Below are 144,179 nucleotides of genomic sequence, written 5' to 3' on the forward strand. Positions count from 1 at the left end.
CCAAAATCATTTTTTTAAAAAAGGGAGTAAACAGAAATAATTTGGGTTAGCATCACAGTGCAAATGGCACAATAGGTGTTATGCAAAAATCTAAGGCAAGGATTGCCCAAGCTAGGCAACGTGGAGACTTCAACTCCCAGAATTCCCTAGCTGAGGAATTCTGGGAGTTGAAGTTCCCAAGTTGCCAAGTTTGGACATCCCTGATGTAAGGTATTGTCCTACTCCAAGGTAGCCTTGGCAACTTTGTCCTTGCCTTCTTCCTAGGGCCGAAAGAGAAGGACTGGTCCTAGCTGGCTTTGTGTTTACAACTGAACTAAAGCTCAAAGGCTCCTGGTTTCTAGCCTAGTGTACTGTATCAAACTGGCTCTAATGCCCTTGATCTAGATGCCTTTGTGGACTGTGTAAGGTCCACTGCACCCTTTGTTTAAAAAAATGGGGGGAAGGGAACATCTGATTGATAATTTGCATAGGAAGCTTCTTAACCACCTTGAGGAACTTGAATGTTGCTTGAATGGGATGGTGGTACACATTGATATTAGTCCAGTGATGGCGAATGTTTTTTGGTTCATGTCCCCAAAAGGGGGGGGAGCGCAAAGGGTTCACGCACATGTGCCCACACCCATAATTCCATGCAGCCCCCTGCACATGCAAGTGTTCCCCCCTGCATTCCTAGCACACAAGGGCACGCCTGTTTTTCGCTCTCCCCAAAGCCTTTCTAGGAGCCTGGGGAGAGCGAAAATGGGCTTCCCTACCCTCCAGAGGCCTCCAGAGGACAGAAATGGCCAGTTTCAAGTTGGGAAGGCCTGAAAATCAGCCAGACATAAGCTTGCGTGCCATAGGTTCGGCTTCATGGCATTAGTCTATTGCAGTGTTTCCCAACCTTGGCAACTTGAAGATATTTGGACTTCAACTCTCAGAATTCCCCAGCCAGCGGATGCTGGCTGGGGAATTCTGGGAGTTGAAGTCCAAATACCTTCAAGTTGCCAAGGTTGGGAAACACTGGTCTATTGTACTGATATGTCTAATAATCCATAAACTGCTTGGCTTCACATAGTATATGAAGCTACAAACCATGTTTTTAAGCTGGAATGGCTAGATTAGCACAAGAAATCAGTTATGGTATATGATGGCATGTATATCAACCATTTGTACGTTCTGAGAGTTAGTGATACCTTACCAGTGTGTTTCTTTATCCTGACCCTTGGTTAAGGCAAGAAATGCTGGATTATAGCATAGTAGCTTCAATGTTTGCCAAGAAATCTTCCTTGCCAAACTTCTCCTGTCAACCATAATTCACTACATGGTCCTCAGGTGATTAGCCTTCTCAGCGTTCCATATGCAATTCCTTAAGAACAAGAGGACTGACTGGTTCTTGTCAGGATTCCTAAGTGGTATCCATGGGGAAGGGCAACAAACATCAACAAGGGTTGCTAAATTTTTAGTAGCAGAAGGATTAATATCCTATGTGACCTCTGGTTTGGAATTCTTCACTCCTTCATCCCACACGTTAATCTCTGCCTTCTTTTCCCCTTGCAATTTCTGTGTTTAGTTGGCATGCTAAACAAGAAATATTGCTGTATTTTACTCAAGGTATCCTACTCATGTTGTTCAGATTAAAAATAAGTGTCATCTTGGACACTTAAGGACTGTAATCAGCAAGAAACAAACTAAAGGCATAACATCAAAGTTTGAAGCATTCGAAGATGGCAACTCTTCTGAGTTTGAGTGACAGGCCAGTCTAAAACACTGGTTGCAAAGGCTTGGAAATCTCTTCCAATCTAGGTTTTCTTAGTAGATTGTGCACCTATGGACCTCCCTTTATCTTTCTATTTCTCATCCTATATTTAGCCATTATGCACTATATGATGACTAGGTTCACGCCATCTTATATTTATTGTTTTAATATTTTATGATGTTGTTTTATTTTATAAGCTGCCCAGCCAGATGGGGGATGGGCAGTCTATAAATTTGAGCAATAAAAATAAAACAATAAATTGAAAGCTAGCATGTTGGAAAACAAAGCTCCAGCCTCAGGAATTTATCAGAGCGCTTCTGGGATTTATAAGTACACCCGAGTCATTCTTAGAAAATCAAGATGGTGAGGAATTGCTGTCAAGTGATCTGGAAATCCAGAAAAACTTTTGAAAGCAATCTGAAAGGCAAGAATAGGTCTTGAGAAGCAATTTCAGCAATATCATGTTTCCCGTGGTAGTTACGTTTTCTAAATTTCAATTATGCTCTTTGAACCAGAGTCCTGGCTCAGCATGTTCATTAACCCAGCCAATTCATGGTTAACCAAAGCATGACTTGGCACATGTATGCATCCATTTTTCTTCATGCCCATGCTGAGGAAGTCCACTTAGAAATGCTGACCGTGTAGGCTTTTTGTCAAAACTTCCAAGTTCTTTTCCATCATTTCTTCTCTCACCACCCATTCTCTGTGTACAAGAAACAGCATGTCTCTACTCTGAGAAATGACTCATGAAGACCGGGACTCCAGACAGACTCTCTGGATAATTAAGATATATTCTGTTTAAACAGAAATAAACTTACACCAGAGAGAGAATTAAAAATGGGAGATCCTCAGAAGTTTCAAAAAAAGAAAGAGGAACAAATGGGGCAGGACCTTGGTACTTTACATATTATAGTCATAGCATAGCTCACCTATTAACAATTCACCCAAAGCTGATCACCGGTGTGCAGATTGTAGAAGAAAATGGTTATACAGTGTTCCCTTGATTTTCGCGGGTTCGAACTTTGCGGAAAGTCTATAGCACGGTTTTTCAAAAATATTAATTAAAAAAAATACTTTGCGGTTTTTTCCCCTATACCACGGTTTTTCCCACCCGATGACGTCATATGTCATCGCCAAACTTTCGTCTGCCTTTAATAATTTTTTTAAAAAATAAACTTTAATAAATAAACATGGTGAGTAATAATCTGAATGGTTGCTAAGGGAATGGGAAATTGCAATTTAGGGGTTTAAAGTGTTAAGGGAAGGCTTGGGATACTGTTCATAGCCAAAAATAGTGTATTTACTTCCGCATCTCTACTTCGCGGAAATTCGACTTTCGCGGGCGGTCTCGGAACGCATCCCCCACGAAAAGCGAGAGAACACTGTATTTCTCTTTTTCATGTAACCTCTTTGGAAGCAACTGGTTTGCCACGGCGAGAAACAGGATTACTGAGCTAAGGTTTGGTGAGTGTTTAGAAAGACTGCTAGGCATGGGGACTGAGAGGAAAAAGGCAAAACGCATTTGTCAGCTATCAGGCTAGCCGATTAGAATTGCTAAAAAGAAGAGCATGTTATCACTCAAAAGGGAAATTATGAAAAACGTAGCTTTGGGATTTCAAGTCCCTGGAAGTAGTTCTGCTATGTGTTACATGGAAAGAAGAGGAAGGGGCTTAGCTTGAACGCATTTTGGCTGCATTTTAAGCCACTGGCCAAGTCTCTCTCCCGTAGCCTTTTTAAAATTATATATTTATATGCCACCATTATTATTTTTATAAATAACTTACAATGGTGAACATACCAAATACTTTTCTTCTGCCTACGAATTGGGTGAATTGGACTGAGAGAGCAACTGGCTCAAGGTCACCCATTCAACTTTCAAGTCTAAGATGGGACTAGAACTCACAGTCTCCTTGTTTCTAGCCTGGTGTCTTAACCGCTACTAGACCAAACTGTTTCTTGTTCTTTTGTTCCTCCCCCACCATCACTGGATTTTCAACCCCTTGTCAAATTTTGCGCAGCTCTCTTAAGAGTAACTCTGGAGAGTTACTTTACTGATGGATAGTCAGAGACCAAAACTCTTTTCCATGTAATTTTTCACCCAAGTTCTATTGAGATGGAAAGAATAAATAGGGTGTGCACAGATTTGTTTAAAATCTGCACAGACTCCTTTACAGCCACAGGTACAAATGTAGACATGAAAATATGGTAAATTTAAACAGAAATATAACATACATCTGCTCCGAGAAGACTTGTAAGCAGATGACTTGCATTTTATCCCATCTGCTGTCCAGGTGGTAATCACCGATGAAGTTCCTTTAAGGACCCTGGTCTTTATTTTTTTAAAAAAATTCCCTGATGGTCCTTTCTATTTAAACTGGACTGGACTATCTTTTAGAATGTCTTTACAGCCCTTCAATTACACAGCCCTATAAATAAAAGTCTGTACTTGGACAGATGGCAGATGAAATATTGCATTCTCTCACTGGATAATTGAGAAAGATAAAAACTATTTTCCCCCTTCTGTTCGGACTAAATATAATTAGAGTAACCAGTTTGTGAAAAGAAACCATAGCGAAGAATGCCATTAAAGGAGTGAGGATTTGTCTATATATTAATACATAGTGAGGTGAAATACTACTTGTCATTTTTTTAAATGAAACTGAATTTATCTGCTGTTGCAAGGAGAAATAAATGTCTACAGCTTTCTTCAGACATTGAAGGGTTTTTTTTCTATACCATAATACTCAAATGTTAGAAGCAGTTTTATAATGGATTTGCAATGCCAAACAGGAATATAAGATTCAGGACAAATGAAAAATTTGAAGTTTATATTTACATGCAGTACTATGTGTGCGTGTTTGTGTGTGTCACGTTTTTTTGCTGAATTTGAAAATTAAAAAATATATTTGTATAAGTAGTACTCAACTTACCATTCATTTAGTGACTGCACAAAGTTACAGTGGCACCGAAAAAGGACCATTTTTCATTCTTACAACTGTTGCAGCATCCCCTTGCACATGTGATCAAATTCAGATGCTTACAACTGACTCATATTTATGATCTTTGCAGTGTCCCTGGGTCATGTGACCACCTTTTGCAACCTTTTGACAAGCAAAGTCAATAGAGAAGCCAGATTTACTTAACAACCAGGTCACTAATTTAACAAGTGCAGAGATTTAATCAACTATGGCAAGGAAAGGTCTTGAAATGGAGCAAAATACCCTTACCTATCTCCCTTAGCAACATAAATTTTGGGCTGAATTGTGGTCATAAGCCAAAGGTTACCTGTATTTCATGCCAACAAGAAACATCTTTAGGGTACATCGATTGTTTCAAAAAGTCCTTTAGATTGGAAAATTAGGTTTGCTTTGGCAAGAGTTTCATGTTGGAGAGAAAAGGAAAAAAAAAAGTTCTGGGAAAGTCAGAATTGCAACCATAAACCTCTAATTTCCCAACACACAACTAGTGCATCACAGAACAGAAACTTTCATTTATCTACAAACTTGTGAATTAGGACCTAAAGGAAAAAATGGCTTATGAAATAAAGAAACTGGACCTAAAATAATAACTGCAGTTAACCTTTAAACCCACTGCAAAAACATATGTACTGCTCAAAAAATTAAAGGGAACATTCAAATAACACATCCTAGATCTGAATGAAATATTCTCATTGAATACTTTGTTCTGTACAAAGTCAAATGTGCACAACAGCATGTGAACTTGATTGTCCATCAGTGTTGCTTTCTAAGTGGACAGTTTGATTTCAATTTATTAGATTTGTATGCCACCTCTCTCCGAAGACTCGAAGATTTCACAGAAGTTTGATTTACTTTGGAGTTATATTGTGTTGTTTAAGTGTTCCCTTTATTTTTTTTGAGCCTTGTACATTGGTCACTGACTTATATGGCAAGTCAAATTACTTTCAGTTTCAAATTTACAGATGAGTAAAAAAAGAGCTAACAATGCAAACATAAAAGCCAACATGTCCACGGAGAGGGGCGGCATATAAGTCCAATTAATAAATAAAAGTACGTGTGCCAGGCATATTGTCATATTACTCGTGTTTAACAAAGGGAAATATTCTCTCCTGATAAAGCTTATTGGGAGGAATGTCTGACTGGTAAGAAAATACCAAGATATTGTCTTCCCATCTAGATCCAGCGGTCTTTTCTGTTTGTACTTTTAATAAACTGCCTCGGTTAATATTTATCCAATATAATGGCATTCATCCAATAACGTGGCATCTGAAATCTCTTCGATCAGATCAACAAAATGAAGACGGTTGCATTTATTCCAAAATAATACCTTTATATCCAGAATCAGATTTGACGTCTAATTATTTCCTGGAAATTCTTTCTACTATAGTGGCGTGAACTGGGTTATGTTTCTTCAGACCATTCACTTAAAAATGTTAATTAGTGCAATTGTTTTGTAAAATATCCTTAAGTTAGATCTCCCACAAGGAATGCATTCATATGTTAGAAGGTGAGAAGATCTTAGTTTTCTCACATCCCAAAGACATGCTGGTGTTTTGAAGGGGTTGTTTCCAACCACAGACCACTTATTTGTAGGTAATTGTCTACTAGTTAGACCACAAGTGTGATAATTTCCCCACAGAACTTGGTTTCTGCATGCATACATGTGTGTTCACTGGAGCAAATATTTGCCCTATGCATATCTTTTGAGGCAAGGTTACCTTGTGGTTACCTTTCAGGTAAGTGTATGATGGGTACCCTCTTTTTATAATTTCTATGAGTAATCATAAAAATTATAGCCCAAGGTCTTGCACTACAACTAGTTTTGCATACTCAGGAATTTGACTATGGGCAAATTCTAATAAAATAAAAAGTTTTTTTTTTTCAGAAAAAAATAATTAGGGAGAAGAAATGTTCGGGAAAGATGAGTCCATATCAGTAAGAATTTTATGTGTGAATCTAATACTGAAATTCTATGTATTGTTACGTAGAAGTAAGTCTTATCAAGTGAAACCAGCCAGATTTACTTCTGTATAATTGTGGATAAGGTCTTCATACACAACTGTTACTTGTTCTCCATCCACAAAATAAAATGGTCAGTTTGGAAAGAAGAGGCCGAGCATGTGCAGTGTCCTGCCATTGCCCACTGAAACAAGAAAAGCATTATAATTCTTGCAAGGGGATAATTTAGGTTAGAATACCAGCTTATTCCTGGCCCTCTCTCTTAAGCTGAAAGGCCACATGCCTAAAGTTAAAAGACACAAGGATTTGTATTTCTGTAGAAGAAATACAGAATACAGAATAACAGAGTTGGAAGGGACCTTGGAGGTCTTCTAGTCCAAACCCTTGGCTCAAGCAGGAAACTTTAAATCATTTTGAACAATAGCTATCCAAATCTTTAGAGAAGTAAAACAAGCAGCGATAGAAAGTGCTTAGGCGGTAATAGTCTTAGTTGGAAGGATGCGACAAAATGGACAATGCAAAATTGGTACCGGTACATGGTGGACCACATTCAATTTGAGATTATGGATAAAAGGATGAATTTGGTTAATGAAACTGACTTGCTATAACTGATGGGACGATGGGACAAGGTAAGACGATACATGGTGAGTAGAATCCGAGGCCAAGCTACAAGAAACAAATTGGAATCACTTTATAATATGTAAATACACTTTGCTCTTGGGTTGGTAGTGGTGGGGTATGAATGTTTGTCTGGGGGTGGGCACAATTCACACAAACACTTGTTTTATGTTGTGTGGGTCTTATATTGTAATAAAAACTAATTTAAAATTAATTTAAAAAAAATAGCTATCCAAATCTCTTTTTAAAAGCCTCCAATGATGGACCACCCACAACTTCTGAACCACCGATTTATTGTTCTGTCAGGAAATTTATCCTTAGTTCCAGGTTGCTTCTTTCCTTGATTAGTTTCCATCCATTGTTTCTTCTCCTGCGTACAGGTACTTTGGAAGACAGATTGACCCATCTCTTCTTTGTGACAGGCCTTCAAATACTGGAATACTACATCATGTCACCCCAGTCTTTCTTTTCACTAATTCTTGCAACACTTCTTCGTATGTTTTAGCCTCCAACCCTCTAATCATCTTTGTTCTCTGCGTTCTTTCCAGAGAATTCTCTTTAGAAGTCTCTCCCCTGCACTCCTTCCAGAATCAAATAAAGTGAGATTATATTTATTACCACAGGAGCTCTGTATTAATCACCAAGCTAGGGAGCAGCACTTGCTGAATTTTAACTGATCTGACAAAGCTAGCAAGGCTGGGTAGTATTTAGGCGGGTGTCAACTATATTGCTCAAAAAAAAAAAAAGCACACTCAAATAACACATCCCAGATCTGAATGAATGAAATATTCTAATCCAATACTTTGTTCTGTACAAAGTTGAATGCGCACAACAGCATGTGAAATTGATTGTCAATCAGTGTTGCTTCCTAAGTGGACAGTTTGATTTCAACAGAAGTTTGATATACTTGGAGTTATATTGTGTTGTTTAATAAGTGTTCCCTTTATATTTTTTGAGCAGTGTATTAATCTGAAAAGCAAGACTGGAAAAATACAATAACACCCCAGAAGAGATAGTGGCAGCTCATTGCTGTATTGCCAGAAAGTATGGCAGGAAAACTACCTGGCATTCAGTCTCCAGCAGACATTATGGACTTGAAGAGAAACTGTATGCTTGCTTAGGTTGTTCGTCAAATAACCCTGCCTTGCTGTGAACACGTGCTGGGCGTTTGCTGACAGGAAATTGAAAGGATGCAAGGGGCTTCCAGTAATCAAACAACAAGAAGGAAAGTCTTTGGGTAGGAGCTCGAAAAGACTTTCAGGAGCTTGTAGATCAAGGGCCGTTAAGAAAATAAAATGACAAATCTTGGTTTATCAGCCTTTTCCACCGGATTTCTTCAGAGGAGCTGAAGCCGAATTGGAAGAATTTTTTTTAAAAAAGGGCGCAGCTTCTGATCCGGCGTTTGGATCAGTCTTCCTCGCTCCATCGACTCCCGCGAGACCTTATTCGCATGCTTTCGTTCGTCTTTTAGGGCGGACTCGCAGGTTACACGCAGGATCGTCTGAATAAGTATCGCGCGCCACGATACTAGGGACTTACTCTCGGGTTGATTCGGAGGAGACCTACGGATTATTGGCTCCCCCCCGTTTTTTCCTCCCTTCCCGCACCGTCCGTACTACGGAGGTGGTACAACCACCTCGGAGGAAGAAGTTAGAAACTAGCAGACGTGAAGCACCGACGGCTTTTAGGCAAAGGCGAGGGTACCCAGTAGCGGTCGACCGATCAACCAACCAACCACTGGTGAATGCCGGCTAGTCAAGAAATCCAGCCCCTTGAGGGAAACAAGCGGGAACCCCGTCTCCTCGGCTGAGGAAGGATTTACGCGGGACGGGGGAATAAATACAAGCGGGCGAGGGCAGGAAACGCCGCTTATGGTTCGAGGAGGAGGGGGCGCGGCAGGTCTGGGCGGGGCGGCCTGCTGGTGGGTGGGATCCTCGGCGGTAGGTGAAGCTTAGGCTCCTTGCCTTTGATTTATATTAGAAGAAGGCAAGAGTTCTAACCTCGCTTCCTCCCCCAAAGCGGCTTTTTCCCAACCTCCTTGCAGCGAAACGAAAGCGGTGGCGGAGAGAAGCCAAAGGGATCGCCTTTCCACCGGGATTCCTTTTCTTTTTTCTTTGCAAACGCGGCTGCTTTCCCCCCCCGAAAACGGCGAGGATGAGGGTGGTCAGCGCGATAGCGGGGCTGAGTGCCTTGGTCTTTTGCTTCCAAGCGGTCTTCGCGGTGAGTAAGCAACCAACCCTTGGCGGGAAAGGGGAGTTTGGAGGAGCCCGGCTTGCACACGCGGTCGGGCAGCTCCGAGTAAAGGGAGCCTCGGAGAGAAGGCGGCGCGTCTTTCTTTCCTCGTTGGAAAGCGGGCGTGGGGGGGGGGGAGGATAAAGCCAGGTTGAGCTTGGGGCTCTAATGCCTTTCAGTAGAAGCGGGGCGTGGAGTGGGGGGAGAGACGAGCCTTCCAAGCCCCCCCCCCCCCCGCGTTTCCTTTCTTCTCCTTCCTCCTCGCCCCCTCCCCGTTGGTGTTTTGGGGGACACGCCGCTGAGGAAAGCGATTGCTTCCCCCCCCCTTTTAAAAATATATAAACCCCCCCCCCCCCGCCGCCAACATCACCACTCCAGCTCGATGCTGCTCGCGTCATCCCTCCCTTCTCTTCCCCAGTTGTTCCTCAACAGGTTCTGAAGGACTTAAGAAACCGGGGATTGAGAGTCTCTATTGTGTGAGCCCCGGGAATGGGGCCGGCTTTATGTTAAACGGGCTGCCCCCGAAAGCTTTAATTCAAACCAGACCAGGGAGAGCCTCGTTAACCTGACTGGAATTCTTCTCTCCTCAAAGCCTCTCTCCCCCTCCCACACTTCTTTCTCCCTCCCTGTTGTAACTAACCCGGATATTTGCCTACTTCGCCGCGGCGGTGCGCCTTTTCTGGCTGGGTCCCCCCCCCCCCCATGGTGGCAAGTTATAACTCGAGTTTCAAGGATGTGGCGCTCCTGGCTCCCGGTGCCTCGGTGGCCCTGCCCTCCTCTCCCGGGGACCTCGCTAATCTCCGCTGTGGTGCTCTGTGCCAAATCCATTCGTAATGGTGCCAGTTTAAACACACACACACACACAGCCCTCTTGTGGCTCCAGGGGTAGGTAAAGTTGGCTCTTCTGTGGCATGTGGACTTCAACTCCCAGAATTCCTGAGCTAGCATGGTTGGCTCAGGAATTCTGGGAGTTGAAGTCCACAAGTTATAGTAGAGCCAACTTTGCCTACCCTGCTAACCTGAAAGCTGCTGGTAGGGTAGGTGACTCCTCTTTCACAGGTTAGGAAATGTTGGTGTGTGAGGAGAGATTCTCCCCCTCCCCCAAGACATGGAACCATCATAGGTGTCTGCAAAGTACTACTTTCAATTGGATGTTGGGGTGGGTGGGGGTGGTGAAAAAAGTCATTTCTAGAAATCAATTTAATATCAGGGGAGGCTATAGTTCCCACTACACAACCTTCCCTCATTTATGAGATGGTAGTTTGGCCATATATCATGTAGGTGTATTGAGTTGCAAATAGAGCAGTCGTGAGAACTAGGAAGGTTAGGTAATGAGTTGAGTTACTTCTGATATTATCTCCGGACAGATAAAGCAATCAGTCTTTATTACAGTCACAAACCTGTGAGGAAAAGCATTAAAATGATTTTAATAATAGTAAAAAAAAATCCTCTGAAATACTCTCCAGGTCATATAAAGCTTTTGGATCATGAGGGTAGGGTGGAAAGAGACTACCAAATGTATGGATCCTAAAACAAAATTTGAATAAAACACGTTGCTGTTTATCAGGTCCAAATAACAAGCATTTATAAATGCCTGAAACAGCGAAACTGTTCAACACCCAGCCTTGAAGGCAGAAAACACCTAAGTCCTCTGATACATTTTTTAGCCTGCTTTTTTTTTTTGCTTGCCTAGCAAGAATCTTTTGTTTCTTAAAAGCAGAAGTAGAGTTCCCTTTCTTCTCCAAGGCTGCTTAATGGAGTTCAGCTGCAGCTGTTAAAATGACAGTGGAAAACCAGAACTCAGCACTCAACTTTCTGAACATCACCTTTCCTCCCAGTGACCTCATAATTTAGGGTAATGATTAACTCACAATGAGGACATTTCTACAATCCTGTGATACAATGGGTGAAATACTATATGATATAATTGCATTTTGTTTATGTGATTCATAGAAAATAGGGCTACATCTTGGATACCTGTAGACAAGCTCACCTCATTCTGCTGTGTTTGTTCGTTAAAGCTGGGACAATTTTTTTGCTGTAATGCCTCTCTATTGCTAGCAAGAGGCTACAAAATTACACCAATTTAAAATCAGGAAAAAAATGTGTACTTTATGTGGTTTTTCTTGGCTGTGGAATTCATTAAAGATGGATGTGTAAAGTTGCCCCGCAAACGGATTGTGCTTTGTTAGTTAGAACTAATACAACATTAACACAACTTATTATTTTAATAAAAGTAACATGTTATTTATTAAAACTATTAAACCATTCCATGGAGTTGCAATTTTAAAAGCTAATATTGGTCCATTCTGTGCTAGAGTGCATTTAGTATTTTAAAGCCATCATCTGAATTCTTTTTTTTTCTGAACCACCAGATGTCGCCACTGAACAAACTATGTATAGTTTATCTAACTCCTATCTACTCCCAGAGACTCAGCCTTAACAAATTGCTTATATAATTTAATTACTCCTATTTGGGTCTAATAGCTCATCATAACTTCCATTATAGTATGAATCTCTCTTGTTGAAGGATTAGTCAGCTAAAACAATACTACTGTCTCCAACTGACACTTCTTGCTAAGTCTATAAAAGGATCATCCAATCCATTTAGTACTATACTGGCACTTTAACTCAGAAAGTAGCTCAACCTCTCTGGTTCTGTATGTAGCTCTACCCATCTTGTTACCGATTGCTGGCTGTTATTAAAATTGCAATTCTGCACTTCCATTATTAAAAGCAAATAGTACAGACTGTATTTTTTAACAAGTAAAAATGGGATTCAGATGGAATATGTATGAGAGGAAGTTGGATAGTGACAATTGGTTTGGCGGCTTTTGAGGTACATAAATGTGCCTTCAACTTTTTTGCTTCTCAACATTTACAGGCAGGAAAGGGGTGGGCAAAAGGAGTGGAGGCAAAAAATAAAGGTGGCCTTTTCTGAACAAATTATTGGACTGATTCCTCCAGCTAGAGGGCTTGGGAGTAATAGAAGAGATTGTTCACTCATTTATGTAAAAGGTAATATAAACAGTGATACCTTGTCTTACAAACTTAATTGGTTTTGGGACGAGGTTCTTAAGGTGAAAAGTTTGTAAGACGAAACAATGTTTCCCATAGGAATCAATGGAAAAGTGATTAATGCGTGCAAGCCCAAAATTCACCCCTTTTGCCAGCCGAAGCGCCCGTTTTTGCGCTGCTGGGATTTCCCTGAGGCTCCCCTCCATGGGAAACCCCACCTCTGGACTTCTGTGTTTTTGCGATGCTGCAGGGGAATCCCAGCATCACAAAAATGAGTGCTTCGCTGGCAACGGAAGTCCGGAGGTGGGGTTTCCCAGCGAAGGGAGCATCAGTGAAATTGCAGCATTGCAAAAACACTGAAGTCCTCGAAACCCCACATCCGGACATCTGTGTTTTTGAGATGCTGCGATTTCACTGAGGCTCCCCTCGCTGGAAAACCCCACCTCCGGACTTCCTTTGCCAGCAAAGCGCCCATTTTCGCACTGCTGGGATTCCCCTGCTGGGATTTCCCTGCAGCATCACAAAAACACAGAAGTCCGGAGATGGGGTTTACCATGGAGGGGAGCCTCAGGGGAATCCCAGCAGTGCAAAAACGGGTGCTTTGCTGGCAGCGGAAGTCCGGAGGCAGGGCATCCCAGCGGCGGTGGTGGGTTTTGAAGGTGAAAATAGTTTGTAAGAAGAGGCAAAAAAATCTTAAACCCCGGGTTTGTATCTCGAAAAGTTTGTATGACGAGGCGTTTGTAAGACGAGGTATCACTGTACTTTAAACCTGTTAAAGTACAATACTTATTGCGACTTCTAAGCATGGGTAATAGACAGCTAGACAGTAGATAATTCAACCCATGTTGGATTTTAGTACACTAGTAACTACAATTATTTTTTTTAAAATAAAACTCTCAAAATAATTTCATGTGTTAGTTACTTAAAAGCTTTACAGCTACACTTGACTGCTTTTAAAGTCTCAATAAGCTGTCCAGTTTCATCTGTGATAAGATTGTACAGTATAACCTTTTATAAAGGAAAATTTGTTGTGTGGAAAATTTGGATTAAAAAGAAGCTTCTTAAAGATTTATGAAAATAGCTGTTTTTTGGCTTTGCAACTGGAGAGAGAGTTAGCTGTACAAGTAGCCAAATGACTTAAATATTACAGAACCAGTTGTTAATTAGTACAGACTTTAGTTAACTAATAAATGTGTTACATTCATTTATATAGATAAGAAAATACTGTAATCAAATTCATGACTTGTCTTAAATCAGAATTGAGTATAATAGAATTCTGGACTTTGATCGACTCCATACTATGAATTTGAACTTTGTATAACTTCTCTGTTAGGCTACTTAAGCAATGCAGTATATTACCGGTACTTTAAAAGCTGTCAGTCTGTGTTTCAGATCTTTCTATATGAGGCTTTTATCTAGCATTGAAAAAGTAAAGGCAGTTTCAGGAAAGATTTTAAAACAGATCATAGAGATATTGTTCTGTAAGTACTTTGAAAACTATGTGATAAGTGCCAGATATTAGCATGTAAGGAGTAATTAATATCTAATACAGTATTAGCATGGCTAATATCTGACAAATCTTCTAGACTAATGTTGTATAAGAAATGTTGTCTGAAGGTTGCATCACTACAACTGGACTTATTTTAACTTTGACAGACTTTTCACTGCCCATCTAGGCAGCTACCTCAGTCAAAGCAAGTTAGGAAGAGTTGTTGGGATGTACCAACTCCTGCCACACAGAGTTGAATCATTGTAACCTGACATTCTGGGGAGAAAACCCCTGAGGTTGGTGTGGTAGGAGTTGGTACATTCCAAAGACACACTGACTGCTGTGACTGATGAAGTTTCCTGGATGGGCAGCGAAATTACTCTCAAACTAAAAATTAATCCAGTTGCAATGATTAAAACTTCAAAAAACCTTCAGTTAACTCTACCTGTATAATTGAGAATCTTCATCAAAGATAAGAAAAGTTATTTAGCAGATTGTGGAAATGCTATAAATGTTATATATCTTGATTTCCAGAAACCAATTGAGAAAGTATCCCATAATATCCTAATTGGAAAGCTGCTTACATATGGGGTGGGTAGCGTGATAACTAAGTGGATCTACAATGCACCTGAACATTATACTCAAATAAAGTATCAAATGTAATTCAACTCACTTGTAGGGCCTGTACTCTTCCCTGTTTTATCACAGTTACTTAGTTGAAAGTGTTTGATCCCACAGAAAATTAAGAGTTCCTTAGAATGTCAATATTATTTTTGTGATTGTATTGCACAGCAGGAATCTATGGCAACTTGCAACTTAGGGGTGGTAGGAAATCTAGAAATTTCTAGTGGTTTCTGGGTAGTGTTAAGTGCAGTACCTATTCAATCAAGTATTACTAGAAAATTCTAGTAGGAAAGCATTGCCAGGAATTGCAATAACTTGCATGTCCTATGTTAAACAGGAAGGCCTTCACCGAGATTCATTTTGTATACTAATTATATGCTTTTCTAGGCCAGTAGGCCATTTGGACTGTCATTCATACTAGAGTAGTTACCACAGGTGCAGACCATTAGAATGTCCCTGAAGGCCACTCGGAAGCTAGAGCTCCTCCAGAATGAAGTGGCCTGGGAAGTTACAAGCATGACATAGTATAGTATGTAAGTTAATTGAAAGATTGTCTGTGTCTCATAACATCTGCCTATCCCATGCAATCTGACAGATTTTTCATTTGTTGGGTCCTAGGAGGCTCATCTTCCCTGTCCCTATTCTAATTCCATGGAATTGCATTCCCCTTGAGATTTGCATGGTCTCCAACTAGCCTCATTTAAAAAGCCCCTCAAATCCTGATTCATTTCCCAATAAGATGGGTTCTTAGGAGTGCTCTTTGCTGTTGTGGGGGCATACTGATTATTCTGGGTCACTTACATGAATTGCTGAGTATTGTATTGGCAGTTCTGTGTTAGCAAAAACTTCAGAAGAAAAGGATTTAGGGGAAGTGATTTCTGACAGTCTCAAAATGGGTGAACAGTGCAGTCAGGCGGTAGGGAAAGCAAGTAGAATGCTTGGCTGCATAGCTAGAGGTATAACAAGCAGGAAGAGGGAGATTATGATCCCCTTATATAGAGCGCTGGTGAGACCACATTTGGAATAATACTGTGTTCAGTTCTGGAGACCTCACCTACAAAAAGATATTGACAAAATTGAACGGGTCCAAAGACTGGCTACAAGAATGGTGAAAGGTCTTAAGCATAAAACGTATCAGGAAAGACTTCATGAACTCAATCTGTATAGTCTGGAGGACAGAAGGAAAAGGGGGGACATGATCGAAACATTTAAATATGTTAAAGGGTGTTGCAGTATAGCAAATTATGTTAGAATAGGATTGTATTAAAAATCTGGATTTCTAGCATAAAAAAACCCCTGATTCTATAAAACCAGGACAGGAGGACACTAATCTGCATTCCTGGGAAACAAAAGGGGCTCAAATAAACATCTCACAATAAACAATTTAAATAAGGTCCAGGAGGGAAGTGTTTTTAATAGGAAAGTGAACACAAGAACAAGGGGACACAATCTGAAGTTAGTTGGGGGAAAGATCAAAAGCAACATGAGAAAATATTATTTTACTGAAAGAGTAGTAGATCCTTGGAACAAAATTCCAGCAGACGTGGTTGGTAAATCCTCAGTAACTGAATTTAAACATGCCTGGGATAAACATATATTCATCCTAAGATAAAATACAAAAAATAGTATAAGGGCAGACTAGATGGATCATGAGGTCTTTTTCTGCCGCCAGTCTTCTATGTTTCTATGTTTATCAGTTCTGGATCTTGTGTGCTGTCCAGTCATTCTGAAGGATTAAATCTTACAAATCAATTGACTTAAATTAACAGATTCATATTGCCCCTACTAACCTGGCCTTGTAGTGGATTGGGTATTGGATCTTTGCGAGGAACATGCTGCATTATTTAATTCTTTCAAAGTGCATTTGTTTACTTTATTGGGCATTCCTTAATCTGCTTGTCATGTTATACCTCAATCACCATCACTATGCAGTCAGCCAGTTTTACAAATTTGATTGATAAACCAATAACCGTTCACGCAGGTAAAATTTCATCTATAACTCAGGAAATATTTTAGTGATCTTGAAGAAATATAAAAATGTAGTTACCATATATTCTCCTTAGTCTATTATAAAATTAATATTTTAGCAAAAGGAAGGGAGACTTTAGAATTATGAGTTGCATTTCCTAGTTTGATGTTTTTCTAAGTATGTTAAGCTACTGTTCCCATTATCTATAACTATAAGAAAGGCAAAGGAGAGGAGCAACTGAGAATGGGTGAGTAAAATATAAATGATAAATACTATTTAAGTATTGGAACTTTTTAAATTAACCGTTCCTTTTCCCTGAGCCCTAGGAAGTAGGCAAGGGCAAAGCACTTCCAAATCTTGCTACAAAAACGCTAGGATTGGTCCAGGCAATTGCCAAGATTCAAAAATTGACTTGAGGGCATACATGTACATAGGCTAATATAAATGCTGCCTGCTCAAAACCTATGGACTAGAAACTTGCACTTATAAACATGTGGACTAGAAACATATTTATATTTATGGATAAATTTTCCATTTTGCCATGTAATTTTCAGTGATAACATAATAAAAATTGAAGTAGAACATAATGTCGCATTCAGTGTAATATGAATACTGAAAAATGTAAAGTATATTTGAAACATAATTTTAAAAAGAGAAAAGCGTGATATCTCCAGTTATCCAAGTAATGTTTCCATCTTCATAGACACTCAAAATGACGACTGGTTAGTAGTTTATATCTTAGTTGGCAAAGGTTAATACAGGGACATGAGGGTAAAAAGATATAGGAAACATTTTTTAGGGAAAAAATCTCCAATGAAGTAGATAGAAATTGTAGAAGTGTATTGGCTTTGCTTGCAGTAAATTACAAAGAGGAAATCTGAGCAGGAACAGGAGCAGAATTTATTATGAGGATGGAAACGTTAAAAAATTAAACATGATACCAAATATAGATAAAGGCAGGAAGCAAAGGTATTCTCATTTTAGTTGGGAATAAATGCATATGAAGCCAGGCATTCCTACATAAGTTCATTATCATGTATGACCTACAGTTAGGTTCATAATCTAAAACTGATGGAAACTTAATTCAAATTCTATCCAAGGATGTAAGTATTAAGGTAGCATCTAAGACTATGGCCAATTCCAAGCAGGGTAGTTTTTTAGGGTCTTCTGGTCTAATAAATTCAGTTATTTCCAGATATCAAGGAAATCCTGGGTCATTGTTTTTCAGAATGTTATACTACAGCTAGCAATGTTAGCATTGCTGGCTGTACATGGAAGCAAACTTTACTATTGGTAGTTTCAAGTGAGCAAAAGTTAAGAGAGTAAACTTTATAATATCAAGATGTTCTCCTTTGTATGTGATGTTTATTTGGATTTTCTAAAATTCTAGTTTTTTCAACTAATAACAATAGCTCTTAGAAATATATATACCACTTCACAGAACTTTACCGCCCTCTCTAAGCAGTTTAGAGGGTCAACTTAATGGAGAACTTTAGGCTTTTAGAGTAATGAAAGAGGAGGACAGAAGTGCCAAGAAGCTCTGATGGAATGTTAACTTGGCCAGTGACTAATGCTAACAAATGAAATAATTTGATAACACCACTTTCCTTTAGAGTCAGTTCCATGATTCAGGCTGTTGGGTTTGCTTGGCATGCTGGCATTTGCCTGGTCTAGTTTGGCACAATATCAGCCTAGGTTGATAGCTGGGTGACTTAAGCATTGGCTGGCAGGCAGGCAGTATTACTTCTTTTGTTGCAAACTGAAATTTGAAACCCAAGCATCTTTCATACCTATCTAAGGAACCTTTGAGTTAATGTGTATATTGAGGCGTTTAACAATTCAGCAGGAGATGACAAGCTGATGAAAGACATGTATAATAAATTTATTTACTAGCAGACAGAATGACTATGAATACCTGTTTGTTGCATTTTACATCTGTCCTTGATGTGTTGTTCTTCACACTTCTCTGCAATCAACTTTTGAGTCATATGCTAATTGACAGTACCTTTTTCTGGAGAAGGAGGTAAATGGTAACTCATGCTTTGTTTTATTTGGGGATATTATTAAAGAAGAAAAGCCACATTATTTCTTGTTTGCCATCTGAGATCCAACTTCTGGTTATAATAATTATTTTTTCCATCTGTAAGTGCACGTTTTCTGATGCACCGTCAAGGTCTTCTAGTAACTTTTGTGAAAAGCCTAAGGAAATTTTCTTTTTAAATAGACTTTACGTAGATGCTTTATATCTTTGCAATCTTGTTACCTATTCCAGACACTTTGGGATGGACAAAACTGCTTGATCAGCTGTCATGAAGGTCATTTTAATTACACTGCCATAAAAATTGAATTCTGTAGGCAGATTGAAGTTCGACTAGCTTCACCCGTATTCCTTACTTATTAAACAATATAGGCAGATCCTTACATATTTATGCTTGGCTTTCCTCTCTGGAGAATGAAGTATTAATATTGAGATCTTCACATGATTGAAGTCTTTACGTGACAATGGATGCACTGGGCTGAACATTGGTACAAGCCAAAGTCAAGTATAGGTTCCTTACATTTCCAGCCAGTTCAAAGACAGAGAACTCATTTCACAAAATAAATGAGTTCCTTTTTTGCTTTCCCCACGCTTTCCATGCACTCCTTCATTTTCAAATGCTAAATTTTGATTACAATCTAGACATGTGGAAATAGCACTTGTGAAGGAAATAAATGATCGGAAGGGAAAATACTTTAATAATAACTGCCTAGTATTCAAGCATTACCTGTTTAGTTTTTAAATGGTAGCCTCACAATTATTCCAAAAGGAAGACTATTGGCATGTATTGTAACTGAAGCTAGAAGGATGGTTAACTTAGAAAAGGCATATACAGTGATACCTTGTCTTACAAACTTAATTGGTTCCAGGACGAGGTTCTTAAGGCGAAAAGTTTGTAAGACGAAACAATGTTTCCCATAGGAATCAATGGGAAAGCGATTAATGCGTGCAAGCCCAAAATTCACCCCTTTTGCCAGCCGAAGTGCCTGTTTTTGCGCTGCTGGGATTCTCCTGAGGCTCCCCTCCATGGGAAACCCCACTTCCGGACTTCTGTGTTTTTGTGATGCTGCAGGGGAATCCCAGCATCACAAAAATGAGCACTTCGCTGACAACTGAAGTCTGGAGGTGGGGTTTCCCAGCGAAGGGAACATCAGTGAAATCGCAGCATCGCAAAAACACCAAAGTCCTCAAAACCCCACCTCCGGACCTCTGTGTTTTTGTGATGGTGCGATTTCACTGAGGCTCCCCTCACTGGGAAACCCCACCTCTGGACTTCCGTTGCCAGCAAAGCGCCCGTTTTTGCACTGCTGGGATTCCCCTGCTGGGATTCCTCTACAGCATCACAAAAACACGGAAGTCCAGAGGTGGGGTTTCCCATGGAGGGGAACCTCAGGGAAATCCCAGCAGCGCAAAAGTGGGTGCTTCGCTGGCAACGGATGTCCGGAGGTGGGGCATCCTAGCCGCGGTGGTGGGTTTGTAAGGTGAAAATAGTTTGTAAGAAGAGGCAAAAAAATCTTAAACCCCGGGTTTGTATCTCAAAAAGTTTGTATGATGAGGGGTTTGTAAGACGAGGTATCACTGTACTGTACTATTGTTTGAGCAAACAGCATTACAAAGTGACTGTGTGAGCAATACCACACATTAACAGCTATAATTAATGCTTGCCTGATTAAACAGGTTTGTGAAAAATAGGACATTTTGTACAGGTGCCACATGAGAAATTGGCACTGTGTGTGAGCAAGCCACAAAAGAATATGTTTTTGCTTCATTTCCTTGCTGTATTCTGGCATTTGATTTAAGGTGCAACCTAATTGTCCCACAGGTAGTCCTCAACTTAATTGGGATTGGAATTCCTGTTGCTAATTAACAAAATAACAGAGTTGGGAGGGACCTCAAAGGTCTTAGTCCAACCCACTACTCAGGCAGGAAACCCTATGCCATTTCAGACAAATAGTTGTCCAATCTCTTCTTAAAAACTTCCCCTGTTGGAGTAGTTACAATTTCTGGAGGAAAGTCATTGATTACTTGTTCCCACTGTCAGAAAATTTCTCCTTAGTTTTAGGTTGTTTTCTCCTTGAATAGTTTCCACCCATTGCTTGCCCTGCCTTCAGGTGCTTTGGAGAATAGCTTGACTCCCTCTTCTTTCTGGCAACCCCTGAGATATTGGACTGTTGCTATCAGGTCACTCTTGGTCCTTCCTTTCATTGAATTAGACATACCCTATTCCATACGTTTTAGCCTGCAGTCCCCTAATCCAGTGTTTCCCAACCGTGGCAACTTGAAGATATCTGGACTTCAACTCCCAGAATTCCCCAGCCAGCAAATGCTGGCTGGGGAATTCTGGGAGTTGAAGTCCAGATATCTTCAAGTTGCCAAGGTTGGGAAACACTGCTCTAATCCTTCATGATGCAGTTGTTAAGAGGTTCACCTGACTGCAATAGATTCCTTTTCCCCATGGACTTTGCTTGTCAGAAGCCAGCTGGGAAGGTCCCAGATGATGATCATGTGACCTCAGGATGATGCAATTATTGTAAATTCATGCCTGTTATCAAGCATCTGAAACAAGATCAGGTGACCTCAGCGATGCCGTAACAGTTGTAAGTTCAAGGAGGGTCATACGTCTTCTTTTTCACTTTTATAGTCTACAGAGAGGGGCGGCATACAAATCTAATAAATAATAATAATAATATTTGAATGGTTGTTAGTCAAGGACTACCTGTAGTATGTACTGTATGCTAAACAATGAATACAGTTTAATCCTATGGTGAGTTGCAGCAAACTTTGCAGGCTGCCATATTCTCCTGCTCATAAAGAGCTTTGTTTGTTTATTTGTTTATTAATTGGATTCATATGCCGCCACTCTCCGAGAACTTACAACATATAAAAACAACAGAATGCAATAGATAAATCTAATTAATTACACTAAACAATCTAAAATCCCCAAATAATAATAATAATAATAATAATAATAATAATAATAATTTATTAGATTTGTATGCCGCCCTTCTCCGTAGACTCACAACAAAATAGTGACAGTGTAACAAATCTAATATTAAAAACATTCTAAAACCCAACATTGGAACCATACAACACAATCATGCCATGCGTAAACTGTATAAGCCTGGGGGATATCTCAGTTCCCCCATGCCTGGTGACAAAAGTGGGTCTTTAGTAACTTACGAAAGGCAAGGAGGGTGGGGGGTGGGTTCTAATCTCCAAGAGGAGCTGAATCCAGAGGGCTGGGACCGCCACAGAGAAGGCTCTTTCCCTGGGGCCCGCCAGATGACATTGTTTAGTCGACAGACTCCGGAGAAGGCCAACTCTGTAGGACCTAATCGGTCGCTGGGATTTGTGCATCAGAAGATGGCCCCAAAGGTATTCTGGTCCGATGCCATGTCGGGGTATGTAGGTCATTACCAACACTTTGAATTGTGACCGGAAACTGATCGGCAGCCAGTGCAGGCCGCGGAGTGTTGGAGAGACGGCAAATCTAGGTAGCCCTGCGATAGCTCTACGACTGCATCCAAATATGTTAAAATCAATCATACACATTCAGACAACAGCCATACAGACAATTAGGCTGCTTATCCTGTACGTGTTTATTTATCTGGGAATAAGTGCGGTTGAAATTAGTGGAACTAGCTTTTGAGAATAATTTGTAGTGTTTCATAAAAAGAAACATAGCAGAGGAGGTGTCTTAAGGAATGAAAACGACGACTGTTTCAAAGCCGTATTTAACTAATGTTTTCTTAAAAGGCTACTTATTAGGGCGAAGTTTTGAAGTGGCAATTACATTCTTTGAAAAATGTCTTCCTGGCATTCTCCTTTTCATCCCTAGAGAAGTTTGTTTACTAGATTAAAAAGTGTGTTTATTGTTATACAACTCTAGCACTCTCCTTTCTTCACAATAAATATTCATACCTCTTGCTCAATAAATGTTACTCAATAAACATTGTGTTCTTATTATCCTTAGGTAATATCTACCAAGTTTAGATGATGGGTGGTTGACATCCAATTAGGGTTCATAGCACTGACTAGATTAGAGCAGTGTTTCCCAACCTTGGCAACTTGAAGATATCTGGACTTCAACTCCCAGAATTCCCCAGCCAGCAATTGGCTGGGGAATTCTGGGAGTTGAAGTCCAGATATCTTCAAGTTGCCAAGGTTGGGAAACACTGTATTAGAGGAATGCTATGAATCAATCTTACAATTTCAGTATTGTAAATTCATTGCTTGTATAGATTTATTTTACTAACCTGAATGCTAAATGTGTCTAAATGCCTTGGGGTATGATAAATTAGCTGGAGGACTTGAGGTCTTTCTTCAATGCCCCCCTGTGTGCCTATAGATAATTTCCTGTGGCCCACAACCATATTTAGGAAACAGAAAGTCCAGTGACACATATTGTCCCTGAACTCTGGAGAGGGAGATCCTCCAAACAAAAATTACTCCTTGGAACACAATTGCTGAGAGGGTTGTGGGCTTTGGAAGATGCCTCGGGAGGGCCCTTCATTTGATATTCCTGATATAAAATGAAATATTGATGTTCTGGTTAGTGAAAAATTGCTGGAGATTTTTTTTTTTGAAAAAAAGTAGCTTTGTTTTACAGTCTTTTTTATAAATGGCATGCTGTGATCATTTTCTGTGGCTTTTATTCTCTGGAGCTTTTCTATCAATGGAACCAGTCTTCACAACAATTTACTTTGAGGCCTCTGTATTAATACTTCTAACCAAGAAACCACTAGTTTATAATTGACAAGGCACATGATAATGTAATATTTTATGGTCAGTTGCAGGTTTGCTGTGTGAAAGAGCTACTGTTCTACCCAGTTTCCAATTTAATTGAAACAATGCCAGTCAGGCATTCAATATGGTTTTCTGTTGAATTAATAGCAAGAATTCTAAATAATCTTTTTGTTTAAAGATAACCGATAACTATTGGAATAAAAAGTATAGGGTTTTTTTTAAGTGAGCTTTATTTTAAAGAAATAATAAGTTTGTTCTCTGTTAATTACTATTCACTTTATACATTTTCTAATTAGTGCAAAGCATGCAATATGCACTTAAACAATTAAAAAAAACCTTTTATTTTTAATGTTAGAGGTGGTTAAGACAAGATTAGGAATTTCAGACACAACCACAACAAAAGGCTAAATTCAACATTGAGGCAATTGAAGCAGCAGATAATGTCATAATAATGAAAGAGGAAAATGAAGTAAATAAAGTATTTTAAATGTATTGCCAAACATCGGTTAGTAAATTTCCAAATAAACCCCAAATTGATACAGGTAGTCCTCAACTTGCAACCACTGGCCTAGTGATCATTCAAAGTTAGAACAGCACTGGAAAAAAGTGACTTATTTTTCACACTTATGACCATTACAACATCCTCAAATTCGACATTTGTCAAACTGGTGGTTATGACAGTTGCAATATCTCAAGGTTATGAGATCACTTTTTGCAACCTCCTAACAAACAAAATCAATGGAGAAGCCAGATTTACTTAATAGCCATGATATTAACGTTTCAATTGCCACAACCGTTGTAAAGAAAAGTTGTAAAATGAAGCACAGTTCGCTTAACTACTGTCTTGTTTAGCAATGGGAATTTTGGGCTCAATTATAGTCATAAGTTGAGGACTCTCAGAATACTTTTATTCACTTTGAGGATAATACAGTGGAACCCCGACATAAGAGCTGCTCTACTTAAGAGCAACTCGAGATAAGAGCTGGGAGGGGAGAGATATTTTTGTTCTACTTACAAGCCCAAATTCGAGATACAAGCGCCAAGGAGCTGTCTCCTGAAGCCAAATGCTAACTTCCGCGTTCGGCTTCAGGAGACAGCTGCGAAGCGGCGCGCATGTTTTAAAAGGTTGCAGCCGGCCTGGGGGACTCGGGGGGGGGGGTGCTTGCAGCTTTCTTTCTTGCTCTTTTTCTTCCTCTCTTTTACCTTCCCTTCCTCTATTTCTTCTTTTCTTTCTCCTTCCCACCTTCTTCCCTCCCTCCCTCCTTTCACTCATTCCTCTCTTACTCTCCCCTTTCATAAGTTTCCTTGCTTCCTTCCTCTGTTCCTGTCCCTTCCCCCTTTCTTTCTTTCTTTCTTTCTTTCTTTCTTTCTTGCTTTCTTGCTTTCTTGCTTTCTTGCTTTCTTTCTTGCTCTTTTTCTTTCTCTCTTTTACCTTCCCTTCCTCTATTTCTTCTTTTCTTTCTCCTTCCCACCTTCTTCCCTCCCTCCCTCCCTTCACTCATTCCTCTCTTACTCTCCCCTTTCATAAGTTTCCTTGCTTCCTTCCTCTGTTCCTGTCCCTTCCCTCTTTCCTTCCTTCCTTCCCACCCTCCGTCCATTCATTCACCCATTCCTCTCTTGATCGCTTAAAGCCGGTCCCTGGTGCAAAAAGGGTTGGGGACCTCTGTCCTACAGGATTGGGTGGCAGAGAAGTTGAACATATGTAAATTTAAAAGTTTAAGAAAGTTTACAAGTTAAGTGAAAGAAACTTCATTATTCATTTATATGTACATGTACATTTCTTCATTAAAAACATGTCTTTCTGCATAATTTAGACTAACTTTGTGAGTTTTTTGAGGGCTGGAACCAATTAAAATTATTTACATTAATTCCTATGGGGAAAAGTCGTTCGAGATAAGAGCTGCTCGACTTAAGAGCCCAGGTCCGGAACGAATTAAACTCGTATCTCGAGGTACCACTGTATGTAGATTAAATCTCCATGGAAAATAATGAATTCAAAGCAGATTTTTTCCTCCTTTATTTATTCTGAAAAATAACATTCATTACACCTCATCTTAAAGCTCTCCAGTGATTTTATGGTTTGACCTCATAGGGCAGTGATGGCGATCCTATCGCACACATGCCACAGGTGGCACACGGAGCCATATCTGCTGGCACACGAGCTGTGGCCCTAGCTCAGCTCCAGCATGCATGTGCGTGCCGGCCAGCTGATTTTCGGCTTGCACAGAGACTCTGGGAGGGCGTTTTAGGTTTCCGGAGGGCCTCCAGGGGGCATTTTCACTTTCCCAAAGCTCCAGGGAAGCCTTGGGAAGTCTCTGGAGCCTGGGGAGGGCAAAAAACAGGCCTACCGGAAGTTGGGATATGGGCCGTTTCCAGCCTCCAGAGGGCCTCTGTGGGGGCAGGGGAGGCTGTTTTTGCCCTCCTGTGTGTGATAACATGTGCGCACGTGTTTTTCGAGGGAAAAATTCACCATCACTGTCATAGGGTTTTCACTGGATTTGATGACTTACTCTGTCTCTATTAGATTTGACATGACAACATATACTAAAAGTTTTAACCATGTAATCTGGAGGGAAAGTGAACTTGGGGAAAAATACGGCATCCATTTCTGTTTACCACAATACAGAAATGTTGATGAGACACTAGAAAGTGTGCAGAGAAGAATAACAAAGATAATGAAGGGTCTTGAGGGAGCTAGGTATGTCTAACCTATTGAATAGAAGGATTGGGGGGTAGGGACATTATAGCTGTCTTCCAGTATTTTTTTTTTAATTTATTTATTTATTTATTTATTTATTTATTTATTTATTTATTTTGTCCAATACACAATGAGGGTTTTAGTGGGTGTGTGTATATATATATGTATACATATACATATACATACATATATACACATAGTAAAATACATGATGAAGGTTATAGTGGAGATACTCATAGTAAAATATATCTATGAAAGAATAGAAAAGAAGATATGGTAATAGAACATATCAATGAAAGAATAGAAGAAGAGATATAGGAATAGAAGAAAGTATAGGTATAAGAAAGGCTGCCACAGAAAAGGGGAGTTGACTTATCTAGGACACCAGAGGACAGGACAAGAAGTAATGCAGGGGTAAAATGTGAAATTTTTTCCTACCGGCTCTGTGGGCGTGGCTTGATGGAGTCATGTGACCAAGGGTGGGCAGGGCCAACTTGACATCACTCACTCTTAGATCCAGGAACTGCACAGTCCAAAGCACATTCTGCCCTTCTGAAGCCTCCAACGTTTTGAATTTTCCCCCGCTGTCTGGCTTGACTGCCCAAGCAAACATTGGAGCCTTCTCTTGCCCTGCTCTCCATTCTGGATGGCCATGAATCTCCTCACCAATCCTCTATACTAACCGCCCATCCTGCAAAGGCAGAGCCCCTTCACTGCAGGGTGATCTAAAGAGGGGAGGGGGGTGCTGTAGAAAAAGCAGCCTTCCACCTGTGCTGGCTCAAAACACTAAAAAGCGTCGCAACGATTTTTCATTTAAAAGGGAAAAGGGGGGGAGAGCTGTACTGTGGCCAGTAGAACACCCCCCCCCCCGCCGCAGTTCTCCTCCTGCAGAAAACGGCTGTTCCCTGAGCTAAGAAGCAAGAAACTGGCTCGGCTCACCCAATTCCTAGGACTACGTCAAATGATATAACCCTATGTTAGTTCCCCAAGTTTCAGTTTTTGAACTAGATGGCCAAATATATAATCTTAATACTGTGTAGGGGAGTTCCATAGCTATTTTTTTGTTTTTATTTTTTAATAACTGCAGTTGTTACACATTGGCTGGATTTACATATTTGTATACTAATACTTTGTATATTTTTGTATACTGGAGTATTTAATATCAATTAAATTATGGTTTATTCATCCATTTTATATACTGTAGTTTAATCAATTCACATTGGCTTCTAGTCATAAAGTTGAGATAATAAGAAATCAGTACATTATAAATTATAGTTCAGTGACAGAAACATAGAAACATAGAATATTGATGGCAGAAAAAGACCTCATGGTCCATCTAGTCTGCCCTTATACTATTTCCTGTATTTTATCTCAGGATGGATATATGTTTATCCCAGGCAGGTTTAAATTCAGTTACTGTGGATTTACCAACCACATCTGCTGGAGGTTTGTTCCAAGGATCTACTACTCTTTCAGTAAAATAATATTTTCTCATGTTGCTTTTGATCTTTCCCCCAACTAACTTCAGATTTTGTCCCCTTGTTCTTGTGTTCACTTTCCTATTAAAAACACTTCCCTCCCGGACCTTATATAACCCTTTAATATATTTAAATGTTTCGATCATGTCCCCCCTTTTCCTTCTGTCCTCCAGCCTATACAGATTGAGTTCATGAAGTCTTTCCTGATACGTTTTATGCTTAAGACCTTCCACCGTTCTTGTAGCCCGTCTTTGGACCCGTTCAATTTTGTCAATATATTTTTGTAGGTGAGGTCTCCAGAACCGAACACAGTATTCCAAATGTGGTCTCACCAGCACTCTATATAGTGGGATCACTCTCTCCCTCTTTCTGCTTGTTATACCTCTAGCTATGCAGCCAGAGGTATAACAGAAGTGATGGCGAACCTTTTTTTCCTCAGGTGCCAAAAGTGCGTGGGCGTATGCTATCATGAATGCGTGAGTGCCCACACCCATAATTCAATGCCTGGGGAGGGCGAAAACAGCTTCATCTGCCGTCTGGAGGCCCGAAATGGCCTGTTTCCCAACTTCTAGTAGGCCCAGTAGGCTCATGTTTTGCTCTTCCCAAGCTCCAAAGCTTCCCTGGAGCCGGGGGAAGCTAAAAACACCCTCCCTCCCCCGGAAGCTCTGAAAGCCAAAAACACCCTCCCAGAGCCTCTGTGAGCCAAAAATCAGCTGCCTGGCATACACATGCACATTGGAGCTGAGCTAGGGCAACTGCTCGTGTGCCAGCAGATATGGCTCCATGTGCCACCTGTGGTACCCGTGCCATAGGTTTGCCATCACCATTATAGTTCTTGACTTAACTGCCATTTTTTTTCTCCACAATTCCATGTACACATCTATGTATATATCATAAAACATATGAAAACATACATAATTATACATTTCTGTCCAGTCTATCATAAATCAATATCCTGTTTTTGCCCCTTTATATACTGCTATTTGTCAGTCTGTTTTCCCTTGTTTCTTTACTTTCCCCTCCCTCTATCTCCATTTCCTCCTTCTACCTTCTTTCGCTTAGCGGCCATTTGAGGTAACAACCTCAACAACAAGAAAAAAGTCAAGCCAGTCCTGACACAATTGTCACAATGTCCCCATGGTCACATGATCGTGCTTGGTCGTTGACTTGCAGTTACAACAATTGCCGCATTCTCTGGATACTTGATCATCCTTTGTGACTTTCCTAGTTGGCTTTCCCCAAGCAGAGACAATGCGGAACCTGCCTAAACTGTCAGACTCTAAAACTTCTGTAAAAGTGGTCTGTTGCCAAATTCGTACTGAACGTGCAACCCAAACCTCCCGGTCTTGTCCTGTAATGTCCTGTGACACCTCTCATCTTATGACAAGTACCTCTCCCGGTAGTATGAATGCTCAGAAGGCTGTGTTCCACCTCAGGAGACACGCCTGAAAACGTACCCTGCTGATAAGCTCTGGAGAGCTTTAAGATGAGAGTGGCTTAAGTTGTACTTGGAAGCCTCTTGACAATCGATGCACTACCCACAACTTGTGGCTCTAGGGATCTCACTTATTTATTTGTTTGTTTGTTTATTTATTGGACTTCTATGCCATCCCTCTCCAAGGACTCGGGGCAGCTCACAACATATAACAAACAATATACAGTATCTTAAATCCAATTAATTAATTAAAAGTCTAAACCCCCAAAAAAATCCATAAAGAAACAGTCATTCCATTTATTCGACATTTTCTCAACACATTCATTGACCGGGGGGCAAGAATCTAATAGCCCCAAGCTTGGCAGCATAAGTGAGTCTTAAGACACTTACGGAAGGCGAGGAGGGTGAGGGCAGTACGCATCTCTGGGGGGGGGGCTGATTCCAGAGTGCCGGGGGCACCACAGAGAAGGCTCTTCCCCTAGGTCTCCCCAACTTACCTGGCCAACTGAGTATTTCTCATCACTTATGTTACACCTGAGAGTAGGGCAGATTTTGAGCTAGGCACAATGTAATTTAAATGCAGAATGTTCCTCTATTTATTCTTGGCATATATACCCTCAAAAAGCAATCGAAGGCATGGATGAGATCAGAATTGTTTTTGCAGGTGACAGTCCCATATGCCTTTATCAATAATCCTTGTGAAATTGGATAACTTTAATTGCAAACCTTGACAGTGGCTCCTGGAAATGGCAGGAAGCCGCCCAGGTACCACTGTCTGTGCCGAAGCAAGAAGCGGACTAGACTGTTCAAGGTCTTACAGCTCAGCTTCCCTGAGCTTAGATCAGTGGCATCAGAAGATAACCTTCAGGTCTCAGTACACTTGCAGAGCTGAAATATCCCTAATTTGGTGTGATACCCAAGGCACATTGGCACCCCCTTTTGTGAGACCAGCACAGAAAGACGTCTGTGTGCTCTCTGGAGACAAAAAAGGAAGTTCTTTGACCAGCTGCCAATTCTGTCTGTAGGGCCCTTGACAGAAAAGAAGGGATTTCTTTCCCCAAAAATACTGAGATGAGGTGGCTGCATGTTGGAAGGTTGACTTCGAGCCAGGTTTTTGTTTTTAATTTTAATAGTTTTGATATGGATTTTTACAGTATGTTATTTCAATTCTTGATTGGGAGCTGCCTAGAGTTGGGCATAAGATGAGCACTATATAAATGTTTTAAATGAATGAATAAATAAACATGACCAAAGCATATGGAATGTCTTAAGCATAAAACTTATCAAGAAAGACTTAATGAGCTCAATCTGTATAGTCTGGAGGACAGAAGGGAAAGGGGGGACATGATCGAAACATTTAAATATGTTAAAGGATTAAATAGGGTTCAGGAGGGAAGTGTTTTTAATAGGAAAGTGAACACAAGAACAAGGGGGCACAATCTGAAGTTAGTTGGGGGAAAGATCAAAGGCAACATGAGAAAATATTATTTTACTGAAAGAGTAGTAGATCCTTGGAACAAACTTCCAGCAGACGTGGTTGGTAAATACACAGTAACCGAATTTAAACATGTCTGGGATAAACATATAGCCATTGTAAGATAAAATACAGGAAATAGTATAAGGGCAGACTAGATGGACCATGAGGTCTTTTTCTGCCGTCAGTATTCTATGTTTCTATGTTTCTATCCAAGTCTAGAAAAGAATTTCAAGCATTGTGTCCAAAGAGCATATCCATCCCATGCTTTATAAAAGGCTAGGAGAGCAAAAGTCTGCGAACTTCAGGGGGAAGAATGTCCCATAGGGAGGGTGGCTGCCCCAGAAAAGGCAAGTTTTTAAAGTGCCATTGGCTGGTAATGTTCAAGGGAAGGGACTAGGAGCATGTCCCATCCTATCTAACCTGGCAGGATAGATAAATGCTCTTATGGAGAAGGAATCTTACAGATAGGTACAGAATATACACTGCTCAAAAAAATAAATAAAGGGAACACTTAAACAACATAATATAACTCCAAGTAAATCAAACTTCTGTGAAATCAAACTGTCCACTTATGAAGCAACACTGATTGACAATCAATTTCACAGGCTGTTGTGCACATTCAACTTTGTACAGAACAAAGTATTCAATGAGAATATTTCATTCATTCAGATCTTGGGTGTGTTATTTGAGTGTTCCCTTTATTTTTTTGTGCACTGTATATCAGAGTTGGAAGAGACCTTGGAGGTCATCTGGTTCAGCCTCCTACTCAAGCAGCAGATCCGCATGCACAATTGTTGCAATTCTGCCTTACAGCTGCTTCTGGTGCAAGCTTGGGAAGGAGATCCTATAAGAAATGGCACAATCCCTTCTGTCTTGTCTTTTCCAAACTATTGGCTGCAGAATTCTGGTTTTGATTGTGCCTTGCTTTCTGCCTGTTGAGTTTTGGCCAACCAATTAAAAGTTGACCATGGTTAAAAGGAAACGCCTGAAGTCCAGGAAAGGGCTCAACTGGTGCACCAGACCAATAGGTTCAAATGAGGCCAAGATTAACATCAGACTCCCAACAATCAAGAAGCAAACAATGCCCCATTCAAGCAATTGCCAAACAAGCTAACAGCAAGCGGCCAAACCAAAGAACCTCCAAGATGTTTCCCACCAACAGTGACAGGGCAAACCGCTAGAATACAGTGCAAACTGAGAGCAAACCCCACTCCCTACTAGCACTGATAATGTTACCTAGTTGGGGAATTGAACATTTGCAAGAAAACAATAAAGCTAAGAACCACCACGGACCTCTCAAATTGGGGCATGCCCCCTGTGCACCAGCCACAACCGACACTTCCTTGAGCAGGAGCCGTAAACCCCAGGTTGCACACCAGATCAGAATAGGGAAGTATGGTCCTGTTCAGAGTCAGTGATGAAATTTATGGCCCTGGGGATCAAAAGTCCACAGCCGCTCCATGTTGCCAAAAGTTATGTCAAAGGCAATTCTTTCTCATCCTTATAGCCTCCTGCCACCTGACCAGCAATGCCACAGTATCACCTGTGCACTAGAGAAATATAACTGGCTATTATCAGCATACCAGACCCTAAGCTGATGGATGGCATTCCCCACCCCCCGTACCGAATCCTGCAAAGGTCATTGACAAGTGCAACCAATGCCATTTCAGAGCTCTGTCCTGGTGTGAACCCAGACTTAAAATGTTCCAGATAATTTGCTTCATCCAGGATTCTTTATAGCTGTGGGCCAACCATCTAAGTTTATGCAATAGTGGTGGTCCTTTTCTCTGCCTTTGCTTTCATCTTTCAAATGTACGAATGCACGAATCCCAGCGACCGGTTAGGTCCCACAGAGTTGGCCTTCTCCGGGTCCCGTCGACTAAACAATGTCGTCTGGCGGGACCCAGGGGAAGAGCCTTCTCTGTGGGGGCCCCGACCCTCTGGAACCAGCTCCCCCCTGAGATTAGGATTGCCCCCACCCTCCCTGCCTTTCGTAAACTCCTTAAGACCCACCTTTGCCGTCAGGCATGGGGGAACTAAAACACCTCCCCCTTGCCCATGTTGTTTTGTTGATTGATTGACTGTGTGCCTGTTTTTTATATATACTGTTTTTTATGAGATTATTAATTTAAATTGGAACTGGATGGGTGGGCATTGGATTTGGTATTGTGTACTGTACTGTTTTTTATTATTGTTGTGAGCCGCCCCGAGTTTGCGGAGAGGGGCGGCATATAAATCCAATAAACCTAAACCTAATCAACCTTCCAGGATAGAGAAACATGCTTATCAACATTTTATAACAAAACAGAGTGGAATTTTGACTGTCTTAATGTAAGTATTATTGGATTTATGCTAGACCTCTGCTTCAACTGATGGAGGATAATTTGACGAGGCAGATTTTCTAATGGCTTTTTAATTAGCATATGAATTGATTTGGGTCCAGATGCTATGTACCTTGGTATCAAAGTGTGGAGATTACATAACTGAACAATGGAGAATGGGGGAATTAAAGTTTGCAATCTGTCAAGGATCAGGAAGAAGAGGAATCCTATTAGCATTTGGATTGGGAGTTGGGGGAAAGTGAGAGGAAACTATAGTGAATTATTTGTCATATGATTTGGTTTTAAACACAGTGATAATCCAAGTAGCAACCTTGGCATGAAACTGGAGTTGTTAGAATATACTATATATTTTGAGTCTGACTGTACAAAAATAGCCTTTTTAAATATTGTTCTGTGTTAAAAAAAAACAACAACTTAGCAACACCAGTATAGCAAAAAGCGAAATATTTCCAGAGCCTACCCCATACTGTCCAAGTCTTCTGCTATCAGAATGTTGTTGTGCACAGGGAATTTTAGAAATAAATCTGCAATCAGATATAACTAAATCGGTTCTTCTGCACTGTTTTGAAGGACATGTTCCTCATACTATATTTTCTACTGAAATGCTAAACTACAATTTTATGGCCATCTTTACAAACATAGAAACATAGAAGACTGACGGCAGAAAAAGACCTCATGGTCCATCTAGTCTGCCCTTATACTATTTCCTGTGTTTTATCTTAGGATGGATATATGTTTATCTCAGGCATGTTTAAATTCAGTTACTGTGGATTTACCAACCACGTCTGCTGGAAGTTTGTTCCAAGGATCTACTACTCTTTCAGTGAAATAATATTTCCTCATGTTGCCTTTGATCTTTCCCCCAACTAACTTCAGATTGTGTCCCCTTATTCTTGTGTTCACTTTCCTATTAAAAACATTTCCCTCCTGAACCTTATTTAACCCTTTAACATATTTAAATGTTTCGATCATATCCCCCCTTTTCCTTCTGTCCTCCAGACTATACAAATTGAGTTCATTAAGTCTTTCCTGATACGTTTTATACTTAAGACCTTCCACCATTCTTGTAGCCCGGTCTTTGGACCCGTTCAATTTTGTCAATATCTTTTTGTAGGTGAGGTCTCCAGAACTGAACACAGTACTCCAAATGTGGTCTCACCAGCGCTCTATATAAGGGGATAACAATCTCCCTCTTCCTGCTTGTTATACCTCTAGCTATGCAGCCAAGCATCCTACTTGCTTTTCCTACCGTCCGACCACACTGCTCACCCATTTGGAGACTGTCAGTAATCACTACCCCTAAATACTTTTCTTCTGAAGTTTTTGCTAACACAGAACTGCCAATGCAATACTCAGATTGAGGATTCCTTTTCCCCAAGTGCATTATTTTACATTTGGAAACATTAAACTGCAGTTTCCATTGCTTTGACCATTTATCTAGTAAAGCTAAATCATTTACCATATTACAGACCCCTTCAGGAATATCAACCCTATTGCACACTTTAGATCTTTACACTTATTTGGTAAGTTCTGAGGGAAAGAAGGGAACTTGCAGTTCTGTTCAATTTATATTTCAGATGAGACAACATGTACTATGTTATCCAGTAGGTTACAACTGCTGTTTAAGAGAAGAAAGTGGTTGAAGAAGAAGTCTTCAAATATGAAGGACGTATGCATATGGCCATTCAGTCTGAGTTTTTGTGAACAAAACTCTTGAAACTATTAATGCTGTTATAGTAAGTTCTTTGTGGCATCTCTGAAACACCATCTCCGATGTTCTTAGAACATTATCGTATTGACACTTTTATCTTGCTAAAACCTTTCTGAGAAGCAGATAGCTCAAGGAGAGGTTACTCCTGGTCCAGGTTTCTTATTGAAATAACAACAATTTTGCAACAGTTCGGTAGAGTTTGGGAAATGAAGACCAATGACACCATTGCAACTGTTTGTCATGTACAGTGGTACTTATTTTCTTTTTGGAAGTGAAATACTCTAATACTTTGCTTACTATCTCTGAACTCAGCAGCCCTTAGACATATTTCTGTAGACCATGGGTGTCAAACCCTCTGCATCATGTTGGAGTCATGTGACATTTCATGGCGTTTTTCCCATTTGCGTAGCTGGGCTGGGCATGGCCAGTGCATGATGCATCTAGGCTATGGGCTGCCAGTTTGTCCTCCTATAGGCAATGATTATACGCGTTTCAGAACAATTATTGTAAATTGGAGATTTACTATTGCTTCTGGTTTAATTGGTGGAGTTGTACCTTCCTCTAGGAACTAGCTAAAAATGTCACGGAAAGGCCTTGACCCCAATATGTTGGTGTTGTCTCCTTAATAATACATTTACATAATATCTCCCGTTTACAAGCAGACATTCTCGTATCAAGGATGTAGCCTTGCTTTGATATGTCTGAAAGAGGGAATCCTGCCTGATATGATGATTCAGCACGGAAATTCTACCTTGCCTGTCTCTTTCAAGGACAACCTCTGTCTGTCCAGACCCATGCCAAAAGATGTGGGTGTTGGAAACAGAATAAGGAGAGTTACCATAAGAGTCTACAAAATAACCCACAACTGAAATGGAAAACCTGGAATAGAACGTCAAGTGTTAAAGATACTTGCTCTTTTTCCCGATCCAACTCATTGAGATGCTGCATTCAGCTCTAAAGTCTTCTAACATACTAGAGGCAGTGTTGCCTTGACTATACCTGTTCCTCATCCATATGTGTTCCTCTCAAATAAATGTTAGCCATATCCTTAATGGGGCTCATCAAGTACATCTAGACTAGACTAGCTAGACTAAGAATAAGTCAACGTTTTGGGTGAGTGGAGTGTAACACCTCACCTTTTGACACGGAGAGATTTGGAATGATAAGGACATGCCATGTGAGCTCTTAAAAAATAGCTGCCGGGAGAAAGAGGGGCAGGCAGCTAGCTGATTTAAGACTATGTGATTTGTAAATTAACACAGTTAATGTAGCCAGTCTATCTTATCTCTCTATATCTATCTATCTTTATCTATCTATCTATCTATCTATCTATCTATCTATCTATCTATCTATCTATCTATATCTTATCTATCTTCTCTCTCTCTCTCTATCTATCTATCTATTGGATTTATATGCTTCTCCTCTCCGAGGACTCGAGGTGGCTTACAACATATAAAAGAAACAATATAAATATCCTAAATCCAATTCATTTAATTAATTGATCTAAAAAACCCCAGTAACATTAAAACTCCCATTCCCATTCAAACAACAGACAGATAGACATTTGTCTGCCAGGGAGCTAGAGTCTAGTGGCCCCAAGCCTGGCGACATAGATGAGTCTTCAGACTCTTGAGGAAGGCGAGGAGGATGGGGGCAGTATGAACCTCTAGGGGGAGCTGATTCCAGAGGGCTAGGGCCCCCCACAGAGAAGGCTCTTCCCCTAGGCCCCACCAAGCGACATTGTCTAATTGACGGGACCTGGAGGAGGCCCACTGTGGGACCGAACCGATCGCTGGGACCCATGCGGCAGGAGGCTGTCCCGCAAGTACAGTAGTCCCTCACCTATTGCTGGTGTTACGTTCCAGACCTGGCCGCGATAGGTGAAATCCGCGATGGGGAATTTATCGACTGATAGTACTTATTTAAGTATTTATATTGTAATTGTTTGGTACGTTTTCATTGTTTTAAGTGTTTATAAACCCTTCCCACACAGTATTTATTTTAGATACAGTATTTAAATACAATATTTACAATTTTAGATATATATATTTTTTTGAAAAACCTGCTGATCGAGTTCGGCGGGCTGTTTAAATCTGCCGATCGACTTCCTCAGAAACCCGCGATGAAGTGAAGCCGCAGTAGGTGAAGCGCGGTATAGCGAGGGACTACTGTAATCTTGTTCGATGCCATGTAGGGCTTTATAGATTATAACCAACATTTTGATTTTTGAAGCTTGCTTCTTGAAGCCAGAGCAATTCATGGAAACAATGACAGTGCCACAAGTAGTCTACTTAGCTGCAAGGGAGTTTCCCACAGAATTTTGTTTTAATTGAATGGATATTTTGGAAGTCAGCAGAAGTGGCGAGCCTGGCAATTGCCCAGGGAGGTGTCTGTGGGCACACTGGGGCTCACAGACAAACACACTGTTATCCTGGTTTAGACATTCAGGTTAGAACCCCAACAGGCAAGAGTTCATGCCTATTTACTTATAGGCAAGCCATGACTTGACTGTATATATAATCCAATGAAAGAACTCTGGATTTTTTTAAAAACTAAATCAGTTGGGAAGAATGTTTGAAATACAGTTGGCTGTGGTTGAATGAATTATTAGTGCAGCTCCTTAAGTCTTCGGAGAGGGGCGGCATACAAATCTTATAAAATTATTATTATTATTATTATTATTATTATTATTATTATTAATTTTTTGCATTCAGCTAATTCGAATGCAGAACTTCCTCAGTCCTCATTGAGTCGAAGTAATAAAACTTTGCAGGCTTTTAAATATCCTTTTCTTCCTTTGGATTTTACAATTAAGACAAATCAAACTAAAGTCAGTTGATAGGGAGCTGATGATGTACATCCAGCCATCTTAATTGGAGATCAGGGAAAAAAATTGACCGCCTTGCCATTCTTGCCTATGATAGTTGCTGCCGGGTGACAGGTCTAAACTTGACTTAAGTAGAACATATTCTTCTCTTGCAATAGTGGAATCTGTGCCAGCCGCAGACACCTTGCAACGTGAAGCAAAGCCCAAACCTTCCCACCCTTCCCCCTGCCCCACAGGCTAAAGCTGATTCTTGCCTCCATCTCTCAGGCGCTCATTCCTCCTTCGCCCTCTTGCAGGGGTGGGCGAGCCCTCAATTGAGTGCTGGTTGTCTCTGCCAACTGTAGGTGTGGCATTCCTCTTGAGGTGCATGTATCGTTCGTTTCCTAAAATGGAGCAGATCAGCCATTTTGGTTTCTTCTCTACCGTAGTCTTTGGCCCGAAATATTTATTGTGTATCTGATTTCCTGCCTGAGAAATTGAAGATAGATATCTGTGGCTTTTGGTTTGCTCTGTTTAATATAGTTGGCGAAATAGCAGCCTATTATATTTCTGTTTCAGATATTCCTGGGAAGTTGCCCTTCCCACATAAGCAATTATAAACTGGAAAGAAATAATTTAATTTTACTGTGTTTTTTCCTCATTTTAAATGCAACATGAGAAGAAAGGTGCTAGAATGACTTGGCCTGTTTTTTTAATTAATTGCTTCTCTAGAATTTTTGTGAGCTTTACCATAAAGACGGGATCAAATTAACAGGACAAATACAGCTAAGCTAACATTTCCACAGAGTCATTCTTATAATTAGGTCTCATATTGATTTGTCTTATAACACAGATTGAGGCTAAATATGGGAAACTTGCAGTTTGAAATCTAATAGCTGATATGTGTGTGAGTAACTGACATAAAAATGTCTTGGCACGCAATAAAACCCAGTCTTTTAAGAGCCATGGATTGAAAAATAACTTTCAGATCGCTGAAATTTAGAACCTGCTCTTTTATTATCTATACTGTTGCCTTTTAAGACACATATCGACGTTCAAATTGCTTGGCAAAGTAAAGTTACAAGCATGTCTGGCTGAAGATGGGTAAGCTTACCTCCTCTACCCAGAGGTCTCCCCTCTAGCTGTTTTCCGTACTTCAGGTGGGTGCTACTTTTAACTAACTGCACACCTGTGTAGGACAAGCTAGTACAAGAAAAGATTCTGAATATACTTCACGTTGTGTGGATAGTAAAATTAAAATTGAATAGCGCTTGCAGATTCTTAACTTTTAATTAGGATAGGGGTCGTTCAAAAGTAAATGGTTCCCTGTGCATTTTGTGCTGGGGTTAGAATTGGTGGCACTTCAAATAATTCATTCAAATCTGCATCTTTTTTAAAGCTTCATTTTGTAGGGGGGGGGGGGGGAATCATGTCCATGAGTTATATCTTGCCTGAAAATTAATCTTCTGGCTTTATGTGAACCTGATTATATCAAGTGGGGAAATTCTGCTATTGAATAAAACCGCTGGTAGGAGGTAGTGCAACCAAGGTGTTGGCCTCTTAAGTTTTCCAGCAACTTATAGTTGAGAGTGGTATGATTTATAGCAGTGCTTCTCAACTGTGGCAACCTGAAGATGCATGGACTTCAACTCCCAGGATTCCCTAGTCCAGGGGTAGGCAAAGTTGGCTCTTCTATGACATATGGACTTCAACTCCCAGAATTCCTGAGCTAGCATGATTGGCTCAGGAATTCTGGGAGTTGAAGTTCACAAGTCATACAAGAGCCAACTTTGCCTACCCCTGCCCTAGTCCATCACAGAGGCCAGGGCTAGTAGCAGTATACGCTACCTTCTGCGCCAAAGGTGAAGCTTTCAATCTTCCATTCAGTATTAACGTTCTTAACCAATCATCCTTTGCTTGCCTCTCTGTGTCAGGATCGCTATTACGATTAATTTTTTACTTATTTTACTTTACTCTTTAAATAGTGGACAGACTATTACAGCCCCTCAAGTACTGGAAGACTGCTATCTTTGTTAGACTACAGCAGTGCTTCTCAAATCGTGGGGCGCACTCTCCTTGTGGGGGTGCAGAGTGATGCTAGCAGTAATGGGTTCCTGCCAATACAGGCTACTCTATAGAGTGGTAGCGAAAATAGAGCTGCACACACAGTTCTGTGTGACCGGTGGCGGGCATGGATGTCCATGCAAGCTGAATCTCATGCTGATGCCCGCCCGCCGGTCATGCACACAGCAGTCAACGGGAGCGTACCGGTAATGCCTGTGACGGGGAACCCTTGCTTGGTGGGGGGGGGGGATGTGAACTCCAGGGAACGTGCTTTTTTTTTTTTTGCCACAAGGAGTTGGTACCTCCATTGTGTTCCTCGGTGTAGTGTCCAGGGCAGCCTGTTCTAAAAGAAAACATCTCTTAAGTCCAATCAAACTTCTCGAATTTGCAAGACTTTTCTTTTAGAATGGGCTGCCCTGGACACAACGCTGAGGAACATGACAGAGGTAGCGGTAAATGTGTCAGATAGGACATATGTCTCGTAATGGGGTGCAATTTTAGGGTGGGGCAGGTCAGGTGTGACGGGCTGCAAGACACACATCCTACATGGGACTTGTAGCTCCATCGTGTTCCTGGTGTTGTGTCCACCGACCCTCTCCCGCCTCTGGCTCTCGAGTTGGAGGGAGTGCAAAATGTTTACTTCTTCCTGAGGGGGGCAGGGAAAACAATTGAGAAGCACTGGACTAGACATACCTAATCTCTCAATTGTTCATCATCATATGCTCTTCAATGCTCTTCTCTGCACTCTTTCTGAGGTATTTTCTGCATGAATAGCTTAGTGCAGGCCAGGCAGCTCAAACATGCTACTAGGAATACTTGCATTTCATTTCATCTCCAACTTTCTCTTTCTTAATGGCGAGTAGTAAATTATTAATGGCTAACTTGATTTCTCTGAGGAAAGAAACTATTAATCCCGCTGTTCCTTTACAAGTGGAAAAACTATTTCAGTGACCTGCTGACACAACTTAAAGCAGAGTGGAAATACGCAATCAAGCAATATAGATAAGATGGCGCTGCACACGTGTTCCTCTGAAGAGCATTGTACGGAGAGGCACAAAGGGAATATAGAGCTACTACTTTCATAGTCACGAGCTAAAGTTGTGTTTATTTTTATGTATTAAATTTTTATGCTGCCCATCTTCCCAAAAGATGACTTTGGCCAGGGTGGCTGCATTGTGGCTGTTATCTCAAGTTATTCCTGCAGACCAGTTCATAACCATTGATTACTTCAGGGAGATCTGGAGGGTATAAAATAAACTTTTGGTATAAAATGTTGAGGGGAAAATATGAGGCTTAATATTATGAGTGTGAGGGGAGCAAAGATATTGGGTAATGTTACTTTATTTGTAGGAATGTAATACAGTGATACCTTGTCTTACGAACTTCTCGCCATACGAACTTTTCGAGATACGGACTTGGGGTTTAAGATTTTTTTGCCTCTTCTTCCAAACTATTTTCACCTTACGAACCTGCTACCCCCGCTGGGATGCCCCACCTCCGGACTTCCATTGCCAGCCAAAACACCTGTTTTCACGCTGGTGGCATTAGGTTTAGGTTTAGGTTTAGGTTTATTGGATTTATATGCCGCCCCTCTCCGCAAACTCGGGGCGGCTCACAACAATAATAAAAAACAGTACAGTACACAATACCAAATCCAATGCCCACCCATCCAGATTCCAATTGAAATTAATAATCTCATAAAAAAACAGTATATATAAAAAACAGGCACACAGTCAGTCAATCAACAAAACAACATGGGCAAGGGGGAGGTGTTTTAGTTCCCCCATGCTTGACGGCAAAGGTGGGTCTTAAGGAGTTTACGAAAGGCAGGGAGGGTGGGGGCAATCCTAATCTCAGGGGGGAGCTGGTTCCAGAGGGTCGGGGCCCCCACAGAGAAGGCTCTTCCCCTGGGTCCCGCCAGACGACATTGTTTAGTCGACGGGACCCGGAGAAGGCCAACTCTGTGGGACCTAACCGGTCGCTGGGATTCGTGCGGCAGGAGGCGGTCCCGAAGATATTCTGGTCCGGTGCCATGAAGGGCTTTATAGGTCATAACCAACACTTTGAATTGTGACCGGAAACTGATCGGCAGCCAATGCAGACTGCGGAGTGTTGGAGTGATATGGGCATACTTGGAGAAGCCCATAATTGCTCTCGCAGCTGCATTCTGCACGATCTGAAGTTTCCGAACACTTTTCAAAGGTAGCCCCATGTAGAGAGCGTTACAGTAGTCGAGCCTCGAGGTGATGAGGGCATGAGTGACTGTGAGCAATGACTCCCGGTCCAAATAGGGCCGCAACTGGCGCACCAGGCGAACCTGGGCAAACGCCCCCCTCGCCACAGCTGAAAGGTGTTTTTCTAATGTGAGCTGTGGATCGAGGAGGACGCCCAAGTTGCGGACCCTCTCTGAGGGGGTCAATAATTCCCCCCCCCCCAGGGTAATGGACGGACAGATAGAATTGTCCTTGGGAGGCAAGACCCACAGCCACTCCGTCTTGTCTGGGTTGAGTTTGAGTTTGTTGACACCCATCCAGGCCCCAACAGCCTCCAGGCACCGGCACATCACTTCCACTGCTTCGTTGACTGGACATGGGGTGGAGATGTACAACTGGGTATCATCGGCATATTGATGATACCTCACCCCATGCCCTTGGATGATCTCACCCAGCGGTTTCATGTAGATATTAAATAGCAGGGGGGAGAGGACCGACCCCTGAGGCCCCCCACAAGGGAGAAACCTCGGGGTCGACCTCTGACCCCCCACTAACACCGACTGCGACCGACCGGAGAGGTAGGAGGAGAACCACTGAAGAACAGTGCCTCCCACTCCCAACCCCTCCAGCCGGCGCAGAAGGATACCATGGTCGATGGTATCGAAAGCCGCTGAGAGGTCAAGGAGCACCAGGACAGAGGACAAGCCCCTGTCCCGGGCCCGCCAGAGATCATCCATCAACGCGACCAAAGCAGTTTCCGTGCTGTAGCCGGGCCTGAATCCAGACTGCTGAGGACCTAGATAATCGGCTTCATCCAAGGACCGCTGGAGTTGAAGTGCCACCACCTTCTCGACAACCTTCCCCATGAAGGGAAGGTTGGAGACTGGACGGTAGTTATTAAGCACGGCTGGGTCCAGGGAAGGCTTCTTGAGGAGGGGGCGCACAACCGCCTCCTTATAAAGTGGCGGAAAGGACCCCCTCCCCAAGGAGGCGTTGACAATCTCCTGGACCCAGCTCCGTGTCACCCCTCGACTGGCCGAAACCAGCCAAGAGGGACACGGATCCAGTAAACAGGTGGCGGAACTCACAGCTCCAATGGCCTTGTCCACTTCATCAGGTGTCACCAAGTCAAACTCCTCCCAGACAGATGGACAAAGACGTTTAGCCCCAGTCACCTCGACTGACTCATTGTCAGTCGACTCTGTTTCACAATTGGAGTCGAGGTCTGCTCGGATCCGGGCGATTTTATCAGCGAAAAACGTGTTAAAATCCTCGGCACTACTCTGCAAGGGCTCCCCAACTCCCCTCTGATTAAGAAGGGAGCGGGTTACCCTAAACAGAGCGGCCGGGCGGGATTCCGCTGATGCAATCAAGGCGGCATGATACGCGCATCTTGCCGCCTTGAGCGCCACTTTGTAAGTCTTAATATGAGCTCTTACAAGTGTTCGATCGGATTCGGACTTACTCTTCCTCCATCGCTTCTCCAGACGTCTCTTCTGGCGCTTCAACACCCGGAGCTCCTCGTTGAACCATGGAGCTCTACGGGGTCTAGTGCCGCGGAGAGGTCGCAACGGCGCAATCCGGTCAAGAGCCTCCCCTGCAGCCTTGTTCCAGGCCTCAGCAAGAGACTCTGCCGAACTGTGGACAAGTGTATCTGGAATAACCCCAAGCGCCATCTGGAAGCCTTCTGGATCCATCAGGCGTCTGGGGCGGAACCTCCTAATTGGTTCCGCCTCCCTGCGGGGAAGGATTGGAGCCAGGAAGTTAAGCCGCAGTAGGAAATGATCTGACCACGACAAAGGCAGCACTTCTAAGCCCCTTAATCTCAGATCATTACTCAGTTGCTCAGAGAGGAATATCATATCGGGTGCGTGCCCACCCTCGTGAGTCGGACCCTGAACTACTTGAGTCAGGTCCATGGCTGTCATGGTGGCCATGAACTCCTGTGCCAGTCCAGAGGAACCGCCGAGCGACGGCAGATTGAAGTCCCCCAGGACGATAAGTCCGGGGAACTCCACCGCCAGCCCGGCCACCTCCTCGAGCAGCACAGGCAGGGCTGTTGACACGCAGCTGGGAGGCAGGTACGTGAGTAACAAGCCCACCTGAACCCCTAAGTCCAACTTCACCAGGAGGGACTCGCAACCCGCAACCTCTGGAGCAATGAGCCTACGCAGGCCAAGACTCTCCCTGGCTATAATAGCCACTCCTCCCCCCCTTCCCTGGGGTCGAGGTTGGTGCCATACCCGAAACCCAGCTGGGCAAATTTCAGAGAGAGGAACTCCTCCCTCCGGGCCCAGCCAGGTTTCGGTCACACAAGCCAGGTCGGCCTCCTCATCCAGGATCAGATCCCGGATGAGGAGAGCTTTATTTACCACCGACCTGGCATTGAGTAGCAACAACTTGAGCCCAGGGCCAGAATTACACTCATCACCAGTGCTTTGAGTTAAGCTCATGGAGCCTGAAGAAGGGATCGCTACTAAGCAGCGATTCCTCCTTCCCCTGGAACGGCTAGCTCCATGGCTTCCGCCATACTTGCCTCTCCCCAGCAAGACTGGGATATTTTGACCCTCTGCCACCCCAGAGATAAGTGTCCCCTCCCCTCCTGCCCCTCCAGCGTCAGGTGTGCCAAAAATTCCATTCATGTCATATTCATTCATTCCATACATATTATAATCCCTCCCACCCACTCCATTCCATCTATCACTCCCCTCCCATTCATTTTCATTCACAGTATTCCATTCATTCCAATAATTACTAAAATAGTCCCATTCATTCATGCCATCACTACCATCCTCCCATCCACTTAAAAATCCCCACAATAATTTAATTAAAAAGAGTTAATATAAAACTAATAGTTCATATTATTAAAATATTAATTATTAAAAATATAGATAAATATAAGTAATAAAAATAAATATATAGGTAGAAGATATTTCAACTGAGGCTCCCTTCCATGGGAAACCCTACCTCCGGATTTTGCGATGCTGCAGGGGAATCCCAGCAGGGGAATCTCACCAGTGCGAAAACAGGCGCTTTGGCTGGCAAAAGGGGTGAATTTTGGGCTTGCACGCATTAATCGCTTTTCCATTGATTCCTATGGGAAACATTGTTTCATCTTACCAACTTTTCATCTTACGAACCTCGTCCTGGAACCAATTAAGTTCATAAGACAAGATATCATTATACTAAACGACTTCAAGTGGTTCTTTAGATTAGATTAGACCATGGATCCTCTTAGCAACTTGTGGACTTCAACTCCCAGAATTCCCCAGCCTGCAATATCTCCTGTTTCTAAAAGGTGTTTTCATCCTTCCTTCCTTCCTTCCTTCCTTCCTTCCTTCCTTCCTTCCTTCCTTCCTTCCTTCCTTCCTTCCTTCCTTATTTATTATTAGATTTCTATGCCGCCCTTCTCCTGGGCTTTTCTTCTTGTGATCTATATTAGAAGATGGTCGACCTTAGTATAGATTTTTAAAAGATACTCTATGTTGGTCATTTTATGAAAGCTTTATTTTGTAACGACACTGTTCTTGTGGAAGAATTGGTGTGGACTATGATTTGTAAGGCTCTGTGGTTTTATGTTTCATCTATAGTTGGGCTAATGACGTTCACCACACAATTATTTAAGGAAATAGATTAAATGTTGCCAAAAGTCTGTGCGATATTTAATGGTAGAAGTATAGGAACAGCTTGGGTTATCCCAGGGTCCTGTTGAAAGAGCCCATCTTCATCATAATGTTAAGATCCAACAACATGCAGAAGGGTTAATTGCTTAGAAACAATTAGAACAATCAATGAAAATTGATCTTGTGCTTCTCTGATATCTAAAAACATCTCCAACTAAAAAGAACGAAAGAAAAACCATTACAGAATACCCACAGAGGTGCACAAGCAATCAAACACACACATGCACAAACAGACAAATATGCGTGGTTCTGAATCCTATGAATGCCTGATTTCTATATATTTCTGTGGCTAACGACATTTCTGTTGCTAAACAAGGCAGTTGTTAAATTAGTTTTGCCCCCATTTTTTGACATTTTTGCCCCAATTGTTAAACAAATCACTTCAGTGATTTGTTCAACAAGTGAGTCGTGGTTGTTAAGTGAGCCTGGCTTCTCCATTGACTTCTGTGTTGGAAGCTGGCTGGGAAAGTTGCATATGGTGATCGCATAGCCCAGTGATGGCGAACCTATGGCACGAGTGCCACAGGTGGCATTTGGAGCCATATCTGTTGGCACCCAAGCCGCTGCCCTAGCTCAGCTCCAACATGCAATCAGCCAGCTGATTTTTGGCACGCACAGAGGCTCCGGGAGGGTGTTTTTGGCTTCCAGAGAGCCTCCGAGGGAGATGGGGAGGGCACTTTTACCCTCTTCAAGCTCCAGGGAAGCCTTTGGAGCCTGGGGAGGGCGAAACATGAGCCTACTGCACCCACCAGAAGTTGGGAAACATGCCATTTCTGGCCTCCAGAGGACTTCCGGGGGCGGGGGAAGCTGTTTTCACCCTCCGCAGGCATTGAATTATGGGTGTGGGCACTCACGCATGTGGGATAGCGCACACACAAGCTCATTCGGCACCCAAGGGGAAAAAAATAGCCCATGGACAGTGGCCAATACATGCCATTGGCCAAGCACCCAAAATTCGTTCATGTAACCATGGGGATGCTGCAGCGGTTGCAAGAAAAACCAATTGTACGTCACTTTTTTTCAGTGCTGTTGAAACTTGAAATGGTCACTAAACAAATGGTTGTAAGTCAAGGACTAACAGTAGATATCACTGAAAACCAAATGCAAAACACGTCTGTCCTTTTTTCAAGTAGGATAATTGTAATCCTGTGACCATGGATGAACCTTCACTTTATAGCCTATAGCAGTGATGGTGAATCTTTTTTTTCCTTGGGTGCCGAAAGCGTGCGTGTGTGTGTTATTGCATGCACATGCATGCCCACACCCATAATTCAATGCTCCCCACATGCCTCACCCCATGTGCCCACGACCCCCCGCTGCCCCCTTCCTATATATGACCAGCCTGCTGCCCTGTTTCCTGACTTCTGGTGGGCCCGATAAGTCTATTTTTTGCCCTCCTTAGGCTCCAGAATCTTTCTTGGACTCTGGGGAGAGCAGAAATGTCCTCCCCTGCCACTCCGGAGGCTGAAAACACCCTACCAGAGCCTCTGCAGGAGCCAGAAATAAGCTGTCCGGCATGTATGTCCACACTGGAGCTAGGGCAGCTGCTTGTATGCCAGTAGATATGGCTCTGCGTGCCACCTGTGACATGTGTTCCATAGGTTTGCCATCACAGGCATGTAGCATGCAAAGAGAAGCTTGAATGGTTTGAACCATGAGTAGAGTTTTTTTAATGTTGAATCCTCATAGTATGGCCTTTGACTTATTTTCTTCTCCAAGCATTTATATTATGTGCATCCACAATACAGTAAGGAATAGTGGGCTCTTTTCAGAAAAAAATACAGGAGTGCTATGCGTCCATGCAAGGACGATAAGAGGGGCAATATAAAATCTTGCATTCTAGCCAGCATAATGATCTGCATTTAGTTACTATTTAGTCTGTTCATTTAGCTAACTATAATACTGTATATATAATATATTAATTTTCTATTCTAAAGCAACCAATGGACATCAGTCTACCCCCTGAGGACCAGGACTCATCTGGAGATGACGATGATTCATTTTCTGGTTTATCATCGGGCGCAGGTAGGCTTATTTCTCTGTTCTTCTTTTGAAAATAAAACTCTTGCCTAAGTGTTAACACAGGGAATTAACATTTGTTGCCAGGAGAGCAATCATGATTACCGCTTCAGAAAATTTGAAAAGGGGATTAAACAAATTCATATGGGCTAAGGCTTCCTTCCAGTTGCTGGATTTCTCTATGGTTGTATGCTACCTTATAATAAATCAAGAGTTGTACAGCCCGAGGCCACGCTTGCTCCTGACTCATCATAAAGTATGCATCGCCTAGAAATCCCCATAGACGCTCTCTCTGGCTGTATTTTTAAAATGTGATATAAAGGGAAGACTATTAAGTAGAAGGTTGAAGGAAATCTAAATATAAAAACTGTTATTTATGTGCTATATGAAATCAGATTGAGGTTTAGTACGGACCACAGCTCAGAAAAGGTGATAAAACCTCTGTCCTTTTAGAGCAAAGTTTACTAACCCTTCTGGGTTGGCGGCCCAGACCAGGAGGGAGGGGAAAGAGGGGATGATTGTGTATGTGTGTGTGTGTGAACAGTGATGGCCTGCTACCGGAACGGTAAAATGCTACGTTCCGATAGCGATTTTCAGGATGTGTGCGCAGTTGCACACCCCCAATGCACGCATACGCGCCCCCATACAAAATTTCACTTCTGTGCGTGTGCAGAAAGTGCACGCTTGAGCAAGATTTCAGTGATTTTTGCCAATTTTTTGCTTCTCCCGGAGTGAAATCACCGAAATCTTCTGCCAAACCAAAATCACCGAAATCTTCTGCCAAACCAAAATCACCGGAATCTCGCTTGCTTGAGCATCTTCACATTAAATTTTGCTTGCTGTGCACATGCAGAAGCAAAATCTCATACCGACGGGTGCACACACACTCGCGGAGGGTGCACCGGTAGCGGTAAAGGTGGCAGGCCTTCGCTGGAGGGGAAGCTCATGTGCACGAGTGTGCGCGCACATGAGCACACACAGCATTTGCAGCGACGCGAGCATGAGTTGGGCCACGTGCACCCACTGGCCATTACACTACTGGGCCGTGGAGCACAGGTTGGGGACCCCTGTTTTAGAGGGCAAAGGGAATTGCATTAAACAAGAGGGGGAAGAGCTCGGCCAAGGCAGTGGTCAGATAAAAGGGACTTCAGCCTGGGCTGAGAAACCAATTTGAGAAAACGTCTGAGACTCCCTAGTTCACACAAAGATAAAATGAGGGAAAGGGAAGAGCGCATTCAGACTCACAAGATTCTGCTACTATAACTCTTAAAGTAAAAGTAGCGCTGACCAACATGGCACGTGTTTCTTAGTCTGTAGAGTCCACACATGAAGGTGATATTCCTTAAAATGGAACTCCCTAGGAAGTAGAGGATGATAGACCAAGGACTATCATCATCATATTCTTTTTGTAAGCGGCCAATGCAACACAAAAGGGTGGGCTAGGTAGGCTTTATTTAATCTGACTAGTCTAATTTTAGCAAATAAATGTTGCAAAGGCTTGGGACATCTTAAAAGGAGAACAGAAGTGTTTTTGCAGCATTGGTAAGGAATATTATGATGACATCAGGTGGGATTATTAAAAATGGGGTGGAATTCTTTAGACTATTTGGCCAAGGTGTCACTGTAGCATTTTACTTTACCTTCAAATGCTGATTAAAATTAATTTTGATGTTAGGTTCTCTGGTGGAGGATGAAGTGATTGTCTCCAATGTTCCATTACAAGGAAGCACAAATACTTCTCTGGTGACCGACGTTTCTACCAGCTTGAGAGATATTCAAACAGATGTCCAAGTAACAGATAGCCCTGCAGAAGATTATTCAACGGTACCTATCTCTACAGCAAGCAGACCTGGGTTTCCAGATATTGCTCTCGTATCTAAGGAGCCACCAGTAACTCTCGAGGACTTTGACTCAGTTATGGAGCAAGACACAACAAAACCTGCTGTGTTGACAACAAGCGCCCCAGTAGCGCATCGCGTTTCCACAGCCAGAATTACGACTTCTCGTGCTGCTAGCACAGCCAAATTTATTGATATTCATGACCTATCTAATATCGACGAAACAGACTCGTTTGGCATTGTAAAAGAAAGTGAGAAAAATTTGAATAGTGTCCTACCTACTATAGTGCCGTCTACTCCGCTAATGGATAACTCTCCTCTATCTGAAAATGATACCTTGCAAGAATATGGTTCTGGTGATCAGGTAAGAATAAGATGAATTATTGACTTCAGTATGCAAGTGCTTTGGAATACTTTTACTTGTACTTTTGTCACTTCTTAGTTATCAATTGCAGCTGATAACGTATTACAATTTAATTGTTTTAGATGTAGCCTTTAAAACATGTGACAAAGTGCTGGGTCCCTTGGGATACATGGGTCCGTATTTAAAATAAATGGGTGCTTTGAAACATAACATAATTTATGTCACTTTCTTCTAAACAGGGCGATTTTATATTTTCAACACATGACGAAAATCAAATGAATGTAAAGGACGTTGAAACAGAAAATCGGAAGGCTACTGGAGAAGCCAAGGATGCAAAATCTGAAGGATTAATGGACAGGAAAGAAGTCCTAGGGGGTAGGTCTGTGTTTGTTTTGGGGTGCGTTAGGACTGTACAGTACTTCAGATTTAGTTCCAAAAATATATTTGGAGCAGTGCATGGAGATATAAGTATCCCACCTGTCTACAATTCTTTAAAGCTGTTGTTTTTCCAGGGTCAGGCAATTGTCCCTAGAAGCCCCTCAAACCTGCTACATAACCTGGGAGAAGACACCAATGTTTTAAAGATCTGTAAATCTACTCCGGTGGGCTTAATTTTTTTTAGTAAGGGGTTCTCTTGCTGGGTAGGCATGGCCATGGTGGGTATGGCCTAGTCAACCTCCTGTACCACAGCGGTGTGTGTGTGTGTGTGTGTGTGTGTGTGTTTGCCCTTCCTGGGCTTCAGAGGCTTTGAGCCTCTGGGAGGTTGAAAATGGGGTCTCGAGGCCGGAAATGAGTCTTCGGAGAAGGGCGGCATATAAATCCAATCCAATACAAACAAACAAACAAATAAATAAATAAATAAGGCAGGCCTATTTTTCACCCTCTCCAAGCCTCCATGCATGACCTGAACTTCACTGCATTAAAAACATACAAACTTACGTATGTTCAATACATTAATTTACATCTACATCTGAATAACCAACACTGTTTTATGTATAATATTAATGGTTTTATATTGGTGTGTATAATGGGCATTACTTCTGACAGAATGTGACAGTTACTGCAGGGCATTGCAACAGAGTTTAAAGATGCTCACAACTAGTTGGTCTTGGTCATGGATTTTTAAAGCCAAAATCTAGAATCAAATAGTTGAATGGCTCAGATAAAAGTGTGTTTAAAACGAAATCACACAACTTTATGCAACTAGATTATTTGTAGAGTCAATTAATTAAAATGTAACTCTGTTGTGTGTGTGCTTTTCTTTTCCCTCCCTTCCCTTCCCCTCCCTTCCCTTCCCTTCCCTGCAATGAAGAGGGACCCAATAATCATTTCTTTCTGCCCTTTATTTTGATACCTTTATTCTGCCCCTTTCCTCAGAGAACTATGAATTTCCTTCATACCGCTAAATTTGTTCTATTGTGCCCCATAGTCTCAAAATTTCTTTTAGCAATTACTTCTGTGAATGTGTCAAGCATTTTGAAATAATGACATTTTGCATTAGATTTTTCTGGTGTTTTTAGGTGGTTAGCATCCTTGATACTTCAAAAGAGGATTGTGGGTCTGATATGAACTTTCTCATAACAATATGTTTATACCTTCTCTAATACCTGCAGCAGGGCAAATCATGAACCAAAGAAGTCAGCTGAGGCAGCGAAACTAGTAACTGCTGAAGCAAATGTTCATATGCTAAGGATCCTAGAATTATTTTAAAAATCGTAAAGATTGAAAATCATAAAGAGAGGTTGCTTCTGAGGATATGAAAAAAAGATGGCTGTTTAGATTGCTTTATCTGTTCAAATTTAGTATTTATTTATTTATTTATTTATTTATTTATTTATTTATTTAATTTGTATGCCGCCCCTCTCAGCAGACTCGGGGCGGCTCACAGCAACAGAAAACAATATATAATACAAATTCAATAATTAGAAAGCTAAAAACCCATAATTTTAAAAAAAAACATGCACACAACATACCATACATAAACAGTATAGGCCTGGGGAAGTTATCTCAGTTCCCCCATGCCTGACGGCAGAGGTGGGTTTTAAGGAGTTTACGAAAGGCAAGGAGGGTGGGGGCAGTTCTAATCTCAGGGGGGAGCTGGTTCCAGAGGGTCGGGGCTGCCACAGAGAAGACTCTTCCCTGGGACCCACCAAACGACATTGTTTAGTCAACGGGACCCAGAGAAGGCCAACTCTGTGGGACCTAATCGGTCGCTGGGATTTGTGCGGCAGAAGGCGGTCCCGAAGATATTCTGGTCCGATGCCATGAAGGGCTTTATAGGTCAAAAACAACACTTTGAATTGTGACCGGAAATATAAATGGAATTTACAAAGCAGTAATCTCCCTCGGAGTTTAGGACAACTTCTCTTTCCATTTTGATTCTAGCTTGAAAATGTAAATGTTATCCTTTTCTTTTTCACACAGGAGTCATTGCTGGTGGACTCGTAGGCTTACTATTTGCTGGATTCCTAGTTGCATTCATGCTATACAGAATGAAGAAAAAAGATGAAGGAAGTTATTCATTGGATGAGCCAAAGCAATCGAATGGAGGTTATCAAAAACCACACAAGCAAGAAGAATTCTATGCATGAGCACGCAAAGCGAAAACTAAAGACCTTTTTCTTATTCCGCGACATCATGAGTTCTCGCTGCATTTTAAAAGGGGGGAAAACTAAAAGCCATAAGACTGAATCTAAGGCTCTGCCTCCTTGCCACTGGGAACTATAATTTCTCCAAAGTCAATCGGGATTAATAAAAACCTTACCTGCTTTCTTGCACAAAAGATTACCTGTAAAGTGGGACTTCCTATCCTGTCTAAAGACTCCTAGGGGAAGATAAGGAATCAGCTGTATATATATATATATATATATATAGTCTTGATGTCTTACGAATGCACCGAGGAATTCTTATGGTACAATATGTGTGTTGTCAGAGATTAACCATCCTTCCCCCCCCCCCCGCCCCAAGCAAAATTGGTTAGCTATATTTTAGGAAATACAGTAATCTCTTTAAAGACAACCGGTGTGGCTTCCGGCAGTTCTTTACCCCTTTTCAGCCATTAATGCTAAGTCCCTGAATAAATAAGTGAATAGCATTGGGAAGTCCACCTGAAAAGTTACAGATCTGACCAGAGAGGTGGAGTTCTCTAACAGAAGTATGATTCCACTAGAGCTCAGTGGGAGAAATGGTGTATTACCGATGCTTCAAATTCTGAAGCCACACCTTAGGGAAGTAGATATTTAAGACGTTCACCCCTTTTCCTCCTCTTTTGATCTCACTGCAATATCTCTGCTGCTCGCTGCACAAACCCCCTCCCCACACCAGTCCTAGCATCGGGACCAGTACTGTTTCTCTACCTCTTCTGCACTGAGTTTTTGATAATGGCTACTCAACACTGCCGCCTTGAAACTTCTCTCGCATAGTACTAGAAAGCCGGGTGTGGCCTCCAACTTACAGGACAAAGCATGCCAAGGCTAATGAGGATTCCTGTTTCTGCCAAATCCCAGGGACTAGAATCCTATTAGATTGGTGTTTGCAGTAGGAATTCAGGGAGCACACCTTTCTGGCATGCAGGACCTAGGGGAATATGTACTTGGGTGATGACTTTTATCTCGGTCCAGCCGAGAACGTTAAGAGATTTTGAAGTTCAAAGATCTTCAGAAATTATTCTGTATAGAAGAGGGAGGTAAGAATGGATTGTGTGCCTTCATCACCGCTGTGGTGCCCCAAATTTAATGGGGGGGGGGAGGGGTATTTCATGGTTCGGGTTTGTATCACTGGGACCAAATCAATGAATGTTGGCACTCCTGAACCAGTATTTAAACGTGTTCACCGTGTTTGGAAAAGATTATGATCTCTACTAGCAGGCAAATTTCTGTTCAGAATAAAGAAGCATAGACATGTTATTTCCGTAATGCACAGGAGAAGGATATGGATGTGAATAATCTATACCGCAATGTTTTGTAGAGGTTTGGGGTTTATAAGAAAACACTTGCATCCAATTTAGGCTTCTTTGTTTCATTGTTTTGTTTTTGTTTTTTGTTTGCAATATATTTTTCTGCTTCTAGCAAAGTTTAGCAAAAAGAATGGGGCTACCCTAGTGTGAGGAAATATGGAATGCTAAGCTGGAGTAAATGTTTCAAAAGGAGCATAATTTTTGAGTTGCTGCCCCCATGGCACAGTTGGTGCCTTTCTTTTCTCTTCCTGTTGGGAAGACCCTTAATAGGTTACAACTTACAAGCTTCAGTGAGTGAAAACAGGCTGTCAGCTTCTTACAGTACCAAGAAACTATATGGTGAAGTTTTAACTGACGTGTCCTTTTTATGTATGGAAAATATGATCATTGACTTTCTCAAGACATAGGAAACGCTTCTCTTTTTCAAGCAAAGAATAAAACTCGTGTGGTTTTTGTTTTTTTCAAATGGTCAAGCTTGGAAATAGAATCTTGAAACTAAAAAGTACAATCAATGGCTGATTTTTGTTTTGTTTTGTATTCCACAACCATAAACATGCAATAAAAAGGCAGTCGGTCAAAACAAGTTTGTCTCGTGTCATTTACCTGAAAAATGCTTTTCTACTCATTTTGAGGGGGGTTTTCCTCACATGTTTTGAATTGCAAAGTTATTTGGGGAAAGGAGGGGGCTTAGAATATAAGGAACTTTGTGCTTGCTTGTTCCTGATTTGCTTGGTTGACTGAAATGCATCTAAAAATGTGCATGCTCCTATTTAATAGGAAAAGCAATGACTTCCTCCTAGTGATTGCGAGCCTATGGCACACCTGCCACAGGTGGCACACAGAACCATATTGGAGGGCACGTGAGGTGTTGCCGTATGTCAGCTCCAGTGCGTATACCTGTGCTAGCCAGCTAATTTTTGGCCTTGGGGAAGACCATTTCACCCTCCGGAGGTTTTAGGGAATCTTCCCTGAAGCCCCAGAGTGCGAAAAATTTGCCCAACGGAATTTGTCCAAAGACGGGCTACAAGAATGGCGGAAGGTCTTAAGCATAAAACGTATCAGGAAAGACTTCATGAACTCAATCTATAGTCTGGAGGACAGAAGGAAAAGGGGCGACATGATCGAAACATTTAAATATGTTAAAGGGTTAAATAAGGTTCAGGAGGGAAGTGTTTATAATAGGAAAGTGAACACAAGAACAAGGGGACACAATCTGACGTTAGTTGGGGGAAAGATCAAAAGCAACGTGAGAAAATATTATTTTACTGAAAGAGTAGTAGATCCTTGGAACAAACTTCCAGCAGATGTGGTTGATAAATCCACAGTAACTGAATTTAAACATGCCTGGGATAAACATATATCCATTGTAAGATAAAATACAGGAAATAGTATTAGGGCAGACTAGATGGACCATGAGGTCTTTTTCTGCCGTCAGTCTTCTATGTTTCTATGTTTCAGAAAAATGGACTTCCAGTTTACCTGTTGTGCTGATTTTTGCACTCCAAGGCTTCAGGAAGTTTCCCTGAACGCTACGGAGTGCGAAAAACAGTATAACAGGCAAGCCGGAAGTTCATTTTTTCCAAACTTCCATTGTTTGCCTGTTTGGCTGTTTTTTCACTGTCCCAGGCTTTAGTGAGGCCTGTGCACATGCTCAGGGATGGAGGGAATTGTGCACATGTGCAGAGGGCAGTGCAGGGGTTGCACATGGGGGAGGGCACCCTTTTGGCACACCAACCAAAAAAAGGTTCACTATCACTGTCTTAGGCTATCTCGAGATGGATTAAGAAATGGTTAGAATGATTTGAAAAATGCAATCTGAGCATTAAGAAGCAAGTTTCCTTTCCAAAAGGTTCTACTGTACTGAAGAAGCTTCTTGAACGAGAAATGAAACATTTTCAAAAGAAAATAAATAAACCAAGAAAGTTCTCAGTTGCCTTTTGGAAAAGCATCTTTGGGAATACCATCCCCTGGATGATGGAGGAGCTCCAGAGATGTAAAGGGCAGAATATTATTATTATTATTATTATTATTATTATTATTATTATTATTATTATTATTAATTAGATTTGTATGCCGCCCCTCTCCAAAGACTCGGGGCGGCTCAAAACAATAAAAATCCAATATTTAAAAGAATTTAAACCCCTTCATATAAAAAGCAATCATACATCTCACACAAACTATGCATTAAACGGAACTGTCCAGGGGAATCAATTTCCCCGAAATGAGCGCATACCTATCCTACCTTAGTCATTTATTTATTTATTTATTTATTCAATTTTTATGCCGCCCTTCTCCTTAGACTCAGGGCGGCTTACAACACGTTAGCAATAGCACTTTTTAACAAAGCCAGCATATTGCCCCCACAATCCGGGTCCTCATACTCTGAAATCAGCTCCCTGTTAAAGACAGACAATTTGCAGAGACTTATTGCTAGTGTGATGGAAGCTGTGAAGATCTACTATGAGGGAGACTTGCTGATCGGTTCAAATGTTTCTAAGGGATGGTATGAACTTTAGGAATGAAGACCTGTGTAAAAACAGCTGCTCTTCTTCCCTGGGAAAACTTTGCTCTAGGAGCTTTGTAATTACTAACTTTATAGACGGGGGTGGTGGTGTTGTGTGGTGGTGAGTAACAAACACAATTCTATATTGCCGCACAGCAGGACAAGCCTGGTAGCATTCTTCTCTAGAGGTGGTCTGATTGTCCATTTCTACTCTGAAATTATCTTTTAAGTATTTGATGAGAATTTGAAGCGATATAACTCAACTGTATGGGGCAATTTTTTATTTTTATTTTAAAAGAGACCTGGAATCTTTTCATATGAAGATTTTGTTTAGGGTATATGTTTGCATGCAATTTTCCCACCTCAAATTACTGGGCTTTTTTGTGAAGTTTTCAGATATACCGTATATATATATTGCTTGCCAAAAACTTATGAAATAACTACAGATTATTCCAGATGTTTTACTCTACCTTTTCACAGCAATATCATAACGTTTTCCCCTCCAATTCTTACCCAACATTTGTTCACTCACTCATTTAGACCCATACAGGAGCAATGCATTAATAATACTGTGATCATAGTTCCCTCTAAGCTGAGCAGTGAGCAATCGCTCACTTAAAAATCATCATCAACTCAGAGTTTTCCAAACCTGCCTAGAAGCCGAGAGGGAAAGAGTGAGAGGGAAGGAGAGAGAGAGGAAGAGAGGAAGAGAGAGAAACAGATAGAAAAAAGAGAGGAAGGAAAAGAGAAAGAAAAAGAATGGGAGTGAGGAAGAGAGAAAGAAAATCAAAATCTAGTTTGAAACTAGCTCAACTATTTAAGTGGCATTTTGATATTGATAGAGTTGCCCTATTATGAGCTCACTGTTATAGACACACAGTACAGTATTTTATTTTGAAATCTCTGAGGCAAAACAGGGTGGGTTTTTTATTTGTTTGTTTGTTTGTTTGTTTGTTTATTTATTATTTCTGTGCCGCCCAGTCCCGAAGGGACTGCCGCTCAGACACTATACTTTTCCGTCCACCCCAAAAAAAAATTAGAGGGAACACTGCCTGTGATTATTATTTATTGTCATCCTGTACTTAGAGCTGACTGTCACAATTCACAGTAAAATGTGCACAGCTAACGCCAGGAAAAAAAATAGGGGACATAAGATTTAGATATTCAGAAGTTGCAAAATCCATCTATTCTTTTTATTCTATCTTGGCACTTATTGGTTTACTAAGTTGCACAATTTAAGAAGCATCTGTGGGGTCCCCCCCCCACAAATGTCGCATGTTAATCACAGCTTTGAAAATGAGTATGGGAAAATGGTACCCAATCTACAATGTTGATCATCATCAACTTTAGAATTAGCTTTCTGAATTAGGTGGTGTGTTTTTTTCCCCATCCTTTTACACACATATACCTTTGTTGTTGTGGTCTGTTTGCTATAGTAACCATTCCCAGCCAAAGGCTAAAACTTGCTATCGTGTAAATATCTGAGATGTTTACTGATCTTCCAAAATGGAAATAGGAAACCTGATGCCTTCCAGTTGTTTTGGACAGCACTTCTTATCAGATCTGTGTAAGTCATAGTCCAAAACATTTGGACACCATAACACCTGAGTTAGGTATTTTTTCTAACTCGTTTTTTCTAATGTCATTTCTTAATGATGAATTATGCTGCAAAACTGGGTTTACAGAATAAACCTAGAGAAATGCTGGACAAGGCTGCGTGTGTGTTCATCTTCTGTGTCCGTTATGGAGAGAGCCAAGAAGCCAAACATTAACACAGCTTGTTTCTCACTTGATTCGGTAATATAATTTTTTTCAGATGTGCTTATTACATGAGATAAAACAATGACAATGTGTGTATTTGCCCTAGAAAATGGCTCCATGGGATCCCTGCAGTTGAAATGCCAAAAACCAAAAAACCCCAAACCCTCAGAGAAGAAAGCTTGCTTATTTCTAGTTCCTAAGTAGGCATTGACAAAAAAGGGGATGACTAATGAGAAATGATTTTATTTATTTATTTATTTATTGGATTTGTATGCCGCCCTTCTCCGGAGACTCGGGGCGGCTAACACCAATAATAAGACAGCATACAATAATAATCCAATAATAAAAACGATTAAAAACTCATTAATATAAAAACCAAACATACATACAGACATACCATGCATAAAATTGTAAAGGCCTAGGGGGAAAGAGTATCTCAATTCCCCCGTGCCTGGCGGCAGAGGTGGGTTTTAAGGAGCTTACGAAAGGCAAGGAGGGTGGGGGCAATTCTAATCTCTGGGGGGAGTTGGTTCCAGAGGGCCGGGGCCGCCACAGAGAAGGCTCTTCCCCTGGGTCCCGCCAAGCGGCATTGTTTAGTTGACGGGACCCGGAGAAGGCCCACTCTGTGGGACCTAACTGGTCGCTGGGATTCATGCAGCAGAAGGCGGTCCCTGAGATAATCTGGTCCGGTGCCATGAAGGGCTTACAGGTAATAACCAACACTTTGAATTGTGACCGGAAACTGATCGGCAACCAATGCAGACTGCGGAGTGTTGGTGTAACATGGGCATATTTGGGAAAGCCCATGATTGCTCTCGCAGCTGCATTCTGCACGATCTGAAGTTTCCGAACACTTTTCAAAGGTAGCCCCATGGGATAGTTCTCCTGGGTTGACTTCATTGCAACCACTGATCATAGCAACAACTGCCGCTCTGAGTCTCCAGAGAGGGTGGCATACAAATCTAATTAATAATAATAATAATAACAACTGCATTGTGTTGCAACTGCATTGTAAAAATAATACCCTTACAGTTTTGGAAGGGCTTCCTTGATGCTATTCTCAAGCAGCTGGCCCAAGTTCTGCATGGATTGGGTTCCAATATTTGAAGGGCTGCCACAGCGAGGAGGGGATCAAGCTATTTTCCAAAGCACATGAAGGCCAGACAAGGAATAACGGATGGAAACTGACCAAGGAGAGATTCAACCTGGAAATAAGGAGGAACTTTCTGACAGTGAGAACGATCAACCAGTGGAACAGCTTGCCTTCAGAAGTTGTGGGAGCTTCAACACTTGAGACTTTCAAGAAGAGACTGGACAGACCTTTGTCGGAAATGGTGTAGGGTCTCCTGCATAAGTGCAGGGGTTTGGACAAGATGGCCTACAAGGTCCCTTCCAACTATGTTAATCTGTTCATCTGATTGCCCTTGTTCCCATCCTTGCATTGCTAATGGGTTTTGCCCTGGATCCTCCAAGACAATTTGTTTCTACATGTATAGTAGCCAAAATTGGAACTTTTGTAGCTTCCATCGCAAAGCTTTTAATTATGGTATTTCATTTTTCCTAAACTAAGAAAATGGAGCAAGGTCTACCAGGTAATACTTATTGTTCCTCTTTGCTAAAGATTTTTAAATGAGTTAATGTTGAAAGCATGTTTGTACTGTACATTTGGGAAAGCACACATGTATACACTGAACCAGTGCCGGTTAGTTAATCGTGAGGTGTTAATATTTATTATTATTATTATTATTATTATTATTATTATTATTATTATTATTATTTATTAGATTTATATGCCGCCCCTCTCCGGAGACTCAGAGCGGCTTACAACAACAATACATAGTACAAATCTAATGGTTAAAAAGGACAGTTTAAAACCCTTATTATAAAAACAATCATGCATCCCAGACAAACCATATATAAATTGAAACGGCCAGGGTGAATCAATTCCCCCATGGCTGACAGCAGTGGTGGGGTTTTAGGCGTTTGCGAAAGGCATGAAGGGTGGGGGAAATTCTGATCTCCGGAGGGAGTTGGTTCCAGAGGGTCGGGGCCGCCACAGAGAAGGTTCTTCCCCGGGCCCCACCAGACGACATTGTTTTATCGACGGGACCCGGAGAAGGCCAACTCTGTGGGACCTAATCGGTCGCTGGGATTTGTGTGGCAGAAGGCGGTCCCGGAGATATTCTTGTCCGATGCCATGAAGGGCTTTATAGGTCATAACCAACACTTTGAATTGTGACCGAAAACTGATCGGCAACCAATGCAAACTGCGGAGTGTTGGTGTGACATGGGCATACCTAGGGAAGCCCATGATTCCACTCGCAGTTGCATTCTGCACGATCTGTAGTTTCCGAACACTCTTCAGAGGTAGCCCCATATAGAGAGCATTACAGTAGTTGAACCTTGAGGTGATGAGGGCATGAGTGACTATGAGCAATGAGTCCCGGTCCAGATAGGGCCACAACTGGTGCACCAGGCGAACCTGGGCAAATTCCCCCCTCGCCACATCCGAAAGATGGTTCTCTAATGTTAGCTATGGATCGAGGAGGACGCCCAAGTTGCGAACCCTCTCTGAGGGGGTCAGTAATTCCCCCCCCCAGGGTAATGGACGGAGAGATAGAATTGTCCTTGGGAGGCAAAACCCACAGCCACTCCATCTTATCAGGGTTGAGTTTGAGTCTGTTGACACCCATCCAGACCCTAACAGCCTCCAGGCACCGGCACATCACTTCCATTGCTTCGTTGATTTGACATATCCACAACAACATATCCCAAATCAGGGTTGTTGAGGGGTTCTTTGGGTTTATTATCAGGTTTCTGAGTAAGCCTGGGCTGTTGGAAATTATTTTGTTTGTTTGTTTAGAGAGAGAATATTGTATGTGGAAATAGGCAGGTGAAAGGAAAGCTACTTTGCTTTTTTCATGCTCTGCAAGAAATTAAACACCTCTCTGCTTTCTTCCTCACCACAGACTGATGGGTTAAGGTAAGGAAGGGTGGCTGGTCTAGTGACTCAATGAATTAGGTTGCTATGCTGATATCTGAACTTGAATCTCCTTAATCTGTCTGGTCCTTGGCTTGGCATAATGTACAATATTTTCCCCTCTTCTAACTAAGTAAAATAAGAGTTAATAAACATGTCACATAATCCCTTGAGCCAATGAGATGAACTGCTTGAAAAAAAGATTTTTTATAAATTTACCTACTTTTGTTTTTAGATTAAAAAAATAACCATCACCACCAAAGAGTTCATTTGATAAAATTCCATTGGAGTTTAGCAGTGGGATGAAGGAGGTATTTCAGTAACTGGAGAAAGGGGTGTAATCTCCCAAAAAAGGCACAGGGGAAAGACAAACAGGAAATATGAACTGAAATGAAAGCAATGTGGAATTTCTATTGAAAGGACCCAGAGTCACTTGTATTAGTTTCTTAGACGTCAAAGCTCTGCCCGTGGAATTCCCTACTGGGATTCCCCACCTCCTTTCCAGCCTCCAGATCAGCCGAAAACGCTGCCGCCGATCACAAAAACGGTGCTTCGCCGAGCGCCGCCACCCGGCTGTAAACTTCTGAAACAGCCGGGCGCTTTTCAGCGGCCTCTGGAACCCGAACCCAAACCCAAACTTCCAGGTTCGGCGTTCAGGAGAACGCTGAGAAGCCCCCCGGCTGTTTCAGAAGGTGAACCCGAACCCGAAAAGTTTGGGTTTGGGTTCAGGAGAATGCCGAGAAGCCCCCCGGCTGTTTTAAAAGGTGACAGCCGGGTGGCGGCGCCCAGCGGAGCGCCATTTTGCAGTCTGCGGTGGGTTCGTAAGCCAAAAAAAAGTTCGTAAGAAGAGGAAAAAAATTTCTGAACCCTGGGTTCGTATCACGAGGGGTTCGTATCACGAGGGGTTCGTATTGCAAGGGGTTCATATCACGAGGTACCACTGTATTTGCATAATCAAAGCTCTCCATCAAATAACAACCAAAAGAGGTAAAAATATATGCTTATGGCTAAAACAATGCCTAAAGAAATTCAATCCATTTCCAGACTATACAATGTACAGTGTGCAGCAGAAGTCAAACAGATGCGTACCTGACCATAACTGTAGAAGCCCATCACTGGCAGGAGCAACAGCAGACCGTTCCTCGTGGATCCCATCAGCTAGGAATAATCAGGCTGATGGGACCCACAGAATGCCTTTTCTGCCCGCACAACCGGTAGTGAGAGGTTCTTGTTTGCTTTTTTTTAAAAAGGATGGGGCTGCCATTTAGTTAGACAAACAATATTGCCCGACGAAACCTGGAGTCCTCAACATTGTCGTTTTCTAGCAGGTTACAGTGACCTCTGTTCTCTCATTCATAGCAGCTGCCAGAGACTCAGCACCTCTGGCACAGTTTTCCTTTTTGAACCCTGGTAAAACGTTGATCCTGGCCACAATGCTTATGGGAAAGACTTTGGGGTTTCAACACAGATCCTGAAGAATTATGGAGAACTTTCCTGCATGAGAAAACAATCAGTGGAAACACTTGCTGCCAGAAGCTGTGGGTGCTCCATCACTTGAGATTTTTTAACATTTGTCTGGAATGATGTCCGGCTTGGGTGCCAAAAGGATGCACACATGGGCAATAGCATCCGCGCGCATGCAATGCCCTGTGCATGCATATAACAACCCCCCCCTGTACTGCCCTCCCATGTGCATGCACATAAAGCCTCTGGATTTTCAGTAGGCCTGTTGGGCTGTTTTTCACTCTCCCCAGGGTTCAGAAAAGCCCAGGGATTGGCGAAAAATGGCCCAATGGCCCATCCCAATGGGATGTTTGGAAACAAAATGAAGTGGAGCTACCCTACTTTGGAGAGGGGCAACATACAAATCTAATTATTATTATTATTATTATTATTATTATTATTATTATTATTAATAATAATAATAATAATAATAATAATAATAATAATAATTTTTTAGGCCATTAGAACAAATGCTGTCAAAGCCAGAATTGAAAAATCAACAGACGATCCAAAGTGCAGACTCTGTAAAGAAACAGATGAAGCAATCGATCACATACTCAGCTGCTGCAAAAAGATCGCACAGACTGACTACAAGCATAGACATGATGCTGTGGCACAGATGATCCTCTGGAACTTGTGCCGGAACTACCATTTACCAGTGGCAAAGAACTGGTGGGATCATAAGCCCGAAAAAGTGGTCGAAAATTAGCAAGCAAAACAACTGAGGGACTTCGGACTTCAGACTGAACGAATTCTGAAGCATAACACACCAGACATCCTGATTGTGGAGAAAAAGAAAGTATGGATCATCGACATCGCAATCCCAGGGGACAGCAGAATTGAGGAGAAGCAGCTAGAGAAATTAGTGAAATACGAAGATCTAAAAATCGAGCTGCAACAACTCTGGCATAAGCCAGTGAAAGTGGTCCAAGTGGTACTTGGCACGCTAGACGGAGTACCAAAGGATCTCAGCGGACATTTGAAAACCATCAGAATTGACAAAATCTCCATCTGTCAATTGCAAAAGGCCGCTTTACTGGGATCAGCAAACATAATTCGCCGCTACATCACTCAGTCCTAGGTGCTTGGAAAGTGCCCGACCGGTGATGAAATACGAAATCCAGCATAGTGATCTCGTTTGTTGAGTTGTATTGACATAATAATAATAATAATAATAATAATAATAATAATAATAATAATAATAATAATAATAGTAATAGTAATAGTAATAGTAATAGTAATAGTAATAGTAATAGTAATAGTAATAGTAATAGTAATAGTAATAATAATACTGTACTTACCTTCAGATAGTTGCAACCAGACCTCTCATAACTCGGCCCATTTCTTCTGGTGCCGGCAAGGCTTTGCTGAAGGCCTCTGTAGCCAATAGCAGAGCTCCAGATCAATCTGGAAAGCCTTGCCGGCTGCAGAAGAAATGGGCCGAGATGTGAGGTGCCTGGCTGCAGCTATCCAAAGCCAAAGAAGTGCCTGAAGACCTCTGACAGAGAAAATGAGGCTGAGGGAGAGCACACAAGTGAATTTCCACTTGGCCCGTTTGGCCGTTTTCACCCTGGGGACAGCAAAAGTGGCCAAAAAGAAGGCCTAAATCAGCCAGCACATGCACTCTGGAGCTGACAGGGGGCAACACCTTGCCTGCCCTCAGCTATAACTCCATGTGCCACCTCTGGCACACGTGCCATAGATTCAATAACTGAGCTCCAGATTGATCCAGAGCTCTGTTATTTCTGTCATTTCTTCTGCAGCCTTGCCAGCTGCAGAAGAAATGGGCCGAAGTGTGCGAGGCCTGGTTGCAACTATCTGAAGGTAAGTAGTAGGGAAGTTCCAATGACGGTAAGTAATAGGGCAGCTCCACAGTTTCAGTGAGGCCTGTGTGCATGCGGGGGGGGGAGTGGGGGTTTGTGTGCATGCATGGGGGGAGGACATTGCATTATGAGTGTGGGCACCCCCAATGTAAGCTATCGCCGGACATGCTCCCTTTTGGCACTCAAGCCAAAAAAGGTTCTGCCACTAGAACAGTGTTTCCCAACCTTGGCAACTTGAAGATATTTGGACTTCAACTCCCAGAATTCCCCAGCTAGCGAATGTCCAGATATCTTCAAGTTGTCAAGGTTGGGAAACACTGGACTAGAAGATTTCCAAGGTCCCACCTGATTCTGTTATTCTGAAACAGATACATCTTTTTTGCATAGATGTTTATGAAAGTTGAGAAGAGAGGGGTGGATTTGCACTGTTGAGTTCAAGGAGAAAGTGTGTGTGTGTGTGTGTGTGTGTGTGCGTGTGTGTGTATCCATGGCTGCGCATACATGTGTACGAACATTCTTTCCTCAAACCACTTATTAACATTCAGTCTCTTTTTGTCATCTTACAGGCAAGCACTTGCCTTTAATCTGCCAGGCATTTTGCTCTTTGATGCCTCCTTTCCAAAGGAAGCAGGAGCATGCCTCAGCTGATCCTTCGGTCAAAAGAGAGCTTTGTTTCACTTGTCAGGATTCATATTAGCAAGATGCCCTCTCACCCCCCCTCCCCTCTGACTTGCAAATTAATGAAACATCCGGCTTGTTTCTTTGGGTGTTTAGGTAGATTTGGAACCATTACAAAGCCCAGCCCTTTTGGTCATTAGTTATCTCAGTGCTGGGTTCACCAACATGGTGCCATTGAACACCAAAGGATCAGTATTCTTCTCGTGCCTACTGGGTTTCCTGCCTGTCAGATGTCTAAAAATAATAATAATAATAATAATAATTTAAAGATTATTTCAGTAACAAGAATAAATGGAGTAGCATTCTGCAATGCAAAGAACAATCCTCCAAGGCAGGGGTCCACAACATTTTGGACCTCAGGGACCACTAAATTCATACTTTTAAATTCCATGGACCACTAACATGATCTGCCTAATGACTGGCTGAGTGGGTGTGGCTAGGTGGTCACTCACATCGAGCGGTGCATTACTGACCTCTACTTACCTCTCCCCTCCTAGCTACTCCTTGCCTCCCCACCTGGGCTCTTTAGGCCCCCTCTAGGAAGCAGTTAGAAGATAAGAACATAAGAAGAGCCATGCTGAATATGGCCAAAGCCCATCGAGTCCAGCATTCTGTGTCACGCAGTGGCCCACCAATTGTGCATAGGGATCTTGAGCAGAAAGAGAAGGCAAGACCCTCCCTTTCCCCTGACCCTCAACAAATGGTACTCAAGGGAATCCTGCCTGCCTCAACCAACATAGAGGCGGCACTTGGACATCCGTTTCAATAACCAAGTTGTTGGAGCTAAGTGTCACCTTGAGAGCTGAATTGGCAAAACAGTTGGCTCAGTTCAAATTGGATCTGGCCAAGAAGGAGGCTCAGGAGAAGAACATCACTGAGAACTACGAGCATGGGCTTTCTAAGCAGAGAATGCAAGGCCAGGTGCCCGCACCTGGAGGCTCAGTGGGATGGAATAGTCAGCCAGTTCCAGGCCATGATGCAGTCCCACTGGAACAAGGCCCTCTGGTTCTTTGCCATCATCAGTGCTTCCCTGCATCCTTCGTCCAGAGACTTGCACCAGGAGGTTGAAGCAAACTTGAATATCTGTCCCCCTCCATGCTACACAAAAAGATCCCGAAGGGGGAGACTCCCTGCAGCAACACAAGCGTTCATTGCACCTATCGGTCCCAGGGCCTGTAGTTTGAGCACCCCTGATTCAGTGCAATATAAAAAATGCAAATAATTTTTCTGCAAACCACCAGCATTTTCTCATGGACCACCAGTGATCCATGGACCACGAGTTGATGACCGCTGCTCTAAGATATGTAGGCATTCTTAGAAACAGAAAACATTCTTAGATACAGAAATCTTTATTAGAAACATAGAAACATAGAAGACTGACGGCAGAAAAAGACCTCATGGTCCATCTAGTCTGCCCTTATACTATTTCCTGTATTTTATCTTACAATGGATATATGTTTATCCCAGGCATGTTTAAATTCGGTTACTGTGGATTTACCGACCACATCTGCTGGAAGTTTGTTCCAAGGATCTACTACTCTTTCAGTAAAATAATATTTTCTCATGTTGCCCTTGATCTTTCCCCCAACTAACCTCAGATTGTGTCCCCTTGTTCTTGTGTTCACTTTCCTATTAAAAACACTTCCCTCCTGAACCCTATTTAACCCTTTGACATATTTAAATGTTTCGATCATGTCCCCCCTTTTCCTTCTGTCCTCCAGACTATACAGATTGAGTTCATTAAGTCTTTCCTGATACGTTTTATACTTAAGACCTTCCACCATTCTTGTAGCCCATCTTTGGACCCGTTCAATTTTGTCAATATCTTTTTGTAGGTGAGGTCTCCAGAACTGAACACAGTACTCCAAATGTGGTCTCACCAGCGCTCTGTATAAGGGGATCACAATCTCCCTCTTCCTGCTTGTTATACCTCTAGCTATGCAGCCAAGCAGCCTACCTGCCTTTCCTACCGCCTGACACACACTGCTCACCCATTTTGAGACTGTCAGAAATCACTACCCCTGTTTCAGGAGCGTTTGGTTTATTTTTCCTTGGGTTTTTTTTCCATTCTGTCCCTTATAAACTGACTAGCCCTGGTCATATATGGAGTTTTGAATGGATGGATGGATGAATGCCCAATTATTTGCATTCAAAACTATCCTCTTATCTAGAAAAAGATAACTATGTGAACTTTGAGAGTGCGGTCATACAGGGGCACAAGACTGAGTAAACTGTGATTCCATGACTGATTAGAGCTGTGATGGTGCAGTTGTCAGGATGCAGTATTGCAGGCTAATTCAGCTCACTGCCAGAAAGAAGTTCGATCCTGACTGGCTCAAGGTTGACTCAGCCTTCAATCCTTCTGAGGTTGATAAAATGAGGACCCAGATTGTTGGGGGCAATAGGCTGACTGCTTAGAGAGAGCTGTAAGCACCATTAAGCAGTATATAAGTCTTAAGTGCTATTGCTTAAGTGCATATTATTTATTTACACACACACATACATACTCTCTCATACACACACCACCCTAATACCCCCTTGACATATTGCTTACATTCCTCTCAATGCTACTGCGGAGGAACTCAGCGTACGTTTTCTTATACTTGACTTGCTCCAGGTAAATGGATTTACGTTCTCCAACTTTTACCAAGGAAGGGGTTAGGAGCTAGTATTCGAAGGGATGAGGGGGGGAGAATGGTAGTCTTGAGCATTACAGCTTAGCATCCATAGTTCATCAAAGCCTTCTTCTCTGCAGGACTAGCTTGTTTTCATTGTTTTTATATAAACAGATTTTTCCCAACTCCAATGAGTGCAGACAAGCATGGCAGCAAATGGTTGAGGGCAAAAGCTCATTGATTCACACATAGCACTGAGCAGTGCCACTATATTCACAACATGAGGCTTATCCTAGGGGTTGTATAAACAGAGTTCAAGGGCACTGCACCCCAATCCTTCTGATGTGAGATGTCCTAGATGTGGTTTTGGATACTTCTAGATATGTTGGCGAAGAAAAAAAAATGGATATGAATCAAAAGTTAAGAAAAAAGTTGTGTTATGTTGTTCATAATTAAATTAATGGATTTTTCATTCTGAATATGCCTCCTGATTCACAACATTTATCTCAGAATCTTATTAAAAGGAAGGGAATGTAGCTCAATATAATGGAAGCACTTGATTCACATTGATTACTTCCCAAGAATATGTAATAATATCAAACCACCCATTGACAGCACTGGAGCGAATCAACCCCACCGGTCTTTGTTTATGAAGCTTTATCCCAGAGGTTTGATGGATTTGCGTCTTCACCTTTGAATATAATACACCAGACTTTTGGGATTCCTGACATATATTTATGGAGAGAAAATCTTCATAGGGGAAATCAGTTCATTTGATTCTCAACTATTCTCATGGTTTTAATATGGGGGGGGGGGACTCAGCAAAAACAGAGCGGGTGGGGGAAAGCCTTAGGGGACTAATTATCTCTAGGCAGCAGGTAAGAAAATCTATGGTTATTCAATAAGACAAAGTCTGCAGTTGATCTGATGAAGAAGTAAGAGATAAAAGGAAATATTAATCAGTAATTTAAAAACGCTCTCTGGTACCCTGAAGCAAAAGGTTTATATTTCTCTGTGGTTTTTTCTTTTAAATCTGTCTTTATTAGCACTTGTAGGATTGGAAGCACTCGTGGACTGTACTAGCAGAATCGATAGAGACCCTGTGTCTTGAATATTAACAAGTCCTCTGGGTTGCAATCTGGAGAGGATGCTTCTGTTTTTAATGACCCAGAGGCGTCAGGAGAGGGAATACTGTTGCATCTCTTAGCCATTTGGATCCAGGCCCAGGCCCTTAAGTCCTTGGGCCTTCCATATGCTTCAGAGCCGATGAGGAAGAACATGATTTAGGATGGAAAGAACTGGCCAAGAGATGCACCAGTGGTACATTTTTATGAGACATATTCAAGGTTATTTATACAATGAACAAAAAAATACCCACCACCATCAGATATACTGCAATAGCTACAAAGCCTGGTGGGGTGTTCTGTCGGGCTCTCTGGTAGACTCCTCCCAAAAATTCACAGGTACAAATTTCAGATACACACATTTGAAAATTCAAAACAATGTTCTTTATAATGAACATTCACTTAAACCAAGCCCTCTTTTGGGATAGCAAAGAGCACTCATCTCCAAACAAACTGGTAATTTGTACAAGTGCCTTATCAGTTCTGTGATACTTAGCTTGCAGTGTGAGGCAATTCACAGTCCTTCTTCTTTCACAAAGTGAAACACACTTTGCTCTGGTTTAGTTTCAAAGTGGGGAAAAATCAGCACACAAAAAGTCAAAGTCCGCAAGGCAGACATGAAACACAACAATCAGATAATCCTCCACAATGGCCAAACCCACAGGCTGCCATTAAATAGCAGCCTCACTAATTACCACAGCCCCACCCAAGCACAGGTGGCCTCATTTTCTTTGATAATAATCTCTCAATTGTTGTTGCCTATGCATCGCTCTCCTCATGCGTGGCTGTATCATTAACTCTTGTTCTGAATCCAAGGAGGAGCTAGATAATTGATCTCCTTCTGAGCTGTCTGCCCCACTCTCCTCCTCCCTGTCACTCATGTCTTCTTGGTCAGAGGAGCCTTCATCAGCAGATTCCACCGGGGGCAAAACAGGCCTGCAGCATGTGGTTGTCTCCCTCACATCCACAGTCCTTGGGGCAGGAGCTGGGCCAGAGCTAGCCACAACAAACAGTGTGAAAGGCAGAACTTCATTTAGATTCACTACGGAATGATAAAACGGGGTGGACCATTGACACAATCACTCTTGAGTGTTTCACTCTGATATTGCGAGGTACAAGTTGCTATTGGGCTCACTGGAAGATTGAACAGGGAAGCAGAAGAGGCAATGACTAGACCTCCATTGGGGAAATAAAATGTGAAGCTAACGGAACATGTGCTAGGGTTCAAAATCATGCCTGGTATGATTTGGGATTTCATCCCAAAAGTGGGAACCATTTTTGGAGGGTTGTCATTTTGAAAATCAAATTGTATATAGCAATAGCACTTAGACTTATATTTATTTATTGGATTTGTATGCCGCCCCTCTCCAGAGACTCATAGTGCTTTTACAGCCCTCTCTAAGTGGTTTACAGCAGTGTTTTTCAACCAGTGTGCCGTGAGACACGGTCAGGTGTGCCACGAAGAAGGAAGCTCAGGTTCTGGTCTCACTTTTTCCTGAGAGAGAGAGAGAGAGAGAAAGAGAGTGAGAGAGAAAGAAAGAGTGAGAGAAAGAGAGAAAGAAAGCAAGAAAGAAAAGAGAGAGAGAAAGAGCGAGAAAGAGAGAGAGAGAAAGAGAGAGAAAGCAAGAGAGAGAGAGAAAGAGAGAAAGCAAGAGAGAGAGAAAGCAAGCAAGAGATAGATAGAAAGAAAGCAAGAGAGAGAGAGAAAAAAGGAGAGGAAGGAGAGGAAGGGAGAGAGAGAGAGAGAAATTAGCAAAGAGGGGAGGAAAAAAGAGAAATGAGGAAATGATTGAGACAGAGAATGAGAGGAAAGAGAGAGAAACAAAAGAAAGAGAGAGAGAGAAGTGACTCTTGATTTAAAACATATGATAAAAAGCACCCAAAAAATAAGAGAGAAAAACCCCCAGCCCTCACCTGTTTTTGGAAATGGTTCAAGAGTATGTATATACACACACACACACACACACAAGAGGGGGAGGAGACAGGGATGGAAAAAGAGAGGAGAGTGTCTTAGAGTGTCGTTTTGTGTCCTTTTGGTTGGTGGTGTGCCCCAGGATTTTGTAAATGTAAAAAATGTGCCGCGGCTCAAAAAAGGTTGAAAATCACTGGTTTACAGAATCAGCCTATTGCTCCCAACAATCCGGGTCCTCATTTTACCCACCTTGGAAGGAGGGAAGGCTGAGCCAACCTTGAGCCGGTGTACTACAGCTAGCAGTTAGTTGAAGTAGCCTGCAGTACTGCACTCTAACCACTGTGCCACCCTGGCTCTTCCTAATGATGTAAATGCTACAACAGTTAAAGTTTCAAATACAGGTAGTATTGTCCACAAGATCATATGCCGCAACGTTCTACCTATCAGTGACTATTTCAGCTTCAATCGCATCAACACAAGAGCACACAACAGATTCAAACTTAATATTAACCGCTCCAAACTTGACTGTAAAAAATATGACTTCAGCAACCGAGTTGTCGAAGCGTGGAACTCATTACCGGACTCAGTAGTGTCAACTCCTAACCCCCAACATTTTTCCCTTAGACTATCCACGATTGACCTCTCCAGGTTCCTTAGAGGTCAGTAAGGGGCATGCGTAAGTGCACCAGTGTGCCTTCCGGCCCCTGTCCAATTGTCTCTCCTTATCTCATTTATCTTTTCTTCCTTTCAAATATGTTCACCTATACTTTTATATTTTATCTTCTATTCTTTTCTTTACTTATATTATTACATATCTATTCTCTTCAATGTGTATTATGTATTGGATAAAATAAATAAATAAATAAATAAATAAAAAATAAATAGTCCTTGACACACAACAGTTCATTTAGTGCAAGTTCCATCTTTGCACTGGAATAAAGTGACTTATGACCATTTTTCACAGGTGCAACTATTTCAGCCTCCCAATGGTCACATGATCAAAATTCAGCTGCTTGGCAACCATATTTATAACTGCTGCAGTGTCCTGGGATCATGTGATCCCGTTTTGCAAACTTCTGACAAGCAAAGTCAAAGGGGAAGCCAGATTCACTTAACAGCCAGGTTACTAACTTAACAACTGCAGTGGTTCACTTGACAACTGTGGCGAGCAAGTTTGTAAAATGAGGCAAAACTCACTTAACAAATGTCTCCCTTAGCCATAGAAATTTTGGGCTCAATGATGGTCGTAAGTCAAGGACCACCTGTGTAAATTGTCCCTCACACAGCCATGTTCAGTTGTAGCAGTAGCATACTCAAGTATGGTGATTTCCTTCAAGGTATAAAATTTTTCTTTATTTTTCTTTCACAATACAATAAAACAACATAAGCAATAAAAAACACAGAATCAATGCTTAAAATAATAATTAATAATATTTCTTAGATATGTTAAACATTCGGAGAGAGAAAAAAGTGCTAATAATACTTTCAATATGTACTTTTTCTCCTCTTCTTTGCTAAGTTAATTAAAATTATCCATATATGAGATATATTTCATCTACAAATAACAATATTATAAAATCCAGTCCCTTATATTCCCTTTTTCTATTTATAATAAAACATAAACATCTTGACATCTTAACTCAATATCTAATTTAATCCTTTCATCTCTGTGTTGACTCCTTACCCAATGCTGCCACTAGTCCTTATTTCATCATCTGGGTCTTTAATAGATTAAAATTAAATCATCACATATTTCTTCAAAAGTATGTAAAAGAAAAAGAGTCTATGGAGAGGGGCGGCATACGAATCAAATAAATAAATAAATAAATAAATAATAAATAAATAAATAAATAAATAAATAAAATACTTCTCAATTATTTTTAATTTCCAACCATTCGTAAAACTTTCCCCAAATCTTATAGTAATGACACTCCTCTTTATCTTTAAGATTTAAAGTAAGCCTATTCATTTCGGCACAGTCTAAAATCTTATGTAATATTTCTCTTTTGTCTGGAATTTTATTCAGCTTCCAATTTTGTGCATATGCTATTCTAGCTGCTGTTAAAATATGTATAATTAAATATGTTTCTTCTTTATTAAAATTTTCTGGTAAAATACCTAATAAGAATATTTCTGGTTTAAATTCAATAGTCTTTTTCAAAAGCATGGTGATTTACTTGATCTCATTCAATCTGGATTCCGTCAGCCACAGTGTGGAGGGTCAAGGTTATAGGTGTCTTTGATGGTAGATTCTGCTCTCAGATAAAGGCGGTTTTGGTGCCCTGATGAAGTGCATTCTGCAATTCTTTATTAATACAGTTGTCCATGATATCAATTTTTTTTGGGGTCAGCTGAAAAAATTAGGAATTGGGGGCACCATCATGATAGTGGTTCTGTTCCTATTTGTGAAATAGGTTCCTGAAAATATTTGGAAATGGCTGGCAGTCTTGCCATAGTATTACATTTAATAGCCGGGGTGGTGCAGTGGCTAGAGTGCAGCACTGCAGGCGACTTCAGCTAACTGCCAGCTCAACGTTGACTCAGCCTTCCATCCTTCCAAGGTGGGTAAAATGAGGACCTGGTTTGTTGGGGGCGATATGCTGATTCTATAAACCATTTAGAGAGGGCTATAAAAGCACTATGAAGTGGTATATTAGTCTAAATACTATAATTAGTGGTGGGATCCATCTGGTTTGCACCGGTTCAGATGAACTGGTTGTTAAATTACCCACCCACACGCCGCTATCAAAGTAGATCCTGGGTGCTGTGCTGCGCTGCAATGGAGAAATGGGCAACGAAGCAGCCGGCACAAGGGAAGGAGAAGACCACTTTCTCTCTTTCTTCTCCCTGCTCCTCCTCTTTCCCTCATACCGGCCACTCTGTTGCCCCCTTTTTCCATTGCAGTTGTAGTGCCCAGGATCCAGTTTGATAGCAGGGGTGGGGATTTAATAACCAGTTTGCCCAGTGTCAGGTTGGCAATCTCAGGAGGATTGTCCCAGATGGACCATGCCACAACAGCCAACCTGACCCTGGGCGAACTGGTTGTTAAATTATTTGAATCCCGCCACTGCCTTCAATGCTAATTCATCTAAAAACCATTGAGCATGGTAACCAGGAGATTTGGGATGAGGTGTCACCAACAGGCTGTCAAAACTCACTTATTTACTTATTGATGTATTTACTTATTTACTTATTTACTTTACTTATTTATTTATTTATTTATTTACTTATTTACTTCACTTATTTACTTATTTACTTTAATTACGGGCGGTTAGGACATGCCGGCAGAACACTTTACTTATTTATTTATTTACTTATTTACTTTACTTATTTGTTTACTTATTTACTTATTTACTTTACTTATTTACTTATTTTACTTACTTACTAATCCATCCATCCATCCATCCATCCATCCATCCATCCATCCATCCATCCATCCATCCATCCATCCATCCATCCATCCATCTATCTATCTATCTATCTATCTATCTATCTATCTATCTGGATTTCTAGGCCGCCCTTCTCCAGGGGACTCCAGGGGATTTAATTCTGTAAGATGAAAAGCAGAAGAGGCCATGGGGAATTAAACCAGTGTTGGAATACAGTAGTGAACTGAATGAAGATCTGAAGGAAGATCTATAAGTTGAAAAAAAAAAAAACCTGAGAAGAAGAAGTTCAGTGACTCCGTAGTTCCTGGAATTGAAAATTAGGGGAATTACCTGGGCTGGGCAGAATTGCACTCCTCATGAAGGAAGAGGTGTGCAATTTGTAAATCCTTGGATCCATCATCGTTTACTGGAGTCCCACATGACTTCCATGATTAGGAACACTTATTTTCAGCTGAGCTTGATTCATCAACTTTGCTTTGTCTGCTGGCTTTAGTTCATATGTGAGTTTCTAAAATCGATACACCAGGTTTTTTTCTCCTTAATGCTTCCAAACATGATGAGTTGGTGCATCTAAATCTCTTCTTTCAGAATACCCCGCGGAAAGGCTATAGCAATATCTATGTGCCCACACACAATTCTCTAAACGCTAGTATACTTAGTACAATTGTGATGCTTGCATGTATAACCTCTGTCTCAACCACTTTATCATAATCTTCACTGTAGCCTACTAATTTGCTACTTAATCTTGCTTTATGGGATTGCACATTTCCATGAACATCATGCTGTGTTTTGAAAACCTATTTAGAGCTTATAAGGCTTTCTTAGTTTGGTTGTTCTGTCAGAATTCTTGTTTCCTTTTCTGAAGGACCCCATTCTCCCCGAGCAGCTCTGTCTATTTCTTCTGGCAGTTCCTGTACTACTTTACATCCATACTTCTTAGATCTTATGGGCTCTTCTTTATTCTGATTCTTGGTCTGGTTGATATTGGATGTCAAGAACCCCTTCTAAATTAGATTCTCTTTCAGATTAGAATAGGAATAATAATAGACCAATCTATTCTCCAAAGCACCAGATGGCAAGACAAGAAGCAATGGATGGAAAATAATCAAGGAGAGAAGCAACTTGACAGTCAGAACAATCAAATCAGTGGAATGACTTGTCTCCAGAAGTTGTGGGTTCTTCAATACTGGAAGCTTTTTTTTAAAAAAAAATAAGAGATTGGGCAGTCATTTGTTTTAAATAGTATAAGGTCTTCTGTTAAGGCAAGCGGTTGGACTAGAACAGTGTTTTTCAACCAGTGTGCCGTGGCACACTAGTGTGCTGCGAGACATGGTCAGGTGTGCCACGAAGCTCAGAGAGAGAAAGAAAACAAGAGAAAGAAAGAGAAAGAGAGAAAGAAAGAGCAAGCGAGAGAGAAAGAAAGCAAGAGAGAGAATGAAAGAGAGGGAGGGAAGGTGGGAGAGAGAAAGACATAGAGGGAAGTAGGGAGGGAGAGAGAAAGAGAGCAAAAAAGAGGAAAGAAGGGAGAAAGAGAGGGATGGAGAGAGAAAAAAAGAGGAAGGGAGAGAAAGAGGGAGAGAGAAATAGAGTGAAAGGGAGGTAGAGAGAGAGAGAATTTTTTTGTCCAAACTTTTTTTTAGGGGCCCCCCCCCACCTCCCACTCAATGTGCCCCATGGTTTTGTAAATGTAAAAAATGTGCCGCACTTCAAAAAAGGTTGAAAATCACTGGACTAGAAGACTTCCAACTTCTATCTCTGTTATTCTGTATTCTATATTTTTACCTCACTTAGTTTCAGGAACTCCTTCTGACCATGCAACCCCATGCTCACGTTCATGACTGGTATTATCTGTTGCTTCCCTTTGTGAGCTACCTGGGTAGATCCAGGTGTCTTACTGGGAAAACTAGCATAATTCTGCTGAGGATGCAGCATCAGGAGTAAACCAGGCCATTGCCAGTATATGAGACTCCTGGCTTCACATTATTATTTATTAGATTTGTATGCCACCCCTCTCCGTAGACAGACATATGAATAGAGGGACAGTTTTTCTTACAGACTTGGTTTCTCTGCATCATTGTTTGTGTGAATCAAATCATATGAAAGTGAGTCAGGTAATTTTTCCTAAACCTACTTCTGGGTTTATGAAAGAGTGATTTAAAATATAGCTGAATCAAGTGAAATAAAATTACAGCAAACTTTAGTTCTCCATTTTTTGATGTCTAGAAAGGAATATAGCCGCCCCAAGTTTTCGGAGAAGGGCAGCATAAAAATCTAATTAATAATAATAATAATAATAATAATAATAATAATAATAATAATAATAGAAAATCTGATATTGTCCTGATGTTTTTCTCTCAAAAAATGTGCTGGATGGAGAATCTTTGCAAAAAAGAAAATTGAATTGGGCCACTGAAGAGACCACTGTAGGTCAAACTGAACTGGCCACTGGCTGTACAACTGACACCGACTCTCTTAAAGATTTGGGTAGACATTTTACCCATCTCAGGATTGCATAGTTTTCTTTGGTCCTTCTTATGTCGCCAGTAGATATGACTATATCTGATTTAATTGTCTAAATTTGTGGAGTAGATGTTTGAAAATGATTTCTTAATGAATTTTGTCCACTTTTGGATAGATTTTCCCTCCCTTCTAGCTGGGAAAATGACACAGGGCTTAGTTTTATGCTCTCTTCAACTTGATGGCAGCCAAAAATGTTGGAATGTAACCCTTTCATCCACAACCAACATTTGGCTGGATGAAAACAGGAGTTCAATACATCCTTAGCATCCTTTTAGATTTTATTTATTTATTGAACTTTAGACTGCTCCAATCAAAACTGATTTCTGTGCAGCATAGAATTCCCCCTATCTTAAACCAAACATATAAAGAAAACAATATTTCACTGTACTTTGCCTGTCTTCCACCAACTCCCACCCACCCCATGTCTCCTAGAAAGTTATGTGAAATAACAATAGCACTTAGACTTATATACTGCTTACCAGTGCTTCACAGCAATCACTAAGCAGTAGTGTTGGGCGAACTCAACGAAGTTCGGGTTCGGCGAACTCAGCCAAACTTTGCTGTGAAGTTCAGGTGAGTTCGCTGAACCCGAACTTTACCCGAACCTGAACCTGAACAGCAGCAGCGTCGCTGCAGCATCCTTTTCTGTAAAAATAAACAAGGAGGTGGGGAATTCCCCATCTCCTTTTGCTTCCTTTTATTTTTACAGAAAAGGATGCAGCAGCGGTGCTGCAAGCAAAAGGAGGTGGGAAATCCCATAATGGGATTCCAGGGGCGGGGCTTTGACATCATGGAGACTCCTTCCTCCCCATTTCGGCGGGCCAGGAAGTAGTCTCCATGACGTCAAAGCCCCACCCCCAGAATCCCAACATGGGATTTCCCACCTCCTTTTGCTTGCACTGCTGCAAGCAAAAGGAGGTGGGAAATCCCACGATGGGATTCCCCACTCTCCTCCCGGACGGTGACGTTTTGCGGTGTTCAACCAAACGCCGAACCCGAACTTTACCCGAACTTTTAAAAAAGTTCGGGTTCGGCATGCCGAACACTGCAAAGTTCGGCACGAGCCCGAACTTTGCAAGTTCGGTTCGTCCAACACTACTAAGCAGTTTAAAGAGTCAGTATATTGCCCCCCAACAATCAGGGCCCTCATTTTAGGTATCAGATAGGTACATTTTGGACTTCTGTTCTCAGGATAAGGACAAGGGGAGTGGTAGACATTTGGAGATCAATCGTCAATTGCAGTCGTCTCCCAAATATCTTCTGTGTCTGTTCTTGTTACTGATGGATTGACATAGTGATTCTTTGCATAGCCACTGATTGGCTAAACTAGTGGTGGGAGAAATATACCTCTGTCAGTGGCTAGCAAGCTTCAGCCCTTAAAAGGGGCTTCCCTGCAGCCTTCCAGCAGTCCGAATTAGTTCTAACTAATAGACAATAAAAGTGCTGAACTATTCCTGTGGCTCACCTCTTCATTTACACGCAAATCTAACAGTTTTGACCCATTCTTTTGTCTTAACTCCATTTTAACTAAAAAGCTCTTCCCTGTTTTTTCCCATATTGTCCTGCTCTGGTTTTTCTCATCCCACATTTGAATGTTCTAAATAACTTTATGCTAAGGAGTATGTGATGCATTACTCCAAGAAGTGTGACATAAGTAGATCTGAACGCAGCCCCGTTCCCTTGAAGCAGCAGGACTCCTGACACTCTTTGGGTTTTATTTATTTATTTATTTATTTATTTATTTATTTATTTATTCATTCATTCATTCATTCATTCATTCATTCATTTATTTATTTATTTATTTGTTTATATGTTTATTTGTTTATTCGTTTATGTATGTATGTATGTATGTATGTATGTATGTATCTATCTATCTATCTATCTATCTATCTATCTATCTATCTATCTATCTATCCATCCATCCATCCATCCATCCATCCATCCATCCATCCATTTATTTGACTTGTATGCTGCCCCTCTCCTGGCTCACAACATATCAGTGACCAAAACAGTGTACAATAACATAGCTAAATCAATTAATATAAGCAATTAATTAAAACATTATAAAAAGGCTAAGCATTAGAAATCATTCATACAATTACAACCATTAGTATATTAAACATTCAATGGCCAAAGACCCCGTACCTGATGGCATAAATAAGTTTTCAGGTTTTTACGAAAGGCAAAGAGGGTGGGGGCAGTACGAATCTGTACGAAATGAAGGTGGATGTATATTCACAGGAGCTTTCCTTTCACCCACTGCAGTCTTCCTTGGTTGTCCATCTCCCGTTCCATTCTAAACAAGCAGCCAGAGCAGCTTTCAAACTGCTTCACTTTTAGCTCTAGATATTACAAAGCAAATAATAAACAAATAAAAATCCATTATAAAGGTAAATGTCTATGGTAAAGTCTATAAAAATGATAAAGGTAATGTCTCGTAAGTAATTTTCTTAGCAATAATATGGAAGAGATTTGCCATTACCTTCATCCAGGATGTTCTCTCAACCATTCTTGGCATATCTGATGGTCTCCCATTGAACTGCTAACCAGGTCCAATCCTGCTTATTTTTGCAAGATCAGCCAAAATTGAACAGATATTCCTAACTGGGCATTTGTTGTGCTATAAACTCCAAAAATGAGCAAACCTGTTCAACTTTCAAAATAATGCTTAAGGAAAAAAGAAAAAGAAACTGTTTGTGGGCTCTTTTGTTTGGCTTGTGGTCATTTTTCCCCCTCTCTCCTTGTAAGCTGATGAGCAATCACTTCCAAGAGCTTCCCTTGACCTCTGGGACAGTTACTGCTGAATTAAAGTGGAATGATTATAGTGTCTCGCTGGAAACCATTAAAGATTCAGCCCTGTCTAGAGTGAATTGCAAGACTCACTGTCAGGAGGATTTAACCCTAATGCACAAATTGTGTTGTGGTTATTTTCAGGAGCTGGTAACATTGTGAGTACTCGTACAAGCATATCGTTATGATAGAAGCACTGAAGCACATTGCTGCAGTCCAACAAAACCCAGAACTAAAACTATTTTGGCCAAGAGCAATATGTTAGGACTACTTAAGAAGATTTGGATATCCTGACACCCATGACACATTTTCCTGTATGGTTGGCCAACTCTCAACCATGACATCTGAAAGAGTTGGGTCCCAAAGAGAGCTTTTTGTTGTGGTCTGCCAGCAGCCTGTGCAGCTGGTAGTGGATCCTACCTGAGAAGAGGTTGGTGATGTGTCTGCAGCCTGTGCAGCTGGCACCCAAGTCAGACAGTCAGGAGGCTGGAGAGGACTCTGTGCCAGAGGCAGAGATTCAGCCAGGGCCTTCAGAACCTCCAGAAACTCTCATCAGTGATGATGAAGAAGAGGAGGAGCCTATTCTCAATGCATGGGTACGCAGAGCTGCCAAAGGCAGGAATGGTTCCTCAGAAGGAGGTCTCCTCAGGAGTAGTCTTCGGGCTAATTGGCCAGTCCCTTAGCCTATTTAAGGGATGATGATGCAGAATGAACTTCTGAAACATCTGCTCAGCTCTGGTTCTTAGCATTCTTTCTGCAAAGTGCTAGTAGGCATTTTGCCAACCATTGTAAGCTTCCTGATATCTCCAAAACTGTTTGCTGAGACTTGATTTATTATTTTATGGACTTGTGCTGGCTGTTAATGAAGTTGGATATACAGCCAGTGTTCAGCAAAGACTGTTTTACATTGTATTTGTGCTTGCCGACCACCAAGAAAGCTCATAAGTAGTCTTTAATTTAGTAAACAAATGTTTGGACAGAATCTGTGCGTGCTGCGTTCTTTGTGGACTGTAGATGGGGGAGAAACACTTCTCTTTCAGATTTCAACAGATGGCGAAAAGGCACTGGGAGAAGGTAGCCCTACAGAGGATCATATCTACAGCCATGATGGGCTTTAAAGATGATAAATAACATCTTTAATTGCTCCTAGAATCAAACTGGCAATTTTCAGAGCAGAGATGTCAACTTTGTGAGAGGGGCAAAGAGAACATTGTTCCCTTCATGGTGCTGTGTTGTTGCTTGCATGATAACAACAATGGGATGACTAATGCAGAAGTCTGTAAATATTCTCAGTCATTCAGGTTATGGTTGTCCCAAAGGTGCTTTTTCAGGAGACAGCTGGTGTGATGGTTTGCTCATGCTCACATCCTGCACAAATAGTTATGGACTCAGAGGATGCAGAGACTGTGGAGTGGCGATGCAGGCGTCCTGTGTTCCTGGCACCTGAGATGGACAGTGAAGAAAATCAGGGGTCAAGGCCAGAAAAGCAAGGGCCTTCTGCACATCCAGGGATGAGTGAGTCAGCACTTCCTATTAGTAATTACTTTGCATTTCCTATCATGAATGACTCAGGGAAAGAGGAGGAGCCTCTTCTGGATGCCAGAGTTCAGAGGGCATCCAGAAGGCAGGAATGGTTGGCTAAGAGGAGAGTCACTCATGAGAAGTACTGCTGGCTAATGGGACATGCCCTCACACTATTTAAGGCTGAGGCATGCCCTGCCTTGTTGCAGAAAACAAACATAATTAATTATGGAATCATCTCGTCTTGACTCGTGACTTCAGTTTGTGTCAAAAGAGCACATTATTAGTTTTGCTAATGAGCTTCCATCTTTCAGTTAATTTCTGAGAACTACGACTTGGAAGTTGGAACACTTGCTGCAGCTGGTGATTATTACCATGTTTATCTTCGCTCTGGGATTTTGGCCAACTGATAAGACTTTGCTAGATTTGCTTCTCCCTTTTAAAATACTTTTAAAAGACCCTTACAATACTGTGACTTTTGTAAATATTAAATCCTTTTATTAGTTAGACAATTGGTGTGCATCTGATTATTGGGGCTCAGCGCTAAGACAGAACAGTTAGACTTTCTGGTTTTTCTTTGAAGATGTTTTATTTCTCTGAAGAAGCTTTTTCATCTCTGACTGGATGGTGGGGAATGAATGGATTTATGCTCCCTGGAGACAACTGGCTTGGATGCAAATGACCAGTATTAGGGTCTGGGACTGAAGAGATTTGAGACAGGCTTAAGACAACAGCTCTTTATTTTAACTATGTACAAGATCCAGCTGAGAACCAGGTTGACAGCCTCCCCTTTTATAGGGAGCTCTCAGATGGCTCAGCCAATCAGCGGTCTCCTTTTTCCCGCTTAAATAGTGGACCTGAGAGTAGACTGGGTAGTCTCAATATCTAACATTCAGCTGCCTGCAAGGAGTATAAATCCTTCCATTCCCCACTATCCTATCAGAGCTGAAGAAGCTTCTGGGAGGAGAGGCGAAACATCTTCAAAGAAAAACCGGAAAGTCCTGTTGCCTCCTAAAAAAGCACCTTTGGGACTACTAATGCAGAACTGTAGAAGAATTTGTAGTTTGCTATGTGTAAGCAGACTCCCCCCCCCTGCTTTTTTTTTTATTTTGAGGTGATACTTGTAAAGAAATGAAACAAAGATATTACTGTACTGGTTAAAAACGTACACCAGTAGAAGGATAACGTTGGATGCTCTGCAGATGGGACCCAGGAGAAGAGCCTTCTCTGTGGCGGCCCCGGCCCTCTGGAACCAACTCCCCCCAGAGATTAGAATTGCCCCCACCCTCCTTGCCTTTCGTAAGCTACTTAAAACCCACCTCTGCCACCAGGCATGGGGGAATTAAGACTTTTTTCTCCCCCTAGGCCGTTACAACTGTATACATGGTATGTTTGTATGTATGTTTGGTTTTTATATATTAAGGGGTTTTAATTTGCTTTTAGTATTGGATTGGATTGTATATTTTCATGATTGTTGTTAGCCGCCCTGAGTTTTCGGAGAGGGGCAGCATATAAATCCAATAAAACTTGAAACTTGAAACTAGATACAAGGATCCAATAAAGGAGAATATTTATAGCTCAGAGTTGAAACAAGGGGATCCTTGGTGCTCTCTGAGCATGCTTGTTGTTTTGCAATAGCATTTAGACTTATATACCGCTTCATAGTGCTTTTACACTCCTCTCTACAGAATCAGCATAAACAATCTGGGTCCTCATTTTACCCACCTCGGAAGGATGGAAAGCTGATTCAACCTTGAGCTGGTGGTGAGATCTGAACTGCTGAACTACAGCTAGCAGTTAGCTGAAGTAGCCTGCAGTGCTGCACTCTAACCACTGTGCCATCCTGGCTCTTGCAGGTGTTTCATTACACAAACTAGATAACTTCATCAGTTCTGGCCTGCACTGATGATGTTGTCTAGTCTGGGTAATGAAACGTCTTCAGCAAAACGAACAAACTCAGAGAGCACCAGGGACCTGTCCTATCTATCTATCTATCTATCTATCTATCTATCTATCTATCTATCTATCTATCTATCTATCTATCTAATTGGATTTGTATGCCACTCCTCTCCGAGGACTCGGGGCGGCTTACAACTTGTATAAAAAACAATAATAAATCAATCCAATCCAATTAGTATACATAAAAACAATGCTTAAAAATTCTAATTTTAAAAGACTTCCATTAACATTCATGCAAGATACAAGGATCAGCTATAACAGTCCAAATGTTTCTTGTAAAAAAAACCTATCAATGTTTTATTTTCTTTCTCCTCCCCAAATTATTTTTTGCATTGTTTACAACTTATAGTGGTTCTATATCACTGCCAAAAAGGCACATCAAATCTGTTTTATTAATCTTTTATAACCTCACAACCTAGGAAACACTTCAGAAAGACAAATAAATGCGTCATCTTTCTAGGTTTCTTTTCATTTTTTCCCTTTAAACTCCCAGAAGTTGCACTGGGTCTGAAAGGCCATTTCAGGCAGGAACTGATTTGACTGTCGTACTGCTGCACCCAATGACCTCCTGGGGCAGAAAATCCAGAGGTAGAAAGGAGGAGAAATGTAGGGAGACAGCAGTCCATCTCCCATAGCCACGTATACAAACTTTAGCCATCTAGCATAGTGAAATAGTTTCCCTACCTTTATCTGATGGAGACTGAGCACTGATTCTTGTCATTGCAAAGGTATTTGCAAAATGATTGGAGTAAGAAAGCAACAGGCATTTTTAGAACACAATTTGCTTCAAGGAAGATGTGCATAAGATTTTGATGATTATTTTAAGGCCTCTAAGTTTGTGTCATACGTGAGCTTTCCAAATAAATTGCTGCAGCCATTAGAAAAACAAACAAAATCCCCAGGAATTAATGACAGCAATAAATAGAAGGATGTGCATTTCAAGCAAATTTATGCCTTCCTTCTAACAGTCCTGCAATATTCAGTCATCATGTATTTGGAATGTGGTTATATTTTTTGACGGCTCGAAGGCTCCAATTACATAGAATGGCTGCATATTAATTTGTGTATTCCTACAACAGTTCATGTAACTATCCCCATTCATGTAACAGTTCATGTCCTATTGCTCTCCTATATCTCCTATTCCTTTCTTCTATTCCTATATCTTCTTTTCTATTCTTTCGTATATATATATATTATGTTGTGGTTAGCTCTGGCCCAGCTCCTGCCCCAAGGACTGTGGATGTGGGGGAGACTTGTACAAATTACCAGTTTGTTTGAAGACGAGTGCTCTTTGCTATACCAAAAGAGGGCTTAGGTTAAGTAAATTTTCATTATAAAGAACATTGTTTTGAATTTTCAAACGTGTGTGTGTCTGAAATTTGTACCTATGAATTTTTGGGAGGAGTCTACCAGAGAGCTCGACAGAACAATTTTACTATGAGTATCTCCTCTATAACCTTCATCATGTGTTTTACTATGTGTGTATATATATATATACCCACTAAAACTCTCATTGTGTATTGGACAAAATAAATAAATAAAATAAATAAATAAAATAAATTTAAACAGACCCAAAGTTACGATTGTAACAAAAGGTGATTGAGTTTGCAGGCAAAGGACAATTTTCAATCAGAGATTTTTTACTACCTACTTAAGATCCTTTTGCCACACGGATGAAACCCTTTGCAACAATTGCTACATTTGATAGGACTATTAGCCATTCTGGGTAATGATTGCCATTTCCCAAAGATTTGCTACATCAAGCATGGGGAATCTGGGCTCTGTGCAAGTATTGTTGGACTACAACTCCCAGCGCTTCTCATTATTGACCATGTTGGCCCAAGCTCTTCCACTGAAGAACCAAGTTGCCTGCATTTTGATATGAAATTCCAAGACTTTGAAGACAACGGGAATCAGTGTTTGAGAAAAACTTTAGCTTAATGTGATAATCAATTTTACCTCTCCGCGTGGGTGAAAATGTGTCCAAAATGTGTATATAATTCCATTAGAAGCACCAACAATTCTTCTTAGTGTTGTGATTCAGCCTGAGGCTGCTCAGGGACCAGCTGTATCTCTGCTGGCTCCATGCCCGGAGGAGGATGACAGCGCAGAGGAGGGGGCTGAACAGTCGGACAGGGGAGAGGAGAGTCAGGAATGGGATGAAGGAGAACAGCATGAGAGCCCCGGGGGGGGGGGCTCTCCCCAGCCAGTAGCTTGGAGTCATTAGGTGATGACGCACAAGCTGTCATTGACATGAGACAGAGACATTCACAGCAACGAAAGGAGCAGTTAAAGAAATATTTTCACCATTGAATTATAAACAGCTGGGTTTGGGTGTGGTCCTCATCAGCAGGGTTTAAAAGGCAGGCAAGGCCTTGAAGCCACATGGAGTGTTATCAATTGGAGTTGCGGTGACCTGTTTTGATTCTCAGCGTCTCTGATCTTGGCTTGTGGCCTCGCAGTCTGGAAGACTCGTGGGAGGCGTCCGTTTGCTATCTACAGCTTCGTTTTGGCAGCAAGAATCTGGTATTGCTTCATGGACTATTCCCTTCGTGTATATATTTGAAGTTCCAACATTTTTCCTGTTTGTAAGGACATTTTCTGTTACCTGTGTTTTCCTTGAATTATATAAACTGCCTTTGCCTTTTACCAGTGTGTCTGGCTTCTCTTTTTGGGTTGGTATTGGCTTCTGGAGTGACCCAGACAGAACACTTCGTATATAGCATTGGGACCCAAGTGGACCCCAATGACCTGTCCTGTTGGGCTGGGCCCCATTTTCTGTATCTGTCTGTCTGAATGGCTGTGTGTTAGTCCTTTGGGAAGATAGGGTGCATCTGAACATATCGTGCTGGCTAAATACTGTAATTAGAACCAATATTGTTAATCTTCCATGTAAGAATAGGGCACCACCAAGAAGTAGAAGGGACTTCATTGACATACAGTTTCTGTGGTTAGGTTGAGAATTTGTTATCCTTGCAGCCACCATTTTTATATCATAAACTTGCACAACATGGTGGTAGTGGGCAATCTTTAAAATACTTAAAATATTATGATTTGGTTTCAAATTAAATGTACAATTTCTCAGCCCAAGACAATGCTAATAAGAAGTGGCACTCCAGCCATCTAGGAAGAATAGCATTAGTGATAGCATTTAGACTTATATACCATTTCACAGTGCTTTACAGCCCTCTCCAAAGCAGTTTACAGAGTCAGCATATTGCCCCCAACAATCTGGGTCCTCATTTTACCAAACCCGGAAGGATGGAAAGCTGAATATTATGCTTTGGGTAAAATTAGTGGCTTTGACCTCTCCCTACCAGGGAGAAGAATTGTCTTCAGGACTGGAAGGCTGAAAACTCATCCTTGACCTGTTCATCTCTCAGATATCCAAGAACCCTTGCTTGCCATTCAACCAGGTTATTAATAAAGACCAATCTAGACATTTATTTATTTATCTATTTATCTATTTATCTATTTATCTATTTATCTATTTATCTATTTATCTATTTATCTATTTATCTATTTATCTATTTATCTATTTATCTATTTATCTATTTATCTATTTATCTATTTATCTATTTATCTATTTATCTATTTATCTATTTATCTATTTATCTATTTATCTATTTATTCATTCATTCATTCATTCATCTATTCATCTATTCATCTATTCATCTATTCATTTATTCATTTGTTTGTTTGTTTGTTCATTCGTTCGTTCATTCATTCATTCATTCATTCATATTTATTTATTTATTTATTTATTTATTTATTTATTTATTTATTTATTTTGTCCAATACACAATGAGGGTTTTAGTGGGTATATATCTATATACACATAGTAAAATACATGATGAAGGTTATAGAGGAGATACTCATAGTAAAATATATTTAAGAAATAATAGAAAAGAAGATATAGTAATAGAACATATCAATGAAAGAGTAGAAGAAGAGATATAGGAATAGAAGACAGGTATAGGAGATATAGGAGAGCAATAGGACTATATACGTGACTATGGCTTCTGTAGTTCTCTCCTTTCATCCCTTGTAAACCCAAGGAAGGACCTTTCTCTCTCTCTCTCATGATGTGATCTGCTTTGGAAGGCAATTTCTGCGTAGTAAATGGAATAAAGGTGCAGTAGAAGTCATGTAGGAAAATCACACAACAGCGAGCATTCTTGCAGGTAAGTTCCAGTGAAATGAATAGTTTAGCAATGGTTCACTTTTTCCGAGTATGACTAATTTGGGATGCAGCCCAACAGGTCTTATCTATAAAACCCTGTGCAAATAAAGGCTGCCATTGCATAAGCTAGAAAACATGACTGTGACAATTATATTCTAAAAGCCCCCCCCCCCCCCCGATGATTTAATTGGCAGCAAAGGCAAACTCTCAAGATCCCAGTGTACAGAGTTCAGCAGTGGGGTGCTCCCAGTTTGGCCTGGTTGTGGGAACCGTAGCAGTGGCGACAACAGGCTCCACCCACCCGCCCGGGACGCTTCTCCACATGCGTAGAAGCATCACATGGGCATGCATGCAAACCAGTAGCAACGGGCTTTGGAACCCACTACTGACAGAGTTGATTATTTCACAGATTGTATGTTATATATAAATGTGACTAAATCCTTAGCTTTCTGTGAGGCCGTAAGACGGAGGTGGGGAGAAAGTAGCATCTTTCATACAACAATGAATCCAAGACATAAGAAGCAGCAAACAAAGTGGGAATATCCCTTTAAGAACACAAGATATTTCAACCTGAGAAGAAATTGTTAATATATCTTAGGTGTAGCACAGACTTTGCTCAGTGGGAGACAGCTTGTGTTAAATAGACACTTTTGGAACTGAAGAAGAACAGATCACTTGAAAACAAAGTGTCTTGGACTAATAATCTTCTACAATTTTTGTTACCTTCAAAATGAAAATAGAAAAAGACCTTTTGGCTTTTTTTTAGGGATGTACTTTTTGTATGATAATATTGGAAAAGATTATATCTATGTGTACAATAAAGATTTGATTTGATGATTTTCATGGACCAAATTTTGATTTTTGAAATGTTGCCTTTAATTAACATAATAATCTTTTCAAAGAGAATAACTTCATCAAAAAAGGAACTCCAAAAACCTTTGTTTTTTAAAATATATTCTTAAAAGAAAGAAATATAGAATATAAACCATGAGTACATTAGAAATGTTGCACTAGTTCTGCAACCTGGTGTGGCTGTTTAGGAATTTGAGATTTTCCATTGTCACATTCAAGTGCCTAGCTTTTATGCAGGCCTACATACATTTCAAGCATGTTTCCTATATGTATTATCTATTTATATACCCCTTCCTTAATATTTAATAGTTTCTCATATATAACATTTTATTCTTTTTTTTATAACCACCATGAGAAATAGGTTGAAAAGGAGATACACTAATATGTGCAGCCAGGAAAGTTCTAACAGTGATGCCTCAAATCTTGCAACACCAGATAATTTAGGATTTGAGGGTTTGAGGAGGGTTTTGGGTTTGTTTGTTTTGGTAGAAGTACACTGTGCCCTCAGAGACTTCACAAGGGGATGAGATCTGCAAATTCTTTTACTTCCTTTAAGGTCATGAGGAAAATCAGCTGTGCCATTCCTTTGGGGAGAGTGACTCATTATATGATAATTACACCTCAATGGGATGCCTTTCCCCCTGTAATTTTCCCACTTTAATTCAGAAGGCTCTTTTAGGGCTCAAAAAAAAAGAAGAAGAGGGCAGGGCACTTCCCAACAGCTGTCCAGTTGCAACTCTCTCATTTCAGCACATTGGGAGTGTACAAACCGAGGCTGAAGCATTAGGTAGAACACCTTAATTAGGGCTGCTGCAGGGCTTCTATCTTGCTTCTTTTAAAGGGCCAAACTGGTCTTGCTGGTGCGAACCTCAAGAAAAGATGTTCACACATCACATTAGTGTATTGTTCAGGTCGGAAAGCCAAGGATTCCCAACTCCCCCCCCCCATTGTTCTTTCAGAACAATTCACAATTTCTGATTGTCCTTTCCCTTTTGTCTTTCTTAATTTCTCCTGCACATGGAAAACTGATGCAACAAATCTATGACAATGATGACAACTTCCCCCTGATCAATGAATGTTTTAAGCATGAGTGTTGAATGATTGGTTTGATAGGTTTTACTTTCTTTTAATTGAATTTAATGTTTGTTTTAATGTAGTATTAATTGGATTTATATTATTGTTCTGTTTTGGTATATGCTGTGAGCCGCCCCGAGTCCTTGGAGAGGGGCGGCATACAAATCCAATTAAATAAATAAATAAAATAAATAAAACAAATCTAAAGCACCATTTCAGCAAATAGGAATGGATAACACATCTATATTAGGATTTTGCTCGCCCAATGGCGTGAAAAATCATAGGGATGGATGATTTGCCATTAAATGTCAGCTAAATGGGGATGGGGGATGCTGGTGACTGAAAATGAATCTGGGAAGTCCCTTTTGATAGGTGAGCCATGGGTTGCTCACATCTGGTTTAGCATCATGTACAAAATCTGGGGATGGGGATGTCTGACTTACAACCTGGGAAACTGATCTGGGAAACTGCAACCCAAAATGAGCTCTCCTTTGACTAAATCCCATTGCACTTACTATTATTTACTTCTGACTAACTACGCATAGGATCATGCTGTAATTTTCGAAGCAACAGGCTCCAGGTTTTTAGCAGAACTCCAGCTTCTTCAGAAAATTATAGTGTTCATTAAGCCAATTTCAACCATTAAACCAATTTTGAATTTGACATAATTATACAATGCAGAGATACATTCTTAAACCCTGGATTTCCCACAGTGGAACTCTTGAAACTAAGGCAAACTGCTTCGAGAGGGAAACTACTACTACTTGTGCTAAATATGAAATAAAGAATGTGTGCAAACCACCAGACGTGAGTAGGAGTGGAAAATACAGACATATCCCCAAGTGCTGATTAATGCATTAATAAACAATAGGGCTTGTTAACTGGATGCAAAATTGGGAGTGAATAAATCAATTGTGAGTCAACAAGCTCCCCCCCCCCATCTTAAGTACCTTGGAGTCATCTGCAAAGCTTTAGATGTTTGGTTACCTTAGAAACAACTCAATGCATTCCATTATACAAGCTAGTCTGGCATGAAAGAGAGATCTCTTACTTTTGCAGTTTATACAGGTGGGTCTTCATGCTGAATGGAATGATGATGCAGCAAAACAGCGTAAGAAATCTAAGCAGTTTAAAAATGTGCTTTTAACTCAGCAAGAACAAACTGCATTTGAGATGGCATATTCCAAGTTGATCTGCCCTATTTTCCCTCCTTCCTAGCAATTGCTGTTAATTTGGAAAGTCCATCTTCAGTGGACAGAAGACACTAAGCTAGCACAGCACATCTAACACAGGGTGGTCTGCCTTGTTTTGATTTAGCAGGCTGCCTAATCGAGTCACTGTGGACACAAAAATAGAGTTTATGGCTCATCATTATGTGTGGTTCTTGCCTTTGTTGCTTATTTAACAAAACATAGTCAAGAAAACAACGGATAGAGCAGAGATCGCACTTAGCCAGGGGTGGATCGCCATTACTGTCACTACTAGTGAGTTATACGCACAGCTTCGGTTCCCTGGCATGTGCATATGCGCACGTCCCAGTGGGTTTTTGCTTCTGCGCATGTGCAAGAAGCAAAAATGCACTGAAATGCTGTGAGGGGATGTGCACATGCACAGGATTTCAGTGATTATGAAGCAAAAAGTCACTGAAATCTCTCTCGCGCATCCTCTAGTGAGATTTTGCTTCCCCATGTGCGCATGAAGCAAAAATATACTAGGACATGCATACACACACACAAGAGAATTGAAGCTGTGGGTGCAGCGCACTGTGCGCTACTGGTGCGCCATCCTCTACAGCAGTGTTTCCCAACCTTGGCAACTTGAAGATATTTGGACTTCAACTCCCAGAATTCCCCAGCCAGCAAATGCTGGCTGGGGAATTCTGGGAGTTGAAGTCCAGATATCTTCAAGTTGCCAAGGTTGGGAAACACTGCTCTACAGTACCCGGTAGCAACCCACTAAATAAAGAAACCAAGTAGCCTTGTGCAAGGTAACCATCATTTGACTTCTCAAGATACATTGTGCTGCTTCAGAGGCCGCCTGTGACACAACAGCTAGCTGGAAAAAATAACAGAAGGCCCTGGATTATATTATTATTATTATTATTATTATTATTATTATTATTATTATTATTATTACTACTACTACTACTATTATTATTATTATTATTATTATTATTATTATTATTATTATATAATAATAGGTAGATATGGCGGGAGGTAGATATGGCGGGAGTCACGGGGCTAGCCGTTCTGGAGGAAAAAGAGATCACTGCTTAATAGCGATCCCTTGTTCCGGTCCCGTGAGCTCAAACCGGAGCCCTGGTGACGAGTGTAATCCGGGCCCTGGGCTCAAGCTGCTGCTACTCAATGCCAGATCGGTCGTGAATAAAGCTCTCCTCATCCGGGATCTGATCCTGGATGAGGAGGCCGATCTGGCATGTGTTACTGAAACCTGGCTGGGCCCAGAGGGAGGGGTGCCTCTCTCGGAAATATGTCCAGCCGGGTTTCAGATATGGCACCAGCCTCGACCCCAGGGAAGGGGGGGGGGAGTGGCTATTGTAGCCAGGGAGAGCCTCCATCTGTGTAGACTCGTTGCTCCTGAGATCGCGGGTTGTGAGTCACTCCTTGTGAAGTTGGACTTAGGGGTTCAGGTGGGCTTGTTACTCACGTACCTGCCTCCCAGCTGCGTGTCAACAGCCCTGCCTGTGCTGCTCGAAGAGGTGGCCGGGCTGGCGGTGGAGTTCCCCGGACTCATTGTCCTGGGGGACTTCAATCTGCCGTCGCTCGGTGGTTCCTCAGGATTAGCACAGGAGTTCATGGCCACCATGACAGCCATGGACCTGACTCAAGTAGTTCAGGGTCTGACTCACGAGGGTGGACACACACCCGATATGGTATTCCTCTCGGAGCAATTGAATAGTGGTCTGAGACTAAGGGGCTTAGAAGCATTGCCTTTGTCATGGTCAGACCATTTTCTACTGCGGCTTAACTTCCTGGCTCCAATCCTCCCCCGCAGGGAGGCGGAACCGATTAGGAGGTTCCGCCCCAGACACCTAATGGACCCTGAGGGCTTTCAGAAGGCGCTTGGGGTTTTACCAGACTCGCTCGTCCACAGCTCGGCAGAGTCTCTTGCTGAGGCCTGGAACAAGGCTGCAGCGGAGGCTCTTGACCGAATTGCGCCACTGCGACCTGTCTGTGGCACTAGACCCCGTAGAGCTCCATGGTTCAACGAGGAGCTCCGGGAGTTGAAACGCCAGAAGAGACGTCTAGAGAAGCGATGGAGGAAGAGTAAGTCCGAATCCGACCGAACACTTGTAAGAGCTTTTATTAAGACTTACAAAGTGGCGCTCAAGGCGGCAAGATGCGCGTACCATGCCGCCTTGATTGCATCAGCGGAATCCCGCCCGGCTGCCCTGTTTAGGGTGACCCGCTCCCTTCTAAATCAGGGGGGAGTTGGGGAACCCTTGCAGGGCAGTGCTGAGGAATTTAACTCATTTTTCGCTGATAAAGTCGCTCGGATCCGAGCTGAACTCGACTCCAATTGCATAGCAGTATCGGCTGACAATGAGGTTGAGGTGACTGGGGCTAAACGTCTTTGTCCATCTGTCTGGGAGGAGTTTGACTTGGTGACACCTGATGAAGTGGACAAGGCCATTGGAGCTGTGAGTTCTGCCACCTGCTTACTGGATCCGTGTCCCTCTTGGTTGGTTTCGGCCAGTCGAGAGGTGACACGGAGCTGGGTCCAGGAGATTGTCACCGCCTCCTTGGGGAGGGGGTCCTTCCCGGCTCCTTATAAGGAGGCACTTGTGCGCCCCCTCCTCAAGAAGCCCTCCCTGGACCCAGCCGTGCTTAATAACTACCGTCCAGTCTCCAACCTTCCCTTTATGGGGAAGGTTGTTGAGAAGGTGGTGGCGCTCCAACTCCAGCGGTCCTTGGAAGAAGCCGATTATCTAGGGCCTCAACAGTCGGGTTTCAGGCCCGGTTACAGCATGGAAACTGCTTTGGTCGTGTTGATGGATGATCTCTGGCGGGCCCGGGACAGGGGCTTGTCCTCTGTCCTGGTGCTTCTTGACCTCTCAGCGGCTTTCGATACCATCGACCATGGTATCCTTCTGTGCCGACTGGAGGGGTTGAGAGTGGGAGGCACTGTTCTCCAGTGGTTCTCCTCCTACCTCTCCGGTTGGTCGCAGTCGGTGTTAGTGGGGGGTCAGAGGTCGACTCCGAGGTCTCTCCCTTGTGGGGTGCCTCAGGGGTCGGTCATCTCCCCCCTGCTATTTAATATCTACATGAAACCGCTGGGTGAGATCATCAAAGGGCATGGGGTGAGGTATCATCAATATGCGGATGATACCCAGTTGTACATCTCCACCCCATGTCCAGTCAGCGAAGCAGTGGAAGTGATGTGCCGGTGCCTGGAGGCTGTTGGGGACTGGATGGGTGTCAACAAACTCAAACTCAATCCAGACAAGACGGAGTGGCTGTGAGTGTTGCCTCCCAAGGACAATTCCATCTGTCCATCCATTACCCTGGGGGGGGAACTACTGACCCCCTCAGAGAGGGTGCGCAACTTGGGCGTCCTCCTCGACCCACAGCTGACATTGGAACATCATCTTTCGGCTGTGGCGAGGAGGGCGTTTGCCCAGGTTCGCCTGGTGCACCAGTTGCGGCCCTATTTGGACAGGGAGTCGTTACTCACAGTCACTCATGCCCTTATCACCTCGAGGTTCGATTACTGCAACGCTCTCTACATGGGGCTACCTTTGAAAAGTGTTCGGAAACTTCAGATCATGCAGAACGCAGCCGCAAGAGCCATCGTGGGGCTTCCCAGATTCGCCCACGTTTCTACAACACTCCGTGGCCTGCATTGGCTGCCGATCAGTTTCCGGTCACAATTCAAAGTATTGGTCCTTTAAAGCCCTACATGGCATTGGACCAGAATACCTCCGGAACCGCCTACTACCGCACGAATCCCAGCGGCCGATAAGGTCCCACAGAGTCGGCCTTCTCCGGGTCCCGTCGACTAAACAATGTCGTCTGGCGGGCCCCAGGGGAAGAGCCTTCTCTGTGGCGGCCCCGGCCCTCTGGAATCAACTCCCCCCGGAGATTAGAACTGCTCCCACCCTCCTTGTCTTCTGTAAACTACTTAAGACCCATCTATACCGCCAGGCATGGGGGATTTGAGACACCTTTCCCCCAGGCTTATTATAATTTATGTTTGGTATGTATGTGTTGTTTGGTTTTTTAAATTGATAGGGTTTTTAGTTTTTTCTTAATATTAGATTTGTGCCTGTACAATATTGTTTTATCGCTTGTTGTGAGCCGCCCCGAGTCTTCGGAGAGGGGCGGCATACAAATCTAATAAATTATTATTATTATTATTATTATTATTATTATTATTATTATTGTTATTATTTTAAAGAGATAGAAATCACAGGCTCCCCAAAATCATTTCAAAGAGGGATCTCAACTGTGTTTTATTTTGCTTCCTTGAGGAGGAGGAAGAAGAAAATGTTTCCCTTCTCATCCAAGGGCCTTCATCAGTTCCGATGGCGGTGGTGGGATGGGGGATAGAAAGATAGGTACTGACAGTTGAGGGGGATGGTGGGATAGACTCTAATATGGAGGGAGGAGAGATGGAAGGATTGTACTTTTTTGCAGTCATCTGCTCATTGGCACTCTCTCTGAGAGCTCTTGATGCCCCTTAGTGGTTTATGGGCTCCTATGGGAATGGTCAGGAATGCAGTTCCAGTAGCAAAATTTGGAGCTCCCTCCCAGAGCACACAATTTGCATTGAAAGATGTTGAAACAAAATGCATAAGCCACGCCCACAGTGTGGTAGTAAAAATTTTGGTAGCCCATCACTGGCCCTCAGGGTACAATTGTGGAATCTTCTTAGAACTGCAAGGGCTGCGTTATAAACTGGAGATGGGTGGTGTCTTATTCCTCCCTCTTCATTTTTTATTTTTCTCCACCTTAAAAAAACATACATAGCAACACATATACCTTCAATAGCAAATTATATATTTGTATAATCTCTTACATAAAAATGATAAAGTATCCTAAATCACATTTCAAATTTCTGATTGTTCTGTCTGTCCAAAAAAGGAGCAAAAATATAACTCCAATAACTAATTTTAATGTTAATGAGTGACAGACAACAATTTTTCTCACTTTTCTCTTCTAATAGTTATATTATTAAGTTTTAATTTCTATTTCCAATCTATTCTAATTTAATTAATTTTTTTGTATATGTTACTTATTTATCTAACGCTGCCTTCTTTTCTAATTTTATCATCCGAGTTATCACAATCATATTTCTCATTTTTTAATCCCTTTATATTAAATTTACATTAAAATTTTTATCTGTTTTTTTTCAATCCATTCATAAAATTTCTCCCAAATTTTATAAAACTCTGAGTTTTCAATCTATTCATTTCCGCACAGTCCATTATCTTCTTTAATACTTCTCTTTCCGCTGGTATTCTGTTCAATTTCCAGTTTTGTGCATCTACAATTCTAGTGGCAGTTACCATGTGAACAATTAAGTATGCTTCTTTGTTGAATTTTTCTGGCAATATGCTTAATAAGAATATTTCAGGTTTTAAACCAATACTTTGTTTTAAAATCTTTTCAATCCACATTTGAACCTCTGTCCAATATTTTTTGGCTTCCATGCAAGTCCACAACATATGGTACAAGGAGCCAGAGTATGTGATTGCATTTCCAACACTTCATTGATTTATTCTTAAACATTTTTGAATAAATCCGTCCCTCTCTGTGTTCAATTCTAGCATAGATGGATTCTTTTATCCTTCTTTGAAACCAATGGTCCTCTGAGATCACTATGACATGGATGACCAAGAATCTCCACAGACATTCAAAGAGGCATATAATAAAAGTGAAACAGAGCCACCCATTTGATAATTCACTTAACTACACACTCACTCACACACACACACAAATCAGCCATCCATTCTTTAACAATTCAACTGCAGTATAAAAAGGTGGGAGGAGCATGGGAAAAAACAAAAAATAAAACTAGAAACCCAATGGCTGAGGATGACTTCATACATAACTGGGTTATACACGCATCTTCAAAGAGATGTTCTGCTTTGACAAACTTTCAAGGGAAACGCCCTTTGGAAACACCTCTGGGAAGCATCATATTCCTTTGATTCTGAGCACAGCAGTGGCAGGCCCTTTGCTCAGCCAAAGTGGCTTTTGTCTATGCTCAGAGGCCAGGTCTTCCACTCCCCAGGCTTCTTCAGTTTGAGGCAGAACAAAATGCCTCCTTGAAGCAGACCATCCTCTATTTCCAAAAGCTCCTGTTTCTGTGAGCTGACCTTCATTGGATGGACGAGTTCCACATAGGGCTGCAATATCGAGGTTAAATCTTGAGATCTCTCTGGAGACTATTCTGTCTGGGTGCCCCCAGACTTCAACACCAACTGTAAAAAGCAGCCAGACACGCTGGTAAAAGCAAAAGCACTTTATAGTTTGAAAAATAAACACAGAGAAAAACCTGTTCTTCCCAACAGGCAGGCTATGAGGCTTCACAGTAAAGTCCTGACAGCCAGACAATACCGCAGACTTCTTGCTGGCACACACACCACTGTAGAGAATAAGCCCCCACGCCTTTTCCCCCAAGGTTTCAGCCTTCAAGGCCACAAGCCAGAATCAGAGACGCCAAAGATCACAGCCAAGTCCCAGGACTCCCAAAGATAATACGCCACAATACAGGAAGGGTGGGTCTGCCTTTTCAGCCTTTCTGGGGAGAACCACACCCAAACCCAGCTGTTACCTATTTAGGACTGGAAGTACCTGGCTAATTGTCCCCTTCGTTGTGCTGCTCTTCTCTGCCTATGATCGATGATGGCTTGAGCATTTTCATCTAAGGACTCCAGGCTGCTTGCTGGGGAGAGCTCCACCCCGGGGGATTCTGGCTGTTCTCCCTCTCCCTCGGCCTGATATTCCTCCTCCCCTTCTGCCTGGGCCTCCTCCTCCTGTTCCTCATCCTCCCCCTCTGAGCAGGGAGCCGGCAGAGGTTCAGCCGTTCCCTGAGGAGCCTCAGACAGAATCACAACAGAGACCAAGGCTGTTCTTCTTTCTGGTACAAAGCTCAAAGTCTATTGCACAGTCATGCTAACGATCCTGATGTATGCCAGTGAGACTTAGACTGTATACAGGAGACACACTAGGCAATTGAACTGCTTCCACATGACCTGCTTCCATAGAATTTGAGGATCCGGTGGCAGGACAAAGTGCCAGACACAGAAATCTTCTCCAGAGCAGGCCAGCTCTGCCTCATACTCTGCTGATGAATGCCCAGACATGCTGGGCAGGCCATGCTGCAAAGATGCCAGGCCACCATATCCCCAAACATCTCCTCTCTGGTATGCTATCGCAAGGAAAGTGATCACACAGGGGACAGAGGAAGTGATACAAAGACATGTTGAAAGCCTCTTTCAAGTCCCTAAATACTGACACCACCTCCTGGGAAAACCCTGGCATAAGAGCAATCAACATGGCGCACGCTGATCCACAAAGACTGACAGATATGTGAGGATATAAAAACATTCATAGCAGAAAAGAATCGAGCCCTCCGCAAGGCCAGAGCTACAAATGCTGCAACAATGGTTCCCTCACATGTCTGCCCAACATATGGCAGAACATTTCATGCCCATATAGGCCTTACCAGCCACCTACAGACACATTGTGGACAGCCCACAACCTGTGAGATGAATATGATGGATAGTTATAGTCATAGTTCCCTCTAAGCTGCACAGCGCGCTATAGCGCAGAGGTTTTTAACCCCCAGCCCGGGAATTTCAAATTCCAGCGCACAGGACCGATCGCGCTGGAATTTCAAATTCCAGCGCACAGGACCGAGCGCACAGGACCGAATTTGAAATTAAAGGAACTGCCGCTGCTCTGTAAACAACAGTTTGCAGCAACAGTTCCTTCAAGTAAAGGCGGGAAAGAAAGGGGCCAATTATAGGCCCGCTTTCTTCCCCGCCCCTTAAATCCCAGACGTTCTCCGCGTACACACACCCCTCGCAGCCAAATGGTTGTTTAGCTGCTGGCCCGGTAAGGTAAGAAAACCGTTGGGGGTCCCTGGGTCTGGCGGCGCGGTCTGCTGCCAAGCCTTCTAAGCATCCATGGGGTGGGGGTGGGAACGAGGGTGGGGGGTGATGACCGGGGGCCCTGGGCCAGGCCGCCGGCCTACCGCGGCTTCCCCGGCTTGCCATGGCCCGCCCACCGCCGCCCAGACCCAGCCGGCAGCCTACCGCAGCTTCCCGCGCCGCCGCGGCTTTCCTGGCTTACCGTGGCCCGCCGGCCGCTGCTCAGACCCGGCTGCCAGCTTACTGCGGCTTCCCTGGCTTGCCGCGGGCCGCCCGTGGCCTCCCAGACCCGGCCGGCAGCCTACCGCGGCTTCCCGCCCAAGCTCGGCCGCCGCCCTGTCGCAATTCCCCCAACCTTCCCATGGGTACTGCCCGGTGCCTCAGCAGTCTACTTCGTTACGCGAATTGCTCGGGGTGATGGCGGGGCTCTTGCCTCCGAGCCTTTTCACCCCATATCCGACGGCCGCCTTCTCCGGGTCCCAGGGAAAAAGGAAAGTTTCCCAGGAAGCCCCCGTGCTTCTGGCCCCAAAAAACATATTTGTGCGAGTGAGTGGTGTTGCAGGGCAGGAAAAATAAGAAGAGAGTAAGACAGAGAGAAAAAAGAGAGGAAGGAAGAGAGAAAGAAGGAAAGGGAGGGATGGAGAAATAGGAAAGGAGGATGAGAAAGAGGGAAAGAGTGAGAGGGATGGAGGGGGGAGGGAGAGAGAAAGAAGAGAAGGGGGAAAGAGAGGGAGGGAGGAAGAGAGGAAAAGAGACAGAAACAGATAGAAAAGAATGGGAGCAAGAAAGGGAGAAAGAAAATCAAAATCTAGTTTGAAACTAGCTCAACTATTTAAGTGGATTTTAAAGCATAGATTTATTAATAGTTTTGTTTTTGTTTTTGCTGGTTGTTTTAGTTTTAATAGTAATAGATTTTGGTTTTGTTTTATTATTAATTTCAATAAAATAGAAGGGAAATATATATATATATATATATATATATATATATATATATATATATATATATATATATATATATGCCGCCCAGTCCTGAAGTGACTGCTGCTCAGACACTATAGTTTTCCGCCCACACCGAAAAAAAATTAGAGGGAACACTGGTTATAGTTATAGTTTATTAGATTTGTATGCCGTGGCCCGCAATATAATAGTGATACAATACATTACAAATCCAATAGTAGAAAGTTAAATCAATTTAAAAACATTAATACATAGTAAAATCCCTAACTATAAAATCATACATATTCAACCTAATCCATCATACAGTAAGGGTGAAAACATAATAAAAAGGGGGAGAAGGTGGTAATTATCCCCAAACATGGCGACAAAAGTGGGTCTTCAGCATTTTACAGAAGGCGAGGAGGGTGGGGGCTGTTTGAATCTCTGGAGGGAGTTGATTCCAGAGGGCCGGGGCCGTCACAGAGAAGGCTCTTCCCCTGGGTCCCGCCAGACGACATTGTTTGGTCGACGGGACCCGGAGAAGGCCAACTCTGTGGGACCTAATCAGTCGCTGGGATTCATGTGGCAGAAGGTGGTCTCTGAGATATTCTGGTCCGATGCCATGTAGGGCATCATCATCATCACAAAGCTTAATGTAAGTGCCCCAGCAAAAGTGAGAAAACAAAGCTAGGCTCTTCCGAGGCCTAGTCTGGAAACATGCTTAACCATTGTATTCAACCTCAAAAAACACAGATGTAGTAAGTGGTGAGTTTAAATGTACGATGTCATGCTAAAGTTATTTTAGAATCTCCTCCTGCAAAAACAAATTCATCCCAAATTGTGTTTTCATAGGGAGTAGCCTGACAAGGCATTTATTTGGTTTTCATGGGAGTGTCAAAATAATGCTGTCAATTCTTCCAGCTGAAGACAGAAATTCATACTCCCAAGTGAAGATGAAATAACATCTTCATATAAGAGAATTCATAAGTGTAAAATGAAGAATACAATCTCAGCAACTCTTTCCCTATAGGACAAGGCCTGTTGCTCTTCCATTGTACCTCATACTGGTTGGTTTTGAACCAGCCTAAATCGATGCTTCCCATTCACACCTTGACTCTGTGCTTGGGATGAATCTATGAAATACTGAGAGGAGTCGACATTCCCAGGGCTTGTTGATTCTCTTGCTATTCAGACAATATAGGTAACACCAAGACTTTTTCCTTTGAATGTGTTTTTAAAATGTCCTCTTGCCAACCGCTCCAAACTTTACTGTAAAAAATATGACTTTAACAATCGAGTTGTTGAAGCGTGGAACTCATTTCCGGACTCAATAGTGTCAACCCCTAACCCCCAACATTTCTCCCTTAAACTATCCACGATTGACCTCTCCAGGTTCCTAAGAGGTCAGTAAGGGGTGTACATAAGTGCACTAGTGTGCCTTTCGTCCCCTGTCCAATTGTCTTTCCTTTATCTCATATATCATATATATTTTCTTCCTTTCATATATCTTCTCCTCTATTTTTACATATTATCTTTATATATATTACTTCATGTCTATTCTCTTCCATATGTATTGTGTATTGGACAAATGAATAAAGAATAAAATTTGCAAGCCAGCTGAAGATGGTTTTTTTAGTAATTCTGTTTTAGGATTTATCCACACTGCCTAGTTACTCTACTGTACAATAGTACAATGATTGTAACTTTTGCCTTATAAACAAATGTGTGCTTGTTCAAAATCCAGTAGAAATTTAGGAGATTTTAAATTACTATTCATTGTCTGAGTTTTCTACTTTTCCCTGCTTCTTTTTCTTTACCCTAATGGTTTACCATTTCATTGTTTTTTCATACCTGGATGGTTTTACCCTTAGCTCCCAAATAATCCTAATAATAGCCTGGATTAGAGGCATTAACGCAGCCTGTCATTTCCAGGATGTCTTCCTCATGGTCTGTAGCGAGGGCAGATGCTAGGCTAAGCTTAGGAAGACAACTTCCTGAAGCTGGCAAGGAAACCCCTCCTGACTGCAAATCAAAAGAAGAGATTTATGGAATCCAGGTTTTTTAAAAAATGGGAGAAACAAGAAGGGTTATTCAGAAAGCATGCATGTTGAAATGGAACTCTATGATATCTGAGAGCTTACCTGCCCTTTCTGTTTCTGTCCCACACTCATGCCAGCTTGACCCTCAGCTAGCTTAACAACCTGGGGGCCTATTTGCTCCCTCCAATTGCCTTGATGCCAAAACAAGCAAGCTATTTTATTTTTCTGGAAGGCAGAAACAAATGACTCTGCCCTCTATTAATCCCCCATTCTCCTTCAAAGCAACCTTTGAGTGCATTTCCCCCCCTCTCCTTCAGTTCCCCAAAACACTTTTCTTCAAATGCTTCTGTCATCTTGGGAGAAAGCATTTCAATCTGTTGCAGGCTAATCTGAGCAATTTATCCCCTATTTTTGCAGAGGAGCAAAAGCCCCTTTGACTGTCTCAGCGCTCGCCCGATTTTCTGATACCTGTTAAAGCTGTCTTTTAAATTTTGTGTGCCATAGCTCAAAGGTTTAAGTTTTGTCTCACAAACAGAGTGTTGGTGAATCAAAATCCTGCAGAATTTTTAATCATCGTTTCTGCCCGTGAGCTCCACAGTTTTCCAGGTGCTTTGAACAATAACAATAAATCTTCAGTGTTAACCTATCTCATATATTTTCCAGACACCAATAGGCTATTATTAGGGTTATTTGGGAGCTAAGGGTAAAACCATCCAGTTATGAAAAAAATAATGAAATGGGACACCATTAGGGTAAAGAAAAAGAAGCAGGGAAATATTGGGCATTACCTTTTAAAAATCTCTTTGTTGGATATGAGGAAAAGAAGGATGAAAAGCCTCTGCAGTTGACCAAAGTGATGCCAAAATGACAGTGGTGGGATAGCCTCATTCCGCCAATGCTGCCTGGGTGCAAATTCCCAACAGTGTTTGTATGATGACACAATCTAACATAGTCCAACTCCTCCCAGCCGATGCTTATGAGAATGAGATATTGGAAAATGTGGCTCTCTTTGCACTCCATCTGTAACACTGCCTTCGTTAACTATCATACTAGCAGCGTAAAAATCTTCATTGGGGGAATTTCCTGAGCCTTTTCCCCAGGAAATGCTTGATACCCCATAGAAACATAGAAATATAGAAGATTATATTATTTCCTGTATTTTATCTTAGGATGGATATATGTTTATCCCAGGCATGTTTAAATTCAGTTACTGTGGATTTACCAACCACGTCTGCTGGAAGTTTGTTCCAAGCATCTACTACTCTTTCAGTAAAATAATATTTTCTCATGTTACTTTCCCCCATCTAACCTCAGATTGTGCCCCCTTGTTCGTGTGTTCACTTTTCTATTAAAAACACTTCTCTCCTGGACATTATTTAACCCTTTAACATATTTAAATGTTTCGATCATGTCCCCCCTTTTCCTTCTGTCCTCCAGACTATACAGATTGAGTTCATTAAGTCTTTCCTGATACGTTTTATGCTTAAGACCTTCCACCATTCTTGTAGCCCGTCTTTGGACCCGTTCAATTTTATCAATATCTTTTTATAGGTGAGGTCTCCAGAACTGAACACAGCATTCCAAATATGGTCTCACCAGTGCTCTTTATAGCGGGATCACAATCTCCCTCTTCCTGCTTGTTATACCTCTAGCTATGCAGCCAAGCATCCTACTTGCTTCCCAAGCATCCCATGAGCCTTTGCCCCAGAAGAGTGTTTGCAAGTACTGCAGCATCATTAACAATTTTCTCATAGGCCATGACTGACAGTAAGTGAGGCTTTGTTGATCAGACAGGGTTTCAGGCAGGGTTTCATTCTGTGCTGTTCTGATTCACTTTTATTAATTATGGCTTTTATTAATTATGGAGAGACTGGCTTTTCCCAAACCTTCTTTCTCTCCGGTTCCTTTTCTTGGAGGACTAGGAAACAAATCAGGGCGATAGAGAGTCTCAGTGTTCTCATCGCTGATGGGTGGAATTAATTTAATCATGTTGTCTGTACTGGGCTAAATCTAATTCCCTTGGGATTAGTTGATAGTGTTAATTGGCCCTCCTTTCATGTTCCCCGCAATGCACTAATTACCCCCACCAACCTAATTAAGCATGTTGTTGTGACCCAAGTTATGTGGCTTTGAAGGAATTCCCCATATGATTTAGGTTATTTTTACCACACCTCCCAAAATGTTGTTGGCAATCAATTTTCCCGGTGGCTTAAAAATAACTCAAACTATCTGACTGTTTTCCCATGGGTTAACATGAAGGTCCATCAATTCATGAACACGTTTTAGTAAAATTCATTATTTTATTTTTAAATGCAGGTTATGGAAGACCATGTCTTTGGGATTCTGAAGCCATTTATTTACTTATTTACTTATTTACTTATTTACTTATTTACTTACTTACTTACTTACTTACTTACTTACTTACTTACTTACTTACTTACTTACTTACTTATTTACTTATTTACTTATTTACTTATTTACCTATTTACTTATTGCCAACAGATGGAAGTCATTTTTGGTCAACCATCTCACAGTTTCAACTTCAGGCTTTGCAAAAGTGTTGAGCTAAATGAATGAAAGAAAAAGATGAAAAAGATGCCATCTGGAGTTCTTCCATTAGAAAAGATATGGGCTAGGAACTGAATGAAAATCTAACCCATATCATTGTGCTATTTATGGAACAGGCTCATAGACATAGTTTGCAACTGATTCATACTATTGCCATGCTAATTGTAATTTTCTGGTCCTGTTACAATGTCTATTGTTGTATTCTCCTGATTAGCAATGAGTTGGCAATTGTAGTTTTGTATTAGGTTTTAAGGTACTTTTAAAAGTTACTGAGACTGGATTTTATTGATTTGATAAGCCAATTAATAAAATTAAATAGAATATTGTTTTTACAGACTATAAACTAAGGAGAAGAGGACTCCGCTCAACTCATAGCTCTAAACTTTGACCTGCCTTCCTTCCTGTTGAAAGCCTGGCTTATTCATACAATTCAATTTTGCCATTTCAACAGCTGTTTTCTAGAGTCTCAAGACTTTTATATCCTAAGTCCCCATTTAACAACCTGCAACTTAATCAAAGTTGCTTAAGCAAAGCGATCACTACATGAAACCGAAACTGTGCTTATGATCTTACTTCAGGTTTCCTTTGCAAAGATCATACAATTAAGGATTGGTTGTAAAGTTACTTTTTCATCACTGCTGTAAATGAGGCAGTCACTAAACTAGGACTATCTCTCGTAGAACTTGACAGTCCTGATATTCTTCTAAGTGACTGGTGGCACCACGTCCTTTCAGTTTCTGCCCTGTCTTTTCAAATTTAAAAGGCAGCTGGAGAATCCAACATCTCTTACGTATAACTCCATTATTGGAAGCTATTAGGATGGGAGATGATGGCTGCCAAATGCAATTGGTATCTTTGAGAAGTGAATGATAGTTATCTCTCTCTCTCTCTCTCTCTCTCTCTCTGTGTGCCCATGTGTAAAACAGCGGGGATATAGAAACATAGAAAGTGTTAAATAAGGTTCAGGAGGGAAGTGTTTTTAATAGGAAAGTGAACACACGAACAAGGGGACACAATCTGAGGTTAGTTGGGGGAAAGATCAGAAGCAACATAAGAAAATATTATTTTACTAAAAGAGTAGTAGATGCTTGGAACAAACTTCCAACAGACATGGTTGGTAAATCCACAGAAACTGAATTTAAACATGCCTGGGATAAACATATATCCATCCTGTTCTGTCGGGCTCTCTGGTAGACTCCTCCCAAAAATTCACAGGTGCAAATTTCAGACACACACACGTTTGAAAATTCAAAACAATGTTCTTTATAATGAAAATTCACTTAAAATAAGCCCTCTTTTGGTATAGCAAAGAGCATTTGTCTCCAACCAAATTGGTAATTTGTACAAGTCCCTTATCAATTCTGTGATACTTTGCTTGCAGCTGTGAGGTAATTCACAGTCTTTCTTCTTTCACAAAGTGAAACCCACTTTGCTCTGGATTAGTTTCAAAGCGGGGAAAAATCAGCACACAAAAAGTCAAAGTCAGTAAAGCAGTCACGAAACACAACTATCAGATAATCCTCCACAATGGCCAAACCCACAGGCTGCTATTTATCGCAGCCTCACTAATTACCACAGCCCCACCCAACCACAGGTGGCCTCATTTTCTTTGATAATAATCTCTCAGTTGTTGTTGCCTATGCATCGCTCTCCTCATGTGTGGCTGTATCATTAACTCTTGTTCTGAATCCAAGGAGGAGCTAGATAATTGATCTCCTTCTGAGCTGTCTGCCACACTCTCCTTCTCCCTGTCACTCATGTCTTCTTGGTCAGAGGAGCCTTCATCAGCAGATTCCATGGGGGGCAAAACAGGCCTGCAGCATGTGGATGTCTCCCCCACATCCACAGTCCTTGGGGCAGGAGCTGGGCCAGAACTAATCACAACCCCATCCTAAGGTAAAATACAGGAAATAGTATAAGGGCAGACTAGATGGACCATGAGATCTTTTTCTGTCGTCAATCTTCTATGCTTCTATTCAAGGAGAGAAGCAACCTAGAACTAAGGAGAAATTTCCTGACTTAGAACAATTAATCAGTGGAACAACTTTCCTCCAGAAGTTGTGATCGCTCCACTAGAAAACTGGAAGTTTTTAAGAAGAGATTGATTGGACAACAATTTGTCTGAAATGGTATCGGTTTCCTGCCTATGCAGTGGTTTGGACTAGAAGACCTCCAAGGTCTCTTCCAGCTCTGTTATTCCGTTCTGTTATTCTGAAATGGGACTAAAGTTGTTAAAATATGCATCTCAGGATAGTTTTCACACATTGCAAAAAAAATATGTGCGAATGTTTTTACCCATATTATATCTTTTACAAAGAAAAAAAAATAGATAGGTTGGGGGGGGGAAGGGAAAGAGATGTGAAATGTCAAACTCCACTGCCAAAACGAGAAGTTTGGTCGAATATATTGATTTAACCTGGGCACCAGACAAGCTCACCTAACGCAGGACTGACAGTAGACAGGTGAGATTTGACAGATTTTTCCACTCCCCACTTTCCTTATTGTGGAGAAAAACAGACTGGCAAGTGTGGTAGACAATTATCTTTAACTTGAGCTTTCGCCTGTGAACATGAGCACACAGGGGAAGAGGTCAAGAAGAGAGCACCCACTGTTTCGTAATGCAGAGAGTGCGAATACCCAATGGGTGCTTTGCCAAGTGGGTGGAGGCTGGAGTCGTTGCCAGGGCAGCCACTGCTGAGCTTATGGTGTGACTGGAGCCAAGGTGCACAGCTAGTGTCTATTTCAGTCTCCTGCTGCCAAGATCACACAGGGCAAAGTCTGAGGCACAGGCACAATTGCCATTGGCTAGTGCAAAGCATGCTTTCTATCAGCCATTTCCCGCCCAGTATCTCTCACAGGAGGGAGGCCTCCTCCCACTCTCTAAACATGTGGCAAGCTTGCCTATTAATTGCACCGGAGGCGGAATAAGAACACAGACACCAAGAGCTGGATTTAAAATGGGTCACTTTATTAAACTTAAATGAACTTTAAATGATTATCGTCAAATAACCAGGACCTGCAGGGGTCATAAAATATTTTGGGGCGGAAATACTTCACGAATAACCTTCCTGGGCAACTTATGGACGTAGCTCCTTGCTGAACAAGGTTAAGGTACCACGCCTTCACCTGGATCCTGGCCACGCCCATGCCTGTGGGAGGGCTCACTGTCCCCTCCCCTTCCGGTTATTGGGATAGGTGAGTCCCAAGGGCAGCCCCTCTCCAATCGCCCAGGCCGGTCCTGGCACCATGAGCTCCTGGCGAGGGGCTGTCCATCATCTTAAAAGATGCCTAAAGGAGAACACGCAGTTGCTAGCACCACTCAATTTCCGCCCAGCACGCCCCCGGCAACAACGGGCAGAGCCAGCATGCGCAGCCCAGCAACAGCAATCTTGCAGTCCCCTGCGAGATTGCGACCTATTTCTGGGCTCGCCAACATACCCCCCGGCAACAAGGGCCAGAGCAAGCACGCGCAGCCCGGCAACAGCGATCTCGCAGTCCCCTGCGAGATCGCAAACGCCAATCAGGCGTTTACTTTGCTGTGTTCCTCCTGGCCCCGGGGCAATTTTCACCGGCCGCTAAATGCGACCAACTAGCATTTCCCACCAAAGTTTCCTTCTCCCCAACTAGGTTTTTCTGAAGTCAAATCTGTGTCACATCGATAGAGGTTGGGATGATAGTGGAATAATGATGATGTTGATGATGATGATGATGATGATGATGATAATAATAACAACAACAACAAACAACAAACAACAACAATAAAAACAACAATAATAACAATAACAAACAACAACAACAACAACAACAATAATAATAATAATAATAATAATAATAATAATAATAATAATAATAATATATTAGATTTGTCTCTGAGAAGATTTGGACTCCAAGAAGAAGGGCAGGAAATGGAGAAAAGGTGTAGTGTTTGTAGTTTGTGTGGGTTGAGATGTGGAATATCGGCATAAAACTACCAAGAAGTCACCTGAGCTACATGTTCTGCCTCTGTTACTAAGCTTTGCTAACATGGAATCCGAGGTGACTGCAGTGCAAATTGCGAAGTGCACTTAGCATTTTTTTTAAAAAGAAAGACTATATATAACGCCATACTCTGCTCTAAAGCTACAAATCTTGCCTGCCCCATCATATGAATTTGATTGTTAGCCTCAATCAAGGTGATGGAGAATCTAAGATATGCAGGTTAGAGGTGTTAGGCCATGTTGTTTATAAATGGCAAGCCAGGCCTCCAGACCCTCTAGAACAGTGATGGTGAACCTTTTTTTGGTTCACGTGCCAAAAGGGTGCGTATGCATGTAGTAGCATGCATGCATGTGCCTGCACCCCTCCCCCACACACATGTGCATGTGCACAATCCCTAAAGTGACCAGATCATGAGTTAGGTATGATGGGACACCATCAGTGGTGGTGGCAGGGGACGGACGGATGGACGACTGACAAAACTCAAAATGCTCAAAAAAGTTTGCCTGTTCTTCCCCATGAAGACAGAGCTGGTGGAGGGTGGCAACTTTGAGGGTGTCCACAGGGCCCCTGTCTTGTAGGCATCGCTGGAGGGCTTGAAGGGCCCGGGGGGAGACTGCAGTGGGAATTGTGGGTCCCACAGTGTCAGGACAGGTTTGGCCCATCAGTTTGGGGTGTGGAAGTGCCTTGGGTTGGCTTTCCGGCTTGTAGCATGCCCAGCAGCAGGAGGGCTGGACGGGCGAGGGGCATCATGGCGGTGGTGGTGGGGCGCTGCGGAGCCAGAGTGAGCAAGCGAGCGTGCTTCTGCTAACTGGCCGCCTGAAAAAAGAGGGACTTTTTTAAAACAACGTGGATTGCTACATATTGTTTTTATCACTGTTGTTAGCCGCCCCGAGTCCACGGAGAGGGGCGGCATACAAATCCAATAAATAAATAAACGAATGAATGAATGAATGAATGAATGAATGAATAAATAAATAAATAAATAAAAGTGGGACGTCTCGTCACCTTAACAATCCCCCCCATCTCCCCGCATGCACACAAGCCTCACTGAAGCCTGGGACGGAGTGCGAAAAACAGCACAACAGGCAAACCAATAGTCCATTTTACAAACTTCTGGTTTGCCTATTGGTCTGTTTTTCACACTTGGGGGCTTCAGGAAGCTCCGGAGTGCAAAAAACAGCACAATGGGCAAACTGGAAGTCCGTTTTTCCGAACTTCCGGTTTGCTCATTTGGCTGTTTTTTCACCGTCCCAGGCTTCAGTGAGGTGTTTGCCCTCCCCAAGGTCCAAAATCTTAACTTGGTCTCCCACCCTTAAAAACCAGGAAAAATAATATATACCTTTCTCCTTCTCCTTTAGGTTTTGCTCTTCTGGTGCTATTACTATTTTGCTAGAAAGCTTCTTGCAGCTCTTACGCTGATCAATGAAAAGAATTGAAGTCCCCTGAATTCTGTAGATTTCCTACCTCAGCTGTAAGTACGCATGTAGGGAATGAGATGGATATGATTCCCCTACATTTTTATTAAGAGCGAGAAAAGGAAAGAAAGGCATTAGCTCAGAGATGGAACTTTGCTTTGTACATAGGGATCTCAACTTCTATCCTTGGCATCCTTAGATAGGAAGAGTTCTTTCTATTTCTCTGTAACTAGAAGGCGGCCAAACTCCTTGGGCTTCTGGTTGTTTTACCCTTGCCATCATGGCTTTTGGCCTAATCTTTTGATCACATGGCATGGGTATTATAAAACTTGAAGTATGAGAAATCCGAAGGGAAAGATTGGGAAAGTCTGGTGAAATTATTCCTGGTTACTCCTGAGATAGATGGTCAAAGGTCTGGTTCAACTTCATATGTTTCTTCCTACTGCCATTTCTGCATTTCACTGACTGACCTTAGAGTTCCTCGCTTGAAATATAAACTATAACAACTCTAAGGAACATTTTGCTTAGCTTATGCAATAGAAGGAAAAGGAAATGCTGTATAAATGAGTTTTTTATTGCACTGTCAAGGAGAAATATGGTTAACACCTGTAGAGAAATAAATTAATTTTAAAAAGGAACTAGTAGAAAGTCACCATTCATCTAGGAACAATGTAAGCAAATGAATCAAATTGCCTTTTGACTGTAATAGATTTATTTCCTCCTCTTGACTTAACAGAGTTATTCCCCTGCCATCTGAAAAGGAAACACCAAGTGCAACAGGCATTCCACAGTAAAAATCCATGGGAATCATTCTACAGTCAAGCAGAATTTCATTAATAAGGATGAATTACACTTTGCAAAGCTTCTGCTTTAATTTGGTTTCTAATGATAATTTATTTAGATGAAAACTCTTATAACCCTTGACATGGGAGTAAGAGTCAATAAATTCAGCAGGTCCTACTTCTGAATAGACACAGGATGTCCATGACAACTGATAATCCTTATATGGAAGGCAGGAACTCAAATGTTATCTTCTGGCCTCATTGTGAATTTTGCCTAATAACTCTAAGAAAAAAACCACATGTTTCCTATTCTCTGGTTATTATTTTTACATTGAGACCATAAGATTGTATATATTAGAAATTTCTGTCGAGAATACAGCAATAATAATAATAATAATAATAATAATAATAATAATAATAATAATAATAATAATATATTAGATTTGTATGCCGCCCCTCTTCGTAGACTCAGGGCGGCTCACAACAATAATAAAAACAATATACAGTGTAACAAATCTAATAATTAAAAGAAAGCATCTAAAAACCCGTCATTTAAAAAAACCATACAATACAAGCATACCATACATAAGACTCTGTAAGCCTGGGAGAGGTGTCTCAATTCCCCCACTCCTGGCGATATAGGTGGGTCTTACCATTTTATTTTATTTTATTTTATTTTATTATTTTATTTTATTTTATTTTATTTTATTATTTTATTTTATTTTATTTTATTTTATTTTATTTTATTTTATTTTATTTTATTATTTTATTTTATTTTATTTTATTTTATTTTATTTTATTTTATTTTATTTTATTTTATTTTATTTTATTTTATTTTATTTTATTTTATTTTATTTTATTTTATTTTATTTTATTTTATTTTATTTTATTTTATTTTATTTTATTTTATTTTATTTTATTTCATTTCATTTCATTTCATTTTATTTATTCGATTTTTATGCCGCCCTTTTCCTTAGACAACATTTTAGCAATAGCACTTTTTAACAGAGCCAGCATATTGCCCCCACAACCCGGGTCCTCATTGGCTCAGGGATTCTGGGAGTTGAAGTCCACAAGTCATAGAAGAGCCAACTTTGCCTACTCCTGGTCTAGGCAATTAAGTCTATCATCTCTCTTATCCTTGGATTTAAGCTTGGTGTTGTTTTTGCCTCCAGTTTGTCACTTGTGCAATACTGCATGCAGAATCTCTGATCAGTAAGGAACCAGGAAATTCCTCCAATATACTGCCTGACATCAAAGCAAAGATTACGGGAAAACCAATGGTTTGCATTTCATTGTCAAACGGAAGTGAGTCTTCTTCTGCAATGATTCATGAATGAAGAGGATGAAGGGGATAGTTCTGAAATCAGTCTGAGTCTCTGGAGAAGGAAAGGCCACTAGCCTCAACTTCTGTGGGAGTAAAGGAAGCAAGACTCTCTGTTCTGGATGAGGAGGATTAAGCCTACTTCCATCCTGGCTAGTTTTTATGAGACTCATTCTCTTCCCAAAAAAATCCCCAGGAAGAACTCTTGCTTTGTTCTCCTATACTTTCCCCTCCCTTTTCCCTTCCTTTTTTGCCATAAGCTTGAGGGCAGGGATTGTCTAGTTTTTGTCATCCCATAAGCTGTTTGAGGAGCCTTTCAGACTGGAAAGTAAGGTGTCAGTGATTAAAACAAAGAAACCAACTGCGTCAAAAAGGCTTCAGGCCCTGTATTAGGAATAGAACTTGACTGCCTAGTTTCTAATCTATCCTTAGTAATCTGAAAGAGTTTTCACACTGCTTCCCTCCCTCTGACCTATCTCCCAAGAGAGAGAAGACAAACAATGCTGGTGTTTTTTCTGTGCAAAGTTCAGTGGCCTGCAATTTCCCAGCTGCCTGTAATGACACAACTCCTCTGGCTACCAGGATTTCAAGAAGAAAGAAGGGAGGGAGGGAGGGAGAGAGGGATGGAGAGAGGGAGGAAGTAAGTAAGCACCGGACCAGATTATCTCAGGGATCGCCTTCTGCTGCACAAATCCCAGCGAACCAGTTAGGTCTCACAGAGTGGGTCTTCTCCGGGTCCCGTCAACTAAACAATGCCGCTTGGCGGGACCCAGGGGAAGAGCCTTCTCTGTGGCAGCCTCGGCCCTCTGGAACCAACTCCCCCCAGAGATTAGAATTGCCCCCACCCTCCTTGCCTTTTGTAAGCTACTTAAAACCCACCTCTGCCGCCAGGCATGGGGGAATTGAGATTTCCTTTCCCCCTAGGCCTCTACAATTTTATGCATGGTATGTCTGTATGTATGTTTGGTTTTTTATATTAATGGGTTTTTAATTGTTTTTAGTATTGGATTATTATTGTACTCTGTTTTATGATTGCTGTTAGCCGCACCAAGTCTTCGGAGAGGGGCGGCATATAAATCCAGTAAATAAATAAATAAAATAAAATAATAAAGTAATTAAGGAAGGAAGGGAGGGAGGGAGACAGGAAGGGGGGAGGGAGGGAGGGAGGAAGGAAGGAAGGAAGGAAGGAAGGAAGGAAGGGAGAGAGATGGATTATCCATCTATTTATTTCTAGGTCATCTAACCCAAATGATGAGCAAATAGCAATGCAAAGAAGGATTGTCCGTGTACTATAGCAAGCAAACCCACCTGGCTTTGGATCTTGGGAATCCATTGCCAATCTCTCACTGCTGGAAGAGAAGGGATGGGGCTTTGTTATATGAGGTCCTCCTGCCTTGTCCAATGAGCTCAAGAGAGAGTCCAAGACAATCCTCCCATTTCAACTTCAGAACAAATCGGAGTGATAGGTTATGAGAGAGGATGCTTAAAGCCGCCTTAGTTTAAAGAGTTTTCGAATGTTAGTCTCTCCAGGTCCAGGAGCCATCTTGAAATTTGAGAAGGCAGAATTTGGGATCCCAAGGCCCCGTAACATTCTCAAAAAATGTGGCCTCAAGAGCAATGTACCCTCTAATTTTTTCCGGTGTGGGCGGAAAAGTATAGTGTCTGAGCGACAGTCTCTTTGGGACTGGGCGGAATAAATAAATAAATAAATAAATAAATAAATAAATAAATGAATGAATGAATGAATGAATGAATGAATGAATGAATGAATGAATGAATGAATGAATAAATAAATAAATAAGAAAAAATCCCTTTTATTAAAAGAAATTAATAATTAAAAAAAACCAAAATCCATTACTATTAAAACTAAATCAACCAGCAAAACCAAAAACATAACTATTAATAAAAACAGGTGAGGGATGGGTTTTTTTCCTCTGTTATTATTTAAGTGCTTTTACCATATGCTTTAAATCAAGTCACTTCTCTCTCTGTTTCTCTCTCCTATCATTCTCTGCCTCAATCATTTTCTCCTTTCTCTTTTCTCCCCTTTTTTCTATCATTTCTCTCTATCTCTTCCTTCCACTCTTCTCTCTCTCTCTTGCTTTCTCTGTCTCTCTCTCTCACTCTCTTCCTTCCTCTCTCATCTCTCTCTCTCTTTCTTTCTTTCTTTCTTTCTTTCTTTCTCTCTCTTTCTCTCTCTTTCCCCCTCTTGGTCTCTTTCTTTTTCTCACTTTCTCTCTCTTGTTTTCTTTCTCTCTCGCTTGCTTTCTCTCTCTCTCACACTCTTTCTCTCTCTTGTTCTCTCTCTTGCTATCTCTTTCTCTCCCCCCTTTCTCTCTCTCTCTCTCTCTTTCTCACTTTCTCTCTATCTTGCTGTCTGTTGCTCTCACTCACTCTCGTTCTCTCTCCGTTCTTCTCAGCGGAGGCTGGTGATATTCAATGTTGGGGGCGCGCGGGCGGTTGCGCGCACTCCCTATCTCCATACCAGGCCACTCGGAACATTCAAAATAAGAAAAGCCTTCGCTGGCGAAAGTTTTTCTTATTTTGAATGTTCCGAGTGGCCTGGTATGGAGATAGGGAGCGTGCGCAACCTGCCCCGCCTCTCCTGCAACCCCCTTGCTGAGAGCCCGGGATGAAAGTGCTCTCAGCAAAGGGACTGAGATGGGCAGGGCGTGCGTTCCAGGTGCAGAGGAGCCACGCCCAAAGGTAGAAGGCGGCGGAGGAGCAGAGGGGGCGGATCGGGCGGGGGGCAGTGACGAAAGGCCGAGGGGGCCGGAGGCAACATGGGGAGGCAGGGGCGGCTGCGGCTCCCTTCCCTTCTGCTGCCGGCGCTTCCCCGCCCCCCCTGCAGGCTGGCAGGGGGATGGGGACTGTGCGCCCATGGAAAAGGGCGCGCGGGGCGGTATTTTGGGGTGCACGCGCGCTCACGTGCGCAGCCTACAGGGAATGGTGCTCAAGAGCACATTTAACCTTTGCTATCTACCATAAGAATATAAGAAGAGCCATGCTGAATCGGGCCAAAGCCCCTCGAGTCCAGCATTCTGTGTCACACAGTGGCCCACCAATTGTATATGGGGATCTTGAGCAGAAAGAGAAGGCAAAACCCTCCCTTTCCCTTGACCCCCAACAAATGTTACTCAAGGGAATCCTGCCTGCCTCAACCAACATAGAGGCAGCACATGGACATCTGTTTCAATAACCACCGATACACTCGGCTTCCATGAATCTGTCTAATCCTGCCTTGAAACTATCAAGGCTGACAGCTGTCATGACCTCTTCTGGAAGTGAATTCCATAAACCAACGACCCTCTGGGTGAAGAAATATTTCCCTTTATTTGTCCTCACTTTCTTACCTATGAGCTTTAGGGAGTGCCCCCTCGTCCTAGTTGCAGCTTTGAACATGGCAAGCGGAATAAACTGTGTAGACATTTGAACAAATTGCATGGGGTGCATTCAACTTCTTTGGAGAGGGGCGGCACACAAATCTAATAAATTATTATTATAATTAATTATTATTAACTGTTATCCTAATTTTAATCTAATAAAAAACCCCACATGGAGTTAACTCTGAGTCTATCTACTTCTTTGTCGTACCTCCAGCAACCCCTGTCATGGCATTTTGGTGAGCAAGACCACAAAAGTCGCCTTTCATTAATCCAGTGCCTCTCTTGTCCAGTGGGTACTGGGACAGCCTTTGCTTCTCCGGACCATCATTGAAGGGTGAAGTCTTCAAGTAATAAGCATACACATGTGAATTCATCCTAATTCTATTGCCTAGACTTCCCTTAGAAACATAGAAGACTGACGGCAGAAAAAGACCTCATGATCCATCTAGTCTGCCCTTATACTATTTCCTGTATTTTATCTTAGGATGGATATATGTTTATCACACGCATGTTTAAATTCAGTTACTGTGGATTTACCAACCACGTCTGCTGGAAGTAAAATAATAAAATAATATTTTCTCATGTTGCTTAAATAATATATTTATCATGTTCCCTCAAAAGAAGAGCAAAATAATTCTTTGACAAAGTATATCTCTATCTTCCTGAAAACAACTCAAGGATCAAAATGCTAATTGTGTATGTTGAAACTTTGAAGCTGGCTAATATTTTGATGCTATGGTTACATTTTCATTAAGGTTTAGGAGTGACAGGGACTGGAATCCTGAGATTTTTGCCTGACCTTCTCTCTTCTCCCCTCATTTCCAAAGCCCCAGGAAGTTGGCACTTTAGGGGAAGATGATGGGGCAAGGTTTGTTTGTTTAGACTTTCCCTCCAGTTGTTTTTCACCTCAGAAAAAAATCACCTTGCCGACCTGTTTTTCACCCAGGAGTGGAAAGAAGCACGGAAACTATGGGAATTCCTCAGGTGAACAAGCAAGCCCGACAAGCATGAGGTAAAAATGTCTCAGAGGGAAAGAGGTTATTTATCTCTGCTATCTTTTGTGCCCCCTATAGTGACAGACAACCCAAATAAAACAACGTATGGGTAGAGCCAGACAGCAAGCAAATGCTTATTTTGAAATATTATTACTTTAGAGGTTTTTTAAAAAAAAATATTATTATCTCTTTCTGAAGAAAACTGAGGCAGTCAGTTCTTTAAAAGTCTTTATTTGGTTCATCAGGAGAAAGCTCTTTTTGGAAAGTGACTTCAGCTTAGAATGCAACTGACTGTAACAGTGTCAGAACGCTCCTTATATACTTTTACTTTCCCGCCTAAACCCAACTGTCAATGTTTCAACCAATCAGATGCTTAATACACGTTTAACTTATTTACATTGCTTCAATGCATATTTAACACTTTCAGTTGGGCCTTGTTCTAAGCTGAACAGAGAGAACTGAAATGCCATTATAGTCACAGGGTTTGAAATGAGTAGTCTTGCAGCAGAATTACAGGGTATATTTGAGTGGTGTCTATAAGCAACATTTGTATACGAGGAGCTCCCACCTGCAATAACATGTAGGTACAAAAAAAATGGCCCTCCAGATGTTGATCATGTCTGTTAGCCTTTAGATCTTTATTGAGGTCAGTTTGTGGTTAAGTAATAGGTAACTGAGCTATTTATCTATGAAGCTGCCCATATAAATATGAAATAGGGGGGAAAGCTGTAAAATAAATATCATTTTTTAAAAACAAATAGTTTTCGCTGTCATCAGAACAGCATATATGGCTTTAGGGCAAATTAAAAATCGGGGGGAAATGTGTTTTTCTCTTCACTCTTACACAATTTTGAAGGGAAGGGGGTTTATTCTTTTTTTGGCAGAAGTCATTCAAGTTGACTTGAAAAGTTTGCTTGAAAAACAAACTGCTCAGATGGGAAATCCCTTTTCCAGATTTTGTTGTGTTTGGGTTCCAGAAGGAAATAATCCTTAGGCAAACTCTATGGTTGCACCAGATTAACAGGAAAAACCAGACTGTACAGGAGCAGATAAACACTTTGAAGTGCATCCTAATTAAAATAAATTTAGAGCTAGTATCGTCACTGATTTCCCACAAAACTGAAGAATTAACCCACCCACCCCAAATACCGGGTGAGGGTATCCTAATACTGAAGATAATCTGTTAACTGGAGAAGTGGTGGTGGTGAGTTAAAATTTCCTTTCCAGAAGTTGGTTGTTGATGCTGGTCTGGAGCAGTAGTGGGTTGCTACCAGTTTGCCCTGGTTTGGGTGAATCTATAGCAGCAGTGGCAGGATGCACCGCCCACCTCCCCCAGATGTCATCATGGACAATCTGCTCATGCTCAGAAGCATTGGGCATGAGCAAAGCAAGCACACATTTATTTATTTATTTATTATTTATTTATTTATTGGATTTGTATGCCACCCCTCTCCGTAGATTCGGGGCGGCTAACAACAGTAATAAAAAACAGCATGTAAATCCAATACTAAAACAACTAAAAAACCCTTATTGTAAAACCAAACATACATACAAACAAACATACCATGCATAAATTGTAAAGGCCTAGGGGGAAAGAATAACTCAGTTCCCCCATGCCTGACAGGAGAGGTGGGTTTTAAGGAGCTTACGAAAGGCGAGAAGGGTGGGGGCAATTCTAATCTCTGGGGGGAGTTGGTTCCAGAGGGTCATGGCCATGACAGAGAAGGCTCTTTCCCTGGGCCCCACCAAACGACATTGTTTAGTTGATGGGACCCGGAGAAGGCCCACTCTGTGGGACCTAACTGGTCGCTGGGATTCGTGCAGCAGAAGGCGGTCCCTGAGATAATCTGGTCCGTGCCATGAAGGGCTTTATAGGTCATAACCAACACTTTGAATTGTGACCGGAAACTGATTGGCAACCAATGCAGACTGAGGAGTGTTGGTGTTACATGGGCAGTTTTGGGAAAGCCCATGATTGCTCTCGCAGCTGCATTCTGCACGATCTGAAGTTTCCGAACACTTTTCAAAGGTAGCCCCATGCAGAGAGCATTACAGTAGTCGAGCCTCGAGGTGATGAGGGCATGAGTGACTGTGAGCAGTGACTCCTGGTCCAAATAGGGCGGCAACTGGTGCACCAGGCGAACCTGGTCGAACGCCCCCCTCGCCACAGCCGAAAGATGTTTCTCTGCATGTTCACAGTTCCGAACTGGTAGCAAAGGTAAGTGAAGCCCACTACAGGTGTGAAGGGAGATATGTCTGCCATTTTCTTTGCCTAACTGGGTTACTACATTCTGGCCTGTGTGGGATAATTATTTGTAGAAAGGATGGGTCTATTAGGGAGTGTTCAGGACATGTTACAACTTTGTGCTTTGCAATGAAAGTGCCTAAGGAAGGACAAGCATGTTTTGAATAATCTACGTTATTATGATCTTTATCTTTCTATGATCCCTTCTAAGGTACTGAGTGCAACTGCTGAACATCTTTTAAAATTATCACCTGGCTCATTCTTACAACCCTCTTTCAGCTAGTAAGGGAGTGATCTCAGTATCTTCCAATCCCCATCGTAACTTCATGACAGTGGAGGAAAACCGGTGGGCCCAAACCAAAATATGAAATTCCACGCCCAAAGCCACAGAATGAGCGTGGCCCAGTAGGAAATTTAACAGAAGTTCCCTGCCCTACATTATTATTGCTGCAATCTTATTTTTAACATAACACTCGTCAGTTTGATCCACCCTAGTATGCTGTATTGTCTTATTTTTTTTCTTCCTTCTTTTCATAAGGAGATTATATCTTCTAGTGTGGGGGAAACACAAATAATTGTGTTTTTTTAAAAACAACAACTATGCTTCACCTATATCAAGCAGCTTAATTAAATTAAATCAAAGGATTCTCTCACTATTCCTTATTTTCCAAAGTCCTCTACAGTAATTATAGTGTGTCGTTGAAAAGAATGTGACCAAAGTTGAAGAGCATTGTTGTATAAGCACACTGGAGGAGCAACACTCTATTTCTTATGGGTCAACCTTGACATGGAATTCAATTGTTGATTGTGAGAGGATCAAGATTCATTTTTCTGCCGTACAGCCTCTGAACCCTTTATGGTATTGCTTTTAGCATTCTGCGCTAGAGTTAGTGTGAGATACATTTTTTGCCCGAAGCAAATCCTCCAACCCATCCCATCAACAGAACCCCCTAGTTGCGAAAGTGAATCTAACTTCTCAACTGTTCCTGAGAATAACAGGATAGTTTATGGATCACGATAGTTTATGAATCATGGCAGGCTCAGCTCCATAAAGCAATAGTATATTCCTGCATCTGCCCTGTGCGATAATTGGTAGCCACCTCCTTATGCCATATTGTCATAATGTCAGCCCTAATTGATGTTTACAATGGCACTGACTTCAGATTGGTGATTCTGTAAGGCTAAAATCTGAGAGCGGTCAGTTTGGTCCTAAATTGAGTGCATTTATGACTAAATCGACATAATTGCTCCCCATATTGCTGGAAGTCTTCATAATGAACTAAGTTTCAGTTGAAAATGTGTCCAAAAAATTGCTCTGTCAATACAGTGGTACCTCGAGATACGAGTTTAATTCGTTCCGGACCTGGGCTCTTAAGTCGAGCAGCTCTTATCTCGAACGACTTTTCCCCATAGGAATTAATGTAAATAATTTTAATTGGTTCCAGCCCTCAAAAAACTCACAAAGTTAGTCTAAATTATGCAGAAAGACATGTTTTAATGAAGAAATGTACATGTACATATAAATGAATAATGAAGTTTCTTTCACTTAACTTGTAAACTTTCTTAAACTTTTAAATTTACATATGTTCAACTTCTCTGCCACCCAATCCTGTAGGACAGAGGTCCCCAACCCTTTTTGCACCAGGGACCGGCTTTAAGCGATCAAGAGAGGAATGGGTGAATGAATGGACGGAGGGTGGGAAGGAAGGAAGGAAAGAGGGAAGGGACAGGAACAGAGGAAGGAAGCAAGGAAACTTATGAAAGGGGAGAGTAAGAGAGGAATGAGTGAAGGGAGGGAGAGAAGAAGGTGGGAAGGAGAAAGAAAAGAAGAAATAGAGGAATGGAAGGTAAAAGAGAGAAAGAAAAAGAGCAAGAAAGAAAGAAAGCAAGCAAGAAAGAAAGAAAGGGGGAAGGGACAGGAACAGAGGAAGGAAGCAAGGAAACTTATGAAAGGGGAGAGTAAGAGAGGAATGAGTGAAGGGAGGGAGGGAAGAAGGTGGGAAGGAGAAAGAAAAGAAGAAATAGAAGAAGGGAAGGTAAAAGAGAGAAAGAAAAAGAGCAAGAAAGAAAGGGGGAAGGGACAGGAACAGAGGAAGGAAGCAAGGAAACTTATGAAAGGGGAGAGTAAGAGAGGAATGAGTGAAGGGAGGGAGGGAGGGAAGAAGGTGGGAAGGAGAAAGAAAAGAAGAAATAGAGGAAGGGAAGGTAAAAGAGAGAAAGAAAAAGAGCAAGAAAGAAAGCTGCAAGCCCCCCCCCGAGCCCCCCAGGCCGGCTGCAACCTTTTAAAACACGCGCGCCGCTTCGCAGCTGTCTCCTGAAGCCGAACGCGGAAGTTAGCGTTTGGCTTCAGGAGACAGCTCCTTGGCGCTTGTATCTCGAATTTGGGCTTGTAAGTAGAACAAAAATATCTCTCCCCTCCCAGCTCTTATCTCGAGTTGCTCTTAAGTAGAGCAGCTCTTATGTCGGGGTTCCACTGTATCAGGAGAAGCAATGGCTATATTTTCATTACATTTCAGTGCTGTAAAGCATTGTGAAATAGTATAGAACAGCAATAGCACTTAGACTTATATACCGCTTCACAGTGTTTTACAGAGTCAGCATGTTGCCCCCAAAAATCTGGATCCTCATTTTACCCACCTCAAAAGGATGGAAGGCTGAGTCAACCTTGAGCCTTGGCGAGATTTGAACTGTCAAATTGCAGGCAGCTAGCAATCAGCAGAAGTAGCCTGCAGTACTGCACTCCAATCACTGCGCCACCACCGCTCTGTATATAAGTGTAAGTGGTATTGTTATTGTGCAGGGGGGGGGGCTGTATCTCCCTAGTTTTATGAATGCTGTATGGTATTGTGACAACTTCCTATTGCATTTGTTTAATTATATTACAATAGAAGTTGCATACCTTCAATAGAGAAATCATGACAACCAATTTAAGTCACAATTGTTTTCAAAGCAGTATAAATATATCAGGTATATTAATTTCCCAAGTTGCAATATCTGCAATTAGTTAGGAAAAACATAGGAACTCAATCAAAATAGTTTCCAGTTGGGCTCGCAATATATGATATCCTGATCAGAGATGATTGGTGAAACATTAGAAACAATTATTCTAATTAAATTGAAATGTCAAATCTCAGGCATTTACAATGTAGGCCCTATAGCCCAGTGTTTCCCAACCTTGGCAACTTGAAGATATTTGGACTTCAACTCCTAGAATTCACCAGCCAGCAAATGCTGGCTGGGGAATTCTGGGAGTTGAAGTCCAGATATCTTCAAGTTGCCAAGGTTGGGAAACACTGCTATAGCCATTCTATTATTCAGTGTTTGTGGAGGGCTTAACTAAAATGTACCTCTTGTGACTTGGAGCGCCAAGATGTCCCTTAAGGCTAGACACTTTCCCCCCTTCTCTCTCAAGAGGGCTCCATTATTCCATTGATCCCAGGTAATTTGAGAATGCAAAGTCACTCTGGAAGTAAAATCAAAACGCAATTGAACTCATTTCTGATATTATTGTTTATCTTACTTAAAGTATCTTATCATATTATCCAGACCAAAGCATTTCCCAAAGCAGTTTGCATATGCTCAATCAGGCTAGCCTTGTCTGTATTCTTACAGTCTAAACATATGCAATTCTTCAGGAAATCTATGACTGGGTGGCATATGAAAAATCAATCTGTCAATCAGTGTGAAATGTAATGTTTTCCAATAATGTAACTGACATCACAAATAAGGGATATTGGATATTTTTGGCAGGGTGCCATTACTCCAGCATTTCTCATTTCTTTTGAAGGCTAAAACTGCATTTGGCTTTTTCAGTTACATGGCCGAAACCAATGGTCGATTGTAAAATATTTTGCCGCCGGTTTGCGCACTCACAACATTTCTGTGCATGCACAGAAGCCTCCCCGGCAGGTGGGCAGAGCCTCCCATCACAGGCGCCACCAATTCTAAGAACTGGTCTGAACTGGGAGCAACCCACCGTTGGCTGGGACTACTCAGAAAGATGTGTCAGGCTAGGGCAAACACTAAATTTGATTCCATATTAATGTACACGATTAAAGTTTAATTAATCTGCTTACAAAGATGACTGTGTGTCTTAAAATTTCTCCATCGGCTGTATTGAAGCTACATCTGCATTTTTGGAGGCATTCTGGGGAGGCTGACTTGAGGCCCCGAGGAGATTCTAATTTAGGTGTTTCATACCACTTTCCCTAAATCTGCTACTTTTCCAATATATCCGGATCATGGCTCACAGAATTCTGTGTTGCCAATTAGCTGAGACTTCTGGGAGACAGTATCAATATTCTCTCTCTCTTTTTTCCCTCTCCTTTTTGCTCTCATTTCTCTCTCCCTTCCTCTCCTTTTCTCTCTCTCTCTCTTGCTTTCTTTCTCTTTTTCTCTTTCTTTCTTTCTCTCTCTTGCTCTCTCTCTCTGCTTTGCATGCCAGATTGGGAAAGAGTACTAGAAACTCTGAAAGAAAAAAGTAAAAATTGAATGAGGCTTCACATAGGGCAGTGCTTCTCAATTATTTTCTGTTCTTCTCCTAGGAGGAAGTAAACATTTTGGGTGCCCCCAACTCTCCGTTCTGTGGCCCAATGGAATTTTAGTGTTTTTTTTAATTATTATTATTATTATTAATAATAATAATAATAATAATAATAATAATAATTTATTAGACTTGTATGCCGCCCCTTTCCGAACACTCGGAGCAGCTCACAACAAACAATACAGAAATACTAAAATACTAATATTAAAAACAATTATATATATAAAAAACCCCATTACAAAACAGTCATACAATCCAAACAAACGAAACATGAAATGGAACAGCTAGGGGTATGTCAATTTCCCCAAGCCTGGTGACATAGGTGGGTTTTCAGAAGTTTGCAAATTATTTATTATTTTACTTATTATAAGCTGCAAGTGAACTATTGGTTGGGGAAGGCTGCTCTACCTACTTACCTGGAAGTAAACCACATTGAACTCTGTGACGCCTGTTTTCTGTTAGGGAGGCATATACTACCCCGGTTAGGGCTCTCTTTTGACATGGGATTAGGCCAGCTTAATCAAGCCAATGTTTTGGGGTCGCCGGCTTGGCCCATAAGCGCCACCTCTGCTGCGCATTCACAGCAAATGTGTGGAAGGAGGCTTTAGGGTGCTGTTCGAAGCTTTCACCCAGTTGCAGAGGATGCTCCTCCTATCCAGCAGCAGGTTCACCATGCCGTTCATGGCTATTGCAATGAACAACAAGAACCCATGTAGCCACCCCGCCTGGCTACCTTCTCTTCTGGATTCGGAGCAGTGTTCAAGTGGCAAAACACTCCCTGTCTGAGGGAATCGATTGAGAGGGACCACACACGTTCCCTGGGATCACACATGTCCCCTGGAATCGCTCTGTGCTCCCTGGGGGGGGGCACACCCCACTATTTGAGAAGGACTGACATAGGGGAATGGCCCCCAGCTGTCTTTATTCACTCTTGTTTTGCAGCAGAGTGAACAAATTTGTCTAAGAATTTCTCTTTGGATGGTTGTGCTGGGGGTGTGACAACCCAGAATGGGTTGGACACACAGCTGCTGGTCCATGTGAGGTGTTTGGAACAGAACTGGTGCTTATGGCCCTCCTTCATTGTATTCAGACATATTCTCTCCATTTTTTGAAGTAATGCCTGGACAAGGCTTTGAGTCCCCAGAGAAACAATTGACTTTTTTATGTCATTCAGTAGCTATCATGAACTTGAACTACTTACTTCAAAAAGTTGAAAGTGTGAATCACATTTTAAATTCTACCAAAGCAATACTGATGTCAGTGTTCCAATTAGCATCCGAGAAATAAATCAGAGTCCAAACCTTGGCCTTCTTCCAAGTTCCAATTTATTAACAGAGCCACGTTGGCTACAAACTGTTAGTCAACCCAATGCTAACTTTTCCTATAGTTTCCATCCCCCTAAAAGATGGCGGCATCCACGGACCAGCACTGACAGAACCGGCTCTGTGACATCACCAGTGATTTGCTACAGGTTCTATAGAACCATAAGGAACCAACCTCTGACCACAAAATGGTGACATGTGCAATGATGCTAATAGGATGTTAAATATACGATGGATAATCACTAAGGAAATGGCAGTATTAGTCAAAAGTAATGAGATGGGAGAATTCAGAGAAATAAAACAAAAAGCGATCAGGCGATAATAGTCTTGGGTTGGAAGGATGCGACAAAATGGACAATGCAAAATGGATTCAGCAGATGCTACTAGTAAGCATCTGCTGAATCAAGATTTTATTTATTTATTTATCAAGATTTTATTTATTTATTTATTTATTTATTTATTCGATTTTTATGTCGCCCTTCTCCTTAGACTTAGGGTGGCTTACAACATGTTAGCAATAGCACTTTTTAACAGAGCCAGCATATTGCCCCCACAATCTGGGTCCTCATTTTACCCACCTCGGAAGGATGGAAGGCTGAGTCAACCTTGAGCCGGTGATGAGATTTGAACCGCTGCCTTACAGATCTACAGTCAGCTTCAGTGGGCTGCAATACAATACTCTACCTGCTGCGCCACCCTAAGATACTACGCCTTTGTATTGCATATTGTGTTTTTATATATTTTGGGGTACTATAGTTCTTTTTCCATATTAAGATTATATGTTACCCTGAAATTGTTGGAGGAAAAAGATTTCTAATGTGTTGGAGAATAATTTGCCTACACACACGCACACACACACACACACACACACATATGTATGCATGCATGTATGTGGTCCCCGACATACAGTCACAATTGAGCCCAAAATTTCTGTTGTTAAGTAAGACCTTTTTAGGTGAATTTTGCCCCATTTTATTTATTATTTATTTATTAATTAGATTTATATGCCGCCCTTCTACGAGGACTCAGGGACCTTATGACCTTTCTTGCCCTTGTTGTTAAGTGAATCACTGCAGTTGGTAAATTAGTAACCTGATTGTTAAATGAAACTGGCTTCCCCATTGACTTTGGTTGTCAGGTCGCAAAAAGGAATCACATGATCTTGGGTTCACAGCAACGGTCATAAATATGCATATCTGAATTTTGATCTCCTGGCCATGGATTTTCTGGAATAGTCACAACTGTGAAAAACGGTTGTAAGTCCTTTCCCCCCCAATGCTGTTGTAATTTGGAACAGTCACTAAACCAATACAAGACTACCTCTATTCCTTTAAAATGTTCTCCAGCTCTAGACATCATTCCTTTTGGTTTGGCCAAGGACCCAAGTGATCAGGATAAAGATTATGCGGAGTTTTTGAGGGGGAAAATACAGCATCATCCAATAGGCTGAGCATACTATATAGTCCTTACGGTCTATCAAGAGTCCCAAGTGGTAGACATTAACTGTGGCTCTCCAACTGGACGGAAGCAAAGGATGGTATTACTTAAGTCAATAACTGAGCTGACCCTGGGAGAAAACAGAGAGTGATTAAGAACTTCCTGACTGACCAGGCAGCGCAAGTTGCACACATTACACTTCTGAAGTTTTCGTGGTCACGTGGTCGCGACCAAAAAGTCGGCTCTCGTCCGAGCAGATGGCGACGCAGATGGATGCCGTCAAATCCTATGACCCTGCAAACACAAAGGTTTGTTTTTCAGTGACTGATCTTTCTAGACCATGTCTGCTCTTAATCATCTCTCGGTGTACCCGGCTGACTATTTCGGTGTCTTCAGTCAGAAACAGTCTGAATGATTACTCTCAGGAATTTCCTGCTTCCCATTAAGGCATATCCTGGTGGATCAGAGTTTGATGACCTTGGATCTTTTAGCTTGATTGCAAGCAGGCCTCATTATGCTACAGCCTGATCCTCCAGCTTGGAAACGTTTACTTGTTATGAGCCTTTGTTGTTGCGTACAGCAGTACAAGTGTACAACTAGCTAGTTCTAGCGGCTTGGCTAATTATGGGAGCAACAGTTTGCATGTCAAACAATATGCTTGTTGTGATCTGTTTGGCAGTAACCACTTCCCTACCAACACCCCTGTAGGTTTAATAGAATAGAATAGGATAGGATAGGATAGGATAGAATAGGATAGGATAGGATAGAGTAGAGTAGGCTAGAGTAGACTAGAGTAGAGTAGAGTAGGGTAGGGTAGGGTAGAGTAGAGTAGAGTAGAGTAGAGTAGAATAGAATAGAATAGAATAGAATAGAATTCTTTATTGGCCAAGTGTGATTGGACACAAAATGAATTTGTCTTTGGTGCATATGCTCTCAGTGTACATTAAAGAAAAAGATACATTTGTCAAGAATCATGAGGTATAACACTTAATGATTGTCACAGGGTACAAATAAGCAGTCAGGAAACAATCAATACAATGTCAGAAGTACTGGTTTAGCAGCCTCGCCAAGCGTGGACACCATGGGTTGGGCGGGTAAAATGTGTTTGCGTTCTCCAGTTTACTGAACTTCAACTTGCCATGTTCAAAGCATGTGTTATAAAAGCACAGTAAAGGTAGGCTGATTGCTTTTGCAGACTGTGCAGCTTAATGAGACCAGCAAGATGGAAAGATCTTGTGATAACACCTTTGTCTGCACATCTGGGATGATTGCTTGATTATCTTCCTTTATCTCCATTACATCAGTGCAAAAACATTTGGGTCACATTAAACCTCTTTTGTGAGTGACTGCTAGCGACATGTAGCATTTTACTTAGCATTTATGTAGCATTTACTTTTACCATTCCCTGCCCTACTTATTCACATGTGAGTTCATGCGTCCAGCTTGTGATAATAGTTCATACATCTAATGAAGTCGGCTGTAAAGTATGAAAATCTATACAGAGTTGTATTTCTTCCCTTTTCTTTAAATCATGTCCTACTGTTTTTTTTGCTTCCTAACAGTCTGCTAAAGATGTTTTAGTGTTGTTTTAGTGTTATAATGTTGGTGTATTTTTCCTTTGCTTATTATAAAATTTTCTGTGCTGGCCTCTTGACTTCTATTATACTAGAAAACAATATTAATAGCTAACCAGGATTGCTTTAGGTATATTCCTTTTTTTTAAAAAAATGTGGACGTTACTTTTTGACTTCTTAAATGGAAGAATATAAAAATAGTCCAAAACAAATAAAAACTGCTCTGAAGTGAGGAAGCATATCTTCTTGATTATTTCTGCTAAGAATTTTATCATCATCATAACAGCCAATATTGCTAGCAGACACTACTATGATAATATGTGGTCTTCAAGGATGAGTTCTGACTTAACTCGCTGCCGGTTTGCTTCTTTCTGTGCCACATGGCCACATACATGTAAACTGCTGAAAACTCAGCTTCTGCGCACACACAGAAGCAAAAAAAGCTTCTGCGCATGCTCAGAAGAGGAAAAACAAGATGGCGCTGCTGAGAGACCCAGTTCAGGGGCGTGGCCAACTGGCCATTGCTGCTGGTTCGGCGAGCGGAGGAAAATTCCCACTCCCGGTTTTAAAGAACCAGTCTGAACCAGCAGGAATCCGCCTTCGATGGTCTTGTATTTCTAATTTTTATGTGTTTTTTAAATGTTTTCTAACATCCTCATCATCATTAAAAAAAAAAATGTCTATCCACTGCAGGATGAAGGTCTCTTCTGCATGTTTCCAACCAATATGGTCCTGAGCATTCTTTTCTCAGTTGGGCCCACAATACTTTTTGATGTTGTTGCTCCATCTTGTGTTAGGTCTCTTTCGTGATTACTTTTTATCAAGGGGGATCTGATACAAGTGTTATGTCAACTTTATAGGCAGCTCTATCATTAGTCTCTATTGTAGTTGTTTCCTGTATCACCTTGCACTCTAGGATTCATCTCTATTATTCCTGTGATGCATTTCTTGTACCTCTTGTATTAATGTCTTAATTGTTTCTGCACAGTGATGGCTTGTAGTGTGCCTACTTACTCTACATGAAATAGGATCCATTCTATAACTGCCTTGCCTGTCCACCCACCTTCTTCTTGTTATGTGCCCATTTCCCATTTCCATTTCAATTCTTTTACTTTCTTGATGATATCATATACAGTGGTACCTCTATTTACGAACTTAATCCGTTCCATGACCAGGTTCGTAAGAAGAAAAGTTTGTAAGAAGAAGCAATTTTTCCCATAATAATTAATGTAAAAGCAAATGATGTGTGCGAACCCATCCCAAAAGTCACCCCTTTTGCCTTATTACTATTCCCCCCTGCCCTTCCTTACTACCCTCCCATGTTTCAGCTACCCTCTCCCTCCCTTGCCTCTCCTCTCTCTGTCCTCAGCGCCCTGTCCATTGCTCTCCATGGATGAGGCAAGCAAGGGGGGCGTGTGCACCCAAGAGCCTCGAGAGAGCCAAGGCGGAGGAGGGCGGAGAAAATCCAATACAGGACCACCAATGGAGCTCCAAGTGACCGGATAAACAGCCTGAGTGAGTGGCTCCTCTTTCACAGTTGATTGACTTCGGCCCAGGCAGCCAGCCGAGTCCTCAGCCAAGTCAGCTGGGATATTGAGAGCAGGGCGGAGGAGAGGGGTGGGCCACCATATTTGGGAAATGGGGCTTTGGGTGACCGGGTGAGCCAGGGATTGATGCACAGGACAGAGAGGTACTCCACTTGGGTTAAGCCACGGGCTGTGCATTTGGTTGAGGTATCTGGAATTTTGGGTGAAGAATGCTGGAGATCTCTCCAGCCGTTTTCCTGTCAAGTTCCCAACCAGGAAAGGTGCCTGCCTTTGAAAGAGCTTTGGAGCTGTGGCTGCCACAGCAGGGCTGGAGCAAAGAAGGGTGGGGAGGACAAGTTAGGAAAGGCGGCGAGACGATCTCCATGAACCTCAATGGAGCTGAGCAAATGAACTTTTGTTTTTGTTTTACATGCCACCAGCTCTGACCCCACCCTCCCGGCGGGTTCGTAAGTGGAAAACGGTTTGTGAGAAGAGGCAAAAAAATCTTGAACACACATAAGTATAGGCGTTCGTAGGTAGAGGTACCACTGTACCTACATTTGTTTTCTAATCCATGTGTAGGGTTTTCTATCTTGTCTTTATTATTGATGAAATCTAGATAATTGGGATGTCATTTACATCACAAAGAGAATTTTGTAGTATGAGACTCCTGTCTATTTTTCAAATCAAACACTATATTCCATATAGATCAGGGCTATGCAAATCTGGGCAACCATTAGATGTTAATAAAGAGATTTTAAAATTCCACTTCTTTACTGCAATCTAGTGATCACCTGGATGGTTGCAGTCCATTCATGGTTGCCTTATCCTATAATTCATCAAGACATTCCCTACAAACTATTATATTATTGATAGGATTTTGAAGTTATACCTGACATCTGAGAATCCCTGGTTTCCTTTTTGCCACCTTGAATGCTACTGAAAATATCTCTTTCTCTGCCCTATCAGTTGTTTAAATACATTTCCACATAATTATCATTAATAAAAAGTATTTTTACCTATAGATTGGTTTATTTATTTATTCCATTTTTATGCTGCCCTTCTCCTTAGACTCAGGGCAGCTTACAACATGTTAGCAATAGCACTTTTTAACAGAGCCAACATATTGCCCCCACAATCCTGGTCCTCATTTTACCCACCTCGGAAGAATGGAAGGCTGAGTCAACCTTGAGCTGGTGATGAGATTTGAACCGCTGACCGACAGATCTACAGTCAGCTTCAGTGGCCTGCAGTACTGCACTCTACCTGCTGCGCCACCTCGGCTCTTAGATAGATTTAGATAGGTTTAGATAGATAATAGGTTATATATGGTTTACTACTGTAATTGCTTTTAATGCAGTATTGTCATAATTAAATTATTTTAAAAAAATATTTTGTTGATATATTCTTTGAAATTTAGAGAAAGAAATATATCCCCAACACAATAGTGAGGATGCAGTATTCTTTTTTAAATTGTATTAAATGTTTACCACAAAACAGATAGACTTCTGAATTAAATGAATAAACTAAGTACATCATTTAGAATACAGGGACCCAGTATTAGAATGACGGAAAATGAATGCACTGCAATTTAAAAACGAACAACACTGATTGATCCAATCTGTATCAGTCACTGGGACTAGAGGTTTAGTGTTCCAAGCTTTTGGACCCATTGGGCTCCAACAGAAGTCCAAGTTTGGAAGGCTCTGCTCTCGGTGACTGACCCACATTGGATCACTGCAACATTATCCTGGGACACATGTATTTGCCTTCATTCATAACAATGATTGAATCCTGCAAAACTGCAGTACAGTAGTCCCTCACCTATCACTGGTGTTACGTTCCAGACCTGGCCGCGATAGGTGAAATCCGCGATGGGGAATTTATCGACTGATAGTACTTATTTAAGTATTTATATTGTAATTGTTTGGTAAGTTTTCATTGTTTTAAGTGTTTATAAACCCTTCCCACACAGTATTTATTTTAGATACAGTATTTAAATACAGTATTTACAATTTTAGATTTTTATTTTTATTTTTAAAAAACCTGCCGTTCGAGTTCGGCGGGCTGTTTAAATCTGCCGATCGGCTTCCTCAGAAACCCGCGATGAAGTGAAGCCGCAGTAGGTGAAGCGAGGTATAGCGAGGGACTACTGTAATGTGAAGACATTTTAACAATTAAAGCTCCTCTTATCCTTCCTATCAAATGGTATGAAGAGCTGGTCTATATCATAGGCTTGAATGACTAAATTGTTCTTGTATAATGCTATGTATGTATGTATGTATGTATGTATGTATGTATGTATGTATTTATGTATGCATTTATTTATTTGTTTGTTTGTTTATTTATTTATTTAACTTCAATGCCGCCCAATCCCAAAGGACTCAGGGCAGCTTACAATAATAATATAAATATAAATGCAAACAGATTCAGAGCAATAAAAAGAAGTTGAATATAATCTAGACTATGTAAAACCAAGTATTAAAAGAAACCCAGTTAATATAAAACAGTCATGAACCCATTATAGAAAGTAGGCACTTTTATTGTCTATTAGAGAATAAAGTGGGATAATAAATAGAGTTGCAGGACCAATGAAAGAAAGTCTCTTTAAGAGAATCAATATAAAATGTTGTATCGGTGGCACCTAGAACCAAAAAGATTGGCTCAGGTATACCCAAATTATAATCAAAGATGCTGAAATGCAAAAAAGAACAGGGCACCTTCTTCCATCCATGGTGGTCATGCCCTGAAGCGAAAAAATATTGGATGCAACTCAGAAAGTGGTTACAAGAAATAACCAATGTAGAAATTGAATGTACACCAGAGTTCATTCTATTAGGCATTATTAGTAATTTATGTGAGAAAAATGTTAAATATTGATGTTACATATCATAACGGCCGCAAGAATAGCCTATGTGAAAAAATGGAAAAAACAGAAGATCCCCAGCAACAAGGAGATAAGCTGGAAAATCTATGAATGTGCAGTAATGGACCAATTGACTATGGAACTGAATGATCAGAAAGACTCATTACTATGCTATTTGGATGAACTGGCACAACTGGATACAAAAAAGAAACACAAATCAACAATAAGCGATAGAATGTCATAAATGTACAAATGTAAAAATGAACAATATATCAATGTAATGTAATGAAAATATATAAATGTTAACCCACCTGAAAGTATTAGAAGGTATTATATAAATATTAAAAATCAATAAAAATACTGTATTATTATATATATATAAAAGAAAATCTCTTTAAATTTACACTACACTCATTGCTAAGGAAGAGGATGGGAACCAAACCAGATCAAGTTGGCCTTGCTTCCTTACCTATGATCTATCTCTCTCAGTGGTCCCAATAAATTCAACTCTGGGGTCTCATTTAGACTGATTTATAGTGGGGCTTAGCAGGGATTATTTCTAGGGTAGACTGGTTCTTTTCACTGTGAATCAGAGACACCACTTCCTATTCCGGTAGCAGAATGTTTTGGTGGCCTATCAGGTCATTCATAGGCAGATGGAAGAAAAATAATATCTTGGATGAAGCTTTGCATGAAAAGGAACAGTAACAGGTATTAGTAAAAAAATAGAGGCCACACATTTTGTACTATAGAAGGGGTGGGATGAAATCTACCACTTTAATACTCACATGAACATGATGGAGAGAGTTGCAACTGTCATGACCATCTTTGTCTGACCAGCATTTATGTTAAACTGAGTAGACTTAACCAAGACTCTCAAATCTATCAATTTCACCAAATTTATCTGGCTGAGAGCCATTTAATGCTACAAAGTCCGAACAAGTACTTTGAATTGCCTTCAGAAACAACTTGGTAACTACAGCAATATAAGTATTTTTAAGAAGAGATTTAATATAAGGTGATCTAACTCCCAGGGAAAGAAAAACTGCAGATGGATTAAAGTTATCTTGTAATTTCCAATTCCAAAGGCAGGTGACTATAAAAATGCATGAAAATGGTTATCCCAGGGGGGGAAATGATTTAGGTGCCAATAATAGCAGGCTGTTGTAATCATAAGAGGATGAAATTCCCCAAGCTTGAAATCTTAGTTTGGGATTACAGTTTATGTTGAACTGAAAGGAAATTCATCAAGGTGAACTGGGGCCAACGGTGGCATGTTAATAAATAGAAATGGGATACAAAAATGATCTCATTCATTTTGTGATCTGCTCTTATCATTGATTTTGTGAGTGGGTTTGAGCTTTATTGTTATCTCTGCACAATGTGCCTATTTTTAATTTTAATTTTAATGCCATTGAAGGATATTAAGTTAGAGGCAAGGACTTATTGTTGTAACAACTGCTTGAAATTGTTTTTTCAGATCTTTATTTCACTTTGTTAAATATTGTGACATTTAATAATTTTATAACTCTCTTGGTGTCTCCAGAAAACGTATGATAGCAACCGGAAATCAATTATTTTTAAGACACGTTAAATGCATTCATAATAAATGTAGAAACAGAAGGTACCTTCTCTAACATGGGGGCAAGGATGTTGAAAGACAAATAAAGCTTCTGGATCTCTTACAAACTTTCCTGAACACTGGCTGCTGAAGAATGAACAAGGAAGTATTACATCAGTTCTCAGAACAAAGGCAGTACTTCTGTTGTGGCTGAGTAGCGCTGACCGGTATATTACATGTGTATGCTTTATCTGTGGGATGCCAGGATGGGAGATTCCACAAGGAAGAGATGTGGCAATGTTGGAGTCGGGAAAAACCTCATCCTGTCTGAATAAAGAGTTGTTTGTGCAATCGGGAATGTTAAACCCTGACTCTGAGATAACCAGAGCAAGACTCATCATCAGTCCATAAAGAAAGCTTCCTGAATAAAGTTGTGTGGAAAGATTGCAACATGTTAACAGGATTGAAATGTATACAGGACAATGGCCTTCCTGGCCATAGGAATTGGGCTAAATTATGTGTGTTTGTGAGATGGGGGGGGGGGGGGGAGAGAGAAATCATGTGATGTTTTGAATCACATTTAATGACCCTTTGGGAAGTATTCGTCAGATTCCTTATAATCTGCCAAACATTTCAAAAGAGTTTGACAACAAGCTTTTCCTAATTGTTGCTCAAACTGCAGAGTAAAGTTTGGATAGGCACCAAGCATTTCAGAGTGGAATACCTGGGGTAGAGGACCCAGGGTTCTCCCAATGTTACATAACAAGGTAATCTTAGCTGATATTGAAAAAACTAACAGGAATTGAACCTAGTTAGTTAGAGACCACAGCTAATCCAGTTTCCAGTAATCAATCCAGTAATCCAGAGAGCCACTTTGGCATGGGGATAAAACATTAGGCTAGAAACCAGTTCACATTCCATCTCAGCCGTGAAAGCTGGGTGGGAAACTTTGGATCAGTCACACCGTCTCTCTCTCTCAGCTCTACCCATCTCACAGGGGAAAACTATGGGGAAAATAGTAAACCAAAAACCAAAGAAATAAAGGCAAGATATTAAAAAAAAAGATAACTAAAACAAGTTTAAAGCTTCTCCATACCTTCCTCCTTCGAAAACTTTCCTCGCTTCCGGCACAACTTCCTATTTTGTTTTTTGCTCTTTAAAACTGTCAAGCCTTCATCAGTTCATGGTGTTATTGTCTTTCCTCTTTATTTATTTATTTTTATTTATTAGTCTTCTTCAAGTCGCTCCATCTGACTTACAAAATACTCTGGGTGATTCCTGTGTCTAAAGCAGTGTTTCCCAACCTTGGCAACTTGAAGATATTTGGACTTCAATTCCCAGAATTCCCCAGCCAGCGAATTCTGGCTGGGGAATTCTGGGAGTTGAAGTCCAGATATCTTCAAGTTGCCAAGGTTGGGAAACATTGGTCTAAAGGGTGGCTGTGTAAGTACAGGTAGTCCTTTACTTGCAGCCATTTGTTTAGTGACCATTTGAAGTTACAACTGAAACAGTGACTTAGGACAGCAAACCCACAATTAAAATTCAGGCCCTTGGCATCCGGCATGTATTTAGGACAGTTGCACTGTCCTGAGGCCAAGTGCGTACCATTTTTTCAACCTTCCCAGCCAGCAAAGTCAGTGGGAGGAAACCAAATTCACGTAATGACTATATGATTCACTTAACAAGTGCTGCAAAGGAGATTGTAAAAAGAGGCACAACTCACTTAACCTCACAACAATGGAAAAAACTTCAGAAGAGAAGGATTTAGGGGTAGTGATTTCTGACAGTATCAAAATGGGTGAACAGTGCGGTCAGGCGGTAGGGAAAGCGAGTAGAATGCTTGGCTGCATAGCTAGAGGTATAACAAGCAAGAAGAGGGAGATTGTGATCCTGCTGTACAGAGCGCTGGTGAGACCACATTTGGAATCCTGTGTTCAGTTCTGGAGACCTCACCTACAAAAAGATATTGATAAAATTGAACGGGTCCAAAGACGGGCTACAAAAATGGTGGAAGGTCTTAAGCATAAAACGTATCAGGAAAGACTTCATGAACTCAATCTGTATAATCTGGAGGACAGAAGGGAAAGGGGGGACATGATCAAAAATTTTAAATATGTTAAAAGGTAAATTAGGTTCAGGAGGGAAGTGTTTTTAATACACAAGAACCAGGGGGCACAATCTGAGGTTAGTTGGGGGAAAGATCAGAAGCAACATGGGAAAATATTATTTTACTGAAAGAGTAGTAGATACTTGGAACAAACTTCCAGGAGATGTGGTTGGTAAATATACAGTAACTGAATTTAAACATGCCTGGGATAAACATATATCCATCCTAAGATAAAATACAGGAAATAGTATAAGGGAAGACTAGATGGACCATGAGGTCTTTTTCTGCTGTCAATCTTCTATGTTTCTATGTTTCTATGACTCCATTGCAGTTGTAAGGTGGCAACTACCGCTACACAAAATAATTAGCAATCTGGCTGTTATCATACCAAGATGCAGAACAAGGCCAGACGTATACATGAAGGAGAACATAAGAACATAAGAAGAGCCATGCTGAATCAGGCCAAAGCCCATCGAGTCCAGCATTCTGTGTCACCCAGTGGCCCTCCAATTGTCCATGGGGATCTTGAGCAGAAAGAGAAGGCAAGACCCTCTCTTTCCCTTGACCCCCACCAAATGGTACTCAAGGGAATCCTGCCCGCCTCAACCAACATAGAGGCAGCACATGGACATCCATGAGAAGAGGTTTCTTGAAATGCTAGCTTTTGACACTTTAAGTTTCAGGCATCCAGGTCATTTGGTTGTTTTTCAAGAGGTGGTTTAAAAAGACCAGATGACTGCAATTAATATAAATCTTTCCATTCTCCACCATTCAGAACTGAAGAAGCTTCTCAGATGACAAGCGAAACGTCTTCGGGGGAAATAAAGAAAGTCTAGTTGCTTCTTGAAAAAGAAACCTTTTAGGATTAGGTTTCAGTATTTATATATTGAGGGCAGACAGTGAGATGCTTGTGAGCTCCGTTTGCCTGCAGGCTACAGAAATCCACAGAGAACAAAAGGGGGCGCACGGCATATTCCAGGTGATGACATCAGACAAACAATGCAGTCTACCTACAGCACGGGGTGTCAAACCCGATTATGTCATGTGACATATTCAGGGGTGGGCTACTGGACTGGGGAGGGGGACGCAGTGGGATAGCGAAAATGAAGCTCCACCCCAGAGCACCCAATTTGCACTGAAAGATATTGAAAGAAAATGCAGGGCATCCTGCATAAGCCACGCCCACAGCGTGGTATTAAAAATTTTGGTAGCCCATCACTAGACATATTGTAACATATCACAAAAACACTGTTTTTAATTTTAAACATTAGCTTGAAATCTGGTCTGTCGCAAAGGAAAACAGTGCCCTTGCCTCCACCTTGGATGTTTCTTTTTAAAGAAAAATGCTTTGCAATACAATTTAGTTTCCAGAAAAAGCGCCTCTGTTTTCATTTTAAAATTATTATGTATACTAACAAATTTATATATCATCTACCAATGCATACAGCAAATTTAGGTGGATGCATAATTTATGTGAATGCATAATTAGTCTGTTACAGAAAACCAAATCTGCCCGGAGATTCAACTGAAGCAAGGTACAAATACTGCAAACAAATTAGCAAATAACTTGGTAGTTTTTCATAGGTGGATCTGTTTAGCTTAAAAAAAGAAACTGCCATCAATTTTGCTGGACTTTTCATGCAGTTGTTACTACAGGTAATCCTCGATTTACAACAGTGTAACTTAATGACCACTCAAAGTTACAAGGTCACTGAAAAAAGTGACTTCTGATCGTTTTTCATCACAGCATCCCATGGTCACATGATCAAAATTCAGATGCTTGGCAACTGACACATATTTATGACAGTTGCAGTGTCCAACGGTCATGTGATCACCTTCTGGCGAACAATGTCAATGGGCAGGCCAGAAAAACTCAATAACTTTTACAAACTTAACAACAGCAGTGATTCACTTAATAAATGTGGCAAAAAAAAAGGTTGTAAAACAGGGCAAAATTCACTTAACTGATTTAGCAACAGAAAATTTGGGTTGAATTGTGGTCGAGGACTACCTGTATTTGTCTATTGAGGGATTTAATCCCGGGTGTTTTTATTTCCTTCAGAAGAAGAAGATGGATTCCATCAACACTAAAAATTACAGGTAATCCTCAGTCAGTGAACACAATGTGGACTAGCAACTAGTTTGTTGCTAAGACAGTTGTAAGGGAAACCACACTGGTGCTTATGGTTTTAAATCAGCTTACTTTTTTTAAATTTATTTTTATTTATTTTATTGAATTTATAGGCCGCCCAACTCCTGACGGACTCTGGGCAGAGTACACCGTAAAACCATATATAACAATAAAAATCCCAAGTCCCAAAAAACATTCATCATTTCTTATTTCTAGGCCGAAGCAAAATACAATAGCTCAACAGCCCCAGGCCTGCCAGTAAGGCCATGTTTTTAAGGCCTTCCAGAAGGCCAGGAGAGTAGGGGCAGTGCGGATCTCCAGGGATAGCTGGTTCCAGAGAGCCGGAGCTGCCACAGAGAAGGTCCTCCCCCATGGTCCCACCAATTAGCACTGTTTGGCTGACAGGACCCGGAGAAGGCTGACTCTGTGGGCTCTAATCGGCCTCTGGGAAGCATGAGGCAAAAGACAGTCCTGTAAATTTTGCCTTAGAGACTTGCAAAGATCATCAGTGTGAAGGCCAGTCATGAAGTTACATTTTCATCATTGCATAACGTTAGTTACTAAATGAAGACTACTTACAGGGACCATAACATCAGGGACTGAATGGGTACCACCTCTGTTTCACCTCAAAAAGACCTCAGAAAGAGGATCAGCCCTAGCTCCCCTCTCTTCTTAAAATAGAACAATTCCACGTGGTTTTTAATAGCCTTTAAGTTCCTTGAAGCTTATTTTTTGTTTGAAGCTGCAGTGTTAAAGCTGTTAAAACAATTGTGTAGTGGAATGAGATCAGAGAACCAAATCACTCATGCTCCCTATTCTGTCTCCATGTTTCTTGCAGCTAGTCGCTTTTTAAATTTCTATGAAATAGTATAGAACAAGTACAGCACAATAACGGTATATTGTATGCAGAGACAAATGCAGAGGACTGATATCCTTCAAGTAAGTTTGGACTTTAGCTCCTATATACCCAAGCAACTATGTTGACAAGGGATTATGGAAATGTAGAAAAAAAGTTTTAGAGCAGGGGTCTCCAACCTTTCAGACCTCAGGGACCACTAAATTCATAATTTTAAATTTTGCAGAGCACTAATATGACCGGCTGGATGGGCATAGCTAGGTAGTCGTCTGACTAGGTGGGTGTGGCCAACTCTATGTCATTCACATTGATGGGTGCATTCTCTTTGCCGATGATGTAAAATTCTTCAACACCAACAACAACATTGCTACCCTCCAAAAAGACTTAGACTTTGTTTCTGAATGGTCTAACATCTGGCAACTTCAAATCTCAACCAACAAATGCTCTGTCCTGCACATTGGCAAAAAGAATCAGAACACCAAATACAAGCTGAATAAACAAGACCTTGCTGATGACCCTCACTCTATCAAAGATCTTGGAATACTCATATCAAATGACCTAAGTGCCAAAGCCTGGTGCAACAACATCATCAAAAAGTCTTCAAGAGTTATTAACTTAATCTTACATAGCTTCTTCTTCAGTACTACCAGCCAGAGCATACAAAACATTCATCAGACCAATCCTTGAATACAACTCATCTGTCTGGAACCTACATCACATTTCACATTAGAAAGTGTCCAGAGGTACTTCACAGGAAAAACCCTCCACTTCTCTACTCGCAACAGAATACAGTGGTACCTCATGATATGAACCCCTCGTGATACGAACCCCTCGTGACACGAAGCGGGGGTTCAGAAATGTTTTCTCTCTTCTTACGAACTTTTTTTGGCTTATGAACCCACCGCAAAATGGCACTCCACTGGGCACCGCCGCCCGGCTGTCACCTTTTAAAACAGCCGAGGGGCTTCTCGGTGTTCTCCCGAACCCGAACTTTTTGGGTTCGGGAGGCCACCGAGATGCACCTCCGCCCGGCTGTCACCTTCTGAAGCAGCCGGGGAGCTTCTCGGCATTCTCCCGAATGCCGAACCCAGAAGTTCGGGTTTGGGTTCTGGTTCCGGAGGCTGCTGAGAAGCGCCCAGCTGTTTCAGAAGGTTACTGCCGGGCGGCGGCACTCGGCGGAGCACCGTTTTTGTGATCGGCGGCAGCGTTTTTGGCTGATCTGGAGGCTGGAAAAGAGGTGGGGAATCCCAATAGGGAATTCCATGGGCGGAGCTTTGATGTCACGAAGATGTCCAACCGGGTCTTTGGAGAGGGGCGGCATACAAATCTAATAAATACAAATACAAATACTTCCTGTCAATGACTACTTCAGCTTCAACCACAACAATACACAAGCACACAACAGTTGCAAACTCAAAGTGAATTGCCCCAAACTTGACTATAGAAAATACAACTTTAGAATGGTTAATGCCTAGAACTCACTACCCAACTCTGATTTTATCACCAAACCCCCCAAACCCCAACCACTGTTGAATTCACCCGATTCCTAAGAGGTCAGTAAGGGGCATGCATAAGCGCACTAGCATGCCTACCATCCCTGTCCAATTGTTCCCTCTTATCAGTACCCATCTTATGTACTGTATATAAATAATGTTATATCTATGTATATTTCAAATAGGTACTTGATAGTGTTGGGCAAACCCAATGAATTTCAGGTTCGGCGAACTCACCCAAACTTTGCCGTGAAGTTCGGGTGAGTTCGCCGAACCTGAACCTGAACAGCAGCAAGCCGCTGCGGCGTCCTTTTCTGTAAAAATAAACAAGGAGGTGGGGAATTCCCTACCTCCTTTTGCTTCCTTTTATTTTTACAGAAAAGGATGCTGCAGTGGCGCTGCAAGCAAAAGTAGGTGGGGAATCCCATGATGGGATTCTGGGGGCGGGGCTTTGATGTCCCAGAGACTCCTTCCTCCCCGTTTCAGCCGGCCAGGAAGTAGTCTCTGTGACATCAAAGCTCCACCCCCGGAATCCCATTGTGCGATTTCCCACATCTTTTGCTTGCAGCGCCGCAAGCAAAAGGAGGTGGGGAATCCCACGATGGGATTCCCCACTCTCCTCCCAGGCATCTTTGTTTCGTGGTGTTCAAGCAAATGCCGAACCCGAAATTTAACTGAACTTTTTAAAAAGTTCGGGTTCGGGTTCAGCATGCCGAACACTTCAAATTTCGGCACGAACCTGAACTTTGCAGTGTTCGGTTCACCCAACACTAGTACTTGACAATTAAAAATAAATAAATAAAAATAAAATAAAAATATTTCCAGGTTGACTCTATCCTTGGTCACTTTCCATCCATCATTCCTTGTCTGGACTTGGAAAACAGTCTAACCCCCTCTTCTGTGTGGCAGCCCCTCAAGTATTGGAACACTGCTATCATGTCTCCCCTGGTCCTTCTCTTCCCTAGACTGTCCATATCCAGTTACTGCAACCTCTCTTCATATGATTTAGCCTCCTGTCCCCTTATCATCCTGATTGCTCTCTGTACTTTCTCTAGAGTTTCAATATCTTTTTATAGCGTGGTGATCAAAACTGGATGCAGTACTGTAGGTGTGGCCTAACTAAGGCTTTAAAAACAAATACAGTGATCCCTCGATTTTCACGATCTCGATCTTCGCGAAACGCTATATCGCGATTTTTCTCACCCGATGACGTCACTCTCTTCTTTTCTTTCTCATCTTTCTTTCTCTCTCTCTTTCTCTATCTTGCTTCTTCCTCTCTCACACTCTCTTCCTCCCTCTCTCATCTCTTTCTTTCCTTCTCTCTCTTTCTCTATCTCTCCCCCTCTTGCTGGCGGGCGGCGGGCGAGCGGGCGAGCGGGGCGAGCGGGCGAGCGGGCGGGCGGGGGCATCAGCGAGGAGCCGGGGTTTCCCCTTTGCGTGGGCGGCGGGGAAACCCCGATCTTCGTCTGTTCGCTGCTGCTGCCGCCGAGCAGATCAGCTGCTGGGTGGCCGCAGCAGCAGCGAGCAGACGAAGATCGGGGTTTCCCCGCCGCCCACGCAAAGGGGAAAGCCCGATTCGGCTCCTCGCTGCTGCCGCCGAGCAGATCAGCTGCTGGGCGGCCACAGCAGCAGCGAGCAGATGAAGATCGGGGTTTCCCCGCCGCCCACGCAAAGGGGAAAGCCCGATTCGGCTCCTCGCTGCTGCCGCCGAGCAGATCAGCTGCTGGGCGGTCGCAGCAGCAGCGAGCAGACGAAGATCGGGGTTTCCCCGCCGCCCACGCAAACTCCACCATCTGCGCATGCGCAGCCATGGAAAAAGGGTGCGCATGCGCAGATGGTGTTTTTACTTCCGCAACCCTACATCGCGAAAAATCGATTATCGCGAGGGGTTTTGGAACGGAACCCTCGCGATAATCGAGGGATCACTGTACAAAAAGATGTGGGCCACAATTACTCTCAAGCCAGGCTGAGCCAACCAATCACCTTGCAGTATTTTCCCACCCAAGGAATGTGGGGCGGGTACAAGGCCTAACTGTCCTCTGGACACAACATGTCAGATTTGCAATTGGTTGGTGTTGTTGGATTCCTCCTTTGGATGAATTTTTCCTAACTCAAGGAGCTCTTTTAAACAGAACTTTGCCACAATTGAGCAGATTGTATTATTTCCTAACAACTGGGCATGGCCATAGGGTCCTCATTTATTAATTCCTTTGATACTGTATGAGACTCATTTTTATCGTTATGACTATTGCATAGATTTCGGGAGGTCATTTTTATTCTGGTTGCTTCTTTTATGTATCAATTAAATTTACATGCTACCCATCTCACTGTCATGTGACTCTGAGAGTTTTGCAACATCATAAAAGCACACTATAAAAGTGTGGGAACATTAACAGCATTAAAACATTCAGCACTAAAATTAAAACACTAAAAATGAAAGCGAGATAATAAAGGACAAATACATAAATGGGCTAGGGTTATGGTTAGGAGTGAAGTTAGAGTTCCTGATTTTTATTATTGAAACGACTGCTCGTTTATTTGTGATATGAATTTAATATCTAATTTTTATGGTTGAACTTTGAGCATGTGTCTTTCCGGCAATGGATATTATTGCAGAAAAAGAAGAATGGATTAAAAAAAAAAGTCGGGGGAAGCACCAACAAAGACTTAAGAATGAGACAGTAACATTGGATGTCTTCTTGGAAGCCAAAATATACATCATAATTCCTTTATTCATTCCAGTTCATGTGCTCCGATCCAGGGATGGGTTCTACTTACTTTTTGCTATTGGTGCACATTGTGACATTTCATGGCTTGCATTGGCTGCCGATCAGTTTCCGGTCACAATTCAAAGTGTTGGTCATGACCTTTAAAGCCCTACATGGCATTGGACCAGATTACCTCCGGAACCGCCTTCTACCGCACGAATCCCAGCAACCGATAAGGTCCCACAGAGTTGACCTTCTCCGGGTCCCGTCAACTAAACAATGTCGTTTTGCAGGCCCCAGGGGAAGAGCCTTCTCTGTGGCGGCCCCGGCCCTCTGGAACCAACTCCCCCCGGAGATTACAACTGTCCCCACCCTCCCTGTCTTTCATAAACTACTCAAGACTCATTTATACCGCCAGGCATGGGGGAGTTGAGATAGCCCTTCCCCCTAGGCCATTACAAGTTATGCATGGTATGTTTGTGTGTATGTTTGGTTTTATAATAGGGGTTTTAGTTGTTTTTTATTATTGGATTGTACATGTTGTTTTTATTATTGTTGTTAGCCTCCCCGAGTCTACGGAGAGGGGCGGCATACAAATCCAATAAATAATAATAATAATAATAATAATAATAATAATAATAATAATAATAATAATCATCATCATCATCATCATCATCATCATCATCATAATTATTATTATTATTAATGCCCCCCCGCACTGCACAACTCCATTTCCGTGCATGCGCGGAAGGACATTTCAAGCCGAAACACTACAAAAAAGATAGTGGCGAGCACAGACCGGGAAAGACAGCACCAGAGTCGTCATGTCTAAATTGCACAATTGATGTCCACTACCAGAGCATTGCACTGGACCACACTGGTAGAAAGCAACCCCTGCTCTGATCCCCACCAAAGGGCGGGGGGGAGGTAATTCAAGGACTTTGCTGCTCGATTGTCTGCCTATTAGCTGATAAGCAGCCATTAGTTTTGTGGGTGTGTTATTTCATCTGATCTTTCTTGTCAAAACACTATGAAGATGATCAGCAAAAAGCTAAGATAAGGATATGCTTGTATGTCAAGAACAATTTCAGAACTCAAAATCTATTTAGAAAATAAATGACTTTTTAATCAGGTATCAAGCTACTGGCATCTGGTTCCTTGCTCCTATGCATAAAAGAGGATCATGGATTAATAACTGACCAACATAATTTTCCACTTACTTAAAACTGGTGGGAAAAGTGGGGATTGGCAAAAATCAATTCAAAATGTTTGTAAAGCATTTGGAATTTCATAATTCTGCTGCACGAATTCCAGCGACCAGTTAGGTCCCACAGAGTGGGTCTTCTCCGGGTCCCGTCAACTAAACAATGCCGCTTGGCGGGACCCAGGGGAAGAGCCTTCTCTGTGGCGGCCCCCCCAGAGATTAGAATTGCCCCCACCTTCCTTGCCTTTCGTAAGCTACTTAAAACCCACCTCTGCCGCCAGGCATGGGGGAATTGAGATACTCTTTCCCCCTAGGCCTTTACAATTTTAGGCACGGTATGTCTGTATGTATGTCTGGTTTTTATAATAATGGGTTTTTAATTGTTTTTAGTATTGGATTATTATTATATGCTGTCTTGTTGTTGCTGTTAGCCGCCCCGCGTCTCCGGAGAGGGGCGGCATACAAATCCAATGAATAAATGAATGAATGAATGAATGAATGAATGAATGAATGAATAAACAAATAAACAAATAAATAAACAAATAAACAAACAAATAAATAAATAAAAATAAAGCAATCCTAAAAAATCATTTTTATGAGACATTCCCATGAATTGACTTTGAACTAAATATTTTATCAAGGTTTATTTATTTATTTATTTATTTATTTATTTATTTATTTCTTAGATTTGTATGCCGCCCCTCTCCGTAGACTTGTTTATCAAGGTTTCTACTGATCAAGGAAAGAGTCAACCTAGAAATAAGGAGGAACTTTCTGACAGTGAGAACAATCAACCAATGGAAGAGCTTGCCTTTGGAAGTTGTTGGAGCTACATCACTTGAGACTGTCGAAAAGAGATTGGACTGCTATTTGTCAGAAATGGTGTAGGGTCTCCTGCTTGAGCAGGGGGTTAGACTATATGACCTATAAAGTCCCTTCCAACTCTGTTAATCTGAGCTTGTCTAGAAGGAGACATAATTATCTACGCTTATGCGAAGGTTTCTTCTTGACAAGCACACGTAGTCATGTGCCTTACTTCTGAATTATAGTTCTCTTGTTTAAGAAGAATGCTGTTCTGAAAATTTCTGGCCTTGACAAATGTACATTGTCATCTACTTCTGACTAGAAGGGAATCTCTATATTGTTTCTTCCCAGTGTTTCTGTATTTGGTATAGAATGCCCGAAGTGAGAAATGTCCTCAGATGAACAATTCTTGCACAGTCTCTAATGCTCAAGATGAAAAATGACTTCTACAGTAATAAAATAAACTGAGGACATGGTTTGTCATCTTTCATCCCTTTTCCCAGTCCAGGTTGAAGAATTCCTTATGAGTTTTCTCCTTTCCAGCCGTTCTTCTCTCTCCACCCCCCTCATCCCCTCTCTCTT

The 144,179-nt window shown here is 41.7% G+C and overlaps 1 protein-coding gene across 1 annotated transcript; it reads left to right on the forward strand.

The window, feature by feature from the left end:
* Positions 1–8,929: 8,929 nt before the first annotated feature.
* SDC1 (syndecan 1) lies at positions 8,930–54,069 on the forward strand. The gene is made up of 5 exons (XM_070732832.1): positions 8,930–9,510; positions 47,251–47,338; positions 49,008–49,534; positions 49,774–49,909; positions 51,959–54,069. The coding sequence occupies exons 1-5, from the start codon at positions 9,445–9,447 to the stop codon at positions 52,123–52,125; spliced, it is 984 nt and encodes a 327-aa protein (XP_070588933.1). The 5' UTR covers positions 8,930–9,444; the 3' UTR covers positions 52,126–54,069.
* The last annotated feature ends 90,110 nt before the right edge of the window (positions 54,070–144,179 follow it).

Source organism: Erythrolamprus reginae, chromosome 1 (genome assembly GCF_031021105.1).
Source record: "Erythrolamprus reginae isolate rEryReg1 chromosome 1, rEryReg1.hap1, whole genome shotgun sequence".
NCBI lineage: Eukaryota > Metazoa > Chordata > Lepidosauria > Squamata > Dipsadidae > Erythrolamprus > Erythrolamprus reginae.

What these genes read in the sequence shown, in the direction of transcription:
- SDC1 (XM_070732832.1), top strand. Translation starts at nt 9,445, where the DNA reads ATGAGGGTGGTCAGCGCGATAGCGGGGCTGAGTGCCTTGGTCTTTTGC. An exon ending in TGGTTTATCATCGGGCGCAG is followed by an intron (nt 47,339 to 49,007) that starts GTAGGCTTATTT and finishes TTTTGATGTTAG; the next exon opens with GTTCTCTGGTGGAGGATGAA. An exon ending in CAGGAAAGAAGTCCTAGGGG is followed by an intron (nt 49,910 to 51,958) that starts GTAGGTCTGTGT and finishes TTTTTCACACAG; the next exon opens with GAGTCATTGCTGGTGGACTC.